Below are 120,193 nucleotides of genomic sequence, written 5' to 3' on the forward strand. Positions count from 1 at the left end.
TCACAACATATCCACAATCAGATTCTTTAAGCAACTTGTCTGACTGAATAATTAATGATAAAAATTTAAAAAGATGTCTTTAAACAAACCTTCCTGTCTCAATTGACTTTCCCCAATCACAAAAAAAGGAAGTAGAGCCAATATCTTGCAATCCCATTAGAAGAGATGCTGTAAACACTTAGGGTTTTCTAAAGAAAAAAAAATCTATAGGGGAGAGCTTTTGTTTTAAGGGCTGGTCACTGTTAACATGTGGTACTCAAGCTGAGGAGTTTGATTTGTTAGAGAAGTGTGCATTTTTGACTTGTAACTTAAGATGACCATTAAAATTTAATTGTATGGTCAAATAAGACTTGTATTTTAATTGAAATTTTAAAGGTAATAAACAGAACAGTTTGTTACCTTGTCTTTCAAGGCTTTGAAGTGACTAAAATAGGTACAGTCTTTTTCCTAGGAAGCAGAAAAGCAGGAAAGCTCATTTTCAACACCTGGGAAGGTCACACAATTAACAAAGTTGATTCAGAATTGATTTGAGAAACTCTAGCTGAATAAGGCTGTTTAAAACAAGACTGGTTTAGTTCTTCAAGCATTAATTCCAGTTACTTGTTTAATAGACCTCACATCTTTAGAGCTTATAAAAAGCACTGTTTTAAACTGAATTAAACTTGAACTTTTAGTTTCTCCTATTCTTCAGGTAAGCCTAGGCTTAATACATCAGATCAAAATTCCTTTTCCTGAACATTTGCTGGTTACATTGGCTGTTTGAAGTTGTTAGCTGTGTACATCACCTAAACCTGTAACCACCCGTTTTACAGACAGATATGTTCTCATCCTCTCCCCCCCCCCAAGCGCCACCACAGATAGCCACAGTCTGTCTGAACTGCAAGTCATAATACTGGTTATTCAGGGAGTAGTCAAGTACTAGTTTTTAATATTAAACTATAGAACATGAGAGAAAGACTAGTCTTGTCACATTCCTAGGCAGACCATTTTTTGGACCTAGCCTGGCTCAAATATAGTGGTATAGTAAGAGGAAAGCAACACCAGCCTGATGATAAACAAAATTTTTCCTTCTTGCCTTGTTTGATACAGATTGACTAACTGTTGTAGTACAGTTGCTTCTCTGTAATGTCAGCCTATTCTATTTTGAAATAAAAGTTAACAAACAGTAACACGGAAAATTTATTAGTGCAAGTTGGTCACTCAGTGTCTTCCAGCAAGTACATAATGGCATCCCATGCTTAATACATTATAAACAAACCTGTACTAAGTTAAGAAAAGTTGAACTTGTCTTGAAGTAACAATATGTTACATATTGTCATCATCTGATTCATCCTCCTCTTTCAAAGATTCCTGTTAAAAAAAAATAAACAGTTTAGTAAAACACACACACACACACACACCCCACCCACCCACCCTAGTGCTGGTTTAACAGTTGTTTTGTAAGTAAGTCAGCCTACAATAAGCAAAGGGAGTTTTGCTAGAGCTTTATAATCTTGTCAATTTGTTCATATCTTTAGGCAGGTAAAACTTCGTACCATCATTCCTTTTGGAACAAGTGGAAATCTGTTAAACACTGGGAATGGTTAACTTTTTCCAGCTGGTTATCTTTAAAAGCAGTTGTAGTCAACATCACTTATCTCTCTTACTCACTTATACCATTGTTGAAAGTTTAATACATTTACTTTTGAAGGAGAAACATGCCACCTGTGCAAGCCTGTTGAATTGCTCTGTTTTTGAAAATAAGAGTTATCCCAGGATTACAGTGTATTTCACTATTCTCCCTTCAGAATAATTTCAGCTAATAGTTAAGAAGTGATTTTTGCTGTAACTATACACTTCTCAGTCATCACTACACTGGAAGCCTGTCAATCAATTCATTCTGTTCTGGACTTGTTTGTCAAGTAGACCACTGAGATGACTCCAAAAAAGTCAGACCTTACCTTGGCATATTTTTCTGCTTCTTCCCTGATATCTTTCGGAACAATTTCATGTTTTCCATTGGTTACTGCCAATAAAAAAAAAGAGTGCATCTTAGGTAGAATTGACACGAAGACCTTGACATGCAGGGTGAAATTAGAAACAATGTTTTAGTTCAGCTACAGAAGTTTAGAAGTCTTCTACAGTGTTTATAGAAACCATAAAAATGCATTACTTTCTCCAACCCAGCTGAGTTCCAATTCAAAAGCTTTATCCTTTACTTCATCATGAACTATGTAGATTCTGGAAAGAACAAGAAGAGTATAGATTAGAACAGACTGATCAATAGGCTGAATACATTTTCCTCCCTTCACAGATTTCTTCTTCTATTAAAATGTTCTTACAGTCAATAGCAGCTCTCCCCATGCTTTCTCCTCTACATATACAAACAGAAAAACACCAAAGAAACTTGCAGCTCTAATTACTAGTATAAAAATGCATTAAATGTTTACAACTAAGATGCAAACTACTTATGTAGTCCAGATGCTCAATTTGTCATAGTTAGAAACACAGCACCTTTAAAACATACATTGCTCAGAGTTTAAACACTGCAGAACTTAAGCCCTGAACAAGGCTGTCATCATTGCCTGCTTTTGCTGGCTTAGTTAGAATAGTTAGACACATCCTGTATTTCCCCAGTAAATCTCATTTCAGTTTACATTTAAGACCAAATTCCAGCATAGCTGAAGTTACAATATCTTGCATGACAAATTAGAGGCCTGTACATAGATTTCCATACTGACTGCCATTCTTAAGGCAAACATGATAACAACCAGAATTTAAACTACAAGCGGTACAACAGCACATGCAGCACCATCCAGACTAGTGAAATCTGCCCTTAGTCTGTGGGGTAAAAAGGCTACACTCGAATAGCAGTAACGATGTAACCACTTAGCAGTATTTAGTCCTCAGTGGCACATGAATGGACAATAAAACGTCAGCCTACAACACCGAGTTCAAACATACACTCAAAACAATAACGCACCTTGCTAACCTTGGTTTCACTTGTTTCGAAGGTTGTACCCCTTAGTTTGTTTCACAGAGCATTAAAGCAAAAGCTGAAAGATACCCTCTATTCCAAAGCTATGTAAAAAGCTGGGAGACAGTGGAGGAAGGCAGGCTATCTTCAGCACCACACTAACTGCTTCCACTTAAAGTTTGCTAAAAGTATTGTGAAACATATATAAAATATACAAAGAGAAGAAAGTCAACACTGGTATTGCAGGGCAGTATCACTATACGCTTACCTTATTCTTACACCCTTCTGTCACCTTTTAGAGACTGGACTTACTGATCAGTACCTAAGTCTGTCTATAGGTCTTATGTATTCAGCTGGTGACAAGCTTTTTGCAAGCCATTATATTTCATTACAAGCTCTTGAAGAAACTATTATTCTATATTCTGGCAAATGTTTTAGGCTACAAAATAATTAAATCTTTCTACACTATCTTGCTAAATGCTACTGGAGAGCTGAAAAACAAAACTACATCTAGAGTTGCTGTTAAGTTTCCAGCCAAGGCAGAATTAAAGAACAAAGTCTCTGGACCACTTGAAAAATCTGTTCCTTATTTGTACTGTTTCAGAACTGCTTTGAGGTCCTTCTTACATCTGAAGGCCAGAGATCCAACAAATTCTTTCCTTTAGCTGCTGTCATGACAGCCTCAGACACAAACTCTAAAATAAACTCACACACTGCAACGTCGATGATAGAAGTGTGTTTAGTATTTCTTTATAATGTTCTAAGCAATAGCCATAAAACGTTGGAGATCACAGATTTGCAGCTACAGATTAAATTTGTGACAAGCATAGGACATGTCCCAGAAAACATGAAAATTAAGTGATGTAGGAGCTTGAAAGGATACTTGTATTTGTTTGAAATGATATTAATACACAAAGTTTCAGGATAGTTTCAAGATAGGTTACTGCTGGTCAATTCATGTGCAAATTTAATATTTCCAATATATTCATGTGGTATCAAGCTTCATCATTTAAATGAAATCAGTCACATCCTGTAATCAGTTTTAAGCACAAACTTATACATTGTTTCTTTCCTAAGCACTTCTTGCTTTTAGTCAAATAGAAAGGACAGATCAAGGATCTCGGCTTCATTTCTGGACTGCTGGTTAATGTCTGAAGCGTTAGCTCATTGTTCAGCCTGCATAATGAAGCGTACATCTCCTGCCTAAGGGTCAGGACACCAAGGAGGTTTGTCACCTGGTTTATATAACTAGGAAGTTTATATAACTAGGAGGAGTATTGCCAGCAGCTCGAAGGAGGTGATCCTTCTCCTCTACTCAGCCCTGGTGAGGCCACATCTGGACTGCTGTGTCCAAGTCTGGGCTCCCCAGTACAAGAGAGACATGGACATACTGGAGCAGTCCAGCAAAGGGCCACAAAGATGATTAAGAGACTGAAGCACCTCTCATACAAAGAGAGGTCGAGAGAGCTGGGACTGTTTAGCCTGGATAAGAGAAGGCTTGGTGGGGGGGTCAGTTCTTATCAAATCAATGTGCATAAGTATCTGGTAGAAGAGCGTCAAAAGGACAGGGCCAGGCTCCTCTTAGTTGTAGCCAGTGACAGGAGAAGAGGCAATGGGCCCACGGTGAAACACAGGAAATTCTGTCTGAACATAAGAAAACACTTCCTCACTGTTACGGTGACTGAGCACTGGAACAGGGTGCTAAGAGAGCTTGAGGAGTCTCCATGCTTGGAGACATTCAAAACCCAACTGGACATGGTCCTGGGCAACCTGCTCTAGCTGAGCCTGCTTGAGCAGTGGGGTTGGACCAGACTATCTCCACAAGTCCCTTCCAACTCCAACTATTCTGTGATTCTGTGATATTTTTAAATCAGTGATTATATCTAGTTTAAACTTTAATCCACTGTTGCTACAAATTGCACCTATAACAAGTAGCAGATAAGATTAAAGTGAGTATTTTTCAAGTTCTTTGGCATTTTTCAGTACTGAGTAGCATATCGCACAAGAAGAGGATAAATACTAATAGCAGAATATACTACACTTGGCACAAGCATCAGTCTAGTAAAAGTAAAACCTGGTACTCAATTGAAAGGAATGGCTTCAGTTTGCAACCATGGCAAGCTCACCAACAGGATTTTTTGTTGAGTTGGGGGAAGGAAAAAAAGAAGAAGTAGGAGACTTACATTTTTGCAACCTCTTTAACAACATCACGGCAGGTCATTTCCTTCATCTGTAGGAGAAAAACATACAGCTTAAGAGAATGTAGTGTTTTCCCCAAGGCCAGAACATGGGTCTCTATTCGCATGCCCAATGAACTTGCTGTTCAGTGCTGACAAATAGTTACAAGTAGAACCAAATGCACCTTGTCTTTCACTTTAGTTCAGCCTGCGACATACAAGTCATTCTTCCAGCGAAGGATTTCACAAGTGAATGTCTATGTGAAAAAATGGTTATGTTGAAGCTTTCCCAGTTTAAAGCAGTCCACTGCTTGGATGCTTAAAGCTGAATAATCTAAGCATCTTAGAAGCTTGACTTGTTCTTAGATGCTTTATGATAAACTGACCTAAAATAACCACCTGCATAGTATAGAGGGGGTATCATATTTTTTATGTAAAATATTCCTACACTTTCTAGGTAGTATAGTAGCACTTCAGGTCTTACCAACATTTCATTGGTTGGTAATTTTGACTTTTGATTTTTTTTTTTAATTTTGATTTTTAAGTGATGCCCCAAGGGTGGAATACTATTTAGATGTTAATAACAGACTGCATGGCTGAACAGGGTATTAGTATTTCATTTAGTGTTTTTTCACTGTTATTTCACAGTCTTCTGACATTTTAATCACAGTTAAGCAAAGCAGTCTCATACTAAATAATGACAACATTGTAAGATTAAATGCCAGTTTCCATGATATAATAAACTCCTGTTTTGTAAGTCAGATCTCTTGCCAGTCAACTCTTCTGGATATGAAGAGGTTATTTATCTTACTATATGCAGGGTTGAAACAAGATTAGTCCTGTGTCCTTTCTCAAGGTTTCATCTGTACAAATCAGATGAACATCAGCCTTGATACTGCACTCAAAAATGTCTGTGCCACTATTAACTGAAACTAACAGGACATTAGTCACAAAATACAGTCCAATACATTACACATTTTAGTGCAACTTTCCCTAGCATAAAATGATTTTCAATTTCAAAATAAGTTACCATCTCTTTCTTTTCATATTCTTATACTGAACTCTGAATGTAACCCATTAGTTTTATATAGTTTGCCATCTCTCTCAGACTCGCAAAATGTTTTCAAAGCTGTAGTATAGAAGCTACTAGTTTTGAGACAGCGGTGGAGAAGGTCACAAGGCAACAGCGCTTTGTTCCTGCTGTGTGCCACAGCCCATTCTGGGAGAAAGCCTGCACTTGGAAGTGAGGGACCGGAGAAAACAAATGTGCCTGGCTACATGAACATGCCACCACAGTTCCACTCCAAGAAGTTTCCTGAACAGATAGAGACCCATTGCCTCAGCACTTACATTTGTGACCCTCAATCCATAACGCAGCACTGACTGCTGTACACAAACATAACTAACACACAAATATTTAAATTACTATGTGTATTTCTGCATGTAGAGTTAGTAGTAAAACTGCAAGACCTGAAGGTCTACAGCTGCCATGCATGTTTATGCAAAAACCTTTAGCGTGATGTTATCTTTTGCCATCATCTTTTTCCTGTCTCAGATATGTTAATTCTGCAAACCATTACAGTACTCATTACCCCAGGAATTAATTACAATTGTGTCTACATCTCAAGAGAAATGTGATTAATAGCATCTGAGCTGCATGAGAAGCACTACAGAAGAGACTGAAAGACTGAAGTACTGTGCACGTGACCACAAATTTTCCCTCACGCTCTTGCATAACTACAACTGATGCGATCAATGCAGCGTTTCCTGCTTGCACTTTAAGCTACGTACAAGGGTTTCACATGCTATGTCCTCTCCCAGATTCAACATCTGCTCTGCAGCACCTGTAAGGCACCTGCTTGCCTCTGTTTTCCATCTGCAGTCATCTCTTTTATTGGGACAAGTTTTTACTGTAGGCCATTATCCCCCACACAGGTTTTTGTAGTTCTTTGTCTCTTTCCCATTTCAGTTATGACATTTAATCACAAATTCATCTTATCAAGATGAACTCTGATCTGGAAACCTGTCAATCTACTGTTAGCAAAAAGCATCTGCATACAAGACTGCGCTCGCTTCACATTGCTGTGAGAAGAGCATAAGCGTTACTGAAGACGTTCTGCAAACAAGCCATTAAATAAATGCAGTTATGCCACACAGTACACCACTGTTCCCATGTACTTAATGTTACAGGCCATACTGTGGCGATCAAATAATACATCTACTTATTAGCTGTACAAGAATCAAGCAATAATAGAACTTTTTTGAAAAACTCGGCACTGCAGAAAAACCACGAAATTGTTGTAAATTATATATTACCCAATGTATCAAGTCTTTCTGCCAATTTGCACACATCAAAATTGAAATTATGATTTCTCAGATGCCATGATTCATGTCAAGATCAGATGATCTTGTAGGCTTCCTACTTTTAATTTAACATACAAGCATCTGACTGGGCTTAAGATTGAACTGAATCAAATTAAGAACATTTTAATTGTTCCTGTAATTTTTCAATTATGATGCGAAACCACCATAACCAGACTGTTTTTTGAAGTATAACAACCAAATAAACTGAGCATTTCAGTGAACTGCAATGTGGTACTTTTGCAGACTGAAGCCATAAATAAGATGCAAGCAGAGCATAAATTAAGCATTACATGCAACAGATGAGGAGAAGGGTTCTCCTCTTTAAGTGTCTCCATTTCCAAGGGTTTCAGGTATCAAACACAAGAGAAGGACAGAACTCTTTTAGGATTCTAACATAGTTCTAAGTCAGCTTAAGGTACACTTCAATACATTTCAGTACAGTCTTCTCGCTACAGACCAGTTTTTACACAGTCAACTGCTTGAATGCTCAAAGGCTATGAAATTTTTTCTCCGTGTGCACCTCATTTACTCCAGCCTCCAAACTGTAAGCAATGAAGATGCATTTCAATTAATAAGTCCCCTAATGCATCACTTCCATTCTCACTTTAAGTACTGCAGCATTTTATATCTTAATATATTAAAAAACATGTAATCATATAAAGTCAACAATCTTAAGTAACTAGTCACACTAGAGTTCAAAGTGGAGGTAAAGATAAATTTTCCCACAGCTCATCTGTTTAAAGGCAGGCGGATGAGTACATGACGATAGTCTACTTTCCTACTAATACAGGAAACACACAGAACTCAACAAAAAGCAGCAAGGAAAACTGAACAGCATTCTCAGAATCTTCTTGTAACACTTGTTAACAAACAACTACAGTGTTGTGCAAACAGGAAATCTTGAACAGAGCCAGTTCTTCTGTTCAAATGATGATACACCATATAGTTGTACTCATTCGTAATAATTTTAAGCTCATACTTATCACCTGCGTGTTTGAGGTATTTGGTTGTAGGGGCCTTTTTCCAAAAATATACAGATGCAAAGCTGCAATGTTTTCTACTGATTTTCTAAATTTCTCATCTGCTCAGTCATTAAAAGGGGGGGGGGGAGGCGGGACGGAGGGTGAGACAAAAAAAACAGCAAACAAAACAAAAAAAACCCAACGACTCGCAAGTTGCTTCATTTGTCCTAAGACAACTTTGTATTTCTACTTCACAAAGTGAATCCAGTCAAAATTAAATGAGTCATTTATTGTATGTAATTAACTACTTTGTAGGACAATTACTTGCAGTATTAATTCCCAGAACACAGTTCCACTGTGTTGTAGCTTCTCAGTAAATCCAGTACTGCCTCATGAGTTTCTTTCAAAAGATTCATGGTTTGCAAGTTACAAACCCTTTCACATGTCTCTCAGTAACATGTGGTACATTATGAGGTATTCAGAAGCATGCGAGAAATTTATACTACTCACTGACCTCTTTTCCCTCCCAGGAAGACTTTCATTTTCCAACCCTTTAAAAAAAGTATTCGCTTAAACACTGGGAAGATTTTTCTTTTTTTTTTTTTGCCTAAGAAATGTCTGTTCTGGGGAAAGACAAGAGGAAACAGACATCTAAATCTATGTTATAAAATGTACTACGTGAAAATGATAGTGGCTTCAAGTGTAGAGGGAAAGAAACTTTTGCTATTAAAAAAGGAAACTATTCTGAGATGTCCTTATAAATTGTAGCTACTTTGATGTAGCCAAAGTTAACAAACAAAAATATACAAGGTTTTAATATTCCTCAAAATATTGTCCTGTATACGTATTTTACAGCATTACCTGTTTCGCAAGTGCCGATTTTAAATCCATGTCACCTCACCTACAGGATTTACAAGATGGTTTTTCCTGTTGCAATTAATGTAGTCACTGAAGTTCACAGCACTAAAGTCCTTTTCATCGTAAGTGTAAAAATATTTGGAAGCAGTATATTTATAGTCAGTTAGCAACAAGCTCCTTACGTAGATTTTCTTTTTGAAAAAAAGGCAATACCTCAACACTAGCCAGCTGGGAAATACTGTCTTACCCGGCAAAGACTATTTTTCTCCATTAACGTTTTCAAAGTCATAATATTCCAGTGATCACTCAGTATTCTGCAGTTCCACTCATTCTCCTTACCAAGACCATCATTTTTCAACTTTTAAACAAAAGGATCATCTAAAACCTTTGGAAAAACCGCCCTGCACAATGCTGCCCTAAGGTTTTCCACTCACAGCTAAATAAAAATAATAATAACAAAAACAAACAAACAAACTTAGCTACACATTTAGATTCATTCAAATATTTTGCTTGTTGGCATGCCTGGGAGCGTATGTTTATGCTTCCTGTTTTAAAAATGTGCACTCCCTATGGAGTTCCTGTTCCCCTGGGACAAGACTTGAGAAACACTGCTATTATAGAGGCTAGAACATCTTCTAAAATGTACAAAGGAAATATTTCACCCGCTTCTCTGGTATTTTATATATTTTAGGCAGTCAATAGGTACCAATACAAGTTAGGAACATCCATCTTGAAACAGAAAGATAAAACTTTAACATCCTACCTGAAGCTTTTCAATCTCCGTTTTTGCAGCCTGTCTGGCTTTGCCAATGGCACACCCCCAATAACCCTAAAAGAAGAAGAAGGGCGTGGGGAAACAAACGCTGTTAAACACTAAACCCTCTAGCATTCTTACTGTACCTTCCCACCCTGAAATAAGATGACTAATATACAGTAAACCTTGGTATTGGTCTGTAATCTAACAAGCATAAGAAAGTAATTCTCAGATAAGACTCCTAAATTACTCAGCATAGAATCTAATTACTAGTTTAAGTACTAACACTTTTCATACAGAAGAGAAGCGTTCAGTAAGTTCTCTGGACAGAAACACGTCTGCTCAACTTTTTGCAATGAATAAGTATTTTTTAATTTATAGTAACTAGAACAGCAAGCTAGAATGATAGAAGTTCTACAGGACCAAAAAAAAAAACCCCAAAACCCCACCCACCTAAATGATGATTTTTAAAACTATAAACATAGGAAAATTAAGTTCATTTCCTTCAACTTCAGCTTCAACTACAATGTTAGATATACTGAAAGAAAATGGAAAAAGCGGAAGGGTAGGAGTGCATATCAACCTGTGTATTATACACAGCTAAAGAAGATAGCACTAACAGTGATTAACAAAATTAAGCATCTATTTTGATTTGACTTGCTGTTAGAAGCCAGTGTCAAGTTAGCAGCCTCTCTCATCAGAAGTATTTTGTGAACGGGATATGACTACAATACATGCACCTTTTGGGCAGTGTATGGTACTCATCACTAGAGAGAACCAGGTGGAACTCCTAAATTTCTAATAAACAGGATTTAAAACAAGTTTCACAAAGACTGTACTTTTTCCAAGAAACACACAATATATATGTTTATTAAAAGACAGGAAGATGAGCAAAAACCAGCTTTGTTCACTTTAAGCGGTGATCTTCTCAGGGAAAAAAATTAAAACATGAGCAGATCTTCTGGAACAGCACTTACTATTTCCTAATTAGGAACTTTTAAAGGAGGAACTTATGTCAAGATGGAAATATTTTAAAACACTCACGTATGAAACACCTGATGGATCAATCATGTACAGTTGTGCACCATCATCTTTATCGTAAGACCCCAACATAAAACTGGATAAGAAAAGTGAAGTTAGAAGCATTTGTTCTACCAACCCAGAAAGAGTTAGAAAGACTACATCGGACTAAGTTTCCTACATTCTTCTTGGAGCAAAATGACTATCTCCTACATTCTATTAAGCAATTCATCTTACATTTTAGTATTATCATGACCCCCACCACACAGAAGCTGCCAGTAAGATTTTACTGGATCTGTAAAATTTTACTGGATCTATAACTGGACAGCAGCTTGACAGCAGCTCTCAACAGTTCATTAGTCCCCTTGTACTAACAACTACAGGCTGTTACAACATATTCTTCAGCCCTGAGGGCAAGCAGGATAGTTACAGAGGAAGTTCTGCTTTCACGAGCGCCACAGATCTAAAGTTTAGGGATAGGGTGGCATTCTGTGTGCTCTTATACAAGTGTGAATTCTTCACTTAGTCTTCCACAAGGTTTTCCACCCCAAAAAAAGAAAAAAAAAGCTGTTTACAACATGACTTCTAAGTTACTGATTTCAGGTTTAAAAAAAAGAACCTCAGATAACCTAGATAGTTACACCAGTTGTGAAACAAAAGATCCTTACAGATAAATGTATATTTGAAAGACTTACCTGCAACCGAAAGGTCTGACAGCACTGTATAGCGTGTACGCATGCACATACATGGCCACTCTGTCTGCAAGATGCTAAGTGGAAAAAGAAAAGAAATTAGAAAGCTTCATCTGCAGAAATAAGCAAGCCTCTAGTAATAAAAATAATTCTCCCTGTTGAGGTTAAGAAAGCCAATAAACCAAATGGACCGTGCCACTTCCTTACCTTCAGTGGAATATCATAGCCATAGTTAGACCTAAAGTTAGAAGCTTCTTCTCTAGCTATGTCTGCCAAAGAACGAGCATCTGCCAGAAGTCCTGCTACTGCCTGAAACGACAATTATCATCAGCTAGGTAAAACATTGATCTTATTAAGAGGGTCTTACAAGATCATGAACAAAAGTCTAATTACATGACTTAATCAAGATTCTTACTGAATGCTACATACTATTACAGATAAATCCAGTCAAGCTTTCCACCTGCTAACAAGCTTAAAATGTATCAATATGATACTGATTTTCCTAAAGAACAATTCTATACTGTACTAATACGTAAGTTATCTTCATGTTAACTAGTGTATTATGATTTACCACTACACTGCATTAACATCAGCAATATGAAAAAAGATAACCATAGCAATGTATCATTCCTTTTCCATTTTGCATGATTTTTTTTTGGATTAGAAGCAAACCCAGCTCTCTTCCCAATACTGGTGATGTGATAAGTACGTAGAGTTTCAGGCATTTCTCTCACACAGTAACCACTATTTATGCTGACATGACTATTATAAATTAGCCAGTAATCTATAAGAGCTACATGGCAGCCTTTAAGGAATTCAGTTGACTCCCACATCGTTAAGATGGAAAAGAGAATCTTGTACATAAGTAATAGGCATGAGTATGTTATGCTTCCTAACAAGCCTTATTTGTTTACTGACTAACAAAAGACAACTTTAACACTTGTTCATATTTGCACAGGACTATAAGCACAACTTCTCCAAAGAAATTTAGAACAGCCTCAAATATGTACTTATCTTCTATTTTAAATTCATATTTTACTTCTAGCTAGATAAATGTACGTGCACACACAACCAAGAATAAATTACAGAAAACAGTCTAGAAATCCATTAGCATTTCTGACTATGTACACAGAAAATTTTAAGTTACTTCATCTATTTATTTTTGATTCTCCAGTCCATGTACATCTACTTCGGGGGGAATCTCCCTTTGTGAAAAATTAAAGTTAAATAGCACCTCACCATTCCAACATGTCGATCGACATTAAAGAGACGTTTATTGGAACCCTCTTCATAAAGCTTGGACAGAACGAGTTTTTCTACTCCAAAGACAACTCCATCTTTACACCTTATTCCAATTGCTGTACTGAAAAACAAGATAAATACAAGTCTCACTTACACAGAAGCACAATGGATTTGGGAGGTCAAAATAAATAAGAGAATTAACAAAATACTAAAAATAATGATATGATTTCCACAGAAGTAGATCCATGGTATGATTTTCATAGGACTCCATTTTAACATTGAAGACAAGGGGAGGGGAAAAAAAAAGCTCACTAAATCTACAGAAGTGTTCTTACACAAAGGTAAGGGGGTAAGGAGGGGACTGCCAAGTCCCTACCCAAATAATTTGGAACAGGACCACATGCAGTAGTAGCACTGTTTGGAGAAGCACATGCTGTACAATACTAATATGAAAACAAGGGACTGTTTAATCTCTCCTCTTTAGTAAATTTAGGACCTAGGAGATGTGACAGTCTCTGTCTAACCCTCCAAGAAGGCATGATCAAGCATAAGTTACCAAACATAACAGAAGCTGTACCCCACACAAAATACTTCCACTAATCCTGACTAGGCAGCAGGTGCTGTGACCACACACCTGGGTTGATCCTGTCCATGCCCTGCTAATCAATCTCACTTTTGCTACTAGCAAGCACAGCTGGGATTTTTGCTCTGCAGCTTTCCTTTGCCTGAAGGAAGACACATATTTGTAAGAAGCAGACATTATTGCTTTAGCGTGACATGCATTCCTCAAGAAACTGGGAGCAGCCAAATGACACTACTATAAGTTTATGAGGCCTTTAGCAAGTCAGTTTTTCAGTGCCTCAATTCACATCCATAAAATGGGCTTTTGGGTACTTCTACAGCTCTACTACCATAACAGCTAAGCACCTCACATATATTAATGAGTCTTGCAACCCAATTTTGCCCCAAAGCGTAAGATTTTATTGCCTTAACACGCACAAGTACGTTTACTGCCTTCCTTTGTATTCTCCACAACATCATCTCTGTTTCTACCACACTGCAGAACAAGCAAAAGTGATTATATTCCTTTACACTTTATCTGAAACCTCCTAAAACGAGGAGAGGGACAGAGCTGCTCATAACTTCTTTTGATAATATAATTTTATCTGCAAAGCCATCATATGTATTTGTTTGTTTTTAAAAATGCCAACTAACAGACAGATAAAGACATTTGTATCTTACCTACTGTTCTCCACAGCTTTCATAGCATATTCAACTTGAAATACTCTGCCGTCTGGAGAAAACGTGGAAGCTGACAGGTCATACTGAAGAAGAAAACACACTACTCAGCAAAAAAGCATTACATCCCAGATCTTTTTTTAATGCCCTTTTTCAGTGCAAGTCTTTTCAGAATAGGTCTATTTATTTAAAAGCGCAAGGCTGTCATTTGCATCACATCAGTGTGTACTAAGTACCATAAGCAGGTTGTTCCCTTACATAAGATGCATGAACAGCAACAAGCAAATCCTGGCTAATAACTATAGAAAGTCATTGCATCAGTCCTAGATATACTCATATTTCAAATCCTGTCAATCCAGACATCTTGTAGTTCTGAAATCAGAGTATATTGTGCAACACTTATCTATGGGATCTTTCTGCATGCCTTTTAAAAACGTAAAAGTTTTTGCTAACTTTTGAAAAAAAAAACAGGTAGATATTAATAGCAAGCACGTATTTGAAATGCTTACAAAGCATGCTACGTATCTAAACGCGTCCCTAATACCTAAGCACTGTATGAGCGCGGAGCTGTGGACTTCACCACAGGTAGTGGACCACAGGACCTCACTAGCTCCTTCTAAAGGGCCTGTGAAAACGCAACAGGAACCAAACGCTGAAACCAAAGCTCAGCTTACCGGGACCCCCCCGGCCGGGGCAGGGGCCTTGAGCCGGCTTCACCCCCGCCCCCCCCTCCGGCCCGCCGGGCGGGCCCCGAGCGGGCTCACCCCGCCCCCCCTCCCAGCGGCTCCTCCTCCCGCCTCACGCTTTCGGTTTCCGCGGCCTAACGGGCCGCAGTGACTCAGCAGCGGCGGCGGCAGCGCCGCCGCGGGCCCGCGGCCGCCGCGCAGGCTGAGGCAGGCCGTGGCGGCGGCGGCGGCCTTCCCCGGGGGCGGCCGAGGGGGCAGGCTGCTCGCTCTGCCCCCCTCTCCCTTCCCCGCCCGCCCGCCACCACCACAAAGCGGCGCGGCCCGGCCCGAGGGGGCGGCACGGCGCGGCCCGGCACGGCGCGGCCTGCACTCACCCCGGTGCCGATGGAGCTCATGGCGGCAGCGCGCTCGGTTCAGCCCGACGGGGCCCCCCTCCCGCCCCCGGCTCACTCACGCTCCCCACGGCCCAACAACGAGCGCTCCCATTGGCCGGCGCGCCGGCCAATCAGCGCTCGCCCAGAGAGGGGCTCAATTCTCCTCCCTTCTCGGAGTGGGCCAGCGCAGGCGGGGCGGGGCTCTGAGGGAGGAGCCACACCCAGGGTGGTGACGTCAGGTCGCTGGGCATGCACACGCTCATAGACTCGTCAAGAGCACATGGTCAAAAAGTAATTGAAGAGCGCCCGGCTAGCTCAGTCGGTAGAGCATGGGACTCTTAATCCCAGGGTCGTGGGTTCGAGCCCCACGTTGGGCGGAGGATGTTTTTTTCCTTCCTTTTTTGCCTAGCTGCCGGAGGGCTTCGCGCTGGGCAGCCCGCGGGCCCCGGGGACTCCCTGCCCTTTTCGCCTGCCGCTGTGCGGGGCGGCTGCTCGGACGGCCCCCACCGGGGCCCAGCACCTCCCGGGGCCCAGCTGCACAATGCCTTCGTCTGCCCGCACCCCACCTGCCTCCGCTGCGCTTTTTGCAGAGGCTGTTTCAAGGCTCCAGGGCCTGGGGAAAGGCCTGTCCCGGGGACACGTGCATCTCCCCAGGAACAGGGCTGCTGTGGCACCTCCAGTGCAGCCCGGGAGCTCGTTTCCCTCCCTGCTCCAGCAGGATCGGAGCATGCCAAGGAACTCGGAAAGAGAGCGTTCCCGGTGCGGTCGTACTGTACAGCAGTTTGGCAGTGATCACAATAAATGCTGTATTACTTGGAAAGTGAGTTTAGGGGATGCTGTTAAAGCCAGTTCTGCTAGAGACCAGTGCTGGATGCTCCTAAGGCTCCACAAACTCAGCGCAGACATGCAGCGACCAGTGATGGGCTGTGCTTGGGATATTTTGAGACATTTATACCAAAAAAATATACCGCCAAATACCTCTATACCATTCAATCTTTTGGATAAGGGGTCTGTAGGGTTTAAGAGACTGTGCTTGTGAATATTTCGAGGCATTTATACCAAAAAAATGTACTGTCAAATACCATCAGGGATTAAGAAGACCCGCAGGGCAATCACTCCCCGGCCTTGGCCAACGGGACAGTGCTCCCAGCTCTGAAGTCTGTCCAACCTCGCCTGGTTCCTTCGAGCAACCAACTGCCCTTGCATCTCACCTGACCCAACCTCCCACCACGGACCGGATCTCTCCACCAGCCAAACGAGCCCCACTCCTTTCCAGGCCTCTCTCCTGTCTTCAGCCCTACACACGGGTGCCAACGTACACGATCCAAGAGAAGTTGGATGGGGATAATTCAGTTCCTGGGTGCCAAATGCTGTGCTGAGCAGGATACTTGCTCACCGCTCAGCCTCATCTGGCTGCGGCAGCCCAGGGTCGCGGTCACCTCCTCGCTGCAGTCATTGGAGACTTGGCCCTAGTTATTCGCTTGGCTAAAGCAAAACATCCAGTCAAGATCTGAGAACTTCGGAGAAGAATACTCCATTTACTCTAGCAGTTTATTTCCATTACTGTCTTCCCTGCTAAAACGTTTGAGTTTCACTCTGAATTTTTCTGCCCTGAGGATCCATGGACTCCTGTCATGCCAAGGAGGGAAGAATTGTAACATTTATGCTGAAAAAAAAACTAGCTAAATCCTTCTCTATATGATAAAACATTTAAGTTGTGATCTCTAAGTGCTGTACAGGGCTCGTAGTTCTGAAAAGTGGAGAACAGTCTTTCCTTATCCCTTCAATGACATAAAAATCCTGTTTCTATCCTTAGCAGGTCATGGGACTCTGGTTTTAAACCTGCCAGTAACGTAGAACTTAAAATTTCTAGTTGTGCTGTTGGAAGCAGCAGTTGAAGTTGTTCACTGATGCAGAAATGCTACAAGAGAAAAGCAGAGTGGGCAGAAAGGAGGTGGCAGCACACGCAGGGTTTGTGAAACTTCTTGGGATGCGCAAGCACAGCAGGTACAGAAATACCACTGAATACCTTCACACAGGGAAGGGAATGAGTAGGAATATTCTGAATTTCCTTGACTTCTGTCTCCTGCAGTTCAGGAAAATTAAATCATTGTAACTCCACACACACACACTGTGTAGGAGTCTAATCTTCCCTGCATGTTCTTCACACTGAACTATTTACTGACATGAGTAACCCTTACCAGCTCCACAGGACTAGGGCTGATGGCAAACTGCTTTCAGGAGCAAGCCTCGATAGGCTCTGGGTTAATTCTCACAGAGACAAGACAGAACCTATGTTGTGAAGCTGCATCCCAATTATTCACATTATAAGTGAAAACGAGCAACAGAACTTGGGTCTGAATGTTCTCTGTCCAGGTCTAAGGATGGCTCTGTGCACCTTGCAATGAAATAGCTTCTTTTCAGCCAGTCTGTGATCGTATCACAGACTGGGAACAAGTTAAGAACAGGGACGTAGCACACTGGTCTCTAAAAACTGGATTCTTACTCATGTGCTTTTTTAAAGCATAACTGTTACAATCATACGTACTTTCTGAAGTCACTCAGGAAAATGCAGTTACCCCAAACGCTTGCCAAAGACTGCTCCAGACTGTTCAAACCTCACACGCTAAGTATTAGGCTCATTAGTTCCTCCCTTGTTCAGCCCTCTAACGAGAAGCAGACCTCACTCACAGGTTGTCTTGCCAGAAGTAGCTGGATTCCCGAGTCAGCTGCCCAGCCCCTAGGTGCCTTGGGAGGAAGCTTACGGCATGGTACCACGGCGGAGCAGCACACCACGCAGCAGGGCCCTGCAGGAAGGGACACTCTGACTCTTGCATGCAACACAGTAGTCCTCGGTCCTGCTGTAGGGGAGATAAAAAGTGTTTGGTAAAGGAGAACATAAAGTGCAGTTTGAGTGAAGGCCCTGAACACACAGAGGAACAAGGGGAACGCTGGTATTTGAGGAATCCACTGGTGCCATCCTCAAGGATTCCAGACCATTAAAGGATCACAGGCTTAGAGGAGCGGAGCTTAAGTGAGTTGCAACAGGCTGTGCGAGTGGCATCAGCAACGGTCAAGAACGACATAAGGAGATAGAGAGCAAAGGCAAGCAAGAACAGAATAACCCTCAGACTTAAAAGAACGCTAGATACCAGACGCAATGGGCAAACACGTATCTCTAGTGTTTAATCCATTTTCCCAAGCCCAGGCTAGGGCCTGACAGAGATCATAGTCTGTGCTGAAGAACCTGTTTCTGTATCACACCAGGCCGTTAGTGTCCTCAGGTTGCTGCAGGAAAGTCTCGTGGGTGGTCATCACAACCCATGCAAAAGGTTTAATCTGGAAAGCCGCAGAGGGTTTGGACTGCGTCAGTGCAGAGAGGCGGTGCTGGCCAGGCCCAGCGTGCTTTGAGGAGTAAGATATGATCACTACAAGAGCAAACTCATCCACGGATTATAAAACATCATAAATCATTAACTGCTCACAACTATGTTTGTTTATTTTTTTATGCTTTCTGTGTAACAGCCGAGCACCTGCTTTGAAGCTAACATATTAGGAAGAAGACGATTAAAAAATATACCTGCCAACACCACCGGAGAGAAATCATCTGTGTTAATGCTATCGGGCCACTGTGACCAATCAGCAAAATCTCATGCATGACAGAGCACAACACTTTAAGCAGTGACTCCTGTTTTTTATTTAAAAACATTAAGAAAAAAAGGAGCATCTACTACCATTTGTCAACTAACGCCACATGCAAAGGTAAAGCATTTATGAAAGAGAATGACAAACGGGAGCAGAAGCTGATTTAAATGCTGCAGCACACTGCCAGAAGTCAGTTTTACCGCAAGAATCTTTCTTTAAATATACACTTAACTTCTAGAACTGTGTTTCAGGAACCTCAGCAGGTAGTTAGCAGACAGCATGGGGAAACTGGCCACAGCAGACATGATATATAACATTCCAACCCCCCCTCCATAATTTTATATATATAATTTTTAGATATAATTTTTATAGAATATATATTATATATACACACACACCCCAAAGTTTGAGCTAAGTAATACCTCCTTGGGCGGGATTTAAACCTCAGTAACAAGCAGGCAAGAGCAGGGTCACCATTTGTTCAGTAAGTTAGGCACATTGGCGGCAAGTTTAGTGGCCTTCTGAGGCCAGTGGAAACGCCTGTCCCAAGGAGCGATGTTGCTGCGATGCCCTGCCACTGTCTCCGTATCCACTGGCAGCCACGGTTGTGCACGCAAAGTTATTCAAGGCAATATTATGGAAGGACAATAAGAATCATGACAAACCAAAACAGCAGCTCTAGCAGAGGAATTTGAGTGTATATGTGTGTTTTCCCACAGGACTGTTCCTTTTCCTTCAATATGTAAGGTTACAGCATTGCTAAGAGCCTTTTAATTAGCCCACAGTTCCTAATTATAGTGTTAATATCCAAATGTACACTTTTTTCTTCAACGGTGAACTTATCAGCTTTAAGAGTAATTAAAATGCAGTGCTGAACGCTACAAGCCCGCAACTGTTTCAGCATTCACACGGATATGCAGGAAAAATAATTATGCTGCATCAACAAAAGAAGGAACTGGCCTCCTTATCCCAGGAGCAGAGAACAAAATACTCACTTCATTTCCTATTTAGAACATTAAGTGTTTTATTGCTTTTGGTCTCCATATCGATAGTTATTGCACAGTAACTGTCAGAGCTCTGCTTTGCATTTTCATTTAATAGATACTGCTGCAGGACAAAGAATTTTAGTATTTTCGACCGGGGGAAGGAAGAGAAAAACTGACTTCTAAATGTGACCTTTCAATAAGAGAGTCAAGTTCTCCTTGCAACCCTATTTATAATTCCGAAATGGTTGAATCCTTTCTTGGAGCAGAGATACGGGGAGAGCTGTTAGCTCAGCACTGTGCGACAATTTAAGGCAGAAAAGTCTTCGGTTCAATCTCTGAAAACAGGACTCTGTCCAGGGAAAATACTACCCCAGCACCTTTTGCTAAACAGCCCAAAACCATTTCCTAGAGGTTCTCACGTGTGATCCAAATTACTTCATGGGTGAAATATTTTCTGCAGAGTTTGCAGAAAAACGTTCATAGGTGTTTCCTGTAGCAGACTGTCCTTCATTCTTCTAAGTGTATTTAAAATAAAAATGTCTTAAAAACAAATTCTCTCAACAACGTAATTTACTGTACAGATAAATAACAAACAAATCATTAGGTAACAACTCATGACTACATATAATTTCCTCAGAAGAGGACAAAAATATCATGTTACTTACCAGAGTTAAGTTGCTAAACTATAACTGGATACAGTTCTAGAGTACAGTGTTATTACCTACTGCCATGCTCCCAAGAAACATCCACATAGGTCATTTTTAAGTGTTATGCACAAACTACTTAATACAAAAAAAATTCCACTGTGTATACATGTAATGGAAAGAGACAAAGAGAACTTGTGTAGCGTTTGGATGTTCATTTCTCAGTAGAGAAAGCCCTCTTCATCAGCGGTGGGGGTGCTTTTCCAACATCAAACATCATTTCCAGTGGAGGATTATTGAGACAGCACCAGTCAGGTATGCGGCCTGTTTGGCTGTAATACTCTTTGGACACAGAACGGCTCCCAAGTATGTCCTGAAGTGCTCCAAAAATGGCTCCTACGTTGTTGAAACAAAGAATTTTGCATTAATTTGCTGAAATGAATTTTTTCTAATTCTTCATATCAAGAATCTCAATTATTCTTTTTCAGCTCTGCCCCCCAAATTATAGCAATGACAGGATGATACGCTGGATCTAGCCACTTTCCTTTTATCATAGCACGGCTAGTACCAAATTGCTTCAATTTATACCCCTTGTAAGTATCTGAAAACAAAGATTCATCTAGTCTCTGCTGAGAAAGAAATGGCCAATTCTTATGATGGCCTGCTTCTTGTGATAAGCCTTTCATAGAAATTTTGGTTTTATGCACTTCAAACAAGTACCATCTTGTGATTAAGGAGACTTCCTCTCCCCACAAAGGGTGTCACACAATACCTATAAGAAGTGGTTTACACAAGCTGTGAGAAGAGCCAGATGACAGCAGCTGACTAACACTGCTAGTAAAAAAAAAAACAGTGTCAGGGACCTTGGTGCATTGAAACCATCCTTGTTTGCTACTCCTAGAACTAGACTCACAGGGTTTTAAAACTTAAATTTGATAAACATTTATGTTTTAAAACATATGGAAACAAAATCTGTCTTTACAGTCCAACTTAATTCCTCCTACATACCAGATGCGCTCAGCTATTAACTGAGAGATTACAAAAGCAAGAATTTTTGCCAACCTGAGAACCCCCTGGAACAGAGCTGCAAGCAAAGCAAAGCCCCTCTTGACCATACTTGTTCCCTGACATGTCAGTACTGCATCCAAAACCCACTGTGGAGTAGCAATATTTGCTACAGACGCTTGGGAATGGCACACGGAGCGAACGGCCTCTAGCATGGCCCACAGCTAGCAGCTTCTCAGTCAGTAATTAAACTTTCATCACTAAGCAGATCTTCATATATGCAGCAAGTCTCTGCTCCGGCTAATTATTTTACCGGTGCCACCAGATGGCAGTAACTGTGCATTGCACTTGCATCAACAACTCATCTCACACACCGCTGGTTCAAATCGCACGTCACCTGTTTAACGATTGGATAGGTTGTGGTGCCATTCCACCCTCCAGATGTCCCTGAGGGAGTTTTGCTCTGCAGAATTTCTTCCACGAGGGCATAACAATTCCACAGAGCTCAGACACAGCTTAACTTCAACAGTTCCTTCAATAGTTCACCCAAATTTTACTGCTATGTGTTCATTTCAAATCCCCCTCGGAAGGTTTGCTTTTCACTTTGTACCTTGGCTTAACAGCCATTTTTATTCTTACCTCCCAGCCATGCCACACAGTTGGGTTTGGCAGGTGGAGTGTGAATCCTGAAGGTCTTAGTGGCAAGTGCTTCTTTGTACTTTGGTTTCTCTACCAGGTATCTGATTTCGGCCATTAGCCTGTGTAGGAATCCTGGCAACATAGCAGTGCCACCAATAACTACCAAATTCTCCGCCAGCTGCTTCCTCGTGTCTATTGGGCACTAATGGAAAAAGGAATAAATAAAATCCTTTAACTGACGTTGCACGTACAAGCATTCAAAGGTCTGTTAGAAATTCAGTTAGTTTTCCTATGCAGTTACATTGCTGTTTTCTCATACTTAACAGAAGCGTATAACCCACATCAATTTTTACCCAGACTTCTCAAGAAAACTAGGCTTAAGGAACTGCCCAGCTGAGGCTTAGGTGAGCGTGCTGTGAGTCTGTGAGCCCCTGTAAACCCCTTTAGTTGAGATCGGTCAAGGCAACAGAGGACAGAGATATCAGTGACATTAATTCCCATGGGTTCTGGGAGAACATGTGATGGAAGAAAGGGGCAGAAACTCAAGCAATGCTCTCAGAGAGCAAAAAAAGTGCAACTTATGAGCTTGACTCTTTTTAGCTGCATGTAATCTATGCGGGAGAGAGATGTTACAAAACTCTCAATGGCAGAAAAATTTTCGGCTGGAGCTTGCCGTAGGCATCAGAGAATCTAACTACAAAGCACAAAGGCAGGAGAAAACCAAGCTTTGTCAGTTCTGCCCCTCCCAAGCAGATCTGTGCTGTCCCTTCAAAAACGAAAAAAAATCCAGACTGTTGGGGTCCTCTCGTCCAGCAGAAGTAACTGGACACTATTTAACATCTGTCTTTGTTCCGGCCAAAGGAGGAGCGATGCAAGGTGAATACCCAGAGTACAGAAGTGAGGAGTCCAGGCACAGATCTTGTTAAACAATTTGTTTTCATAAGGAATTTTAATTGAAATGCCTGTCATGACATTCAAGTATATGGCCCTCAAGTAAATTATGTCTCAGCAAACTAATTTAAATGGCATTAATAAACGCAGGAAATCAGCTTTAATTAATAAACTTACATCACCGCATAATGAAAATTTCCTTTCAGAGCGGTTTTATAATCCATTTTTCTCTCACTATAATACAAAATGAAGTGTTTGTATATGCCAAGAAAGATTTCCAAAATGTATCTGAAATACTGCCTGTATAACAGAGATGTCCAGACTAGTTTGACAGTATCTTTGGTAAACAAGCAGTCTGCAGGATACCCAAGTCTAATTCTAGGCGAAACACCTTGAAAAAAGAAGAATCATAATGTCTAAGTCACTCTAGTTTAAGCATTTTAATTCCTATAACGATACGAAGTATTAGCTACTCCTTGATCATTACATACGTACAGATTCTCACCCCAAAACAAATGTAAGGTAGCTTATCACTTTTGCTGAGGGGCGAGTACTGCATTGCTTCTTTTCTTGGCAGATAACTGTCCTAGATACACTGCAGTACACTGAAGAGTAAGAAAACGGTCACAGATGTTTCCCAGAGCGGATGACACATGGTGGCTGGCTACCCCATAGCTCCAGTCATGGAGCAGAACCTTAGGAGTCAAGGTATGCTATGATTTTTAAACCAGTTGTAACCTACACTCAGAGGGGTGTTACTCTGCAAAAAGCCATTTATAAGAGCAGGCTCTATAGGGCTGGAGGCATTCAAGCAGTTGTTTATAATATAAAGATACCTGAATGAGTGAATCTAAGATTAAAGTGGCAACAGATTTCTCTTCGTTATCCTGTTCAAACAGTATTTCGACAACTGAGTCTCTGTTGAAAAGACAGAAAATGAGTGTTAATGAGAAGCAATGCTACACTACAGGTTAATAGCAGGGCTGGAAACAACTACAAGCTTCCTGCTGCTGGCACAACATCACAACTTCTTCTGTCAGACGGTGCACCAGGCAGTGCCAAAGGGAGAAGGCGCAGCCCCATTCACTCCACTAAACCTGTCTCATCATGCATTAATATGCCCTATATCTCCCCATCTTCCCCCTTCCTTTCAATCTGTTGGCTCTCATCTTCAACTGTGAGCTCTTTGGGGAAGCGGACACCTTTTATTGCAGGCTTGCACTGTGCCCAGCACAAAAGTTTAACCTAAGAGAGGCAAAAACTATATCAAACACTTCATTAAAATTCAGTTTTAGGAAAAGTTATCACTCTCCTATCATGTAATATGCTGTTAGAGTTGAAAATATATTCCCCTAAAAGATAAAAGCTTGACTACAGTACTTCTAACCTGATAGAGCCAACTACATGCAGAATCTTTTCTCCATCTAACGGATAGTCCACATCTGGAGGCGGAGAAGGACGCTACAAATAAAAACATACATGCATTATTTTAAAAGCATAAAAAACTATAGGTACTTCAAAAGATTAAGATCAACTTTATTCTCCACCCACCTCGGCACTGCCATCAATGTTGAACTTTGCTGCTTGGATTTTCAGTCCACGCTGGAGATCACTCACAAAACAAGTGCGGACTTTATAAAAGAAAAGGAAGGGGCAGCAGAGAGACTTTGGTTGGATCCTTTCATCACCAGTACAGACAATTTTAATTTAGAGATGAACACATATTTTAGGCCCTTCCTAGTGCAAGACAATAAAACTGAATGCAAACAAATAGTCTCTGCACCTTAGCAGAGTTCAGATGCTATCTAGACCACGAGTTTAAATGAAGCTGACATCAAAACTAGGCTAGGACAGGCAAGATTTCTTTCTCAGACAAGCTACGTAAGATATAAAGTCAGAGGGACATGATCAATCACATCCTTCAGTTACCACAAGGTGGCAGGGGCAGCATTCTGCTGTAAAACAGCCCGTTCCTGTCTTGCACCAGGACTTCAAATGAGACATTGCTCATTTTTTAAAACAATCTGTCATCATGTAACATTTTTCATAGTGCGAGTCTTCAGCCTTAAAGCTCCGGAGGGGGCTTTTCGCCACGCAACACTGACAGCGCACAATTTCATTTGCATCCCAGCTGTGAAATTTATTTGTGCCAGATACAGATAAATAAGCATATAATGAGCATCTTCTTCATAAATCTCTGTCACAAAGAAACAACCCTTCAATACAGAGGCAATCACAGTTTCAAATATCAGCATATTACATCTGGTTACAAAAGACTGCGTAAAATCCAGAACCAATCGGAAAACTGTGTCTGAGTCCAGAATCTAGAAAAGCAACTTCCATGTGACAAACCATCAGGCAAATTTAAGTTATTTTGCACTTGATTGATGGATTTCTTTGTTTGGTCCAAGAGATATACACTATATTATGTTCTATGATTATATATTTTTAGCTCTGTTGCACATGAAACATCACGTAGGAGTTCTTTTAAGTTCTGCATGAAGATATACCCTGTTTTTTCTAGTGTAAATGTAGTCCTTGACTCATCTTGTCTACCTGATGAACATACCAAAATTTCTTTTATGCATACTTTAAATTTCTCTGAAGTTGACTTTAAAGCAAACTGAGCCTTCCTAGTAAATTTATACACAAAATTAACTTCAAAATTTCTGATGTCATGATGCAAGATTGCTTTAATTCTGCATCTGCAACCAAAACATATCCATGATACCAGTTTTCAAAAATTAGATCTTCTAATTCTAAGCCCCATACAGAGCACACACTGTACACATTTATAAACAGCAAACAAAATATCGGTAGTTAAAAAAACAGAACACAAAGTTAACCTAGCCTCCCGATCAAAAGATATATACAATAGTTTAACACTCTTACTGCACTAATCTACAGAATATATCTATGAGCTATACCCTGACAAGGTTAAAGCTAAATCTGAAAAGGATTCAACATGGTTTTGTGTTTGCTTTCAAAGAGAAAGAACACTGCAAGTTCTTCTGGTAAGTAACAAATACGATAAACAGAGAAGACAAAATAAATACCTAAATGTAAAGTATTGCACGCTTGCTATTAACATATTCTCCTCCAGAGCATAATTTAATAAACTAAGGTTTCCCGAAGTAGAAAATTTTACCTTTTATATCCTCGACTATGTCTTCTGGAACTGAGCCTGCAATAAAAAATAACTTAGAACAAAAGCATCTTAAGTAGAAAGAAAATTCAAGAAACTAACTTTGAATTACATTCAATACCAAAATATTAAACTTTCATTTTGACAGCAACTTTTAAAGATTTCTAAGAAAGAAGGAATATTGAAAAGAGAAATAAAGAGTTTGTCTTCTCTCCAGACTAACTGAATGATTACTAAAGAACTTTTATCAGTGCTTTCAAATGTACTGTTATGAGTGGCTTGTCGTAAAAACAATATAATTATTGAATATAATATAGATAAAGAAATATGCAAGTAGGAATGTGTAAGATGTGTTGAAGAAAATATGGAATTCATTTTATTCACTGCCAGAATTAACCCACTCTCCCCAGTCCAAGTTCTGAGCCCTTAAGCAACATCAAAAAGACCTTACCCATCACAGATGGAAGGCTTTGTCCTTTGGCTAATCCTGTATCAACTGTGCATTGCTCCAACAACTGATATCCCAGCTCCCTAAAACATTGCAAATTAAGTTAGTTAAAGATAGCTATTAGCTCATGCTCATTCTCTGTATATTCACTATACTGATGGGATAGTATTTATACCCTTCAGTTACATTATTTTAAATATAGACTGAAGTAGAACTGATTTCCACAGCTTTTACTACATCAGCAAAAGCCAAACTCTGCTCATTTAAAAAACGTTATACTATCACAGCAACAGTTATGATTTAAGGCATGTTCAATAGGAATCTTTGGTCAACAGTCAAAGATTAACTTTCACAACTCAACCAACAGTCACCTTGGATGTGTAACTGCTAACTTACCTGTGGATAGCCTTTCCTCCCAAAGGAAGAGCACCCCAGCAGCTCAGAATTGGGATTCCCTCATATATCTTCAGGAAGCTCAGGAAATCCTCCTTTTTTTATAATGATTTGCAATCTAAAGTCACTGGCTTTTCTCCTCAACTTTTTCTCACATTAGCTAGTGTAAACTCTTTATAACTACTTTCCTCCAAAACTAATTTATAGTATATACAGTTACTAACCATTTAAGAGTCCCATACCACCTTTCCCAAGTTTTAAGGGAACACAAGCTTAGCAAATCAGTTACAAAGAGATTCCCCAAATCATGACACATGATAGCCAAAACCTGGATTGGCTGGTTTGTTCCTATTGCTTTTATATCACACTTAAAGTCAATAAAATAGCAGCTTGTCATAATAGCCTTAGTGTCAAAATTTTTGGTTCTGTATTATTAAAGGATACAGGCAGCACCAAGCTTTCTGCATATCCACAGTCCAACACCATGGCAGAATTGATCCCAAGTGTCAGGAGAGACATTAGATGACTTGGAGCAAACAAAACAGAAGGTACCTGTATGGAAACCAACAGGACAATTGACAGAGCAGACAACCCACCCAAAAATCAGCGATGTTTTCCCAAAATGCCATATTAAAAGCAAAATCCAAACACCTATATATTGAGGTATCCATTTTTAATTCAGGATTTAAAGGAGCGTAGTAATGAACAAAATACAACAAGATACTAAAATCTATGCTCATCTTATTCATGGTACATACCAAGTGCTTCAGTAATAATGAACCTTAAAACAGGTTTCTAAGAAAAGCAAATATTCATTATGGAATTCACCTTAAGTCAAAGTCATTTGAAGAGAAATTAAAGAAACTAAAATATGGCTACTTGAAATGTATATGGAATACTGTAAAGATCTCAAGATGTGAATAAAGGTGATATAAAACCCATAAAAGTGTGCCCTATAAGGACACACACAACCTCAGGAAAGATTAAGACCGCTTATTTAAAACACTTTACCCAAAGCAATGTCAAAACTCAAACCATAATTATGTGCGAACTACCCCTTCCTCCCAGAATTTCATAAATCATCTTTTCTAGATAGTGACAGTTCCTTTACTAAATATCATACCTTGATGTACGAATTAAATGAGGAATTTCGTTAAAGCCTGCATTTAAGGACAACATTACTGATACCTTGCTCAGAGACAGAAGTTATAATATTGACCTTTTTTTAAAATGCCACTCTTACTCTTAGCCCCAAATGGAAATCTTAGCAGGTGAAAGTGAGCTTCACTTCAGCATCAACTGGCTTGTTAACAAGCTACAAAGCCTCACCATCAAAACACAACTCTCCAAGTCATGAGTCACTTTAGACAATTGATTTTGCATGGGAGTGCTTTATTTGTGACCTTTATTTTTTTTTCTGGAAGGGGATTAAAAAAAAAAAATCACTCAAATCTTTCAGTGACTTCAAGGCATCAGAATATGTTATGTGCAGTAGGAAAGAATTATGCAGAAGTTTAAGATTAGTTTTTAAATTGGGTCCTGGAAGCACAGTGGAGAAGCACTGCAGACAAACTAGTTTCACCGCTTTTTATAGAAAAACCTTAACCTTTGCTCTATCTGAACTGAAAAATTATGGAATCACCTTCCAAAAGACTTTCCATTAGAACTAAGCAAGAATTAGTTTCAGACTTTTCCTGAATCTATCAAAAAGACTGATTAAGCGGAGAAGATCATAAATTTCAGGTAAATTCATATCTAAATGAGTACAGCCAGAGGTTAGATCATGTGCTAGGCAAAGATATTGACTCTGGTATAAGCCAGGAGATTTGCTGACGGAGCAATAGAAAGTGTTTAAATATAAATTCTGGCTTCAGGCAGTGCTCAATGGAGATTATTGGATCTGTCTAGAATGGCATGATGTGAGCTATATTTTCCTACAAGCCACAGAAACCTTTGGGATTCTTGTTAGCAGCTGCTGTTTTGTGGTCTTACGTATGAAGGGTCCGAACAGAACAGAAAAGCGCCTTTTGTCTCATCACAAAGCCCCATTTCCCCCAGACAACCTTTTATTCATCTTCTTTATGCCTCTCTTATCCTTCTGGCATTATTTTTCACTTCTTTATCCACATCTGGTAGAGATCTTAAGTAAAATTTCTACTGTTAAGTGTAATGCCTAGCACATACAGTAGTTAGGTAAAATGTGTACCTCAAAATGCTTGAAAAGCACTCTCGTGAGTGTGTCTCTGAAGTGTGAAGGGCATAAGACAGACTCTATGATCACAACACGACGGTCTCTCGGATTCACCAGCAGATGTCTAAAAAACACAGGATGTATAAACCAAAATTTTTAAGTTTACACACGTATTATGGAACCAACATTACTGTAACATTTCATTCCCCTCAAAAATCCTAACAATTTGCATTTAGATAGCATTTTCCATGGCAGATCTCAAAGTTTTTTCCCATATAAACTAGACAACACTTCCCAAAAGAGAGTTAGGGGACTGAGTTACAGAAAACAAGTTATAGAGCTCTCTGCCAGCAGACTGTAGTTCTGAACATTACACACTTCTAAACCGATATAAAGAAATGCAAAAATAGTCACACATATGAGCTATTAATGGCTTGTCCAATGTCGTACAATATGTCCATAGAAGAGAAAGGAACAGAATACAGATGTGCTGATTTCAATTACAAAATGGTGATACAGGACAGAAACCCCCCCCCCCACACACCTGAAGAACTGAGGCACAGAAATCAAGTATTTGTTTCCCTGTCAAACATTGATTTTTACTGTGAAAAAATAAAGATCGGATGCAAAGAGAGAAAATTACCAAATCCAACTTCATATTCATTATACACTAATGGTATTAAAAAATAAAACAATAAAAAGATGTATTACACAAGTAAAAATGAACAGGTTTCTACAGGTTAAGGTCCCTCCCTCCAAACCATGGTCATATGTAGATCAGGTTTTCCACTGATACAAGACGAGCTTTGCATAGGCCCCGTATACAGCCCTACCAAAATCAGTACAACTCCTTAGGTAATGATTTCCGCTACCAAGTCCTTTGTGCGTGCCACAGTTTTTAAAAGACAACTTATTGAGATACATTTTCATTTCTAGAGATCAACTGATGCTGAACGGCACTAATTCTTTGCATGTAATTTGAATCTCAGCAGCACTGAATTTCTTCAGCAAGAACACAGCCAGGCAGCCACCTGCAAAATCTTGTTTCTGTTTTCTTATTCATCTAGAGAAGAGTTTCCAGTCACACTTACAATACCCCTCAACATACTCAGAAAAGAGCTGCAGAAGGCTTAAATAACAAATGCCCAAGTATCTCTCACCTGAAATACAGCATATGAATAAAGTCCTTCAGATAGGAATATAATTCTTCTGTATTAATATTATATTGAACAACTTTGATAGGCTGTAAAGAAAAAATATCCATAGTCAGTTTAAATACTAGACAACAATTATATACAAAGAAATGCTCATTTTTGTCTGATTTTCTCTATGTAATTAACAATGCACCTCATAAACTCACAGGCTAACTAAACTCCATTTATTCATGACAATTTTTCATACTGGTAACCTATCTCAACGTTACATTTCCAAAGCTGCCATCCTCTCATCCTAGGCAAAAAAATTCCTCAATAAATGCCCCAAACACAAGCTGCAGGCATAATCCACAGAATACCAATTAATAACAGTGCTGGCATAATCCTTGCTTGTATCTAGTTATAATCTTTTAATAGAAGTTATGAGATAATGAAAAATAGCTGATGAGGGAAAAAAAACTTGTCTCTGAAAATTAGCTATAAGCTAACATATCACACATTATAAAAGTTTTGTTAAAAAAAAAAAAAGTTAAGTTTTACCTTAGGGACATCAGGTTTCTTTATTTCACTAGGAATAATACATCTTGGTCCTGTTTCTCCTGCAAAACCACACCTAGAAGAAAAAGTTGAAAACCTTATCATTCAGCATTACTATTTAATATCCTAGGCTGATGAATCATCAAACAGGAATTGTAAAGAAGTCTGGCACAAGCTTTTTCTGTGTAGCCATTTCAAATAAGAAAGATTTTACATCTTTTTATTGACTCCCTCTCAGATGCATTAAACAAAACAAGTTTTCTTCATTTTTATAAGGACTGTAATGCCCAACTCTGCTGTGCCTCCTACTTTTCACCGAGGAAAAAATTTCTATCATCCATTTACAAACCTTCATTACTGCCTGTTAAATTTCCAGAGAAATACCTTCCTGCTTCCTCCATACTGGCCCACAGATTTCAGAAGAGCTCTCAGCAAGCATAGGCAGGATTAAGTCATGATGTCCCTTTTAAATCCTCAATTTCTGTGATGTTTATTTAGAAGAAACAAAACGCGAAAACTTGATTACCACCACGCTAGTCCTGCCACCTATTTCACTGTTGATCAATACTGTTTCATTGATTTTTTATACTTCTGTGTCATCTACTCCCACCTGACAGCTTATTTTATACTTTGAAAAGCACTCCTTTTTCAAGTGTCTGGGGTGATTTAAGTCATTACTGCTTCAAAATCACTGGTTACTCTTTCTCCTCCTGAAGCTTATCCTCATCCTGTTAAAACACATGAGGGCTCTGCATCCAACTCCAATTCAATGCAATACAAATAGTAACTCCAAAACTAACTTTTCAGAAACCTACCTAGCTTTCCATAAATGGATTTTACCTTAAAGGTTGCAAGAACCAAGGACTGAAAAAAGCAAATTAAAAACAGAAGAAATTTAAAATTTGATTTTAAGGAGCTTGACATTTCTTCCGCCGCTCCTTGTTAAATATAAGTTCAAACACATCTGAGTAGAAAACTATAAAACTTCTGGAACTTGAGTACTTTTAAAATAAAAGGTCAATTAATGCTTTCTTTTGGTATTTGGCAACTGTCAACATGTTTCTTCAGTTCATTTCAGAAAAAAAAATTAAGGATGGATATAAGTCAGAATTTCTTTTTTTTTCATTTAGTTTCCAAAATAAAGTCTTACACAATTCCAGTTTGTATATGCAGTTGCCTCCACCTGTCACCCTAATAACCTGTGAACTCCTATTTCATTTCAGTCGTATTTGGGTATAATTAATTTGCCATTTTTCCACAACAACTGCAAGTCGGAAACGACCCTAGCGGCATCCCGCTCGAGGGGAAGGCAGGTAACGTGCCAAAACACACGGCTGCAGACACGGGCTTGGCCCAGCCGCGAGAGTGGCACAAATCTGAAGAAACGATTTTGCTGAATTATTTATTTATTTATTTATTTATTGTGCACTCTCCCAGGACTAGCAGCTATTTCTCCAGGCGGCTGCTGAAGCCTCGGGCGCGTCTCCTTCAGGAGCATTTTTAATCCTGGGCCCAGCTGCAGGTTCCTTGAACGAGGCCTTATTCCGTGAGGGCAGCGCACATGCGGGACGTTAACGCAGAAATGTGGCATTTCTAACCCTAAAGGCGGATTTCGGTAGGAAATAAAGCATAGATTGGGGGGGGGGGGGAGGAGAAGCGCGGCAACACTTTTGGCCCAAGACAGAAATTCCCTAAATACTGAACAATTTTGCTTCCACCTATAATATATAAATAAATTTTTAAAAAAAGTTCGCATTTCGGCTTTATGAAAGGGAGGCAGGCGGCTGTGAAGAGAAACTCATCGTTTTTCCAGCGGAAACACCCGCCCGGCAGCAGGCCCGCCCCGCAGTCGCGACCCGGCCGCCCGGGCGAGGCCCTGTCGCGACAGCGGGTTGGGGGCAGGGGCAGGGGAAGGGGGGGGGCGCGGCGGCCACTCACTTGGTGAAGGCCTCGCCCAGGTCCACCACCACGGCCGTCTTCTCCCCGCCGCTGCCCAGGCCCTCGTAGAGCGGCATCGCGGCCCCGCTCGCCTCAGCCCGCGGCGCTACCGCGGCGGCGCGGCCGGGCCTTCCTCAGCGCGGCGCAGCGCGGGCTGCCCCGCCGCCGCCTGCCGCCCCGCCGCCGCCGTCCGCCCCCGCCACCGGCCCCGCCGCCCCTCGGCGGCCTCCGCGGCTGCCCCGGGCGGCCGAGGGGACCCCGCGGCCCCGCCGTGCGCGCCGCGCCGCCGCTTTCCCCTCAGCTCAGCTCCGCTCCGGCGGCGGCGGCGGGCGCCCGCGGGGGGCGGCGGCCACGGCGGGACCGTGAGGCGGCGCCGGCGGCGGGTCCTCGGGGCGGCCAAAGCGGCGAAAAATCAGCCGCGAAGTCGTCCCCCACCCCGCCCGCCACAGAGGAGAGGGAAAAAGAAGCGCTCGCAGTGTTTTGCGGCGGCCTCCCGCGTTTTGGTGCGAAACGCCGTGATTTCCTCGCAGGCGCGGCAGGGCCGCGGCGAGGCCCTTCGGGCGGCCTTTGCAAAATCCCCGTTTTGCCTCAAAACGCCCCGTGCCAGGGGCGAGGCCGTGCGCCGTGGGGAGACCGAGCCGTCTTCCAAAAACTCCCCCAAAATCCCAACGTTTTTTCGAAAAACAGCCACTTCTGAGCCTTGCTCCCGGTTACGACGCGGCCCCACGAGCGCTTGTGGCGGCGGCACCAGCGTCCCTGCCGCAAGGCAGCCGTGATGGGGGGCGGACGAGAAAGGATTAAGCTGGTCGTGCTGCCCAGCGCTAGCGCGAAACTCGAGTGAGGTTTCACCACCGGCTTTTCAGCACCCTTCTGGCTCCAGCAGTCTCCGTCCGTTTCTTCCCCTGGCCACTGGTGCACATCCTGCAGGAAAAACCATCATTATTTTTTGCCCGGTTGAGCTCCCTAAATGGGGCCGTGGCGTGAGTTCCTGTGCTGGCGCGAAGGAGAGGCGATACCGGTGCGGGACGGAGCAGCGGGGAGCAGGAGTGGGTGGGATTGCTCTTCTCAGAAAATCCAGCTTTAGGACTTCTCATAGCAGGGTAAACCTGAAACAGCCACTTGGTGCGAAGTGCTGGGCAAGCGTGAAATCACGCTGCCCATTCAGACGCGGTTGCAAGATGTGGGTGAGTTAACTCATGCTGCAGGTCTCACGGTGGACCAGGTATCGTGTACCCGCACCATTCTTACCTTGCATCAAATGAGCTGTGATTTGTCCTCCCACAGCTGACAAAAAGCCATCATAAAAGCTTGAAACTGCCATGAATTCTGTCATGTGAGCTCAGGCTGCTATGACAAAATACAAATCATGTTTATGCGACTGGGCCGATCCAGTGATGCACAGATCCAATATTACTAATCGTGGATCCATGGAAAGTGAAGAAAGGTTTCCTGTCTCTCACTAAAAGACAGCACAGAGGCAGGCAAAAATTAAAGTGGTATAAGCCTAAATGTGTCAGATCCGCTTAGGATACAATATCCTTCCTCTCAAAGAAATAAAATGTCTCATTGGGCAAAAAAGGCTCATCTCCTTATTGTTACAAGAGAAAGATGACTGGGATCTGAGATAGGAGCTCTCAAATACTCTAAGGGTAGAAATCACAAAACCCACCATGCTAACCCATGCTTCCAGGAGAGGGTTTCCTGTGTCTGGTGATCAGAGGTAGAAGATGAACTATGGTGGGAACTGACACTGGTAGGACATGAGTGGTAAACATGGAACTTGAGTGAGTTCTATTTTAGCACTTTTCATGAAAGCATGTTACTGTCATGCCAACACAGCTAGGTTTTGCCTTTGTCTGGTTAAGTTTTGTTTTTTTGAAGAGGGAATTTATTGCAGATCAAACTTCAGTGGTCACAGAGCCACACCACAAGCCCTGTTTTGCAAAGTTTGTAAGAACACTGTATTATCTCAAATCCTTGCAAAATGACAAGCTGTTGAAACCAAGATCTTAGCCAGTTTTGGAGCAAACAGAAATCTGTGTATGTGTGCAAGGGTGTATAATATGTTCTCACATATTATAGTGAAAGACTGACTCAGTACTGAGGTTTTAACTCCATAAAGGTTAGGAAATGTCCAGCTAAGTGTTTCTAAGCAATATTAAGTCTTTGCTTTATAGGTAAATGTCAGCTCTGCTACAGGTAAGGTCAGCCACCACTTTCTGTTTACAAGTAGGTTATTCAAAGTGTCTGAAATATGCCACCTTGCTTAGCTGGTCTTGACATTTCTGATCTGTAACACAGATGTGTTGTGAAAGCCCTTTTGTGTGAGTTTGTGTGAATGGGTTCGACTGGTGTCCCTATGGGTGTGGATGGAGAAACAGTTATGCAAAAACAGGCTGAAGAAAGGAAAAGTGCCTGCTGAGAGGCAGCATGTAAAAGTCTCCCAAAAACTAACAAGCTCCAGAGATTAGGAGTCCTGCCGAATCCACAGGAACCGATAAACTCACAATGCTAAGGGTTTGCTGACTCCGTGCAAGATCCTCAGCACATGCTAGCATCAGCTGTGGGTTACATAGCTCAGAGCACATCCAGGAAGGTGGTGGCTGCCCTGTGCTGAGAAAGAGGACAGAATTATCTGTACATCTAATGAAGCCAGGGACTCTCTGAGGGACAACCTCCTTTCCCCACAATAACCACACTTGTAAAATCAGCTGTTCTTCAGGCATTTTTTACGCATGTCCGGGAGTGTAATTATGGCCCTGATCATATATCCTCAAAAGATCTGTCACAGGGTATTTATGTCAGCTAAGTGCATGGGACCCATTTCTTCTTCAGGGAAGCAAAATACATATCGGAAAAGCTATTAATTGATGAGTTGGGTCTAGACATTTGCTCATGCCGGACAGGCAAGCCAAAGAGATTGAAGTGCATACGTGCAGCAAGACAAGGGCTCTAATGAAGCAAGAGGATTTCAAGGTAGGCTGTTGTCACAGTAACTCAGGGATTCACCCTGATGCGCTCTGTTGCCATTGAACCCAAATTACCAGAGCTGCGAGCTCAGGCCTTGCTGTTAGTTTCCAGGTGCTATGTGTTTTCACATACTTTGTGGGTATGCCTTTAGTCCCAAATCCACACTTTTTATTTAAGATCGGTGAAGGTGGAGGTGTGGCAGGGAGCTGGACGATGAATAGGAGTGATGTGAGACACCCAAAAGTCATTGCTGCCACCATGTGCTCTATCACCCAAGCCCATAGTTGGAGTGGGGCTCTGCATATCCATTCTCCCTTCCGTTCCTCTCACAACCCTGTCACCTTCCCCCCTTCTTCTGGCCTCCCTAAGCTTACCTGGGTCAAAGAGCGGGGCAAAGAATATAGAGCTGAGGCAGGTGAAGATAAAGTCTGTGTGTGTGTGGAGGAGAAGTGGGGACTGGATGAGCTGAAGCACATGGAGCATCCTGGAAGGGCTCTGTAGAGCTGGAGGCAACGTGGGGAATCGAAGCAGCACAGAGAAAATGCAAGGAAGGTGTGAAGAAGGGGCACTTGACCATGACAAACTCAGGGGAGACTCCTCCCGACACCCTTAAAGCTCTGTTCCCTTCAAATACTATCCCCCACTCCATACAAGCCCGCTTCATACAACCTATACGCAGCTCCTCATCCTGCCAGCTACCTCTTCTTGGAGAGAAGAGCTGAGGAGGAGGAACAAGCTTATAGTGGAGATGTGAGGTACAGGAACAGCGAAGGGACCAGCATGCAGCCAACGAGTTCTAGAGTAGGAGTAATCATTGCCAAGGCAGCAGAGGAGGATGCCGACACATTAAAAAATAAACAAACAAAAGCCCAGAGCAGCTGAATGCTCCAATACACAGTTCACATTGCCATACGATTTTACGGTTTTTATATTTTTATGGTTTTTTATTTTTTTATGGTTAGTATTTTATGCCCTTCCAGAATATGGAAATGCAGCTGAACTTAAGCATATGAAAACAATGCCTGAAAATACATTTAATGTCATTCTCACAACATAGCTTTACCTCTGCCATGCTTGAGCAATGCCCCAGTGTACCAAAAATACACACATTCAGTTAGAATTATACCTGAGTGAAGTGGGAATTATGTTCAAGCCATTTTTCTTTGTTTGGGCTTTCTGTCAGGGAAAAGACTCTGGAATTCCCCAAGGTAATACACTGAGCACTGTCTACTGTCTTTGGTCCTGTCAAGGACAGTAGGAGGAAACCTGAGCGGTTAATGTGCCTGTCGAGGATATGCTCTCATTGATGTGTGAATTTTCATTCTCTGAAATTCTGTAAAATGCTCATAAATATGTCTGTGACAGGAAACTTATAAAGATTACTGTAATACTACTTCATGTGTGGCTGTTGAAATAATTAATGTCTAAAACCTGGACTAAAAATTTAGATAATAGGATTAATGTAAAGTCTAAGCATGATGTTTTCATTACCTCTTTCATCCCCAAATCTCACCTGTTTATGATACGTAATTATGTCATAATTATATGTTTATGACACTGTGTTTTTGATTGAGTATTTTTAATTAAAATAATTACTTAGATATGTTTTTAAAAAATCACAGGCCATACTTGAAATACGTAGCCCATCACTTTGTCCTAAACGTATTATCACGGAGTTAGGAAAGATCAGAGTTTACAGCTAATCACATCACCCTCTTTATAGCCCATTGGAAATCTTTTCTTAAATTACATTAATCAATCACAGTCAACATGACTTCTGAAAAGCAAGCTGCAGCTTAAAAGTGGCTTAATTTAACGGATGATCTTCCCAGAGCCTAGCAGTTACAGACAACACAAGTCAGAGAGCTTAGAAGCGGGCCAGGGTTTCATAACAAAATCTATCTACGCTATGCCGGTTTAATCAAGGAAGCTACTTGCGTAATGTGAAAAGCATCCGTGCTATCCTGAATGTGTAGCTGTTGAAAAAACAGATGGTGATGCTAAACCACAAAAATCAGACTATAAATACCTTCAAGATAACAATATAAATGAAGATAATTATTCACAGTCTAAGAAATAGGTAGGACAATTAAGCCGGATACTAAGCAGAAGGTTGAGGGGAGTAAAAAAGCAGGATCTCCCTAACACAATAAAAAATCGCTCCCTGAACACAGCCACTTTCTCGAACTCTTGGAAGTTGTGGTATCCTACGATAAGCAAGGGAGAGTCGCCATTAAAATATAGAAATGCAAGGAAGGAACCATAGGTCACTGAAATCAGTGAAAATTCTCCAATTTATATCAAACTTGTAGGATAGTTTCTTTTGGCTACCACATTCCTTCAAAAAATTTTTAGACTGTATTCAAGACATTGCCAGAAAAAAATCTTTCTGAATACAATGCAGACAAAGTCATTGTCACAGAACAGCATGGTGCGCTCATCTGCAAGGAACGGTGGTGAAAGCGATGCTGGTGCCTTGAGATGGCATCTGAAGAACTACGCTGGAGGCTTAAAAGGGAACGCTTTTCATAAAGGAAATGACTTCCGTAGATGAGTCCTGAAATACAACAGCTCCTGGTTGAATTAATCCCCACAGTGCACTTGCAGACATTGAAAGCATGAAAGAATGTGTCCCACAGCATAAACACTGTAGGCCCAAATGGATTTAGCAAGGAAGGTGTCATGCCCAACTAATATCCTATTCCCTTTGATGCAGAAATGCCTATGTGGACCCCTGCAGAGACGAGGGTTTCCGCTAGACCCCATGCATATTTCAGCGGCAAAGCGTTATCTTCTCTTGGTCATAAAATAAACAGTCATTCTTTCAAGTCCCCACACTGGATGGTTTTGCCTGCGTACTTGCTTTTAAGCCTTCTTAATCCCTCTGTACAAGCTAATTGAGTCACATAACCCATTTTTTTGCACAAAATCAGATATTTGCATAGCTAGGACCAGCTTTAGATATAATAAAATAGCAATTGCTCAGAGACCTGTTTTAGCTGCCAGAGCTCACAGCATGTTTCTTCACGCTCTCCCAAGGATTCAAGGAGATCGACTTACCACCTCTCCAAAAAGAGAAAAAGGAAGAAACCCCGTAGTCTTTCTATTGCTTGGGGTTCTGTTAACAGCTGGACCATCCTGTTTCCTACTGTAGGATTTTAGCTCAATTCATTTGAATATTTCCAAGAGAAAATGTGTATTTTTCTGCTCACAACCATCCAGAAATTTGTCTGCGTTACTATAAAAATTCCAAAAAAGAGAATAATGAAAGCGCTGACAGAGTTTGGATTGAAAGCATGGTCATTTTTCACTAAAACACAGTCTGCCCTGCACCCAGGCAGCTGGGTGCCATGTGCCTACCCAGGGCAAAGACTCTGCCCAGCCCTGGCGTTGCATGCTTTCGGGCCCTGTGCATTTAGGATATGCCAGGTTAGTGAGAGGGCTGTGCCGTGATGGACTGGCAATATTTCAGCCAGCTGGAGGAATATTGCTGGGTTCCCCGAGGGGTGCGGCGCTGCCTCCTCACCTTGGAAAGGCTGCAGTTTGGAATGCAATAGAAGGAGCACGAAGACTCATCACCAGCAGAGTATTTAAACTTATTTAAAAAGGCAATATGAGCAGCAAGTGCTGAGCACCCCCGAAAACGAGGCTGCCTTTATTTACACCTCTGGATTCGGGTGTCTGGTTTAACGTCAAGTTTTGAGAGGCAAAACAAAGCTGAAGTTTTCAAAGCCCCTCTGGGTATTATCTGAACAGCTCTGTTTAAGATTATCAGGAGTCAGACAGTTTCATGTCGGAACGTTGCTTAGGGTTAGCTTGCTTTGGGGTGGTGTGTCAACTGCTTTTTTTATTATCAGCCTAATTTTGTAGTGGAGAATGTAGGACGGGGGAAAAAATATCCAAGTGCTACAGGGAATTGACAGATGGTTCACGTTTTAGCTGAGACTCCAATATGCATGGGGATGATTTTTTCAGCATTTTATTTCTGAGAAAACTGAGATATGCAGTGTACTTTGGCATTAATTGCATTGATTTTTATAAGGGTATGAAAAGCAGCAAGGGTTGTACAGAGATTCAGTTATGGACCTGAGCTTCGGTACTGCTGGGCTGTATTCCCAGAGCATCTACAGCTGACTCCAGTGACCTTGAACAAGTCAGCAAAAGTGTGGTTCTACTCTGAAAAGTAACTATGTAAAAATGGCACTTTCTTACTCAGCAGATTTGATTGCTGCGTGCATTCCAAGTCACATCTGCTGACTTTAGTGACAAAAATAAGTTTTTACTGCTTTCCCGCTCTGTGAGCACTGCAGAATCACAAAAGCTGGGAAGGCACAAGCCGGATTCTTTGCCTTCTTGTAGGACTCATTTCTATAAATTACAACCAGCAGTGAGGCCACACTGGCATCACTTGGCCTTGCACAGCTTTTCTATTACTGCCAGTGATGATGAACATGGGAGAAAGGAATCCAAGTTGATTCTGTTGTTTCAGTTTCTACTGCAGATTGCATTAATCAGGTTTGCAGTTAGAGGAAAAAGAAATCTATTCACCTATAAGATGATTATAATTGAAAAAAAACTCATTCCTTGGCCATAAACTTCCTGATACACTTTTCAGAGTGGACTTGTTTAAAACGCACTTCCCTGTCTTTAACATGGGGATACTGTTCGCTCTTCTCCATCAGCCCAATTTAGACTCATTGCTACTCAATTCCAGTGACTGCTGTTTAATGGGAAGAGTTAAGGTCCCCTTAAAACAGATGCTACCAGCTGATGTAACGGTGAATTGTAAAGTAAAAATACAGATGGAGATGTGCACTGATTTATGTGCTGAATGTCCCCAATATTCAATCTGGGAAAGTTATTCAGCAGAGAAATTAATGTTAACTATTTTAAAATCGCCTTTACCTTCTGTGCCATGTCCTGACACACTTAAGATACCTGATATTGTCTCATCACAGATGCTAGAAGTTGCATTGTAAGATGCAATATTGTGATGTCAGGACAATGATTTTTTAGTTCATTTTGTACATATAAAATGTGTGTCTTCATGTAAATTTTTAAATGACTCGGTCTCTTAATTAGAATACATTGATTTGCATTTTTTGATTTGTGCAATATGCTTGCAACAGGGATATCCCTTTTAAAGAAATCTACTGCATTATGTTATCGTTATATACAACAAGCTTGCTATTATAATAATACCCAAACCTTATAAGGGACTCTGACAAAAATTCGTTATATTATCTCCATTTTACAGAAGGAGAAATGAAGGCTGACAGAGGTGAAGTTCTGTTTTGAAAGTCATCTAGCAAGTCAGAGCCAGGAATGGGACATAAGTCCCATGCTCTATTTACAGGCTTCACTACCAGTATTGCAGGATAAAACAGCTTACATCCCTCTGAATTTCACCAATGTGTGTAGGAAATCTTTGAAGGATCAATAGGGGTTTGCACTAAAAGGTCTCAAACCAGAGCATTGGTAAAAAGTGAAAGGAATAAAAGTTTCTTAAGTTGCCATGGAAGTGGGGTAATTTTTACTTGTTTCCATACATGCTCTGCAGCAAACCAAGCGGAGTTAAAAATTCATATTTCCAGTTAATAATCCTTGGAAATGAATAACGAACCAGTGCCCTCAGGTAATTTCTGAACTGAATTCTGCCTATTTCATCATACCTCCCTCTATCGGTTCTCAGTCGGCAGATTTTTTGTTGATAAGGCAAAAGGCAGTGATTTTGGCAGGTTATGCAGGGTACAGGAATTGCAGTGTATGTGGAATCTGCAGTTTCCAAAGGAGGTGAGAATAAACGTAAGTAACTGGCTCCTTTCGTTACAGTGATCGTCAGTGAAATATTTAACCTTGAGGGTGTATACAGTGACAATCGGGGTTCAGGGTTAGTTACCCAGAGGAGTGATGGGGGAAGTGAAAACCTCTCCAGTCTATTGTTTGAAGTGCTCTACGTGCTTAAGAGAGCGGCAGAGCATCAGCTACACATGCTTTACGTTAAAAAAAAACCTTCCCTGATGATTTTAAAGGTTCGATGGAGAAGTGGAGGGGGTTGAAATTTAAATCTCTCGTGCCGAATCACAGTCGCACGGTAAGGGGGAATTCTGCAGCTCTTGAAGCCGAGACTCCAGCTAGGGCCTGCCAGGCTCCTCGCTGACGGCTGTGATTTCTGGAAGGGGTCACGGCTGCTCCTCTCCCAGGATGCGGCCCACTGAGCTGCATGTGAATCAATTGCTGAACCACCACAATGTGCCGTGCTGCATTTTAAAATAAGCCCTCATTGATTTCAGCTTGCGGTAAGATCTCGCTCCACTGTTAACTTTGGAGATGGCAACTCCTCAACGTCCTCAGCTCTTCTGAATCAGAGCCCTTAGTCAAAATAGAAAGGGTGGAACGGCAGACAAGCCGGCAGAAAGTTTCTAGTCCCTAATCTGGGAGTTAATGGTGTTTAGAATGGCCACATGAATGCAGCTCTTATCTTATCCTTTTTTTCCCCTCCGTCTTCTTTGCAGTGGAGAGCTACCGTCCCTTCTTTTCACATATTTGTATTTTTTTTTCAGAAAGAAAGATGTTGCAGCACCAGAAATATTGATTCACGAATAATTTCATAGATTTTACAATTCACAGATGCAAAGCCAAAAGGGACTATTCCAATCATTTTGTGTGACCATTGCCTCCGTTGTGCCTAACTGAATTATTCTGATGTCTTTTTGCAGCAACTGTCTTTATTGCTGATACAGGCATTCTTTACACTTTATTTTCAACTTATGCAGAGGATAGCAATATTACCCAGAAAGAAATTGCCCTGACCTACAACAAATCTGTCTTTTTAAAAGTTTTAATAATAGGATGCAGGATGCTATCAAAATGAATTGGGTTGGCTCCAGTTTGGTTGAATTCCAGAAGAAAACACTCTATTTATCTAAAATCAGACAGATAAAGCAGTGGGGTGAGTGCATGGAAGAGAATACTCCACTAATATAAATGCTATTTCCAGTAGCACAACAAACAGAAAAATGTAATGAACAATTTCTTGATGAAGAGCATCTCCGTGTTCCTCAATCCACTGTTTTATGTTGTTTATCTAAAGAATTGTTTGACAAATATGAGCAGGTTAGATCTCGCTCTCTTATCGGAACAAAAGGAGCCAGATTTTATAGATTATAATAATTGGAAGTGCAGACAAATTCACAGATTTGCCACATGTGACGGACTATATTCATAGCAAAGTCAAGAGTTTGACCCTCCTCTTCCTCCTCTGTATCGTTTTTCTATTTCCTCCTAGCAGTTTCCCCCAAATCTCTCCTCTCCAGTCATTTCCTCCTTCAGAAAAACATCTGTGTCACCGTTTACCTGTCCCTCCCCCATGGGAACTGTTTGCACCTGCAGCAGCTCTGCCTTGAATGAGTCACTGCCCAAGACAGAATATAAAATCCTGTGTGCGCAGCTGAGACCTTGTGTTGCTCCTGCCACAGAGCTGAAGCAGGGGGGACAAAAGGATGCTTAAACTGGTCTCTTTTTGGGGTCAGGCTACAAACTTCTGAGTTGCAGTAATTCTCCAATATTCAACAAAACATATTGGTAGGTACGCCAGAACCTGATGGCACGAAGGTTTTTCTTATTCTCTTGTTAGACTAGCTAATTTCTTACAGGATTGTTAGTGGAAAGGACATGTGGGGAGGAAGAAGACAGGAGTAAAACCATTCACTTTTTTTTTTCCTTCTCCTTGACCAAATGGGTGCTTAAAATGACAAAAAGAAACTCTTTCAATGCTGGGGGAGGGGTAATATTTAAATAGTTTCTCTGCAGAAAGACCATGGAGAGGATGGAAGTGTGTTCTCCAAGCTGAAAATACTGGAGGAAAATCTTTAATGGAAGGAAAGCTAGTAACGGTGCTGTGGGCCTTGCTCTTAGGTCTTGCTGTAAGCCTCCTGCAAAGAGAAGGAGCCTGTTTGGTTGGACTTTAATCTCTGCTGTGAATAAGAACGTAAAATTGGGGCAGTACTTGAGCTGTGTGCACTGAAACTCCCCTCCAGAGGTGCGATAATTGGTTGCGTGAGACTCTATAGTGAGTAAAGTGGCAGCATGAGGTACAAGACCTAGGCCTCATGGTGGGGCGTACCTGTGTACAGCTGCTCGGCAGTAGCATGTGCAATTTAAGTAACAATCAGCGGTTTTATTTTATTTTTTCTGCTTGAAGCAGTTATGAGGTTTTTGTCTCGAGGCAGATGTGCTGCAACCAGTTTCCCAACCGCTGCCTGCTAGCGGAGCATGAACTCGGCACCAGCTGATTTTCCCGGTGTGCTACTGAGGGCCGCTAACCCTCTGGCCCCCACAAAAGGGTGCTGGGGGGGCCTTCCAGCACAAATTATTTTATTTTTATATATATATATATTATATATTTGTCGGGGGGGAAGGGTAAAAGGCTTTAGGGGAGAGGCGCGGCGGGGAGCGCGTGCTCACAACATGGCGGCAACACCCGCCTCGGCGTTGCCCCTGCTGAGGGCGCCCCCCCTGGAGCCCCTCGCCGCGGGGTGGCTGCGGAGCCCCCGGGGGAGGCCTCGGCCGGGCCCCGCGGCCTGGCGGAGCCCCTCGGTCGGGCCCTGGGGCAGCCTCGGGGGCCCCGCGGCCCGCCGAAGCCCGAGGGCGGCGGCGCAGCCTGAGCGCCCGCCCGTGGCGGGGGGCGGGCGCGGCGCAGCCTCCCTCCCTCCCCCCTTCCCTCCCGCCGGGGGCCGGGCCGGGCTGGGGGCGGTGGCGGCGGCGGCGTTGGGGCCGCCCCGCCCCGGCCGTGCGGGCGGCGGGATGCTGCGGGCGAGCGCGGCGCGCCGCCGAGGAGCCGGGCGGAGGCGGCGCGGCTGAGGGGGCGGCGGGACGCAGGTGAGGCCGGGCCGCGGGGCCGGGGGGGGGGGAGGCGGCGAGAAAATCGCCCCCGGCCGAAACCGCTCCACGTTCATTCATTTGCGTCTTATTTATTTTATTTTATCTTTTTATCTTTTCTTTTTTTTGCCCGCCGAGCGGCTCTTTGTTCCCGGGCGCGGTGTCCCCGGTGCGGGGCTCTGCCCCGGGGCCGCCCGTGCCGCTGGCTGACCTTGGCCCAGGCGCGGGGGTCCGGTGCGAAACCGACTCTGATAACGCTAACTAGATGCCTAAATAATTCCCCCCCTTCTGGGGAAACTCTTAAGTGTCCCGGGGGGGGGGGGGGGGGCGAGTCCTGGTCACATCTGACCCCGGGCTCTAGGTGGTGGCCGGGGCTGCGGGCGGCCTCGGGGCTGCTGGAGGCGCTGCCGCTTCCCCGGGTGCTGCCGTGCTTCGTCAGGGCCGGGCCGGCACGGTGATGGGCAGCCGGAGCGAAAGGCTTCGCTTCTCCCCTTTGTTTTTAAAGCAAACCCTTAAATACAAGTCGGGAGAACAATGGAGCGAATCTGTACCCGAGAAGCAGGTGCAGGATGTAGTTGAGTCTTGAGACATCTCTCATCCCATTCCCTCACCAAAAGGCGAGATCAGCCTCGCCTGAAAGTGCCTGGCAAGGCTTATTTAGTCTGACCTTAAACCTTCACCCACAGAGACCTGCAGACTTCCAGGGCATCTATTGTGCAGTCTGCTGCCCACGTTAGATGTCCAAGTGCTCCTTGCCGGTGGGAGTTGGAACGCTGTTAGTCCCTTCCTTCTCAGTGGATTTGGAGAACAGCGTTCCCTTGCTCTTGGTATTAGACGACTGTTACACCCATTGGTCTCTTTCTTAAACACCCCCTCCTCCCCAGCCTTTTAATCTCTCTAATTCTGCGGACCTCTGACTCCTGTAGTCCCAGGGACCTGGCACGGGTCAGAAGCCACAAAGAACTGTGCAGCTCTTACTTGCAAATCTGAGTAGGGATTTGCACTGGTGGTCTGAGCAGCTGCTGAACAAAGCGAGCTGGAGCTTAATGGTTGGGGGAAAGCATGCCTGAAACATGCTGTGTGTGTGTGTCTCTTCTCAAAGAACTACTGCTGGAACAGAAATGCTCCGAGTGGGGCTTATGTTATGCATTAGAGGTGCTCACAAGAACTGGTAGGAAGCTAGCCTGTTGGAATATTAAATCTCATTTGTTTGCTTGTTTGCAAAGCTAGGGAAAGATGTACCCCTCCGAGTGATGTACGATTGGGTCTGCACAGTTCAGCTCATTCAACGCGTGCTGTATTAGTAGCTGGTGTGGAGTCGTGTCATTGTTGGAATTGCATTGTAAACTGTTGGAGATAAACAGCTCTAAGTGGTTGAGATCTATCTGAAGTATGCGCTGCAAGAGCGGCAGCTCTACAATTCACTTGATTGGACTGGGCAAGGACATAATGTAAGATGAAATGAAGGCATTTTTCTCAGCTTGTGCGTGGAAGTAGGAGTTGGAGCTCTGCGGTGTCGGATCATGCATTGTCTGCTGGCTTTTGTATTCAGCACAAGTAACAAAGCCTGGGTAGCTTACATTAGCACGCTGGTACCATAGCATTTGATTGCTGGCAGTTGCTTGACTTGTATGTTTTGGCTAAATCTTTGCATTGAAAGATTTGCAGTGTTTTTGTCCATTTCCCTTATCAATCACAGATGAATTGCAGAGCTGAGCGCATCTCAGACTGTTCAGCCAGTCAAAGCTGGCATAAGCAAGCTTGCACTCGGAGGTGTGAAAAGCCATGTTCTGCAAAGGCCGGACAGTGGTTTGTCTGAAGCCGACCTCTTAACCTCCTGTGCTCTCGGCTGTGTGATGCATGCAGCCACTTCAGCTTCCGAGTACAAGTGTCCCCTCTGTGTGGGAGAGGGATTGTTGCAACAAGAGTATTAATTCAAGTGAGTTAAAAGCCTGATGCTCTTCCTTTGTTGTTCCAACAACTTGGAGATATATATGGCCAGAACTCGCCTAAGGCAGAAAATAGCAGTAAATGGCTTTTATTGGGAGTTCTCATTAACTGAAATTGGCTGGGCAAAACCCTTAAAAGCCAGCTTGGGGAATAGCTGCATACAGCTGGGGTGGAGAGGCAAGTTTCATTTTGTGTTTCAAGCATGCGTTCACTGACTGCTGGTCCACTGGAGGGTCTGTTCCCTCCTTGTCCCCTTCAAAACTGCTCTGTTGGAAAAAATAACAGGATAGAATTCCTTCTGAACTGGCTCTTATTAGACTTGACAGCTGACTTCAAACAGGTCTTTAAAATTCATGGAGAAAACATTGATTTGATAGTTACTGCTAGTGCTAATTGTATGGGGAAGGGAAGCAGCCTGGTTCAGAATTGATCCAAGCAAGTCAGCAGGACTGTTTCACATGGTGACCAATTTATATTTATTGTCCCTCAGCTTGGTGACTTGCCCACAGCAGTAGATGGCTATTATTCTGAGGGGCATCATCCAAAGATGACTTTTGCCTGACCTGTTGGTTGCCTAGCAGACCCTTGTGCTTTTTTCCAGTACCTGGTATTAAAAGACCTCCCACCCCCTGGCTAAAGATAAACCTTCCTGGCTGTCTGCAGTTGTGCTGCCTTTGCAGAGAGGGGAGCTGTATCTATTGGGACTTGCTGTAGTTTAGTACAGGCAAAGTAGCTGGAGTTGTCTCTAGCACCCTGGCCTGGCCAGTGATGGATAGCTCTCCTCCAAGCCTTTCCCTTGGAGAATGCTGGGGAGACCTGGGGACAAGAAGCTCCTGCAGCACGAAACCCTGGGTTGTTCCACTGCTTCAAGCTAGTAATAAAGTTAAGCCTACAACAGGAGTTGCTTGGTTAGAGCTGCGTGCTCCAACTTGTCATCATTTGGCTAAGAGTGGACAGGCTATAAATCCTTCGGACAGGAGGACAGGTGCACAGCCCAGTGCAGTGAACTGCTTTGCAGCCAGCTACCAGTGGCTAAAACCTGGATCACTTTAGCATTAAGTAGGAATGCTACAGCAAGGTGTTAAACTCGACTTAAGATGATAGTGAGGACACCCCTGTTCATACACCGTTTAATCCAGTCTCTCTTTAAAACTAAGTAGGTCTTAAGCCCTTGCTAATCTTCTTTGAAACATGAACTTGTGCCACTTATCCTGCAGCAGGGTCTATGCCACTCTCCAGATACCACTGAATGCAGAGGTCTAGGTTAGCTTAGATCTGGTTGTTGTGGGTTTTTTGAGCAAATCATTCTCTCCAATGTTATTTTGCCCTTTACAAATGTGGAACTGTGGCCTAGAGCACTCTTCAGACTGGGAAAAGCTGTGCGATACTACTCTAAGGTACTCCGGGAACTGTTTGTATTGGGCTAGTACTGCGTATTGCCTATGTTATCTACTAGCCAGAAGGGAGAAAGTCCTGTTCTGGAAAGGCAAGAGAGGAAGGCTCTTAATGTTTATTTTGTTACATTCTAATTAATGGCTTGGTAAGAGCCTGCCTTTTAGGGAGCAACTTTCCCTCTTATTCATTTGCACTCTTGGTCCTAGTAGAGATGGAGTAAACTTATTGGGGGAAGAGAACTAAAGATTTGACTTTTCAGTATTTCTCTTAGCCACCTCTTGAATGTCTTCTAAGGCTTCTAGATCTAGGTTCTCAAATAGCATTCCTCTTGCTGTCATAAAGGTACAGCATTTGTAGGCTGTGGGTGTCTTTCAAGCCCAGCTGGAGTTCTCTTTGGGTTTAATGACTTGTACTAGAACTTCTTGCATCATCTGAAAACTCCTGACTTTTAGAGTCACTGTATTTTGATGCAAACTTAACCAAACAGTTCCCTGCATATGAGAGCCTTTCTCTCGATGACTTGCAATGTCTGAATGTTCTTAGCTGGCCCTTGCTAAAGGGGTGGGTGAGGTGAACATAATTTGTATTCATACAGCAAGGCAGATGCATGTCATCAGGCACTAGTAATTTAACTTACACAATATAATCTTAGTACTTTTTAATTACAAAAGTGCATAAGGGATTAGCCTGGAAGAACTGCTGAATATTGTCAGTTTAACTATTGTTTTTGGCAGTGAGGGTAGAGGAGATAAATGGGTGGCCACCCATCCTCCAAAGAAAAGATGCTTAAAGGGATGGGGAGACATCTGTGCTGTTGCTGGTGAACAGCTTCTTGGTGGTTTTTATTTGAAGCCTGAGCACCTGATGTCTGTGTGTGGCCTGCAGTATGTGGAGGTGAATTACTCCAACAGCCCTAAGTGCTAAGGGACAGGGCTGCAGGGAGAATGGAAAAAATGACTCAGTGTGCGCCCTGAAGGCTCAACCAGATAATGAGGTCATTAGAGTCAATACTGCAGGCTCCTGTGTGTCTCCAGGCTGCCAATGCTGAGGTTGTCTTCTACATACCTTATCCGTAGGGTTGTTTGTAGCACAGACTTTCAAGAGCCTTCAGCTAGAAGAACTTGTCTCCTGTGTGAAGTAGGAGGCATGTCTTATGATGGAAACAGTCAAATGGCTGTGTGGCCAGCTGTATTACTGTAAGCCTTCTAATGTCTTGTGTTTAGCTGATCGGGCATGTACAATAATGCTTTTCTAAAGAGGAAACATGTATAGGAGCAGTAGGACACAGGTAGGGTCTTTGTTAGACCCATGGGCACTAGCGCAAATGTAATACTCAAATTGCTCCCCCTACAACAGAGGTTACCTCCTGCACACCATCCCATGCACTCATGGGACAGCGTGGAGGGAATTTTATACCCTTGGGTAGCAAAGCAGTGGTAGGCAGCTTGCTACCGCACTGCATGTGTACAAATGCAAGTAATACTTACATGGATGCTGTCTGAGTGTGGAAACAAGGAGCCTGGCAAGCTGAGGAAAGATGACTGATCTTGGTGCATGTGAGCAAGACTGCAAAGGTGATATTTGTCTTTCCTGGAGTTTGAGGGGTTGTTCTGAAAATCCCAGCTGTTCTCCTTATTCATATGTTATCCTCCTGCAGCTTGAAGGTAAGAGCAGTTCTCCCATGAAACTGGGATTACAATGGCCAAAGCAAGTGAAGCTATTGACAATCTGAAGCTTTTAATGTAGGGCACAGCTGTGGCCATTAGCAAACTACCTCATAAAACAAGGAGAAAGACCTTAATGAGCAGCCCTCCATCGCGAGGCAGATCTATGTGCATGAGACTCATGACTGACTGTCCTGTGTGTAATGAGTAAACAAGAGATCTTGAAGTGGGGCCTTGCGTGTGGCAGCCCACTGCTGTTGTGGGATGGCATAACACTCTCGGGGGCTGAAAGCCACCTGCCTGGAGGAAGGTGGCTGGGAGCAGGCTGCTGTCACTGCACGGTGCTCCACCTGGCCTGCAGCCTGACCTGCGTTGCAAGAGATAGCGAAGGCTGCCAAGAGCTGGCTGTCAGCTGGCCGAATCACTGCTGGGCTACTGGTTCAGCACTCCTGGAAACTCTTGAAGCAGCACAAGAATTCAATACATAACTTTCTGGAAATGCCTCCGTGGTGCAGTGCAGCATAAACATTGTACTAATGCAGCAGTGCTACTTCCAGTACTGTCTGGGCTACGGCCTTTCTCAGTAGGGCCAAGGAGCCCATGCAGGGCATGACGCTAATGCAGCTACAGAGCCTCTAGTGCCCAGCTGTTTTGGCTCTCTGTGGTTCTGTGTTGTGCCCTACAGGGCCCCCCTTCCCCTACACACTTTATTTCTTGTGCAAGTAGTTCAGTTCCATTCTATGTCTATGCACAGAACAGACAGGATTTGCCATAATGGGCCAGAGACTTCAGTCTGACTGATCAGCTGTCCCACTCCCTGACAAACCGCGTGCACTAGAGTCTGCGCCATGGCAAAGAACAGACTGGCTGATCCTTATTACGTGCTTGCAGGTTTGCATGCTGGGTAGAGCGCTGTACTCCACTTCTTGCGGGGAGAGCTTGGCAAGGTCTGTTTTGGACTTCAGCATTACAATTTGTCTTTGAGGCTGGCATGAAACTTCAAATGGTTAGGAAGAATAAAATGAGAGGTAGCTGGAGTATAGGGATCCATTCCTAAGGATGGATAGGAGGAATCTACACAGAACTGACTGTAGACCAGCATGTTTACAACTTATCCAGGTAAAGCACACTAAGCTAATAGATTACTCATACCCATAATCATCTTGGTTCCTTTTTTCCCTTTCTAGGTCTTGTGTTCTGGACTTTCTGCCCTGCAAAATTTGCATATCTCTCCTCAGCTATGAGTAAATTAATAGGATTTCAAGTCTGCGTGGTTGCCTGCAGCATCCTGCTCTTATCCTCCAGTCCACCATGCCTGGCATCTCAGCAACTGGAGGAGGGGGACATGACAAAGCTTCAGCCAGGCCCGTGGGCAGGGAATGGGGTAGAAGATGAAAGGACAAGTTTGTCAAACTTGAAAAGTATCCTGGACCCCTCTGAGCAAACAGTCTCTGAAGAGCCATCTGGAGTGTCAGCAAAGTCATCTGAGATGCCCTTAAGTGAAGCCTTCACTGCTGAAAGAGAAATACAGCCTGTAAGCCCAAGTCATGTCTTTCCAAGCGGTCAGAGCCTGGGTGTTTACACCCCTGCTGTGGCAGTGACTGCTGCAGAAGAAAAGGAACTTGGTTCTGTGAAGTCAGAAAAGGAGCTGAATGAAAATGGTGAGCTCAAGGCCATGCTAACCACAGCTGTGACCACACTGAACCCTTCCATTGAGGAGGAATCTGTCGGTGGCCCTCTTAGCAAGACCACTGCAGAGGATAGTGCTGAAGTAGAGCATAGCTTTGCTAGCTTCCTAGCAACTGTCACAGAAAGCAGATCTGCTACAGCAGAGAAGGCAGAGAGTAGCTTGGGTGGCTCAACTGCACCCCAATTCCCCAGTGAGCAGATGCCCACTCTGCACCCCAGCACTCCCAGTCTGGAAATGACAAGTGACTACCCTGTCATCCCCACTCCACGGCCTCAAAGTGTGGGCTCTGAAGCTGGAACACAAAGAGCAAATATGGGGAGCCCTTTGCAGATCCTGACTGCACCAGGATATGTTGCTGCAAAACCCCCTCTAGCATCTACTGAGGCTTCGCTCCCTCTGGAAGCAGGAATGGATGGTAGGCAAGGAGAGCTGCCTGTCACAGCTAGCACTGTCACCATCCACCCAACTGTGTCTGTGCCACCTGACTGGGATGACACAAAACTAGGAAATATAAGTCAAGGGGGAAACATGCAGCATGAGGAGACGAGAGAAGACCAAGTGGCACCAGAACTGTCTCAGACCCTGCAGGGAGATGTGAGGGAGGAAGAGGATGTGACAAGAGTGCTGCCATCCCCAGTATCTGCTCCACCAACTCCTGGGATTGCCAAGGAGAGCAACTGTACAGCTCCGGTGTCGGTGCAGGGGGAGGAAATGCCAGTAGCTTCCACAGGCCACAATGATGTTTCTCTCACGGTGAACTTGACAGGAATAGACACATCTGATTTAAACTCCCTGGAAAATACAGACACGGTCACAGCAGAGGAGACGAAAAGCATTGCTCTGTCATTGCCAGAGGCTGCTGTGGTGACAGATACAAGATCTGATGTCCTTCCTACTCTGGGAAGCTCACTGGAAGGTAAAAACTTGCCTGTTAACAAGGTTTTTTCCCCTCCAAATGCAGATTTAGGGGAGGTGCTTCTGGGAATCTGTTCCCACTTTCGGGGGGATGAAGTGGACAAAAGGGGTCTTGATACCTGCAACAGAGGTAGGACCTCCCCTAGGCTAGGAAAGGCTATAAAGTTTTCTTTTTGTTGAGGTAATAGCTCAAACAGGTCACTTAATTCACATTAAACCACTGCCCAGTGTTGGGCATTTCTATATGCATGATGTTCCTATGTATAGGCAGGCACACTCCTGTAAGCAGGTTCCTGTCTTAGAAACTATGTGAACACGCTTGCCTCTTCCATTTCTCATCTAACTGTGAAAGAAAATGGTTTTTAGTAGCAAATAGCAATGCTAAGACTAGAAAGGCAGTGGCAGCAGAGTCTGGGGATGAAGGATGTACTGAAATCCCATCAGCGGAGACTTGATCCTATTAAAAACTTGATTAACTTCAATAAATTCTGTGTGCCATGTACTACCAAAGCAGGGACTTCAGTTTTGGTGCTTATACAACAGTTAAGAAGGATAGCTTAGGCATTTTGTCTTGACCAGGCAGATGCGGATCTGCTTTGAATAGCCCTCTTTCTCCACTGGCTAGGAAGGGAGCCTAGCTCTGATCAACTGACTACTTGATTTCAAGTGCTTATAATACTGTACCAAGATGACACCTGGGGCTGTGAGTGCAAAAACCCAAAGGTGGAGATTTTATTCCAGCTTAAACTGCAGTGTTACAAAAGGAGGGACAAATCTTCCTTTCTGTGGGCTGGATTAATTAGTATCTGGGATCACCTGGCCTTCAACTGCTGGCTTCAGACACTTGCAGTCAGTGCAGAAGATGTAAAGATAAAGGATAGCTGGAAATGCTGGTTAAATCCAGGAATAGGTAAGCTGTACCAGTAGCCTGCGAGTGAGACTTAAATATTGATCTACTCTGACCATCCTTGTAGAGTCACAGAAAAAGATCTGTCTGGAGCCCTGTGCTGTCTTCTCTGTAGTAACAGAAGTTCCTGATGTTTGCTCACCCCAGAGCAAAACTGTGACCAGGCTCTGACCCTGTTCCTGCAAGTGTGTGTACCAGTAGACCAAAACCTTACTCTTAGCCTGTAGCAGGCTGATAGCGTTCCCCTATACTGTGCTTACCTGCGTAGGTGGCACCTTTAGCCCACTGACTATTTCCCACTTGGTGAAAAGTCTTTCTGGATAAGTGTTGGATGATAACATGTTCCTAGGCTGACTAGGAGCACTAGGTGGTGTTAGGACTTCATTGTACTAATTGCTGGATGTCTTTAATCACTACTTCAGGATGCAGTGGGGGGAAAGGACAGTGCGTGTGGTTTTTTCCTTCCCTGCATCCAAAAGATTCCTCTTCTGTAAAACAAAAGAAGGAACTAATTGCATGCTGGTGCTGAAATTTGACTAATTTATAGATTAATTTATAACCACTTGACTTGTCAGCAGGTTCCCCCTCTGCTGTTCCCAGATGTTGGTGAAATAACAGCTAGCAATAAGACTTGTGCAGTGAAAACATCCTTCTATGAAACTTCTCGCTTAGCTCTGAGAGCTGATCACTAAAAGCCTGATTCTGGCAGCCTTGCTTGCTCTGAATGGTACTTCATGGAGCAGGTCTGCAATGCTGTGATCCCATGGTATTGCTCACCAGTGGGACCACTTGTCCCCAAGGAGCAACTAGTAATGAAAGCAGCAGAATAGGTCCTCATTCCTGTTGTGTGTTCTGTCACTTTTTTATGCTGTACTCTTCTGACAGCACTTGACTAGATCAAATACTTGTACTATGGCTCTGGAAATGCTAATGTATGGCATAATCATTCATTCAAACATTTGTTCTGCTACTGCCTGATCATAAACTACTGGCTGTACTGTGAGTTGGTGCTGACACATGTTCTTGCTGTAGGTGTTACTCAGGAGATGACAACAGCTCCCCAGGAGGCTGATGCTACTCTATCAGTTGTGACGTTGGCACCTGTTGCTACCCAGGAAACTGGAGTTGAAAGCCTTCCTTGGGAGGAAAGTAGGAAGGATACTCAGATGCCAGTTGTTCCTAGTGCCACCCAGATGTTGACAGCAACTGACACCTCTTCCACAGCAAAAACTCCAGATGTTGAAGGTAGGGTTCTGCTTCAAGCTCTCTGCGGACTTATTTGTCATAAAGATGTGATGGTTCTGGCTGTAGCTCTGCTGCAACTGCTTTCTGTCCACACTGCTGGATTTGCCATGTTGAAATATGCCAGCAGAGCATAACTTTTGCCCCAAAAGGGCATTGGGGAGATCTCCAAAAAGTCTCATCTTTAACAGGTTAGGTTTTAGCTGCAGACATTAACTGAGTTGTTATTTCTCAAGTGAGAGCTCTGACTTCTGCAGCCAAAGGCAGTAGTCGTAGACTGCTGGTGCTTGGTCCAAAGGAGCAAAAAGTTTCACTGGGATAGGATGTGGGACCACTAAGTATAGATTCTTGCAAGAATCTATCAAGCCCTTGAGCTTGGAGGCCTGCATAGATATCCACTTCACTTGAGCAGTGGTGAATTCTTGGTGCTCTTGCTCCTTCGGTCACTTTCAGTGAGGATGTAGCTCTCATAGAAACACTTGGAGCAGTCATGCCCATTCAGCAACAGCTTACTGACTTGATGTCACCTTGGCAGGTACATGTAGGAGACTGTCCTCTTAACAGGAGTATAGCAAGAGCTCCCTTAGCACAAGGCTAGTTTTGAGTGTAAGTGTATTTCTATAGCAGGTACCACTGCAATGGAACTGCTGCTGGGGAGTTTTCCTAGTCATTCACACACTGCAGATCATCAAAGGAAAGACTTCCATTTGCATCAGATCTCTTAGAGTAAGGTTGCTCTGTAGGGGAGAGAAGGCTTTTCAAATAGTTTCCACTAATTAATTTGCTTCTGGGATTTAATTATAAATTCAGCTAACTTTTTATTTCCGCAGTAAACAGATCTTTCACTTGGTTCAGAACTTGATCAGTGTCTCAGTGCTCTGATCTTGCTGTGGGGTAGTGACTAGCAGCCCTCAAAGCAATGGAAGTCAAAAGTTGGCTGTGTTCTCATTAAGGGGGACCTCCTGTGCTGGCTGTCCTGGAAGGAAAGCTTTTATTACAGCAGTCACACCTCTTAAAAGATGCAGGAGCTCAATAACATCTTTCATTCAAAGTTAAGCTTTCATTAAGGAGTTCCATTTTAAATGGTGGTTTTAATATTGCTGTGCCAAACTGCTGCTGCTTCCTATCTTCCATAGATTTCACAGATGTGGTCCCAGTCACCAGTGAGAAGGCTGTTCCACCTCCTGATGGTTTATCTGCTACCCAGTCTGGACAGACAGAGGAGCCACCCAGCAGAACTGCAGTGCTGGTAACTCCAGCATCGATGGCCTCTTCTGTCAGGAGGACAGCTCTTCCATCTGTGAGGAAGATCAGTACGGCTGTAACCTACGGACTAGACCGGCTGGAGTCGGAAGGTACCAGTTATCCCAAGGCTAAAAGGCAGGCAGTTTGATGTGGAGTGGTGCACTTGCCTTGGCAGTGTGAACTTACCAAATGGTCTGTCTTTGGCACATGTTTGCATGTGTTATTGTGGTTAATAAAGATGCTGGATGATCTGTCCCCTTCCAGGGGATATAGGGAACTAGCAGTGAAAAGTGTCCTGGAGGATGCTTAAATTCAAGTGGGTGTCATGGAAGGGACAGGCTTTTCCTGGAACAGTGAGCTGCAGCAGTGCTGTCACTGCAGTGGAGTCTGACTTTGTGCACCTGGAACTGCTGGTGTGTAGATCCATTGTGGAGCCTCTGTATCAGCTGGACAAACGCAGGAACACATTCAGAGATCTGGAAAGCCCCTGTCACCCTACTGCTGAACTCCTCACCCCAAACAATGCAAGGGGATGTTCAGCATGAGATGGCTGCCTCTGTGTGCAGCTGGCTCCCCACCTTGCCAGAACAAGCACTGTCCTACAGTCACTCCCCATGTGACAATGCTGGGAGAGGCAAAGGAGGCATCCCCTTTGGGATCCTCTTCCAACTCAGTGCTGCCCGTTGAGCCACTCTCCAGTGCCAGCTCCTCAGTCTCACCTGGTTACCCACAGCCTGGGTTCCCTTTTTCTGTTAAACTGCTTTTGCCCACTGCCGGTCTTAGTCTCTGTTCCCAGACTGTTAGTCTCCAGATAGCACAGATAGTTAATACTCAGTGATGCTGCTTCTGCCTGGGCAAACCTCCATCAGAAGAGTGAAGGGTGAAGTAGATGCTCTTCTGGAGTTGGTCTGCAGCTCTTATTCAATAGCTCTTCAGCTCACTCATAACTCTCCTGCAGAGCATTGCTTCACTCCTGTCTCTTGTTTTCTTACTTAAGCATTTCCATGCTTGCCTGTCCAGCCATGATTTTGTACTCTAGTGGTTGGGCTGCCACCACTTGTCAGGGATTAATCTTTCTGCCTGTTTTGCACCTCTTCCTTTATCTTGACCTTCTCTTGCCTTCATATTTTACTGCAAAGGTTGGCAGCCCTCCAGGGGTGGCATGCCAGATGGTATTTTTCCTTTTGATTAGAGGTGGGGTGCCACAGACAACAGCTAATCAGCATCTTTTCTCTGCAAGAAGCAATAACTCTTAACTCCTGTGAAGTTTAGAGGTCAGCAAAAGCTGGAAACTGTCACTGCTGTGTGAGATGGTGTAGCTCCTGCCTGTTGTCAGGCCTGCTGCACACTTAAACCTGCCATAAGCTCTCTGGGCCGCGAGCTCCAGCACACACCTTGTCCTGACAAATCTTGCCCGCATCCAGCAGTGCAAGGATGCAGTGTTGATGGTGGGGAGTGGTGAAGTGGGGGGGCTGGGCGCAAGGGTGTGTGTGGGGGGGAATGATTTCTTGTGTTGGCAATAAGGTCCCTGCTTAGCAAGGGTATGATACAGGAGGCTGAGCTGCTTCTGAGCCCTCTGGGATCTCCTTTAGAGGCCTGGTTTTCTGCACCGGAAGATAAGAGGGATTTTTATTTCAACTGAGCATTGGTCTCTCTCCCTAGTTAATGAGGCTTTCTGCATAGGGATTTAAAAGACATGTCCTTCTGCTCTGACATAAGATCACTATAACTTTTTTTTTGGGGGGGGGGGGGGGGGTTCCTACATAATTCTCTTATGTAACCACAGGCCTGTCTCTTCTGGTCCTGAATATGCCCTGAGCCCCTTAAAGGGCAGATACAGGCTGTATCTAGTAGCAGGTTGCCTTAATGATGATTCCTAGGTGGAAGGCTGTGGGTCTCTTGGCTCTGGTATATGTCTCTGCAGGTGCCTGTCATCCAAGGGATGTGGTGTGCTACGTGGCTTTTGGCAACTGGCTCTTGTTTTTGGCAACAGCTCTTGTGGTCCAAATATCTTCTTGGACTTTCTAGTATGGGGAGCCAGAATCTTTCCAAGTGTGAGGAATCGCCAGTGCCACCAATCCACATCTTATAAAACAGGGCAAATACCACTTGGACAAGCTTTCTGCCTGGGGATGTTACTGCCCCAATTAAGCACAAAAGAAGCTTTTGAGCAGCAACTCTGCTTTCTAGTATCTTTCTCTGCCTAATGGCAGTTGAGGATACCTCACCCCCACAGTGGAATGACCCTTGAAAGTCAAGTTGCCATTTTCTCCCCAAAGTTATAGGGACCTAGTGCTTGATTTCTCTGCCAAAATGTCTAGATACTGCCAGAGACAAGATGCTTGGGAGAGCTTTCCTATGAAGAAACTCATTACAGAGGCTATACTGAGCTCCAGTCCAGGGTGCCCAAGCTCTTGGGGAATACCAGCTCAGACAACATGGTGTTGTGGGCAGACTGGAGTCTCTAATCTTGCCTCTCTGCAGGAAGGCTGTGCCTTGCTGACCAGTGAGGGAAATGCAGGGAGCTGGGTGACATCAGCTGGTCTCCACTGCTTTGCTTGGGGCTTGCTGACTTGCCTCACTGAGGGCCTGGCTCATCATTAAATATAAACTCCTGCTGTTCAGCTAGCTCTGTTTCTTGGGGACCATCTGTGCCAGACTGCCTGCAGTTAATTGCATCAGTATATTCACCTGCCTTGCTTGGATATGAAACTGTTCTTAAAAAAAAAAATCAAATTGCACAGACAAACATGAGATGCTTTGAATCTCTCTAGACAAGCTTATCCTCATCTCTAGTGGACTCTGGAGAGATTAGCTAGGTAACCTGAATATCTTCCTACATTGGCTCTGCGGTGAGTCTGGTTCTACTTGCCCTTCCTAGCCAGAGAAATCCTATAAAGGGATTATAGGATATGGGGACAGGACACAGCAGAGGACTAGGCTTACTTGTCTGGGACAAGTGTATTTTGTTGTTCATGTCCAGATTTTAGGTGTCTCTTTAGCAAATTTGTTTAACACTATGGCTTTCTCTGTAGAGCTTTTGGGGGTCCAAACGTATGCAATAATCTAGTTCAGTTTGCCTACTCAGCACCATCATGTGAGTCTCTTAATGTGTTCTTTAGAAGGGCTCTATTAAAAGTAATCATGTTCCTCTTAGAGTAGGGGTTCCTTTGCTGTAACGTCAGCTATGGCAGATATGGTCAGAGATGACTGTGCTCCTTGGACATGGCTGAATTTGGCAGATATAACTTCCTGAAGTGACATGTAGCCTGCTGCATCCCCTCTTCTGCAAGATCCCAGTGGTGTCCTTGGTTGAAACCTAGTAGAGTAGAAGAGCTGCTGTCTCCTCTCAGCCACTGCTCAAGCAACTTCTATCATGGTTTCTTTCATACAGGGTGCAATCCAGGGGCACACTGAGGATAAGTAGAAGGTAGATTAGTGCATGTCCTGTGGGGACCTTGGAAGGTCACATTCTTAAGTGCTAATCTTAAAGCATCTGTTAGTGCAGAACTAGCCTGCTGCTGGTAGTGATGCTTAGCCCCGAAAGTCGCAGCTTGGGTCAAAAACCAATTCAACGTGAACAGCTTGCAACACTACTGCCTGTGGCTGTTGGTGAGATTGGGTCTGTATCTGTCACTGCATACTCAGGATTTGGCTCTTGGCATGAGACCACCCTGCCTGGACAGCAAAAACCCAGTTTAAACAGCTGGAGGTTGGAAGTGATGATTATGGAGTGAGGTACGTAGGGTAGAGAACAGGAAGATATCTCTGCATTGTTCGATGAATGCGAAGACTTACTGCTTTCATATGCAGGCCAGATGCCAGTGCTGGGTTACCTTCCCAGGCTTCCTGGATGCAGCAGTAACAGCAGCTTGTTGGTGTATCTGTTTCAACCCACTAGTCATAGAAGCCCTTCAGCTGTTGGACCCCCACTTACTGCCCTTGCTGCATCCAAGCTCATCAGGAAAAGCAATAGAAGCTCAATGTTATCCACTTACTGCAGCTAAGTAAGCCCTAATTTGCCTCCTTCAGCATTAACTTGGGATTGAGAAACTTTTCTCCCACTGATTTGGGAGGTGGAAGGAAGAACAAATTCTGGTTCTTGCTACTCTCCCGTAGGGGGTTTTCTGATCCACTGGTGTGGTAGGCTGCAGTGTGAACTCCTCCTCTCTTGAGCTGATGTGGGCTGCCCAGAATGGTGTGTTAAAGTGACAAGGAGGGGAGGCCCATCTGTGGCCTCTCCTAACTGTTTTTGAGCCAGTTGAACTTAATCCATTACAGCAGTCTCTCCTTAAGGAAGGAAGACTCTCCTCAAGGAAAGAAGACTGAAGATAGCTTAGAGTCTTCTGATGCGCTGATATCTCTGCAGGCTAATAGTTTTTTTTCATGCACCCATTTTTAAAAAACAAAAAAACCCAAACAAACCAACCCCTCTGCAGTAATGTGCAAGCCCTATGGCTGGTTCATGTTCAGCCATCTCCTCTCTTTCCGGTGTTATTGCTGGGGCAAGTTGCTTAGGTAGTGTTAAAGAATATTGGACTGAAGCTGTCTAGAATTAATTGCTTAGTATAACTTGCTAAGTATTAGTAGCTAAATTTGCTGAAGCCTTAGGCTGTAAGCTGTGAACATTCACCTAGTTATTAAGTAAAAGAAGGCTCCAGAGCCGGTTCAGGTTGGAGAGAGAAGGGGGGTGGGGGGGACTCTAGAGAGAAGTAAGCAGTTTAGCACTGATGAGCGCAGAAGAAAAACAAAGGAACCACAAGACTGATTCTGGAGGACAAGATGAGAAAGTAGAAGAGCCAGACAACTGTGCAGGAAGTAACAACAAAGACTGGTTCTGAGGGACAAGATAAGGGAGTGGAAGAGCCACTGATGCCTATGCAGAAGTGTGCTAAGAAGTAAAGAACACACCTGGAAACTACAGAAAGGACCAACTGGGAGCTGGAAGACCCTGAATTCTAATGATTAGTTCAGAACTATGGGGTGGGTACTGGACTGGAAGGGTATAATTACCCAGGGATTTGTTCAAACGGGGTCCATCTTCAGAGGCACCCAGCTCAAGCTGTGATTATCACATGTGTGTCACTAAATTTTATCTTGCTCTGATCTGACTTCAAACTTCTGCCTCAGCATGAACCTAGGGTCAGATCCTGTTATGGTGGCTGGCGAGCCTAACTTTCCATAACAGCTATTTTCAGCTTTCATGTAGGCTGCTGGATGTGGAAGATGCTTACAGCTTTATGGAAGTGGAAGATGTTCTACCTGCTGAACAGTGTCAGGAACAGTCAATGTCCCTGTGAATATGAGCAGCTTAAACCAAGCTGCTCTAGAGGGTGATCTGAGAGCCATGTAGCTCTTGAATTTGGAGTGTTCCTGGTTCATCAAGCTGGCTCCCAACATGCAGCTGGCTGAAGCTTTGTCTCTATGGCAGAAGAATAATGCGGAAGTTGAGAAGGAACATCAGGAAACTAAGATATAGCCAAGGGCTGTGTTGTAGAGTGAGTCTGGTTAAGTGTGCATATAGGTTGTTACTGCTCAGTCTTGACTTGCAGTTAAACTTCTGACTAAAGATAGTGTTTTACCTTGGTTCTTACAGCAATGGAAATACTGAACACAGTTGCTATCACAGTTGAAGACTGGTATGAAAATGCAAGGAGCAGGGTTGGGTCTGTTGTATAGTGCCTTTTACTTTGGTGGTAACAGGATGAGCTAGTTTCAGATGCAGGAACCAGTCTGGGGCAGTGGGAGGACTGTATCCCTGGGTACTATAACGTACATTCAGTCAGAACAGCCCTGGAACGGCTCTAGCAGCTTCTAACCCAAGTAAGAAAGCACTGCAGTCAGTTGCAGGATTTTGCATCATCCAGCTTTCATCTGAGTGTTGGGCATCTGCTGCGTAGGACAGCACAGCGCTGTTTCCAGTACTCTGCCCAGGTAGCTGGTGTATATCCCCGCGTAATGCTGCGGTTGGCTGTGGCGAAGGCAATCGGCTATACACAGCCCTGGGACTGTCTTCAGGATCAGCAAACTTAGTGTTTTGCTGTGCTAGGACACCTCATCACTGAATCCTGGCTGCAGACTTGAAACTGTTTTGCTATATCTACTCTCTTAAAAGCTGTTCAAGAACAGCACTGATGCGAGGCTTTACATTTTCCAACCCTAATGTATTCATGATATTTTAGTGATACCTGTTTGGTCTTTGGGTTTAAACAGTTCCTTTTGCCCTCTCTGACCTGTGTACTCATGTTTCCTCTTCCAGAGTACCAATGGAAGGAATCTGTAGCCTAACTGTTTTTTTTTTTTCCCTGTTCACTTTAGCAGTCTTGTGCTCCACTTTGATTTCGACCTCCTTGTACACAGGCATCTGAGCTGTATGTAATATTTAAGGTCTTGGAGTGTAGGATGTGGCTGTATCTTTCAAAAAAAGACTTCAGAGCTTGTAGCATTTGATCAATTTAAAAAAATAACCCTTCAAACTCATTTTCCACTCTTCTGAGCTGTGTCACAGCACAAGGAACCTTCTATTTTTTTTTGGAAGTGAAGAGCATATATTTTTACTGAAAATCAGGGCTCTGAGTGAGACTGTTATTTGGATCCTGATTGTATGGATTAAGATTTGCCTCATTAAATCTCTACAACCCCATTAAAAATTTAAATGAGATTGGAGGGATGTAAACAAGAAGGATACTTAGCCCAGCATGGTTAACTAGTCCAATACTATAATTCCTCACCATCTCTTTGGATGTCAGCTAAATTGGCAGGAACCAGAGGATTTAAAATGGAGCACATGGAAAATGAATTATTTAATATTATTGGTACATACTTTCTATTGCTCTGTTTACTGCTGCCATTGTAAAATGGGAACTGCCATCCCTTTGGTACAGCTTGATTTCTGTTTTTTATAGCAGATGTTAGTACATCCCTGGTCTTGCTCCCTTGTAGCAGGTCTCTGTCCTGGGAACTTCCCAGTGAAAAGGAATTGGAAAAGCTGTGTGACTGAACATTGCATCAAAACCAAGCCTTTTTGTGTCTCTTCCCAAAGTAGTGTTTGACTGAAGACAACATCTCTGCTGCTAAATCTGGTGGCAACTTGTTTTGTTTCATGCAATCCACATGAGAGTTGGAGTGCGGAAGGTGATCAAGCCTCTAATGGTTTGGGCACTCTTAGGTGAAGCGCTAGGAGAGGGTGCTAGGCTAATTAAAGGATGGCTAAGAGGAGCCAGAAAACCGCTGTGTGCAGCAGCGTGCTGAGCTCAGCCTTGCTGGTGCTTTCCTGCAAAGGGAAGCAGAGTGTACTCCAGCCATCCTGCTCGGTGACAGATGCACTAGCAGCTCTGACGAGAAGAAATCTTGTACTCAGTTTAGTTCTAAAGTGGCTGAGCATGTCAAGCAAACAGGATACACTGTAGGGCTTTCCATCTCAAATACTGTATCTGATGTTCTTTGTCTTTAACAGCAACTGCTGTAAGAATCACCAGGAGCCGTTTAAAGCATCGTTGCATTGTCTGTCCCAATTGTCTGGGAATTCAGGCAGAGGTGAGCAGCACAGCTGTTCTACTCTTCTTTCCTGTTCTGCAGAAAGAAGAACTTCTTGAAGTTATTTGAAGTTCTTTCTGATGTTTGTCTAAACACTTGATCTTGATTTCTGCTGTTTGGCCTCCAGCAGGTTAGATAGCCCTTCTTAGTCTGATATATTCTGGTTGCTGTTCTGGCCAAACTATTCTTGCATCTTTAACTGGTGTCTCATTTGTCCAAAAAAAGTAGTTCACTTAAATACTGCTTTAATGTTGTAGCTTTCTTGTGCTTAGCTTCTAGCTGAAACAAAACAGAACTCCTGCAGTTGCTGTTGAAGGGTAATTGGACTGTTGGTGATGATTTTTAATGGAAACTTTTTTAATCCCTCCACCCCTCTGAGGGGGGTGGAGAAATTCAGATAAGCAGGGATGTGGCAGTTTCTTCTGAAGGCTGGGAGGAGCATTTCTCTCCTGATCTGCTGGTGTCTGGAGTCCCTCAGTATGTGGGGGATAGCACCGTTCATATGGCTTCTCTGGGGAGCTTTGGGCATCAGGAGCGGGGCAAACCATGCTGCAAACTGGTTTAGGTCTTCCTAAAGCTCTGGAGCACTGGCTTCTTGCCTGTGATTCTTCCCAGGTGATGAGGTTTTTAATAAAAAGCTGCCCCACATAGTGGGGAGGAGGTCTCAGTGTGTTTCCTCCTGGCCAACATCAACTCTCCAGGCCGTGTGGGAGCAAGGACAGGCCAGCATGAACTTCTCTGAAAATACACTGGGGAGAAGCAATACTCTTGATGAAGGACAGCAAAGGCTGTAAGAGTGGGATCAAGGTTTTATAAAGAAGCATGAGCTATAACTAGAAATGAGTTGGGTAGGCTTGCGCTCATCCTCCCTTCTGGTACCTGGTAGGACTCGGGCTGACCTTGGTACCCTGGAGACTGTTGCCCATGATAACAGGTCCACCCCTTAATCTCTGATCTCTGTGATGGATCTGTGCTGGTTGCACTGATGGGTTCCCCTGGAAAATGAGACTTAAATATTTTCTCAACTCCTGGGCTGCTAGTTGTTCCTTTCCCAGGAAGTATGGTTGAATTAGATACTCCTGGAGACACACCATCAAACAGCTCTTGCAGGAGAAAATGGAATTACAGTCTTTTTGAGATTGCTTATATCTGGTTTTCAGTTATGGAAAAGGGTTGTGGGAACCTGACAGGGTTGTGTGCTTTTTTTTTAAACATCTGAAAGCATTTTGTTTGAGAAGTAAAATCTGCATCTGCCTTCATCTACCTTCCTCTGCCTTATTCCCTTACAGGTTGTATTATGGCATTGGAATCTGCCCAGATTTAGCTAATGTGATAAATCACCTCTTGTCATCTTTATTTTTTTTATTGGCTAGTTCAACAGCTGGACTTCAGGGTAGAGGAGCTGTTCTGCAGCAAACCAGTGAGCTAACTCGCTACAGTCAATACTGTATATACTGCACTATCCTAAACTTTGCCCCCCTGCCAATAGCCTTGTATTGCTAAACCTACACCTTTATGCTGTCTTTTTAGCCTGGCTCAGTGTGAAAGCAATTTGGTGGTGAACGCTGCTGGAAATGCAGCTCTTTGGAATGAGTGTTTCCCATCTCAATATCGAAGCAGATCCATGTATCCCTGCTGAAGTATTTTTGCCTTTTTCAAAAGCTCTTCAGTGTGTCTGATCCCTTGTGATCAGAGATGAGCCAGGATTGAAAAAGCAAGTGTGAATTCCCTCAGATTTGGCATCCAAATATCTGTTTTTACTGTTTTGCTAATGTCTTAGAGCCCTCTGCTGGAGAGTAATTTCTACAAAGTTTGTTTTTTGGCAAGCGGAGATTGAAGACTTCCTGAAGCTCAAGAGAAAAAACAAACTTCAGCTCTGTAGTCAAGAGTATTTTCCCTGTCCTAGACACGGCAAGAATTTTCTCCCTTTGCTACAGGAAAGCTTTGGACTTTTAATTTCATCTTGTCCTGAAACTGGTAGTGGTAGGCAGTACCATGCTCTGAGTGATAGTGCTTTTTAGATGATGATCACGTTAAAAGGTTGGATGATCTGCTGGGGATATATTAAATGAGCACCAGTTAGTTGTTCTCAACCCCATCCAACTATGAGTTGGATGAGTTATTCCTAATGCTCCCTTTCCTCCATCTCTGTGTGACAGGCCAAATGCTGAATACCTCTTGTGAAAGGCCATGTGTGTTTAGCTCCTGATCTAGAGCAAAGTGTTTAAGGCTACATGTACAGATCCCAGGAAGCTTTACATGAGCATAGCTGGGTTAGATGATCACTAAGGCAGTCTTACTGTGATGATTTTTACATACTTCTTGCTCCCTGTGCTAGCTTGGGTATGTCTACCTAACACAGTATGGTATTTTGCTTGCTCAGTGCCAGAAAGCCGTCTGGGCAAGACTGCAGCCTATCTACGTTCCTATCAGCCATCTCCTTCCAAGCTGGATTCTGTCACAAGCAATTACTCTCTTGGCAGCATTTTGGAAATGTCAGATGGTGACATTACTGAGTAAATCATGTGGAAGAAACAGATTAATAATAGAAGAGACTGGTCCTAGAAAGGCCCTCCTCTCTTGACAAGCAGCTGTGATAGTAAAAGCAATACAGAAAACAACCATGCTGACAACACTGGAATTGCACTGGGAGAAAACAGTTGGCAGACACTTCTTTTCCTGGCAAGAGAAGGTAGTCCTAACACCCTTATCCTTAATCCTATCCTTATTTACACACCTCTGCTACCTATACTGTATGTGCACACACATGACTTAGCCTAATGCTGCAGTATGGGTGTGAAGTAGATGAGGGTAGAAGGAGATAAGCTACAGTCTGCAGGGTGCATGGTGTGCTAGGATAAAGCACTTTAGCCTGCCCCTAACTGCCTTTTTCCTGTGACTGCCCCAGTATGCACAGGGGCAAAAGAAGTTGCCTCCCTAAAGTGCCTGGTCCATGTGAGAATGGGTGCTAGTTTCCAAACTCTGGTGCAGCATCCTTGGGAGAGGGTGGGACTGCTTTCACATCATTCCCATCCTCATGTTACAGAAGAGCTGTGGTGGGGCACAAACTAATGATGCTTGACTGTTCCTGTAGCTTCCTCTATCCAAGACTGCCAGCTTGGCTGGCTCTGCCAGAATCTTGTCTACGGCTGTGATTTAACACCTGAGTCCCCTTGCTCTGTGGTGCAACAAGACTGTAAACAGAGGGAAGAGCAGTAGCTTTGACCACAGCATTGTTCAAAGCAACAGTGCTATGGTTTGCCTCTTAAGTGGTGGGTTTAGTGGCCGTGGGGCTGCTGCATAGACCAAAGCAGACCCTGTGTCTCCTGGTGTGTTTTAGCCAGCACTCGAAATGCAGCATTTCAGTTGGTGTGTCCCTACGCTTCCTAGCTCAGTGCAGGTGGCCTGGGTGTCCATGAGCTCTGTGGCTTTCTTCTTCCATTCCCTGGCATGCTATGCAGGAAGCATACAAGAGGTGGAAGCAGGGACAGGTGTGACCCAGGAGGAATATAGAGCCACTGCCCAAGCTTGCAGGGATGGTGTTAGGAGAGCTAAAGCCCACCTAGAGTTGAAACTGTCAAGGGATGCGAAAGGCAACATGAAGAGTTTCTGTAAGTACATAAGCTGCAAAAGGATGGTTAGGGTAAACGCGGACCTGCTACTAAATGAGGCAGGAGCCCTAGTGACAAAAGACACCAAAAAGGCAGAGGTACTGAATGCTGACTTTGCCTCTGTCTTTACTGGTAGGCCTGGCCTTCAAGAATCCCAAGCCCGTGAGACCAGAGGGAAAGTCTGGAGGAAGGCTTACCCTTAGTGGAGGAGGATCAGTAGACAAGCTGAAGAAATAAGGTCTAGATAAGTGGTCAGTGAGGTAGATTGAAAACTGGCTGAACTGCTGGGCTCGGAGGGTTGTGATCAGAGGCACAAAGTCCAGCCAGAGGCCAGTCATTAGCAGTATCCCCCAGCAGCTGATATTGGGACCAGTGCTGTTTAACATCTTCATTAATGACCTGGATGACAGGACTGAATACACCTTGAGCAAGCTTGCAGATGACACAAAACTGGGAGGAGTGGCTGATGCAATGGTGGGCTGTGCTGCCATTCCAAGCAACCTTGATAGTCTAGAGAAATGGGTAGAGGGGAACCTCATGAAGTTCAACAAAGTTCTGCCCCTTGGGAAGAATAACCCCAAGTAGCAGTACAGGCTGGGGGCTACCCAGCTGAAGAGCCGCTTTGCGGAGGAGGACCTGGGGCTTCTGGTCGACACCAAGTTGAACATGGGCCAGCAAAGCACCCTTGTGGCAAAGGCGGCCAGTGGTATCCTAGACTGCATTAAGAGCAGTATTGCTAGCAGGTCAAGGGAGGTGATCCTTCCCCTCTACTCAGTACTGGTGAAGCCACGTCTGGAATACTGTGTCCAGTTCTGGGCTCCCCAGTAGAGAGAGACATGGGCATACTGCAGCAAGTCCAGTGAAGGGCCACAGAGATGATTAGGGGACTGGAGCATGTCATATGATGAGAGGTCAAGAGCTGGGCCTGTTTAGCCTGGAGAAGATAAGGCTTGGGAAGAATCTTATTAATGTTTATAAATATCTGGTGGGAGGGTGTCATGAGCATGAAGCCAGCCAGACTCCTCTCAGCTGTAGCCAGTGATAGGATGAGAGGCAATGAGCACAAACTGAAACACAGGAAGTTCCGTATGAACACAAGAAAATGCTTCTTTACTGTGAGGGTGACTGAGCACTGGAACAGGTTGCCGAGAAAGGTTGTAGAGTCTCCATCCTTGGAGACATTCAAAACCCAACTGAACGCGGTCTTGGGCAGTGGTCACTTCAGTTTGCAGGAGGTTTTGCTCGGTGCTTGTACAGGATGGGACATGGCATGCTTCACCTCCCTGAGAAGTCATGCGAACAGTGTGCTCACCACTGGAAACCAATTAGCATTGGCTGCTGATTAATCACAACTTACCTGGCACTCATCAAAAGCTCTTAGGCATTCAGATCCTACAGTGCTAGGTACTGTATAAAATCACAGCTCAGGAGACTCTACTGAAGCATAATGATGCTTTGTGTTGCTGTCTAGACATCATTGTCCCTTGAATTTGGTGCCAGGGAAGGTGTGGGGGGGAAAGGATAGAGAATGAGAACTCCAGGTTTGTCCTGCAACATCTTTTTTTTTTTTCCAGTGGGTTTTTTTTTGGTGTTTTTTTCTTGCAGTTTATTTGAACTCTGTGACTATAAATAAATCTTTCACCTTCTAATGAAAGATTCTTGCTGTTCAGGGTGTAGCAAGGAATTTCTCTTCTGCTTTAAACCTGATGAATGATGGTTTCTTAAATCTTCTGAGGAGTAAAAATGTTAGCAAATATAAATGGAAAATGTCTAAAAATAGAAATACCCTTCTACAGTGAAGGTCCCTTTCACTGAAAACGGAGGACCAAGCTTCCCGCCCCCATGTAACTCCATTGACTTCAGCAGTGTTACGACAACAGTGGATTTAGTTCCAGCTTGTTGTATGGCCCTGTACCAAGAAAACTTTCTTCGGTGCCTTTGCAGTCAGTCTGTAGCACGTTCCTGAAGGCCGTGTCTCCACTACCCGGAGGTCTGGGCTGTGCCTGCAGGCATGATGCCCAGCGCCTTGCTATTACTGCTTGCCCACAGCTTGGGCTTACAGCCACCACCACACTGTGCTAATGATGCTGCTGGTAATTCAGATTTCCTTCTGCCTGGAGTGAGCGTGGGTTTCTGCAGCTGTGTGAAGTCCTTATAAAAGCGCGAAACTGGCCTGAAACCATCTGTGGAGAATGGGCTGATGCCACTTTGAATTGGCAGGAGGAAGAGCTGGCCTTATGATCCCCTTCCTATGGATGGTCCATATGGCTAAAGTCCATCTTTGCTGTTGATTTGTGGGAGCCTTCACCATCTCCCTGCAGTGAACGTGGGCTGGGGCTCTTATTCATGGGACACTGACCGTTCCCCAGCTGCTTCACAGACTGCTGATTGCAGGCTTGTGCTGGATCAGGGAAGCACCTTAGGAAGATGTGAAATGGTCTCATTTCTCTCTGCTGTGCCCCCAAAGTTGGCACGGAGACGTACATTTTTGTAGTGAAAAACTTTTTTTGAAGCAAGCATGGGGAGTATTTTGCTATGCTAAAATAGCAAATCCCATGCCGTGGTTGCAGCAGTGTTGCTAATGGATCAGTCCAGAGCCCCACGATAAGACTCAGCCGTTGCAGTTTCTGGTGACTATTAATAAAGTTGGGAAGCCCCCAAAATTCTGCTGAAAATCTTTGTTGTTTTTTTTTTTCTCAAACTCAATTTCTTGGTGCTTTTCTATAGCTTCTCTAAATTTCTCTAAAGGTTTGAATGCCTGTTAAAAGGTTGTGTTAAGTGCTTAAAAACTAGTGTCTTTGTGACATGTGAAGTGGGAATCTCATTTTTGGGGGGGGATTTATGCTGCTTACATCTTTCTTAGCCTGTACTGCTGTCACAGCAGGGAGGTTTTAAGTTTCTTGATTTTTTTTTCCTTCCTGCTTAAATAAAGGAAAAGCAGAGCTCGCTTTACAGAATCCAGTGCATTTTTAGTCTGTCAAAGAGATTCAGATTTTGAATTTCTTACTGTTGGAGAGGAGACTTTAATTCTGACCCCAGCTACTCATGCGTTGCCCTTACCACAGTAGAAAATGTGAATGCCTGCTTGGATTGTAAGTGTTGCAGTGCTAAAGTCTCCTGGTGTTACAGCAAGGGGAGATAGGATGCCATCTCTCCAGGGGCTTGTTAGATCCACATTACACATCGCAAGTAAGGGTTGGAATTTGGTGCATGCAAATAAAATAACTGTATAAGCCGAGATGTAACACTGTGAAGATTTACTGAGTAAGGGTGGCTCACAGCAGAAGTTGTGTACTGTTGTGTGTTATGTATGTGTTTGCTTCAGCAAGCAAGGTGATGCTTGGGACCGCTGTCAGACTTTCAGAAGTGTTCATGTGGCTGTTCTCCAGTGGAGCGCCTGGTTTGGGTAGATTCACATCGGTGGCTGAGAAAACTTGGAACTTGCATTTTTTTGGTTGGAGACTAGTGCCTTGATTGTGAGGCACTAGCATTTCATCGTATGTTTATCTTGCTTCCTTTGTAAGATGAACCTTCGCCAAAACTTGCAGTGCGTATGTATGTGCTGTGCAAAAGAATTCCCAGAGGGCTGCAAATATGTGAGAAAATCTGGTGCGTTGTTAGTCTGCTGGGCTCTGTGGTCTCCATCCTTGCAGCTTTCAGTCTCTTACATGTCTTTTCTTTGACGCTGGTGCTGAGGCCTCTGAAGGGCCAAACAGTGCCAATTTAGGAGGGGGAAATGCAATTTTGTTCTGATGCGAGGCATAAACCTTAAGCTTAAGGTTGGGCCATGTGGTGCCTGCCTCGTTGTCCATCCTGGGGGACTCCCAGGGCAGATGCACAAGCAGTCCAGCTCTGCTAGGCTCCTGTCTGGGCATCCAACGGTTGTGAAGTGTGCGGTTTTTTGGAAGTGTAACTTCCTCCTTGTGTCCACCAAGTGGTGCTCTGCGCTGCTCTGGCTCCACATCTTGCAGTAAGGCAAGCTGAGTGATGGGAGAGAGGTTTAAAAAGCTGCTTTTGGGCGTGTGAATGTATAGAGGGTCGAGAGACAAGGGTCAAGAGCCATCCTTTCTCTTACAGGGACTGTGCTGTAAGGGCTGCGTTATTCTGGTCCCTGTGCCATGGCTGCGTGATGATTGATGCAGCCTGACGATTTTCCAATGTGATAAGCACCTCTGGGCGCTTTCCATTAGGGTGTTCAGCCTGGCTGCCTTCTAGAGTTTGGAGCTATCTACTGGCTATCTGCTTCATCAAAACTAGGTCCCTGTCAGGGGTCTCCGATTTGGCTTGCTAAAATCACAAGGCTTCTTAAACCCCTTGTCCCAAACTTGTTTTTTCAGATGTAAACTCTGATCCCTGTTTTCTCTGGGCTGCTTTTTCGCCCAGTCCATCTAGGGCAAAATCTCTATTCAGGCTCCTGTTCTTGTTTGTTAGTTGTTTATTGTCTTTGCTATTAAAGTTTAGAAATCTTCAGTTTATAGCTGTGTTGCTCCCAGCAGAGGGAGAAGACCTACATTACCTCGTCTTCGCAGGCTTCCTGCGAGCAGTCTCCAGGTGCCATTCTCAGGTTTACAGAGGCCGTGCATTTTGCATGAACACATACAGTTTGATAGGGAAAATTTTTAGGTAGATTTGAAAGGATGGGTACAGCAACTGCCTATAAAGTATAATAGGAATTTAAGTGGCTGACTATGTGCCTGTAAGCTCCATTAGATGCTCTGTGTTGTATGATTGGTTTCAGGGGTGATCGCTCCTTTCCTGCTACTGAAAGATAAGCTATAGCAGGATGCTGCAGCTAGACCCAAATAGCAGTTCATTTGTATAAAGTGCAGGGCTAAAACTGAAAGGTGGCAGAGTGAAATTGCCTTGTCTGAGGAGCTGGAAAAAAAACTGCAGTATTTTAAAGCAAATCCTTGAATTAGAATTAAAGAAGCGTAGCATCCCGTGGCAGGAGGGAGAAGAGTGAAGCAGCGGCCGAAGAGGATAAGCATGCAATTGCTGAGGTGTGGCTTGCTTTATTTGTAATAGGTATGATGCATGCATCCTCTCAGGTGTCTTCCCTGAGCTACTCCCATCTTATTGGTGTGCCTGTAATGTATACGAGGTAAACTCTGACAGAAACAGAGGAACATCCAAATAACCAACATGGATTTGGCTGGATCTTTAGTTTTTAACAGTCTTGGGCCCCCTAGCTAAACCAGATCCTCAGATGCAGGGTGATGGGCTCTCCCAGTCTGAGTACATCAGGAGGGAGGTTTTTATAAATGTCTGAATGGAGTTTCATGTAAATTAGATAAAGTGTATAAATACCATGTTTTCGTTTCTTGGCTTGCAGAAAAAAACATCAGAATTTCAAAGCGTGTCATTATTTCAGATATTATTTTTACGTGGTGGGAAGCTCTATCAGACAGAATGGCTCGGCACAACTTCTGGCTCAGGAAGTCTTTGAGCAGCTGATAACTAAAAGCCGGGAGGAGATAACTGTGGGAAGATTCACTTGTATGCATGTCTTGTTCTAATGTTCTTTCTTCAGCAACTGTTGCTAGCCATGGTCAGAAATAGGATATGAACTGAAAGGGCCTTTGGTTTGATCCAGTGTGGTCATTCTTAGGTTCTCGTTATTGAGTAGCCGTTTTAGGTTCTAGCAATTAATTGCAGTTTAAATGTTTCTCTCTCTGTGTGTTAACACTGCAGTCAGCTTTGTGGTCTTTGGAATAAGAAGGGCATCTTGTCTAGCAGAGAATCCACAGGTTTTTCGTCAGCATTGCATCCATCTGCTGCCATGTGAAGTGTTGGCTGTGCTGCCTTCTTTCCCAATCCCAAGTTAAATCTTCTTTGGTCATATCTTTGACCGGTATAAATCAGTTGTGACAGGAGTGCCAGATTATGCCTGCTGAGGATCACTACTATCATCACTATTCTCCCACACCCACGAGCTCAACTGCCAGCATGTATCAAAGTGAGACACTCTTTATGGAGGAGGGGCCACGTCAGTCTAATTGGGCTGGGAAGCAGCATCCTTTTCAGAGCTGTGAAAGGCCTAATAACTGTTAAAAATAGAACTAACTTGTTGCTGCCTCAGAGCTCAGAAATAGCTCTCGCTTGAGCTGAAAACAGTTGAGCAGGGAGCACTGTAGTTATGCATGTGCAGATACGTGTACGCACATGTGTACGAACACATGCACTTGTATTCACCACTGATGCATTTGACAGGTTAAGGACAGCACCTCGTTGTTACTTAGTGACTTCAGATGGTGGTGAACGCTTCTGAATGAACCATTTGGGTGTCTCATGTTGGAAAGCAGGTACAGATTTGTTCAGCTAGCCTGCCTTTGGAGAGATGGTGTTAGCTGGCTGTTTCAGTGCTCACTGGCAGAGACGTATGAACCTTCTGTTTTGTGGGATCTTCCCTGATGTTGCTTTTGTGTCTCCCTGGCCAGAGGGTGAGGAAGAGGATGAAGAGGAGGAGGAAGAAGAAGAGGAAGAAGAAGAAGATGAGGAGGACAAAGACATAGACTCGATGGATGAAAGCATGGAGGGTGACACCGAGCTGCCAGGTTTCACGCTTCCGGGTGAGACCTCCCAGGAGCCCCTAGCTGGTCTGGAAAACCCTGCGGCCCAGCTGGCTGGGGTGTCATATCAGGTTCCAGACACCATCGAGTGGGAGCAGCAGAACCAGGGTCTGGGTAAGAGAAAGCCCGTTCTTCCTTTACCCTTAAGGAAGATGTGTCTTTTGTTCTTCATTTCTGCATTGGACAGTCCATTGTGCCTGGAGGTCTCATGGGTTAGCTTTCAAGCTCTTTTGCTAAACAGCTCCATTTCTAAGGAAACCTCGTCCTCCACAGTGACCACTGGTGGAACTGGGATGGGACCCAGGCAGCATGCGCTGCACTCCATTTTGGGGAGAGCCTCTGTGAGTACCCCAGACCTGCTCCTTCGTTCCCAGGGCTTAGTGATGTCAAGCTCTGAGGGTGGGCCACAAATACTTGCTAGGTAAAATGCCCAGGGAAATTTCAGCCTCCTCTGCCTGACAGGCAGTGGTGCAGAATTACAAGTACTGTGAGGGTAAAGCAAGTAGGATTAGCAAGTGCTAATCAGACCTTTTGCTACTTCAGTGGCTTTCTGGTAAGGCCCACTTTTCTGGCATTTTGTAAGGGGTGTATGGTCCAGGGGTGGGGCCCTTTGGTGGTAGCGTTAAGTCAAGTGGAACAAGCCTGCAAGGCCTATATAAAGCTTTATCAGCTTATTCCCAGTTTATTTCTAGGCCCTGTTTTATGACTGGGTTAATTTATTCCGCCTAGGAATAACTGATCAGTGTTGTATGCGTTGTTTCCATCTGATCCAAGTCAGAACTGGTGTGGGACAGGGTAGAGTTTAGAAGAGAGCTTGTCCACCTTAGCCACCCAGGAAAGGTGCTGGGACCATTTTCCAGCATATTCGATTTTCAAGCCAAGCCCCATCAAAAGCCATGAGAACCTTCCAGGTGAACTTGTGAGAGCTGAACCAAGTCTATACAGAAAGTCTGTGCATATGACTATTAGAGATTGGGCTCTTCTGATGGACCTGCCAAGCAAAGAAACCCCCAAACTCTTTTTTATGTTGAGTTTTTATGTTGTGTTATGTTGTGTATGTATATATCACTTCCCCTGAATGCTTAATTCTGATATAACCTGGCAGTTCTCCCTCTGTAATCCTGTTTCCAGCCTGTTTTAGTGTTGTTAGTTTCCTCTGAAATGAATCAAAGAGCGTATTTCAAGAACTCTATGGGAGGGTGGCTTTTTGAGGGTAGACTGAGTTTGCATCAGGTCTGATATCTCCCTGGATGATTAACTTTTGCTTGAAAAACATTGTATTTGATGGTTCACATGTCAGATCCATTCCATATATCTTCTTATCCCATCAGGCTGGACAGCAGTGGTGTGTGAGCAGAATAATTCTAAGTCTTTAGTGGCTTTCTGGTTGACTTTGGCAAGCCAGATTGAAGAGGTACATGACAGTGTGTGGAAGAAAAGCATAAGAAACGTAGGGTTGTGATGGGAGTCACTTCAGTAGCTTTGTGTTCTTATCTTATTCGTTTCATTGTTGCAGGATCTTTGTGGTGCCTCAGAAGAAAACGCAGGAGGAATAGCATCTTTTCTGTAGTTAAGGGTGTGACGTGCTAGTTTGATCAGCTGTGTACTGCCATTGGTGCTAGTAAGAACACAGCATTAAGCTGTAAACCAGCCCAAACTATTTGCCTGGTTCAAGGCCGTACATCCCTGGATAGATGGCTTTGGAGAGCTTTGCCTCCAAAGCTGTCAGTCCTGTCTAAGGGTACTAGTGCTTTATAATGTGTTCAAGAGACACAGTGTTTTGGAAACTCCAAGGTGTGTCCCCACATGTCAGGTACCATGTTGTGCAGTGTGGAGGAAGATGGCACTGATATCTCTTCAGTGCTCTTGGCACATTTACCTGTCCCAGCTGGGGTGGCTGATGCAATGTCATCTGGCTTTGGTCACCAGAGGGCTCTTACAGGAGCCCTGGTCCCAGAGCAGAGTGCAGGGCCAGGCTCCGTGGGGAACAGTAAGTCTGTCTGGAAGGCTGTCTGGTGTCTGCCGAAGAAGCTATACGTGACACAGGCTGTTGCCATGATGTTTGGCTCTACGTAGGAGGTTGTTCTGCATAAGGCATCAGACATGGCTCTGATACAGTTGATACAGGTCTAAAATGGATTCATGGCTGTTTTTCCATCCCTACCATATTTGCTGCTGGAGGAGAGGGCTCAGGACAGGAGATGCCTATCAAATGCCTTGGTGAGGAGGCAGGTGAGAAGAACAGTGACCAGAGGCTGAAGCAGGTCCTGGTGCGCAGTAAACCTCTCTGACCAGAGTGTCTGTGGTAGTTGTGCACAGAAAATAAGTAGACCCGGGCTATGAAACAAGGTGTAGCTTTCACACTCCTTGTGTTAATAGCTTTTCTTAAGAGGAGTCCTAGCCATAGAGTAGAGCCCTGCTGGAGGATGCACTCTGCAGTATCTCTTCCAGAGAGCTTCTGCTGACCATACAGACCCAGTTGTGTTTCTGATGTTTAATATTACTTGATCCTGCAGCCTTCATCCTCCATCACCTTCTCTTTTTCTTAGACCTTAGAAAGATAGCCTTTCTAAAAATTTCTGTCATGTAATAAATTGACTGTGTGGCAGAAGACAGGATATTTCTCTCTAACTTATGTTTTATTTATCCTCATGAAAATTGGAAGAGCCCCCTGTGAGGTCTGTCAAGTTAGTTGAGCTGCAGAGTGCCGAGTCTAGGCACCCAGGGGACTGGGTGGATGCAAATTTCTGCATCCTCTGTAAGTATATGGCCGTGTTATGTGTCACCAGATCCAAATAGTTTGGAGTGCCTTTAATTTTGAAGCTGTTGCAGCCTGTGCAAGCAGCTATGAGGGAGAGGATGAGGCTCTGACTGAGCTGAATTCATCTTCAGGAGGTAGATATGACTTTTGTACATGACGCTGTGGGGGAGAAAGGAGGGGAAGCAGTAGGATCAGTGTCTCTGCTTGTGACTCACCCCTTTTATTCTACCAGGTAAATGTTTGTTTATTTATTTAGCCAATTATTCTTTTTTCTGTCTAGAGGACCTAAATGGCTTTTCGATATTGGTTCCTTCCCCATCCAGAATGTGTTGATGCCTACAGTGCTCCTAAGAGGCAGAGAAATTATGTTTTAGACAGAGGGGATAGAGAGAAAACCAAGGACTTCCCTAAGCTCACAGGAAATCTGAGACCAAGCAGGGAATTGAACCCAGGTTATTTCAAAGGCTCGTTTGCTGGGAATGAGTGGGGAAAGGGAGATGCTAACAGGGCTGTAGCATCTCCAAGGCAGTGGCTGACAGCGCTGGGCTCTTTTTTCCTATGATGCTGTCATAGCACTGTGGCCCTTCCCTTCTCCCCAGTTTCTGTCACTGTGTCTGTACATGGTCCTGCTTACAAGTTTCTTTATGGGATAGGTTAATAGGAGCACTCAAAGGGAGAACAAGAAGGATGGAAAAGAAAATGTCTTAAGGCACAGCTCATCTCAGCAGGAGATGGATTATAAAAAATAAAAGAAACTCCCCAAAACCTGGCAAGAGGCAAAAGAGCTGCCTGCATTGTTGTGCTGGAGTGTTTGGAGGGACCAGACTTACCATGAAGGACTGGTAAAACCTTTAGATCTGCTGGACACATGGGTAGACTATTTGTCTTTGAAATCCTTTTCCTCTAAGTGCTTTTCTTCTAAAGCTAAAATTAACTTGACTTTAATTTTAAGATAGCTTCATAACCACTGTAGGTCCCTAGTTACAACCTCTGGGAAGGGGAACTGCAGTTGTTCAGGATTCAGCTGGATCAAGGCACTGCACTCCTGCCTGTCTCAGCCCACTGTGCTTGTCTTCAGAGTAGTGCGCTATTGAACAGGAAGCGAAGTGCAGAGCACTTCCCTGGGTTCCCAGAATTGTGGTGAGATGTGAAGGATTTTCTGTCCTGTGCAAGTGAAATATGGTTTAGAGGGGGAAGTTGTTGTGCTTAACCTGGGGTATGACATAGGAAGGGAAGAGCTGAGGAGTTACACCTGGAGAATGATCAGGGTGTCTACCCAACGGAGCACAAGATAAGGGTACACCAGAGGAGATACGGCAATGCAGCACATCCAGGACACTGTGACTTTGTATACTTTGTTTTGCAGATCATTGACTCAATAGATTGCAACAGATCCTGCAAGGTTACTGCAGTTTGTTTTATTAATGACTGTGGTCCCTCTAGGGAATAGCTGAAGATGTTTCTGTTGGAGTAAATTGCTGCATACACATGGCAGCCAATTTTTGCACCTCTGTGTTTGTTTCTCTCACTATTCTGTTAAATGGTGAAGAAGAATGGGTTTATTTCTTGGGGATTCTCATTTTTTGCTCTTTGAGCACCAAAATTTTATAGTTGGCATTTTCCATCTTTAAAACACTTGGCAAATATTGATTCTCTTTGGGGTGCATCCATTCTCTTGATTTCAAAATTTCAAAATTTCACTTTAAAATCTATTGTACAGAAAAGCCTAGAAGTATTGGATTAGCTATTGTCAGGTCAATTATTTAGTTTACTTAGCCTGACGTCTGACACACTGATATTCCCTAAAGAGCAGGTAACTATCAACAAATAATTTGGCAAAGCAAGAGGCAGAGTTTGGATTTTTGTACTGGTCAATGAAAAAATGTGGGAGAAACAGAATCATTAAAAATGTCAGTTTTGGAAAGTTCAGTGGTCCTGCATTAACTCCTGAGCAAAAGCTGTTTATATGAACCAATAAGGAGGCTGTTGGTTTTATAGTCCAGCAGCTGACTCCCCAACCAGCAATATTTAGACAAAAAGTAAAGCAGAAGATTGTCATCTGTATCTTTATAAAATAGAAGCTGATCCTTCAAAAACAACTTAGGCCCCACAGCTTGGGAGAAGGAAGGACTGAATATGCTTTGGGATCTGTCTTGGTGTTCTGTTCAAAGGCTTTGTGTTCAGAGGATGCCAACGAAGGAAGCATTGGCAACGCTGTGGGACCCCTCTGGTTGTGTGTGGAATGACTTTGACCTTCCTCCTCTTGTTTCTTGATTTGTACCTGACTGGTATGTACTCACTGTTAGGAGAGCATCAGAGGATCTGGAGGATCTCAGCTTTCTGGGTATGAATTAAAAAGCATCAGTTTTCCCTGCTGTCTTTTTTGTGATTAAGTGAAAACAAGTGTTTATGGGTTATGAGAACTGCAGTTGGTTTAGATGAGTTAGAGCTTGGTGAATGGTTTCTAGGTCCTCCTTTAGTTATTCCTCATGAATGTTAAAGAGAACAGTCTTTGTACACCTCCATGAAGATCACCACCCTCTACTTCTGTCTTGGTGATGGCTATTGTGACTGTGCTCTTCTCCCACTTCTTAAGAGTGTTTATTCTCCCACTGTGTGGCAACACTACCCCATCCTTATTTCACAGATCACCAGCTGCGACGCAGCAAATTACCCTGAGCTGGTGTGGGAACTTTGTGGTAGAGCAACGAAATGCTCCTCAAGCCCTCAAGCTATTTGTAAATGCCATAGTGCTTGCCTATCTTCCAAGTCCCAGGCTGAAAGACTGTACTCCTGCTATCCACTGTGAGGTAGCAGCAGGAGGTCCAGGACAATTTGCTGGGCCTTTAATTCTGCTGCTTTAGGGCATGCAGTGGTTTGCTTTGTACATTCAAAACATATGGAGTTGTTTGGAGTGGTAATTGCACATGCCTCCTGAGGCTTACAGAGTTGTCACTTTTTGATTGTATGGCTCAAATTGTCTATGCAGAGGTTGTGGTGGTGGTGGACTTTAGTTCTTTAAGATGTTGACTGAAACCCACCAGCTGCTTAACCTAGGCCACTGTGTATATGAGACAACAGCAGTGAACAGAAGAGAAATCTATCTGAACCAGAAACCTTAACAGAGGAAATTCCTTTTAAGCTTAAAATCTTGTTTTGTGAGCAAAGAGGAAGCACACCTTGTATATACAAAGTCAAGAATTTATTGTTAGGATAATTGAAATCTTAATGGTCTAATCATTATTAGTCCAGATCTAATTATTACAGAAAAGGAAAGAATAATAATGCAGTTAGGATTGTTATACACACCCTTCTTAGTCCGATTCCTTTTCCTGGTGTTATGCTCACCCTTCCACTGCTCCTCTAGGTCTTAAGGTCACTGGTTTCATTCTGATGGTGGTGGTGGTTTTGTTATGGCTAGTTGTCAGTATCTGAGTCCTTTGCCGGAAGGAATGTGATATTCATGTTGGTGGTTTCTTCTTCCTTGCTCTAAGATCCACTTAGGGTCATTTTTACATGCTTGCTAACGTACTTTTACACTTTGCTTTTTCTTCACCGGTCTGCAGTTCCATGTTAAGTATGAATGTACTGCATGTTGTGGCTTTTATGTGTGTTAGATACTATTTTTTGTTCTCTTTTTCACCCCTAAAATCAGTTTTGTCCTGTTCTATGTCTGCATTTCTTTAACTGACCATTGGTGAGTTGCTTTTAGCCATGGGACCTCCAGTACAAAGCCTGTGCCCCATCTCTTCTCACCCCGTGCCTGTACCCCTCTGCACTACAGCCCGTGTCTCCACTTCCCAAGGCTTCTGTTGCCACGCCAGGCTGGTATTTCTCTATACCACCTCATTATGTTAGAGGTGTAGAGCCATGTGGTATCATACAAAGATAAATAAAAGTAAAACATATTAGCCATAGACACCTGTTCAATTAGAATAATGTTGTTACTGCTAAACCAAGTAAAACAAAGCTGTAGACAGGTCCAGAGAAGTTCAGACAGAGCAAGCCTTAGTCCTGAGGCCTTGCAAACTCTATACAAAGCTGGTAGCCTGTTACTAGCAATGGCAGACCTGTGTTACAGGGCTACTTGATTACTCTGTGCCTTGTAACAAGTCACCTGAGTGGCCCAGTTCCACAGCATACGTTACTGGTTTCCATTCACCCATGAAGATATTGTACACAATAGAGTTTGGACCATCTCTGTAGATGGGAAGTTAAAGATAAAAAAACAATCAGCAGAGTTTAGGAAGAAATTATAACGTGTGTCAATGTAATTCTGAACGTGCAGATCCCAAAATATATACCATGTCTTTGTTTCATGTATTTTTTATGTATGATCTTAGATCTACAATAATGAGAGGTTATATAACTGTTGGAGGTAATGATACAGCACTTGCATAATAAACACACACTTTTGTAAGCATGTGAGGGGTTTTTTTTAATGGATAAAAATATTTGCAGCTTTGAACAGTTACTTAAAGAGAAGATAGCTCTAGCTGTATTTCAGATCTGTGGCTGCAAATTATACTATATAAACTGTACAACATATGCCACTTCGGTTAATGAAGGTGAGGCAGAGTAGTAGAACATGATGCATATTTGAAATGTCATTTTTTACAGGAAGCTAGAATTAATGCTTTTATGCCCCAAAATAACTAGCATTAGGAAGACAGATTCTGAGACTCAGAACTTAGGAGTATGTTCTTTAAGTGCTGTCCAGAATGGATCTATTTTAGGTACTCTTACAGCTCCCATTACTGGAATATCAAAGTGCCTTATAATTTTTAATGCATTTATCTTCTTAATTACCCTGGAAAGATTATCCATGTTTTACAGGTGACAAGCAAAACCACAGAGAGGCTAAGTGACCCAAACAGTTGCACTAGGCAGTCTTTGGTAGAGTCGGGAGCAAAATTAGTGCCTGGGCATTTCTTTCCTCTTGCTGATATGCCCCAGGAAGGACTTGGGCATCTGTATTTCTCCCTGCAAATAGTGCCTTGCTTAGGTCATTTTAGCTACAGCAATTTTACTATTAGAATCACCCAAATGTTAGAGGCTTTCAGCACATCTTCTGCACATAAAGGGTCACATGCAGGAGAAAAAGCACTGCTGAGATGGAGTCACCATCCCAGCAGAAGAGACTGAGTCCATCGGAACCCCAGGTGAGAGTGGCTGGCCGGAGCCAGGAACAGCAGCAGAGCCAGCAAGTTTTTCTTCCCGACATGTTCTGAGTGCTGCTGTTTGCATGAATCCTGCCCCTCTGTAGCTTTGCTCCGTACATGTTTATGGGTGTTTTGTTGCACAAAGCATTGGCCATGCAAGGTCTGTGTTCCAAAGTGGCTGCGAACTGAAATGAGCAATTTCAGAAATAAAGATGATCATTTTTCTTGTCTTCCTGGGTACTCTAAATAATTTATACAGTTCCATATGTTCCTCATTAGCTCCCCTTCCCTCTCCAGAGCAGTGATGAATCTTGTATAATCAATCTGTGCCTAAATCAATGGTTTCTGTTCCTCATAAGGAATGTATACTTGGTTTGGAATGACTTTTTTTTTTTTTTTAACTGTTTTAAGTTTTTTTAATCTTTTTTAAGATTGTTCATGGTTGTGTCTTAATCCTAGAGCAGACAAATATTTAATCAGGTTTGTCTTGTCAAAGAAATTTTACATCCAAGTATCTCTAAACAATAATGATCCTCTTTGTCAGCTCGTTGTGACATATGCTATTATAATGACAGAGCATCTCCTGAAAGATGATAATTCACCCCAGAGCTTGCTTTTTCTTTTCTTCTTCAAATTTTATGCTAAGGAGTTTTGGAGAATGTGTCTTTCTTTGCTTCTATAATATCGCTTCTTCCTCCTACTTGACTTATTCCCACTTCCACTCTAAAGACAAATGAAATAAGGAGCGTTTCAGACCAGTCCTGCAAACGCTCTGCAGCATGATGCTCTGTGGCGTTGCAAGGCAAGAAGCCTTATGCTTAATGATGAGTGCTTGAATGATTGGGCCTTCAAAGAGACGTGAAACTCAGATGAGTCGGGGCCCTGTGGGCCTGACCTACCACTATGTTGTTCCATTTTGACATCCAGCACAAGACTGCAGTGCCGTTGTGGATTAGGCCTGTGCATTTTAAATGTAAAATGTTGACAGCGTATCTGCTCTGCTGTGAAATGCAAAGAAAAGTCTTGGCACACATACAAGCCATCAGGTATGAACTGCTAACAGGAGCTAGAGCCATGTTCTAATTGGAAACACCTTAATTATGGTCTCCATAGCAGAAATAAAGACCAAGAGAGGGGAATAGCGATCATTAAAATAGAAGATTTGAGATTTGTTTGATCACACTCAGCTCTGAAAGCAAACAGCTACTGGGAACAGGTGAAATAAAGCTGTTGCTTGCAATGAAAAATGTGTGGGCTTGCAATTTATCATAAGGTAGAGTGAAGACAGCAGGGCCCTTTCTACACAGAAACCTCAAGTAGGAGATTTCAGCTGGAATTTTAGCCTGACATTTTTGGAGGAATATATTGAGAAACAGCAGTACTCTAATATCCTCAAATACATTACTTTGAAATAGCAGCCCGTCCACAAGGTTTATGTGTCTAGTTAAACCTGTGTCAGAGGAAGATTAGCTAAGTCCATTCGTTATCAATCCTTAAGTGCTACCTCCAGGAGCTGGGGGCAATTTAGAAATGTTTGCTTCTGTGAGGGGCCAGTTTGGGCTCTGCCGTCCTTACTCCTGTCAACAAAAAATGGGATCCCATCAAGCAAGATGTGAAGCTGGAGTTATCAGCTAATGTTAGCAGGAGGGCCTGTCTAACCCCAGCATTTCTGCTGCTTTTTTCTTCAGTTTGGACTGAGGTGTTGTGAAGCCACAGGGAAATCATTTACCAGTTGGAAGTGGAGATTCCTCATGGTGGCCAACGTGGTATGAGAGGTCCCAGCTGACGTCTGGCTGACTGGGAGACGCAAATTTGGCAGGCCAAGAGCCCAGGTGCTGCTGTTGCTTCTGCATGCCCTGGTCCTCACTACTCCTGTCATGCAGAAATCTCCTGAAATACCCGCTAGGAGGGAGCAACGGCTTCTGCAGCGGAAAGGGCCGAGTCTCCCTTGTCCTGGGGCTCGGGGCAGGGGGACCCTGAGTGGCATTCATGTGCTTCTCAGGCTTGGGGGGCCCCTTCTAACAGAGGCTTTCTGCGTGCACCTCCAGTTGCTCTTGCAGGCCCCCAGCCTGTACGGAAAGCAAAGCAGGAGAGCCCAGGCACGCAGCTGAGCATCTCTGACCTTCTCCAGCTGTCTGGCTCTATCCGCCTATTAGTTCCAGTCTTAGAGTTAGGATATGTCTACCTTGGAGCATGGCTTGGCGCTCGCTACTCCGGGTGATTTATCTTGTTGCTCGCCTGAATTAAAGGGTACGGTCCATTAGCCTGCACAGAGCTCCGTGCTGCAAAGGCTGGGCTGCATCCGCTAACCGAGCCCCATCTGCAGTGTCGCACAGCGCTACGATGCAGGTATCGTTTTAGACTGGCAGCTGCTTTTGTGCAGCCTGCCTTTCCCCTTGCCTGTCCACCCTCCTGTAACAGAAATGCTGGTGTGTTTGCTGCCTTTTAATCTGCGGTAATCCAGCCTTTTCTCATTGCTGCAATTTCAGTGTGCTGCAGTGGGCATCACGTTTCAGTGCGCTTTGCCTCTTACTTCATCCTTCAATTTATAAATGCCAGAAAACCTGGCTCTGTTTAGCCACAAGATGTTGTTTTTAGCTCCCTCTCCCCTTTGCTTTTAGTAATCACTTAGCTTAATTGAAGAATGCAGACAGCCCAATAACTTTCCCCAGGTCAGAGTTATTAAATTTTGTTTATGTGCTAGTCTAGGTAGCTTTGCTGTGTACGAAGATGCTTGTCCTTTTGCTGGAGATATTGCATTTATTTTCCAGAAGTGAGATGTGCTACAGTGTAAAAGATCTGTTTGTTTTCATGGTACTTCAGCCCTCCAAAAAAAAAAAAGAAAAAAAAAGACAGGGAATGCTAAGGCTCTCAGGCTCACTACTGGCCTTGAATTGCCTCTCTTCTTCCAGGGATTTGCCTCAGAGGCTGATCTTTTGGGTTAATTTATTGGCAGGTCGAGTAAGGAAAAACTGAAGGTAAAGAACTCACTGCAGCTAGTATCAGGGAGAGAGACTGCACTTTATTGAGAAGGTGGTTTGAAAATATTCCTTGCTAATTAGAATGTGGATCCGTTCTGTCTCCGTTTGGGCAGTGGGAACCACAACTGACTGATGCTAAACTCAACTCCCATTTGGTGTTTGTCCAGATGAAGACCACTTTAGGATTAAAGGAGATCAAAGCTCCTTTCTAGAAGGATACTCTCCTGATAAACATATAAATCCTGCCCTGCCTGAGAGTGAGGTAGAAACACGTATTGGAAACAAGTAAATTGCTCAGATTCTGACTGACAATAAAATAATTACCTCAAACCTCAAGCAACTGTTTTGCAAAAATGCTGGGCATCAGCATTAATCACAGAGAGGGGTCGATCTGGTGAGCATTACTTGAGGCTTTTTCTTTCTTTTTCTGCCTTGTTTTTGAATAACTCTAATCACAGCCTCATCCAAGCCTGGGATGTAATAAAGGGTTTCGGCAAGGCTGTTCCCCAGTAGCCTATCATTTCTTTCAATATACTGGCAATGCCATCTGTACTTGAGACTTTATTAATCTGAAGTGAGACCAAGAGCTCTCTCAAGTTCTTCCAGTTTTGTTCTTTGTTTTGGGTTGCTTTCCCCACATATCCCCAACCTATTCCCTCTGGCTTCTCAGACTGACTTTCTCATTCAAGTATTTGCATAGTTCAGATTTGCACTGATGGATAATCAGGCTTGTGCTGTTGACAGAGCTGCTTTTAGAAGGAGGTTGAAGGCAGTCACAGATGCTGAGCCCTGCTTTAGAAGTGGTTAGCGTGAGCTTGTGCTTCTCTTGGCTTTTCCTGCTCCTGTTTCTGTAATGGACACTTGTACCACTTTTGGGTAACATTAACGAATCGGCCTGAGCAGAAATCAAAGCAGGGAGGTAGGTTGCATGTGCATGTGATGTTGGTTGACCAGGTTGATTGACTTCCTGGCTGCCTGCTCAGCAGCCTCGGTAAATGCAGTCTTTCCCCCACTGAGTATCTCCTAGGCTCCTGTATATTGGCAAGAGGGAAGGCTCTTTTATCACACGTCCCCAGGGGACACCCAGTTTGGCAGAGTCACTGCAGTTGCTGTTACCATAACAGTGGGACACGCTGTCATACCTGTCATAGCAGGCTGTGGGAGCACACGATGACGGGTCCCAGACACTGCTGCTAGTCACCATCAGGAACTCAGCTCTGGCACGCGTGGGATCAAAATGTGCTTTTGGAGCTTCTTCTGCATCTGCATTAATCTAGCATTAATCTGGCTTTTCTCTTAGCGCACCTGAAGTCTGGTCTAGTACCACTGAAGGTCTTTCCATAGATTTCAAAGGGCTCTCGATCACCTTTCCCTCCCCTTTCCCCCCATTTGACCTGGCATGTGATTTTTTCCCCCCCCTAGAGTTGCCCTGATTTTGTTTGCTTTTAATACATCTGTCCCATAACATAGACTTTAGAACATGTTTTGCTTTCAGGATTGAAACCAAAATCTGCCCTTTCAATCCAGACAGAAGTTTCTTCCTTTAAGTAAGCTTTTGGGGGGTGCTGCTTTGCCCTGTTCAGTTCTGGCTTTCCTTGTAACTGCCTGTAAGCAAGTTCAGAAAAATGACAACATAGGATTCAGTATAAATATCCTGGCAAGAAAATACCTTCCTCTTGGACATTATTATTTTCTGTAAGAACTGGTTAAATACCGTTTCTTTCTATTTTTCAGTAGCAAGGAGTGTTAAGTAGAGGGTCAAGTATAGTATTTGACTGAATGAATAGCCTCAATTAAGCAATGATTTCTGATTGTGTGTGCTCTCCTGTAGTTGGAACATGTTTCCGTGAGTGCTGTTTATGAAGGTTAGATTTTATTAAGTGCAAATAATGTGCTATTGATTTAGAAGATGTTTTGAATGCTTGTGGGCAAAGAATACATTGCTTTAGTAGAGATCTACAGCCTGTAAGTGTACAGCTGTGCACTATCTAGGCCATATCCAAGGTAATATCATGGGTTTCTTTGCCAGGCAGAATACAGCTGCATGACTCTGTACCCGTTGCTGCCTTTACTGGAGGCAGCAAATGCATTCCTGATTGCAGTCTTCCTGGGATAAGTTCGTGTCGTCTTGTGGCTCGGACTTGTGTTGGGTTACTGAGCATCAGTTGACTTGTAGTGACAACTTGTGCACATGGGCTTAGTCTGCGGCAAACTCAAGCTAACATGATGTGGCCCTGGCCACGCTGCGATGAGCTGAGCTAGCTCAGACCACCTTACGTTTCCCGTTGGTTAGGAACGTGCCTATGGATGGTTTATGTGGCTCAGGTATTTTGTGATGACCTCTGCAGTCACAGTTTGCAATGACTCAGCAGTGAGTCAGCCCTGGGGGTGATGTGGGAGATGTTCAGCCACGTGTTGGCTGCTCCAGTGCAGTTGCGGGCATAGAGCAGGGGAGGCAGAGAGTTAATTAACTTGTACTATACAGAGGCAAGGCAACAACTTTTTTTACTTAGGTGCATATCCTAATTGAGCAGATAAAGTCAGAGTCTCAGCTAGCGTAGCTGAGCATAGTTCTGGTGACTTCTCCAGTGGAGGATCTGGTCCCACAGCCTTGGCGCTGATATGGCTGTAAACACCCTTCCCTGGGACCATTCTGCTTCATGCTGAGCTGGGCTGTGCCACTGGCCCCTTGTGTCTGGCTTTGAACTTTGGATCCTGACAAGCTCAGAGCGAAAGTCACAGCAGTTAAGTTTGGTGCAAGTTTAATGCTTTGAGCTGTGCAAAATCACCTCTGCATAAGAAGAGGTGTTGGTCTGCAGCCCAGCCCTCTGCACGCAGCAGCAGACTGGCTCCACGTGAGCTCTGATAGTTCATGCTAGTCGAGGATTTAACCCATGGAAGGCATCAAGCATGCAGAAAAGTCTCTTGGAGCCGGGTCTGGGGTGCAGGCTGCCCAGCTCCTTCTCAGGGAGCTGCAGGGGATCCCGTCCTCGGGGATGTCTCCTGGCTGCTGTCACTGCAGCCAGCCACAGCACCCAGGACAGCGCGTGAACACGGACTGGCACAGCCACTGTGACACCGTCCCTCTGAACCAGAGCTGGCACCCCCAAATCTGGGTCATTTGCTGCAGGGAAAAAGTGACTGCAGCAGTGCACTTCAACAGTAGTGATTCACAGCAGCAGTGATTAGTTATTAAGGATTGATCAGTCACTAATATGTGGGCTCTGAAGATGAATATGGGGGTTTAGAAAACAGTGGGATTCATAATGCTAGATACATTCTGAATCTGCTTCAAGGTATGCTATATTATAGTGTCCGCTCTTTTATTCTGTTCTGTCAGTAGCAACAACCACATAGAGAAGAATCATATTGTGGATTCAGTATTTCTGTGGTATGACCTTGTTGTTCTGCCTGAAGATAACAGGAAAGATTTACAAATCAGGCGTGGATGCTCCAGAGCCCAGCTTGAGACTGATTTGCTGTTTGCACAGCCATGTGGCGTGATGGATGGTCCAGCAGTAGAAATCAGAGCCGTTCCTGCCTTTCTGATTTGGCGGCCGTGATCAAGCTATTCCCTTCGTTCTGCCTCAGTTTCTGCCAGCATAAGTGTTCACTCTAGCTGTCCTGGTCTCTCCGAGAGCCCAAGGGACAGTGCTTGTGGAGCCCTGCATTCCTGCTAACAGTGACACTGGATATATTTAAACAGCATGGGTGAGCAGGAGCTTCTCCTTGTCCTCACCCAGCTGGGACAAGCCAGGAAAGGCCTACCTTTACCAGGTGTGGTGAGGACATTGCTGAGAATTGTTGTTAGTCCTATCACCATAGGAGAGTGAGTTTAGATGGTGATTTGGGGACTCTGTTGGCAGAGAGTAGAAATTAAAGCAAATCCTCTGCTCCAAATCCTTATTAGAGGAAGAGAGGGTATTATAGCAAGAACACCGTCCTGGTGGGATATGGGGGAATAAAGGAACAGAGAACAAAACAAAACCCGTCATTTTGATGCTGAATGCTGTGTGCCCATCTGGAAAAGGATACAGGAGAGCTGGAAAAGTACAGTGAGGGGTGACAAGATGAACCAAAAGGATAAATGGGATTCTGTACAAGGAATGACTGCACAGACTGTGACCAAGGCTGGTTAGGTCAGAGGTGGCATGGAGAAGGCGAGTAGCAGGTGACTGTCCGCTAATACAAGAACTGGGGAGCATCAAGGGAAACTGGCAGGAAGAGGCAGGTTCAAAACAAGTGGCAGGGAGTACTTCGCTCAGAGCGTCATCAAACGGTGGAACTCCTTTCTGCAGGACGCTGTGGGTGCTAAGGCTTTGCTTGTTTGCTTTTTATCTGGAGTAGGCAATTTCATAGAAGAAGAATCCATCCTAGTCTTCTAAGTGCAGAAACCCTGCATCTGGCTCAGCAGGTCCCTGAGCCACAAATCCCTGGATGCCAGAAGGGTAAATAAGGGGACTGTTACTGTATGATTGCCCTGTTCTTAAGCTCTTCCTTGGCAGATGCTGTTGGCCACGGTCAGAGTTACCAGGCTAGACAGACCTTTGTTCTGACCTAAACTGAATATAAGTGGAGTCCAGTCCACTCATCTGTTTAATTACTGTCAGTGCTGCTTCTTTCTTTTATGATCTTGAGCGCATCGCTTACTCCTCCTGTGCCTTAGTCCTGTAATCCATAAATGGGAAGACATTGATGCTTCTTTTGGTATTTTATTCATTTAGATACTTTGGGACAGATGCTGTCTCTCTTTACGTGTTTGTAGAGCATCTAGCACATGAGAATGCCATCTCAGATAGGCTTTCAGCTGTTGCAGTAGTAGAAATAATTAACGAGAAGTTCCTTCTCCTCCTCCCGGTATTCTTATTTAGCTCATAAACAAAAATATTGATTGTTGCTGAGACAAAAATATGTACTGAAGCCTGTTAAATGGGAAATATATGACCCTGGATCAGCAGTGAATTACCAGAGGCTGGAGAGTGAGCCAGGGAAGTATCACTGCATGCTTGCCCTGTTTTTATGCTCTTCCATAGGCATCTACCTTCAGAGATGGGATATGGGGCTAAACTGATGCAGTCCTGGCATTCCTATGCTCTCTTCCTTTGGCACAAACTTCCCCCCACAGCCCTGTAGACCATGTTCAACGGACAGAAGCCCCAGAAGCCAGCTGGGTTTGCTGTACCTCACTGGTGGGGGATATTACTCGATAAGTAAAGGTACCTTCCAGGATGATAATCTATGCAGTGTCTTTCAGATTCACCAGGTTCTGCATAAGACTTTTTTATTCTGGAATCAGAGGTGTGACCCTGTCAATAATTTAGCTCGGGGACCAAAAACATGCAGCTAAGTACAGACATCAGTGTGAGTTCGCATCTTCCCCTTTCCCTGTGCTGAAGGCTCTGCACATTTTCTAATGTTGCTGGTCTGTCCTGCCGTTCTTCTTGCTGTTTGGATGAGTTATTTCCCATCTGCAGCACAGGCAGGGTCTTATCTTTGGTCCTCAGTACAGGAAAGCTGGTGCAATAGCATAGAAAGTAATGGCATTTTCAGCAAGGTGCCAGATAGGTTTGTTCTGCTCTGTTTCGCAGCGTCTTGTTCATTGCTCACAAATACCGGAATGGAGATTTTCTTTTGCGCATAAAAATGTTTGTGGATTCCCAGAGCTGCCTATGTTTTCGGTCCAAAAGCTCATACTGAAATGTGTAGTTCATCTGTCTCTAGGTTTTGGTGGATCTGTTTGTTATCTCTTAGAAACTGACTTAGAAAAAGAAACTTTAGCTCCTGGATCCCTTAGGGTAGTTCAAATAAATGTGGATAAATCGCATTTCTGAGTTAAGGGACAGATTTATAAATCAGGACATTATGACAAACTAGTTTGAATCAATGGTTCATGTAGTCCATATATCAAACCTCTAATCAGGCTTGATCAGTAAGTGGCTAAATCTATCGACTGATTCATAACATTACTGGACAGTAGCTTATCTTTCATGTTTAGGGTTAAATTTTCAGAAGTGCTCTGTGATTTTAGTATTTCTGTATCTACAAAGTATTACAGACTCTAAGTGACCCATGGAGATTTTGTTCATGCTGTGGAAAGGGGAGCCTTTCCCCAGGGAATTCCCTGTGCAGAATCTTTGCTGTTATAAACCCAAAAATGTAACTTATCCATGCACAGAGGTCTCCTGACCAAGGCACTTTTGAAACAGCCAAAAGAAACTTCTGGTTCCCAGCCTTTCCTTGGCTTTGTATATATCTGAAATATGCTGTTATATTTCTTTCCCAGGGAAGACTATTAACATTGACTTAGAGATTAGAGCTTGCTCACTGACTTGTTTGCGGGATTTTGCAAGACCTGTTGGAAGATAAGCGACTAGCCCCCTGCCTGAAGTTTGATGAAATGTCTGTGTCTTTCTCCAGGCTGATTACTTTTAGTGTCTAACGTTGAGATTTATCTCCACGCTGGGAGATATAAAATCCTGGCAAAGGTGTTTAAATATTTCATTACGCCTTCTCCTGCTGCTTCCTCTTGTCTTTTTTGATCTTTGTTGCATCCTCTTGCCTTGTGGGTGACACCATGTCCTACAAACCTTCCAGACTGGAGGCCAGACTCGCCCGTGGAGAGCTCAAATAAAGATCTCTCAGCTCTGTGTTTGCCCAGTGTGTGAGTGAGTCGCTGTGTGCGATGGAGCATGTGGGCACAACACATCCCATCATCTGACAGGGACCTGTCGGTCTCATGAGGAGCGATTGCCCCACAGCTGCGTATGGGCCTTGAGGCAAGCTCCCGTTGAGCTCTCGCGTGTCTCGCCTGGTGGATGCGATGCAGCTGGTCAGTATGGGGTGAAAAGTCCTGCCTGATGTATGCAGTCATGGAGGTGGAGGGAGCTTGTAGCATTGATCTCCTAACATGTAAGGGTCAGGCCAAGCTGGGAAGGTGGTCATTGAGAAGAAAGCAAATGTGTGTATTGTGGGAAGGCCTGTGCACGTGCCAGGCTCAGGTTTAAAAAACGTCTGAAAAACTGGTTACACATTAGACCCAAGCTGAATCTCAAAAGCTAAATCTCAAAAGCTAATCTTTGGTTATTGTGTGAAGAAGCTGGAGTCTTGAATTTCCTACTTCATGTTTTTGGTCAATTGGATTTTGCTAAGCTATGGCCTTGTCATTATTGTTTCTGCTTTGTTTTGTGAAGGAGTCATTATTTGGGGTTTATACCTCCTCTCCCTGCCACTGTCAGCTGGAGAATCACAGATCTTTCAAAACAGGAAATCTACACTGAATTCAGTTCTTCACTGTGTCTTTTCCTCTAAAACCACTCTGTGATCAAGCTGCTACTAAAATAACCTCAAAAGTGTCCTCTGTTTATTCCTTCCTTGGGGCTTGTCAGTGATTTCTTTGTCTGTGTAGAAGTCATGTGGCAGAGTTTGTCTTTCTAGAGGACCTGATACAACACTTGTCAAGTCAATAGAAAACTCTCTGTCCTGTTTCATGGGCTTTGGAAGTTGGGCAGTGCAGAGTGGCCTTCGGCATTTAGATAATAAACATTTGCTGTTACTTTGAAAGCAGATTAAGCTCTGAAGCTTTATTCGGATAATTTTGTGAAGGTTCCCTCACATCAAATCATTTCTCCATTATTTGAACAGATGATGGCAGCAAAATCAGCAGTTCATTCGGAGATGTTCGTATTCCAAAATGTTCTCCAGGAGTCACATCTTATCACTATCCTAGTCAGAGAGTGGTCTCTGACCGGTTCCAATCAGGGTAAAGACCTTTCAGTGCAAGTAAATTGTTAAAGATTATCTTAATCTACTTGGAAAAACACCGGATTCATTCATTTCCAAGTGGAAGGGCTGGAATGGAGAATGTCATAAAGCATCCTCTGGCAACTCACTGATGTTGTTTTGAGACATTTTGAAGACTGAGGAACCTGTTAATGTAAACAGCACAGGAATATCCTACCCTGTTTTCTGTCTTCCTGGGAGGATTTTGCTTCTGAAAGGCAGGAGTGGGTAAGACCGAGGGAGCTGGTGAATTCAGCAACAGCTCATAGCATTGCTCTTGAAACAGCGCTCTGTGCCATATGTGAAATAAATGGAAAATGCAGATAACAGATACAGTCTGGGGATAAATTAACCCCTTCACTTACAAGGCCAAGCAGAGCTGTCTGGGAGGTGATGCAGGCATCAGGGAAATGATTTTACGAAGTTCATTGAGTGGCAGCAAACTTAACAAGGTTTTTGGATGTTCGCTTGTCCACAAAGCCTCGCTCACAGCTGTTAATAGGAGCTACTGAGAAAGGAGAGATTTTGCTCCTCTGCAGCCCCTGCTACAGCCATTCCACAGGAATTAAGCTTAATATCTGAGGACATAAGATAAAGGTGCAGGGGCAGATGGACGTGGAGTTAGGGCTGGTGTTTGATTCAGACTTAGGAAAGTCTCAAGGCAGAGCATCTCTGTGGGGCATAGATGACATTTGAGGGGGATCCAGGAGATGCAGGGTCCAAGTGATGGCCAGGCATTGTACCACTTTCTTGCACAGTGCTGAGTCCTTCCAGAACTGTTTTACACCATTAGCCCTGTGGAACCAGGCCTGCTTGTCCGGGGGTTGAATTTGGCCTCATGCCTCTTTGAAACACAGAACAAAAAAGCCGGGTCCTACATATCCCTTGATACATGCCTTGAAGTTACCAGTCTAGCCAGTAACTAAAATTGCCGCTCTCCTTCAGTGTGTTTCCCTTCAGAGACTCTGCAGTGTTTCTGCGAGTGTTTGAGATCAGACATTTCCACCTATGTGAGCTAAAAAGGGAGCTGCCTTCTTCACCTTTTGTCTACCAAATATATTTGTGGCTCCTTCGTTTGGATAACCCATCATCAGACTGTCACCTCCCACACCCAGGAGAGTTTTCATCTGTCAAACTTGCTTTGTCCTCAGCCAGTACAGTCTCAGTGAAACCATTTTGGTTGATTGTCATCAGGCGTCTGAGTCATTATCGCCAAGAAATATCCACTGGCTTTGAACGCTCATTGCCTCTCGTGGCTCAGCTTTCAATAAAACCTTTGCTGTTAACTGAATAGGAAGTGTCATCTAGATGATTTTTTGCTAGGACAGTACAACAGGACTTTGGGTGAGATTGGCAGAAGCACTCAGCACTGCTCTAAACCTCTTTTGGATGAAATGGAAATTCCTCTTCTCAACTGTAACAGAATTATATCTATGCCAAAACATCTGCAGATTTCACCCCTGCTTTCTTCACTGGCTTTTGGTCTGCCTACCTCCATTTGGCCTGAAGTACCTCCTATAGGCACTTTCTGGTTTGCATTCCCAGTCCACAGATGAAGATAACACTGCTTGCTTATCTTAGATGACTCTGTGAATCTGATTAATAAAGCTAGGACGCTGAAAAGCAGTGGAAGAGCTAAATATCATTACATAATGAGACCTCATTCACAGTAAATGATATGAAAAATGATTTCTTGCAAAGAATTACAAATTGCCATTGCTTTTTTAGCTTAATTGTAGATGCTTGATTCTAATTTGTTATTTGTCATTTCCATGTTAATGAAGAGTTTTAGATATAATTACTGCATTTATGGCAAACAACACATTATCATTTTCCAATGTTTGCAAAGTGCTGGCTTCTTTAGAAATAAAAAAGCTGAATAATTATCATTACTGTGCAGCTCTGGGGAAGGCTCTACAAATAATAGCGTCCAGCTCCCTCTGCAGAACACTTCTTGTGCAGACGCTTTGCGGAGGCAGCTGCTCTCATTAGCCCCATTCTACATTTGGAGTAACTTGTCCAGGCCACTCAGCAGGCCTCTCGCTATCTTGAATCCCAGCCTGTATTGCTGTTTCTGGGCTCTCTTCATCACTCTCATAACCCAAAGCCCCATGAGAGCTATCATTTCAGTTGTTAATAGGTTTCCCAGTTTGTTCTGGTCTGTGAAAGAGCTGACGTGTTACCGTATTCAGGGAGATGTTCCCCAAGCCCCATTCATTGGCATGTTGCAGAGACTGTGCTTGATTGACGTGCGATTCATGGATTTCTGAAAGTATCTCATCTAAAGTCTGGAAAGCCCTCATATGTTCAGGGACAGGAAGCCCATAATTGCTGTTTTTGAACAAGGCAGTGCCATGTGCATGATTCTCCCTGCCTGCTGAGATAGTGAATCCCTCGTGTTGATAGAAGTGATAGTTCCTGATCCTCCATTTTAGCAACATCCCTCCCCTTTGTCTGTCCCCATCCTGCAACAGGGGCAGCCCAGTCTGCGCTTCCATCCGTGGGGTGCCAAAAGGCAGTTTTATCTGCAACACTGGGAGGATTTGATGCACAGGAGCAGGAGAGAGGAGCCCTAGCTCATTGAGCTGAGAGGCTGGTGAACATGTCACTTCCCTGTAATGGGCAGCCCTCACCTGTGGTCCTCCTCCACTGGCAGCCTCCATCTCAGAGCTACTTTGAGGTTTGGCCAATGCTATGACAAGTCTTGTTGTTATGATAATGAGAAGCCTTTGGCTTTCTAGTCTCCGGTGTTCATGGTCCCTTTGTCCCTGTGGCAACATGGTTATTTAGCTTCAATACCTCTTCTCCCTGTTCTGGTGCTTGCCCACGAGAATGTACTTATAGATGCAATTCTGTTCCCTTTCAGCCTTCATTATGGCAGGCTGAATGGGCCAAGTTCCTTTTGTTTTTCCTTGTAAGATAGTTTTTGCTTTTGTATCCTAGCATTGAGACAGTCTGAGCATGTCTGTGGAGACCTGCTATATGTGGCTTTCCATCACCCTTTAAGAAAGGTGGATGCAGATCTCAGAGAAAGATCTTGGAAAGCATGCAATAAGGAGATGCTTTACAGGTTTCATAAGAGTTTAGCAAACAGCATTTGCTAAGTTTTGGGGACAGGCAGATGTTTCAGTGCTGAATGTGAGAGTGCAATCCTCTCTGTTAAGATGTATCACGAGGTAGAGAGTCAGAGGCCCCTCCAGCCTCTCAGAACCTGCTTCTGTTTTGCACCTCTCCATGCTCTGGGTTCCTCTCTTTTGGAGACTCTGCTTAGAAGGGCCTAGGAGATGCCATATAATGTGTTTGAAATGGAATAGATCAACGGGCTCTGCTGTGAATTATCCCACCCCAAGCTTGCTCACTGCACAAGGCAGCCCGTGAAATGCCATAGGACTGACAAGATGCAAGTACTGCCGAAGTATTAACACTAATCTGTAGACTGACATCAGCATAGTATGTCCAATAAACAGCAATCCCTGCCCGGGACAGCTCCAGCTACCCTGATTTGGGAAGGCTGAGTACTGTGGTGAAGAAGAGGGAGTTGGAGAAGAGCACTGAAGTGCTGTTCTGCTGGCGTGTCACTGCTGAAATCCTTGAGCAGGTTTGCAGCTAACGTTTAGATCCGCTTCAGCTTTTTCAGTCAACACTAGGTGTCCTGGAGCTGCTAGTTTCAAGCCAGCAAAATTGAAAACATTGTCACTCATCCCATCATGGTAAGAAAAACACTGTCCTGCTGTAGTAATGCCATTGCTAAGGCTTGTGGGCACAACATGGGATACAGATTTTAGAAAGATGAGCCGATACAAAGTCAGTGCAGGCTCATTCTTATATATTGTGAGACAGTTCATGGGTGGTCCAGGGCTGAGGTGTGGGAAGCTGGTCTCACCCCCATCACTGCCTGCTTGGTGGCTCTGAGTTAGTCACATCTCCATGTTGTTCCTTGGTTTCTCTGTTTGTAAACCAGGGCCTGCCCATCTTGAAGAATTAGATACCCAAGTTAGAATTGGACAAAGTAACGTGAGTACAGGGTGAGCCAGTGCAAAGTGATGCGTGTGGCCGTTTGCACTGGCCAAATCTTAGGCAGAGTTTGTTGTTAGTTGATGTACGCAGGCCCCTAGCGGGAGAGGGCTGAAGAATAGATTTCTGTACTATCAAATGCTACTCCTTGGCATGAGCTTCAATGTGAATTTGTGAGAACAAGAGAAAAGAAAGCTCTGTCTCTCTATTGTGCCTATACAAAGACATTCTCCTGTCATTTCAGTTGTGAGACTGTCACAGCTTCTTGTAAAGAAATCTTCAGGACAGAATGGCTCACAGAAGTAAATCTCTGAAGCAGGAAGGACCCAGTTATATTGCTGGGAATAAATCACTGCCATTCAAATGACCATTTGCCATTCAAAATATTTTCTACTCAGCTTGCATTGGTGTAAGTGCCCATGTGCAATGTGAGAACAATTGCAGTTTGACTCAGAAATGGGCCTAGAAAGACTATATCTAGGGCTCACCTCCCTTCTCAGATTTCCTGGGACTATTCCAGATCTTTCCTTACATCCACCTAATTTTGAAATGGGAACATCCATAAGCGCTTCTGTGGACTTGACTGCTAAGGAGACCTGTCCTATGGCCAGCCCAGCCTGGAGGAGAACAGGAAAAAGTCTTCTTCCTTTTTGTTCTTTGGGAGTGTGGTAGCACCTACGATTCAGCTGAGAATGGGGCCTCACTGCACAAGTGCTTGGTGAAAATCAGAGCAGGACAGGGCATCCTGATAACCTTGGAAGCATCCATCATTCTTACTGCAGAGTCACATCTCGGCAGAGACCCTGGCTCCCCCAAGAGTTCCTCTTTGAGCCCACCTGACTGAAAGGGAGATGTGGCTTGTAGGCTCTGCTCGATCCGAGCTCCCAGCAGCTTAGTCAGATATGGGTCTTTCTAGCTGTGGCCCTTTTGTTCTCTGAACTGCTCCTTCCCCTTAGCCCTCCACTTTAGCCTGAGTCACCTTTGGGTTTGGTTAATACTCAAACAGTGAACTTGATAGGAACGGTGCTAGCTGCAGAGGATTGTATGTTTTAACCTACAAGGTCTTAATAAGAGGCTGTTAATTTCTGCTCTGCAAACACTTACTTCTACAGCATCATTAAGAAATGGCTAATCCAGGAGTGAAGATGCCGGTTGACTTGGCTCTGGCCTCGTATGAAATCCATATCCAGCAGTCCGGCCTCTTCCCTTATGTCATCATGTCCCCATAGACCTCTGTGCTGTACCGAATGGGAGCAGATCTCTGTGATGTTTCCATAGCGGGGACCGTTGCTTAAGAACTGGTACTGTTAGTTCTGATGTTGTTCCACCCACCATCAGAAACAGACCAGGATGAGAGCTGATTCATCCCTAGAGCAGCGTGATGTTTGTTCCTCCGTTGGAAAAGGGGGTCTTGCAGTGTCCCTACTGCTCTGATTTTGCAGTAGTGTGCAAAACGCTTCTGCCATCCTTCCATGCAAAAAACCCTATTCCTCCTTGCAGTTTCCTCCTCTTTGCTGCCTCATCCTCTTCGTACCGTTCTGAGTTTGCATTCACCAGCAAACCATAGCATGACTGAAAAGTGCTGCTTTCCCTTCTTGTACTCACTCTGCTGCTGGCCACAGCACATGCTGGCCTGCGAAACACCAGGGAAGCGCAGGAATGTCATGCTGTGAGATTGCGTTTTAAACATGGCAACATTTAGGTTTCCTTGTTCTGCACTGTTGTTTCATTGTTGCCCTTTGGTAGAGTGCTTGAAAAAAACTGATGTGCTGCATTGCTGGAGATTTCATCTGGGTGACGTGAGGTGCGATTAGTGACAGCAAATCCGGAAGGGGGATTGGCATATCAGGAGATTGATAAGTAAGGAGTCGCTTTTTGTTAGGGCTCAGGATGCTTCTCTTGCATTATTTATGATTTGGATCAGAAGCTTAATAATTTTTGTGTGACTGCAGCACAACATTATTCTTTTCTCTCTCTATTTCTCTCTTCTCAATTCTATCATATTTAAAGATTTTTTTTTTGGAGAAATGTTAAATGCTTGCTAGTTTTCCGCGGGAGTGAGTTACCCATGAAGACTCCAAGCGAAAAGTAGTAAATAAATCAGTCTTTATTTTCCTTCATTGTTTGAGTTCATTATCTCCTTTCAAGTGACAGTGTAATACCTACACACACACTTCTAGAAATGGCCTGGGACAAATTCCTCAGTGCCAGCTCAGGTTTGAGTCTGTTGTTTGTCAGTGATGGCCATAAAGAGAATGTAGCACCTTAGCGTTAATCTCAATGGTCTGCAGATGTGAACATCCGTGGCTGGGTGTCCAGCTCTTCAGTACAGGCATCCTGATTTTCATTAAATGTTGAGCTTCCAGTGAGACTTGCATCAAATCAGGATGAAGTCTGGTTGAGTGCAGCATGACCATTGATAGAGCTGCCGTCTGCTTCATTGCCCAGTATGGAAAGGAATGTCCTAGTAGGAGGTTTATGAGTGGAGGAGAGCATATGACTGATTGACTTGAACCTACCTTTGCATCACTGTGTCTGGACAGTTTGTCGGTAGGACTGGCCAAACAGCTTGTAGGCTTATTACCAAGGAGTGGTAGGTGTACCTGCTGTTTGTTCAGATCTTGTAGATCTCTGGGGGAAGTGTGTGGCGGGTCAAGCCTGGATTTGCTGTCACATCACTACAAATCCCTTATATTTAACACTGGCTTTACAATGTGGGTCACGAATGCAGTCCGTCATTAACGACTGGGTATCTTGTCGTTGAGCTAAGTTTTGGATCAAGGTGCAAGGAAACCAAACGGCTTTTGTTGCAGTGGTTAAGTTATACTGGATGTACGTTGGGACTCACTGAATGCGGTGCTCTCTGACCGGAGAATGAATGTACCAGTACTGCTGGGCCTGCCTGAAGGATGCCATCTGGAGCAATGTTAGTTTGGCAGTAAGGTGCCTTCTTCCCTCCTGATATGCCTGGAGGGACTGTCTGTCCAGTGACTGCCACAGAGGTCCTACTGGGTGGGAGAAGTGTAGCTGCACAAGCACACTGTGGTGAGCCCAGTCCCAGGATGGCTTTCCAAGAGTGGGGTGTCTGTAACTCTCCTCTCTTTGAAAGTAAGCATCTAAAAAGAAGCTGATGATATGACATGAATGATTCAAGTGTTTTTGGCCTGAATGGAGCTGCTAAATTTGTCTGTAATGAAAGCTCAACCAGCCCTCAGCATTTTCCCACACTATTGTTCTGTGCTCTTGGCCTGTTGGAACGGTGATATAATTTCTGTTTTAATGCACTTTATAAATACATCTTGCTGTTGCCAAGAAGTGGCTCTCCATCCAAGTCAGGCTGCTGCTGTCCCAGGAGCTGCCTTTCCCTTGCCCAGCTTGGAAGGGACTGGAATTATAAATCAGAAGGCAGAGCTTTCTGATCACGGGAGGCTGCACACCATCTGATCCGACATCATGCTGCTGATGAACCCAAGTTTGTTCAAGGGCCATGTTGTGACAAAGGAATGAAGAGCGTAGCATCCCACAGTGACAGCAGTGGAGTTAGAAGCTCAGAAAAGAGCTACAAGATATCACAGTGTCAGAAAAATGGGACTTTGTAGTGCTGACTTTCATCCTGTCCCCAGCGCTCTGCTCCTCTGGCAGGCTCTCTGCCACGTGCTGGAGGCAAAAAGCATTTGGACTCTTGCATCGTTTTAACAATGAGGGACAAGGCCTTCACCTTGGGGGGTCCCAGTTCAGCTCAGAAATGACCTGAAAATATTCCTTAATCTGAGCCACTTCCCTTGCGAAATCGTTTTAAGACAACCGCTAGACTCAGCTAGACGCTTGCCAGATGCTAGGAGCGCAGCACGTTCCCATTTGAGGGTCTGATTTCTGTTTCATCCGAATCCATCACTCCAAGACCTGGCTATGAAAGATGGCTTTGGAGTCAGGCTGGGGTGATTACTAGAGGGAGAAAGTAAGAAAATTTTATTTGCAGAGAGAGACTTGACGTGACTCCTGAAACCTCCTTCTGGGTCTGTCACAGACTCCCTCCACGGAATATGAGAACAAAACTGGTTTTCACCTCATTTGACACATGTGGGTGTGTGGGGACAGCTCGGTTGTGCACAGGTCAAGATAACAGCATGAGACAAGGCGTAATGCAGTAGGTGCCAGGACCTGTAGCTGGATGTTTGTCCGCTGTAGCTCTATTTCTTGTCGGTAGCAGGCAGCCTTGTACTAAGAGGATTACTTTTCTGAATTATATTTCGTTTTAGTCGGTGGTGTAATAACACATTCTGACACATCAAATCCTATGACTTGGCTTCTAGTTTAGCCTGATGTTACATGACTAAATGGGATGTATACAGAGGACATTTTTCCCCCTTTTGTATACTATAAATTTAGAGTAGCAACATTAATTCAAAGTGCATTACAGCAGGGAGAAGACATCATTTATGCTACCTTGGCCTGATGCTATATGTGATTACCTCCCTGTCTGCCTCACTTCCAGGCATGAGGTGTTTTCATGCCACAGCTTTCCTGGAGCTCGAAGTCTAATCAGCAATCTCCGGGGTATCCGGCTGTCTTTCTGGCTCTTCTCTGACATTGTCAGTGATCTGCTCTCTCAAGAGTGCCATAATTCCTGGAGCTGCTCTGTTTTTTAGAGGGTCAAATCTCACAGCGACAGAAGCCATTTATAGACATCAGGAATAAGTCAATGGGAAGTATAAGCACACTAGAAAATCAGTGTACTTCACTACTAGTAAGATCTTACCATTTCTACGTTGTTTCCACTGGTTTGCTTTGCACTTTACTCATTCCATTTTCTTCTCTGTGGGATTTTCCTAGGGCCCATACCCATAGGCCTACTTTGAACATTACTAGTGTCTGGGGCAGTTTTGGGGAAAGCCCATTCACTTCTCTCACCTGTCTAATGAAACTGCTATTAAATTTGTCTTCTGTTCTCCCCTGCCTGGATAAGGATACTTTGCTACACAGATGTTCAGCCTTCACAGTTGTGAATTTTACCATAAGCAGAGATGGGTATTGACCATTTGGGGTTCAATGTTTAGCCTGCCTGAGTCTTCAGTCAGGTTCATGTTGACTTTAGTGGAAAGTGGCTAAGGTAGAATGGATTAATTAAACATAGTGTCTTTTCATGGACCCTTTATTAGCATTGCATATGAAGTTCAGGCAAGCACATACTGACGAGTTGCACTTGGGTATCACCTCCTCCCCAGGACTGGGCTTCTTGCAGCAGTTTGCGCAATTTTGTGTGTGTTATCAAGGATATTGATCTACAGATAAAATCAATCTAAAGATATCTACAGGCATATAATGTAGCAGCATGCCTGGGGCAGGGCACATCCTCAGGTCTGGTAGAAATGATGCTACTCTGCTGAAGTCAGTGGAATTTCACCGCTATGGATAAGGCTGAGTTTGGTCTATTAGCCCCATGTTTAATGTTCTTCCTGGAGCAGGAGGAAGGCTGGGCTCAACTCTTCTGTTAAGCAATGCCACAATATGTGCTCAGAGCAGCTTTCAGAGCAGCAGAATTCTTTTCTCTTTAGTCTTTAGGGTGACAGAGCACTGGAACAGGTTGCCCGGAGAGGATGTGGAGTCTCCATCCTTGGAGATACTCAAAAACCATCTGGATAGGGTCCTGGGCAACATGCTCTAGGTGACCCTGTTTGAGCAGGAGGGTTGGACTAGATGATCTCCAGAGGTCCCTTCCAACATCGACTGTTCTGTGATTCTGTGATTTAGACAATTTTGTCAATTTTAGTCGTTGGACAATTTGCTTCTCCTCTGCAAACATTTGCTAAAATCTTTCCTGCACGCCTTATCTTCAAGAAGAGGTAATACAAAGTGTTCTCTCTGAGTGCGTGCTAAGGAGGGTCTCAAAGGGAGAATATATCTGTTTTTCCTTGGCCCCCTCGATACTTTGATACTTAAACTAATGGTGTCCTAAAGGACATTTATTTCTGGATAAGACTATCCTACTGTGATTTAATATTTGTGTTGTACTAGCTTCCAGAACATAACATTGAGATGGAGATGTTACAGTGGGGGCTACTAAAATGTGTAGGAAGAGTCTCTGACACAAACAACTTAGAATAGAAACAGAAAAGACAGACTGGAGGGCGAGGAGACACCTACCCTTAATATTCCCATGCTAGGGATGGGAAATGGAAAAACAGAGATTATTTGACTTGCCTGTGGTTATACAGGACGACAACTGCAAGGCTGTCGAACCAGTGTCAAGAACCTTAAGTCCCCATTTGGTGTTGCAGTACAAGCGCATCCCATCACGGTGGGGATCCAGTGTTCAGTTTTTGATGCAAAAGGAATGTGGAATCAACCTTTTTTGTTTGCAAATATAAGCAAATGCATTTTTGTTTGCGACTAATACTGGACTCTGCTCAGTCTGCTGATGTTCATAAGTATTTGCGTGAAAATGAGTCTCAGATAAACGGATTTTATTTCCAGCATCTGATCGATGCTCAGGGCTTTGTGGTTTAATTACTAGAATTGTTTGCTGAAAACAAAATTCAATGCCTATTTTTTCCCTTAAAAGTCAACTCCTTCATTTTTATTTCCAACCGTTTAGTACTTTATTGATCTTATGCCATTTCATGACTAGTGTTGCATCTTTCCAGCTGAAATACAGGCCAAATCTTGAACTAAAAAAGTAAATTCCTTTTTCTTAAATGCAAAAATGGAAAATGCCTTATTTTAGCATTGTTTGCTGCAGAAAAATCATTTATGCAGTATCATCAGGAAAAAAAATTGAAAAATATATTTGCTCTTTATGGAAGGAAAAAAACAAAACAAAAATGTTTTCAGAGCCTGATTAATATTAGACATAAACTGAAATAGAGAAACAAATTTTGAATTTAACTGCTGATCCTTCAAAGTAGATAAGGAAGAGGTCTCTGTGAGGAGGACGTGCAAGTTTGTGTGGCTTGCATTTAGAAAGGATTGAAGTACATGAGTGGATAGAGCAGCAGCATGGCAGAATGACCTCTGCTCTCTTTAAAGAGACCCTGTGGCTGCAGAAATTTGGAAGATACCTTAGTCAAAGTGCAGTGACCTTTGTTTTGCTGTTGTCCTGCAACAGAAACGAGATGCCGTTAGAGCAGAGAGAAGATGCACGGGATGCTCTCTCCATCTGCTCTGGCTTTTTCACTCCCCGCATCCCAGCTACTTGACATTTAGTTTTAATTTGCAAAAGTGGTATCTGTCTTTCCCAGACTATGGGAAAGGGTGCTGGGTTATGGAGCGGAAAATAGGCTCGCTGAAAAATGGGCATTGAAAAGTAGCTTGAGACTGATTTCCCTTTCGTGCTCTTTTTCTACAAAATAAAGGGTCAAATCCTACGGTCCTGGGTCAGGCAAAACCACTGATTGCAGGGAGAGTCGGTGCAAGAAAGATCTAAAAGATTGAGGTATGTAATTACAAGATTCCTGCAACATTTTTGCAGGTTCCCTATCTGAGTTGGTGACATCGGATGGCACAGCTTCCCGAGTGCTGCAGAGCTGCTTGGAGGTGCGCAGCCGTTATTTATTGAGCTTTGTTTTCCCTACTCCCCACGATGACTTGGGCAGGTTGCAAACCGAGCAGAGGCCTGGGTGACGATGCAAAGAATTTATGTTTGAGGGCCATGTCCTCAACTGCAGTAAATCAGGAAACTGCCAACTGAGTAGCTCAGTCCGTCGTAAAGCATTTTAAAAATCTGTCTTTAAGGTGGAGATGTGCTTACTGCTGAACGGTAGCGCTTCGCCCAGACGGCACTGCAGCGTACATCTGCACCCGTGTGTGGCTTGCCTGGGAACAACAGCAGTGTCAACGTTAAACTTGTCCGATGTTCCCTGTTATGTTTTAATTGCTTATACCTTTGCCAGATTTTAACCGTTTGGACTGAAATTTCCCATGCAGGCTGCCAGACTTTTGGAAAAAATTTCAGCTAAAATAGTTGAGCTGCTTCAGTGGCTGAGGAGAGGGGGAAAAAAAGCAACATTTTTTAATGGAAATCTCTGAGAAAAAAGTAATGGGCAATTAAAAATGGTGTCCTGCTGAATATTCAAGATAGGGCATTTCTTTACTCGTGAAGCTTGATTTTGCAGCTTTAGTAAACTTCTTAACAAAGCTTTTTTGTGTAGTTTATTTATGTATTGCTATCCAAACATTACTACCTAATAGTAGCAGTTGAAGAGCCATGTGTCCTATGAAAGCTTTCATGTGCCTTTTGAGTGCTTCATTCAGGGCATTAACCTACCCGTTCCAGAGCTGATGCTAATGGTTGAAATCCCTGTGCTCTGAATTTTTGTAAAATGTTGCCATATAGATGTTTTAGTCTGCCACCCAGCTGATTTCTGTCTGCGGATCCCTCTGTCTCTAGCCCAAATCACACCAGACTGAGCTGGCCGAGGGGCACCGTTCCTCTGTTCTCCGGCCAGGGTGGCTGTTGCTCTACACCTCCTCCGGGGTGGGAGCCCTGTGGACATTTGAGACCTCTCTCTGGTTCCCTGTAGTATCGCAAACCAAATTTGAGGGCTTGGTCCTTATTTCCAGAGTGGTGGAAACATGCTGCCCAAAGCTCCTTTGGTCATGGTTTCTGCAGGAGACAACAGTGGTAGACCGCGTCTGAGATGGTGGAATCAAAGACTTGTTCAGGCTCCTCACTTCCTACTGCAGTGACGAGGCAGATGGTATTAACCTGGGCTCTTGTGACACAGAGAGCGGATTAAAAATTTCCTATGAGCAACAGGATAAAAGCAAAACTCCAGTGGAAATACTACCCCTCTTTCAACATGCTGTTTCCCTTAGAGAGGAGCTGAGAGAAGAAATGTAGTGTGAAGACCTAGCAGGCCTGGAAGCTCTTTAGACCCAAATCAGGGTTTCCTGTCTGACGTGTTGTGGTCAAGGGGACCCAGAGGTTGAAGTTTGGTGTGTTTTGAAGAGAGATCTTCACCGTTCCCCGTGAGACCACACTGTACTTACTTTCAGCCTCAAGATACTAGACCTTGCAGTCATGGCATGTTCATGCTGTGGAATGGTTGTTGTATTTTAGGTCTTTTAGGTGCTTTTAAGATATTTCTCTTTCTCTCCTTGGTTCAGTAAGACTAATGTTACAGAGGCTGGACTTGACTGTGGAGGGACAGAAGACAGGATCACAGAATGGGAATCAGGCAGCTTCTGTGGACAGTTAATCACAATATATGTCAACAATAGTGTGTGGCCCCCTGTCCCCATTCCCCTGGCTTTAGAGCCTTTGTGCTTCCTCCTTCACTATTGCATATCTTGTCTCTATGCTTTGCACTTACCCTCAATGAAACTTTCTGTTTGGAAATATCCAAGCAGTTTGGCCCAGATCCCCCTCCTCTAAGTTAGGCATCAGAGCTGCCCGGACATCTGTCTGTAGCCAGCAGAACTGAAGAGCATCTTCAGAGAAAAATCCAGACCTGAAGTGGGATGAATCACCTTTTGCAGGTGCCGGTCTCTCTCTCTGTGACTCTGGGAGCTGAAGGTAGCTACACTTCTAATTTAGGCATTTCAGATAAGTGCCTGAAGTTTGATGGGATAAATCTCAGCCTTGCAAGCATTTTTCCCTTTCATGTAGGTAATGATTACGTGCATTTTACAGAGGAGGAGGGTTAGCTACCAGTGGCAGAGCCAGTTAGGAACTAAGGCATCCCAATTCCTGCTTATTTTTAGGAATGCTTTGTATTTGCAATATGGGCCCTGTGACTGTATAATGAATGAAAACTGGTGATATGAAACTTTTCTGCATACAAGAAAGCCCATTAGCTAAAGCAGGCTGGATTCAGAGCTGCTTGTAAATCTGTGTGTTGCTCTAGGAGCTGTGCCAGCGTAGAGCGGCTGAGGATCTGCTCCAGTGTGTGTGTGCTGGAGGAGGTGTTCCCATTTCCATAAGCGAGGTTTGCATTCCTTTTCCCGGAGTGCGTGTAGTTTTTGTACACTGTGCGATGCACTAAATGTTTAATCATGCAACATATTGTGACAGCCTGTTCACAACAACATCCCGCAAATGTCTTTTAGGATTCTGAGAGGTTTTCTACCTTAGCTCCGTTTTAACATCTTGTGCCTGTCTGGGATCACATAGAGAGAAACAAATAGCTCATCCAAGCCAGCAAGTGTTTCCAAGGCACCACAGGAGAAGTGAGTTTACAGAGAAGTGCAGGTAGCAAGTGATGAGGTGGATGTTTGCTACGGAGAAGAAGAAACCCAACCCAATGCCATGGGGAAGGCAGTGTCAAAAGGATCAATGTAGTCAGAGGAGTTAGGCAGCCCACCTTAGCTTCTGCTTTCTGGGTGAGCTTGGCAAGTTCTCCTCACCATCTGTCTTTTCCTCTAAAGACCTTTCAGTAGGTCTTGGCGGGTGATAAAGCAGAGCCAAGCTTGGGTTTTAGCTGCGCAGAGAGAGAACAGGTTATATTCTGTACAGTTAATAAAACTGACTGTTGCATGATAGCTATAGAAGTTAGCTTGGTTAGTTCAAAGTTCACATGACAGAATTTTTTTCTGAAAACATAAATGATAATTGTGAGCTTGACATTTGTTTGATTATCTGGCCATTCAAGCCTTTTTCAGTTGGTCACGAAGGGAAATACACTCATCAAAATTCCCATCAAGTAGAAGTAGTATTTCTTCTGGCATTAAAAAAATGCTGCCTTCCAGCAAAATGCCATTTTCGCTTTTATTTATTTGTGCTAGTAAGTAAATTTGCAATTGTGTTTTTTAAGGAAATGGAGTTGATGCAGCCTTGTGCTATTAACTTGTCAGAGCATTTTTGCAAAATTGTTCTCTGTAGTCTCATTTAAAAGAAAGTCTTATCTGAAAGAGAAAGGGATGAGATCTGTAACATAGGACAGATTGCTTGGTGTCTATAGACTGATTTAAAGTAATCAATGTTTTCTTTATTTTCGTGCTTTGACCAGTCCTCCTTTGCTAGAACAAGTAATACAGTCTGGAAATTGTGTGTGCCTTTGCAGGTGAGGGAAGAAGAGAACTAACTCTAGCAGATTACTTGCTCTCGTGTACACAACAGAGATTGAACAGGTACCTTAAAGAACAGTAACATCTTGTTTTCTCACTGCGGACTCTTATGCGTATAACTATTTTGGCAAGATGATCACTGTAAAAATTCTCAGGATAAGGGCGAAGTTTCCTCATTTTGACTGCCACCGGTTGTGAGCGCTAACCAGAAGCAACACCAAAACCAGCCATTTCATGACCAGGAATGAGACTGAGAAGAGCAGGATATTGGCAGACATGGAATAAGTGAATCAATTTGTCCTAGGGAAAAAAGAAATGATGGCAGAACTGTACTGAACCACGTCAGCTGCAAGATGCAGTTAACTGTCCTGTGACAGATACAAAGTCTCATAACTACATATTTACAATTTCTGTGTCCTTGAAGATGCGCAAAACTGGCCTCTTCCCACATTACAATGAATGTAGCAGTGGGTGGAACTAAGAGCTTGTCCTGTTCAGAGGGAGGCAGAACAAACCCCAAATCTACTGCAGGGGTTTGCGTTACACTCACATTTAGTGCTCGAAAAGAGCTTTTCTTACTGCTCCTTGGATTCATCTGCCTTTGCCTTCTGCATCTCGTCTTACACAGGCCGTTTGCTGTAGATGCTGTCATTTGATTTCTGGTACAGCACCTGGGGCAGCGAGGGTCTTGGTCCTTACGTAGCTTATCTAGTTCCTGAGATAACATGAGTAACTAGATGAGGGAGGGAGGTCCGGGCAGCGGCACTGTGTTGTATGTCTCTGCTGCAGTACTGATTTTAGACAGACGTGAAAGCAATTAACTGTAGCTGTTAGATCCAAATCTTTCCTGCCCCAAGAGTGTATGGGTGACTAGATATTTTCTGATTTCTTAGAATGAAGCCTTGTGCTGTTCCCTCGGCCTAATGCATTTAGAGAATTACAGGTGTAATTGCTGGGTTAATGGCTTGCTGGCAAACTGCAGATACTCTGTGGGAAATTACCATCTGCGACACGCAGATGCCCCGAGATGTTCTGGGTTCCTTGTGCTAGGTGCTGTACATTCACCTATGAAGTCAAGTTCCCCCCATGAAGATCTTACACTGCCAATAGCTGAGAGACACAGCAAATATCATCAGTCCCATTTTACCAAGATGAAGAAGCAAAGGCCCCAAGAGGTTAGGTAATTACCTGAGGTCTTGCAAGAAGTCGGTGACAAAATCAGAGTTTTGTCCCAGACTATGCGAGTGCCGATTCAGTTCTTAACAATAAAACTATCCTTCAGTCCCTTTGTCTGTCCTTGGGAGAATGTATAGGAACCTGGTGCCACGTTTTCAAAACTGGTCTCTATGGCTGTGATGAAGAATTATTAAAAAGAGGATGCTAGATGGACAGATCAGTGTCAACATGACATTTTGGAATCCAGATATAAATTCTGGATTGGAAAATAGCTCTAGATGTGCAGGTCAAAGGGACGGCGTGCCTGTTCTGTCATGCAGAAGCAGAATTACTTGAAGATGGTGATTAAAAAAAGGAATATGATTAAAACAAGCTGATAAGATGGAAACTAAAGTGACAAGATAGAGCATCAGGGCATCTAGGAGAGAAAGGGAGAGATGTAACTGTTGGGATGAGGCATGAATTATTGATTGAAATCCTCACCAGAAGGTGAAGCCTTTGCTTTTTCTTATCCAGGGAAGTGAGAGAATGAATGAGAAGTGAGCAGAATTATTAAGCAGGCTTTATCATTGCTTTGCAATGGATAATTAGGCAATTAGGATTATTAAAAGTTGACAAAGCATGAAGCCCAGAGGACTTGTGCTCCTGATTTCTGAGGGTACTGGTGAGGGAAGCAGAGAAAAGCCTTTGGCAAGAGATTTGATGGTGCATTATGGAGGGGTATAAAACTAGAGCCTGGCTCCGGGACCCAGCACCCTGCAGCTTTCAGGGTTGAGGTGAGAACAAAGACCTGAGCAATAACCAAGAATTTAGTTTTAGATAAACAGTAATCTGAATAGCAACAAGAAATGAGATCAGGAGTAAAGGCCACTGATAAGGATTCAGGGAAGGAGGGCACAGCTAAAAGCTATATACACGGACCCGTTTTTTTCCTGGCTGAGGAGGCACAGTAGTCACGTGAGTCACTGCAAATGAAATACTGTGCGTGCTTTTTGCAGAGCTTTGGCCTTGGTTAACATCCCCTCTCCTTTCAGGTGAGTTATTTGTAACAGGATACGCGGGGAGCCCGACTTCGCGGGGCCGTAAGCTGAGCGTGCTCCGAGTTCCCGGAGCCCCGCACCGAGAGGTGGGACTCCTCCCTAGGAGGGAAGTGTCAGACTGTGGTTTAGACTCGCGGTAAATATGGTCTGTCATTCCTTTAGTAATTTAATTTTTTTTTTTTTGGTCAGAAGTGATAAATACTGGCTTTTTCCCTGTTGTAAATCATGCAAGCTCTTCACTCTCAGAGGGTGTTTCAAGCTGAACTTGGAGGCAGCTTCCAAACCTCTTCCCCTTCGATTCTCTGTTGTAAATTATATCTGATCACTCTGGCTTTAAAGAGAAGCCCGGCAAAAAAATGGGCAGCTTGCCTCAGCTGGCTCAATCTATTCGTAGAGGGGATGCAAAGCTGCGGACACAGGGAAAAGGAGAGGGACGGGAACACATGGTGAGAAATACCCTGGAGGAGGGTAATTTGTAGCCTTAAACTGCGTCTTTTGTCCCATAAAACCACAGCCTAAACCCGTGGGAGGAAGAACTGCAGGTGAGGCATAAAGAGCCAGAAAGGCTGGCAAGAAGGCGGGGAGAGGTTTAATTTAATTGCTGATGAGTGAAGCCTGGATTCATTTGTCCAAGCTGTCCTGAAGCAAGTGACTTGCTGAAACCCAGTTAGGAAATCTGTGCTGGAGCGGGGACTTACCTGGGGTGGCTGGGCCTGGGGGCTGGCTCGCCACGCCGGATAGTCATGAATAAGAGACATCTCCCACAAGGATTTGTTTGGATTAACAGCATTGTAGAGGTTGGCGGTGAAAGGAGCTGTTGGACTGTCCAGAGCTATGTACTCTTAAATGTCACCTAGGGCCCCTGCACGGAGCCGCCTGCCTGTGGCGGGCAAAAAGCAAACTTTGAGAAAGGCTTCGCTCATGGCTGTTTTCGACCCTTCCTTTGGATCAGGTTACTCCCAGGAACATGTAGCATAACTTCTTTAATTGGTACCTTGGCGTCTTGATGGCTGTCTGCACATTTTCAAGGAGAGAGCTGGGGAAAAATGACTAAAAATAGCACAGTGCATCTGTACCTGTCTGAATTCATCCTGGGCGGCTCTGGAGTCAGCTCCGGACAACGGCGCTCCTGGTTGGGCTCAGATACTTCATCCCTCTGTGCGGTTCCGTGCTCAGGCTGAGCTGGGTTGCAAATCTTAAGCTATGCGTTACTTAAAATTAAATTTGCAAAGGTGCAGATGTTGTATAAATCACTGAGGAAATGTCAGGTTCTGCATGTGATTTGCAGAAGGGCTCCACACTGATCTAACTCAGCTCCCAGGGAAAAGAGGGGTTCAAAATTAAGCCGAGGCAGAGAGTTAGGGAGCGTTTTGCACCGTGGGTTCGGTTGTACTAGTCACGGACTAGAAATTAAAATGCCAGGGACAGAAAATCAATCACTGCACGCACTTGTTAGTCATTTCTAACCCAGAGGCTTTTGCCGCTTGTTCAGGACATTCTGTGATCAGGCAAAGAATAAAAAGGATGTGATGAAAAATACATGGAATAGATTATTTGATACTAATTATTTGCTGGGTGTCATTGGCAAGGCACCCAGTGTTCTCCAGGAGCGTTTCATTTTTATGAGAAAATCCCACCCACAATGTTCCTCTTCCAAGATCAAGTTGAGTGTATTAATTTCATGAATAATGATGTCTAATTAGAGTCTGCAGTCTAAATTTAATTGGCGGCGGCTATTCAGCATAGATATCAATTCTAACTTGAAAAAGGGCCTTATCTACTCCTCACGCTGCGTTTCTGCCTATGTGTAAATAAGTGGAACAGTGAGCACTTGGTTTTAATGACGCAATGGTTTGGTGTTTCCTCACAAGTGTTAAAACAGCTGGATGCATTTAGTAACATTAAAACCGATTTGTAGTTCACTCTAACACCGTGCTCGCTGACTTGTCGGGAACCTGGCCATGTCCCCACGGTTGCTCCGCGCCGCCTGCTCTTGCCGGCGAGAGTCGGTTGCTGCCGTGCAGCTCCATGCCTTCCCCGCGAGCGGGCGTCCGTCATCCCCGGCTGCGGCAGAGCATCCCACAAGGAGTTGGGGAGAAACCACCTGGCAGAGATTTCTCCACGAGGATGGGCAAAATAAAGAGCTTTGGAGGGCTCCTGGCCTTTCTCGGGGTGCTGGTGGCACAAGACAGCAGAAGTGAAGATAAAAGCCATCTGTATAGTTTGTTGGAGCGTGTAGAACTAGCTCCTCCTAATACCTAATAAATGGCAACGTGATCTCAGAAATATCACATGCCCTTATTTCCTTTGGATAAACAGAATTATGGATGTGTACAGCCAGAGACATCATTTCCCCCGTGGTTTAGACTGAATCAGGAAGGTGTCTGACATGTGCTCTACTTGCTGAAAACGAGGCCAGTTTTAATATCGGGCAACTGTATAAATAGCAAGTCAAGGTTTGTACCCGAGTGTCCGTGGGTCCCAACAGAAAAGCCGCTCATTTTGTGGTGCAGAAGGGAATGAAGCCAGTATTTGTATTCTTTGAAAGCAGGTAGTAGAATATTGTGAGATTGTCTCCCCAGTGGAAATATCAGCTGCTACATACTAATTGTCAGCAATGCTCTGAAGCTAATTGCTGCTTGAGAGGTGCCGTTGTTGTTCAGCTGCGAGAAAGTGGGTCAACTATTGATGAGGTCACCAATCCGATGGAATTATTATGAAAGACGTATAAAAATAGCCTTTGTGCTTAGCTTGGTTTGGGGCCAGCTGAGCATCACAGCGTCTTTAACTGGCTCGGTGCATGCACGGTGCCCGCGCACGGAGGTGTTGGTGCCTGTGCGTCGAGGGCATCAGTCAAAAGCCTCAAAATGTGCACTGCAGGTTTTGAACCGGTGGCTGTTGTTATTTAACTGTGAATCGCCATCGCCACTCGTCTTGGGAACCTGGAATGAAGCACAGTGGCACAGTTAAAAAATGAGAGCAATATTTTGGGTTTTAAATGGAATTTTCCCAGGCAGCGGTGCTGTCTGTTGTCTGAGATAGCTGTACTTGCATGTACGCTCTTTTGTTTCACAGTTTTTTCGGCTCTAGATGGTTTAGGATCCTTCTGTCTGGAAGGTGCTGTGTTACTGGTAGATTAAAGGTGACTATTCAAGTCACGTCAAACTTGTTAAAATGTTTTAGTATAATTCAGTGATGCTGACAAGGTCTGAGCTGAGTCTTATTACTTCCCAACTGCTGCACCTCTCTGTATTTTATCTGAGACATAAAAAAATAATCTCTGCACGGCACTACTGCTGCACCCTACTCACTCACAGTAATGTTTTTATTTCAGAAGGATGGTTATACTGAGAGGTACATGTAGATGTGCCAACAGGCAGACTCTAATACTGCTAATGAAAGCTTTGAAATGAGCTTCTGGAAAAAGGTACCCTTTGGAAGCCAGGTCTCCCTCCATAAGGGGTATGTTACATTTGGGATCTAGTGCATCTTGGGCAAAATGTCTTTCAGAAGCACATTCATGCAGCCAAGATTCCTATCAAGCCTGTAGCACTGTCCTTACGGAGAGACTGGGATCCATGACCACAGCTTAAAATACAGTTGCTGAACCATGATAAAAACTACCTTTCGCTGTTTTGCTGCCTCTTAGCTACGAGTAGGGCATTCATTAAAACAGTAGCTGATATCCTAAAGGATGAGCGTTTTGTCTTCTGTGCAATGCAGACAAATCCAGAATTGCCTGTAGAATTAATGAACCAGGCACCCGCTGCTAATCATTTGCAGTTCTTTGAGATTAGCTTAATATTTCATCCCAAAGTACATGCCATTGAAGACTTCTAATTCTGGAGTATCATATTTCATGGGATTTATATTAACTGTTAGGAAACAAGAGCCTTAGTGATGACGGTGTAAACTTACTTGCTTTAGTAATTTAGCACCTCCAGGGCTGTCTCAGTCCTCAGATGTTAGCTGGTGACTTCCCCGAGCTGGCAGTGGCTGTGTATGTGCTAATCCTTCCAGAAAAAGGCTTTCACAAGTCTCGATGGCCATAGCAATGGGCCCAAAAGGGGAGAGCTAATGAGGGTTTTTTTGGGTTGAGGGCTGCTGCAGGACCATGAAAGCTTGGAGACCCGACACCAGGTCAGCCTGCCGCTGGGTGCTGTGCAGGGAGGAGGCGAATGACCTACGTTCTCCTGCGGCAAGGTCAGGGCCAGCAGGAGACCAGCCCTGTGCGTGACAGCTAACGGGGGAAAATGTCTTTTTAGGTATCAGTACAGGCTTATGCCTAACAGAGGGAAGAATGACTATGTAGAAGAGGTTGGTGGAAGGAGACAGTGGTGCTATAATATTGTTTTCTCCCTCTCAGATGTGCCCAGCGTGTGTATGAGAAGTGCTGGTTAAATACCAGCAACCTGAAGCATTGTTCTTCCTCTTCCTCTTATAATCACATCTGAAGGTGTGGATTACACAGGAAAAAACAAGCTCCCTGCCTGCCAAGTTGCTTGAAGAGTTTCTCTTGTTGATTTGCTGCATTTGCTCTCCTTCATGAATGAGAAGAGAGGAAGTCTAATGAAAAATGTTAGAAGCTTGTCAAGTTAATTAGTGTCTATTTTAATGCTATCATTATCATTTGTCGCTAATTAATATAACATAAGTAGCATGATTACAGCTTATATTTTGTCTTATTTTTCAGTGAGAAGCTGGATGGAGAAGCTGAAAGATAAGGTAGGAGGCTCTGTGTTTCTCTCAATCCTTTTAAAAGCAAAAACATGTTTGCTTTGAGGAATAAATAAACTCTTGCCAGTGTAATTCATTAGCTCTACAAAGACAGTTGTGAAGGGGCTTAAAATTTTCTCTGGGAGACAATGAACCAGATGCTGCTGTTGTGTATATTGCTGTTGTGTGTATCTGTGTAAATACACAGTACGTTCCTGATGAGTAACTAAGAGAAGAACCAGGGACAGGGGTGTTTAATAGACTTCTCTGGACTAGTAAAGCACCTTCTCTTCCGACCACCCAAGTTACTTTTTTATTGCCCTTTAGCTTTCCTCCGCCTCTTTTGTCTGTGTCCGAAGCTTGGTTCTGGGTCCCTCCTGCAGGTTGGTGTGAGAGGCTGAGTGCCAGGCCACTGCTCCTGAACTAAACCTGTCCTGCTGCCACATGTAAGAGGAGCTGCAAAGTCTTGGAGAGGCAAAGGGCAAGCACAGGAACACTAAAAAGATATCAGACCCTGATCTTTTCTCCCTGATGACCCTCCCACCTCCCAAGATGGTGCTACCTGGAATCAAGAGTTACACCAGCAATGGCAGAAATGCTGCTGTCCTAGGGCAAATACTAACATTTTGAAAAGGTTGTGAAACCTTCCAAATGTTGTGTTGGGGGCAGCAAAGCAATGAAACTAGAAATGGGGTGACAGTAGTGTTATAAGACACAACATTTTGTGACTCAGCAGGATTTGGAAACTCTTGAACAGGAACAGAGCTAACACAGGAGAAAACACATGGGATAATGAGTTGGTAGGGAACTCCCACCCCTGAAAATTTATCACTAAGCTCGAGCAGACTGTCACCCAAAAAAACTCAGCCTTCCCATGAGATCTCAGCAGTACCTGTGCCATCAAATCTGATTGGAGAGAAGGGGTCTGGCTGTCTGTTTTCCATGGCTGGGCAGTGGAAGGGCTAAGGTGGGTTTCTACCCATCCCTTGTTGAGTTGGTTTTCTGCCTGCAATAGGAAGGAGGCATGTCTAGTACGACCTATGCTCATAGCAGAGCATCTTGGCCTGGGATTCAGCCAGAGCGAACCTTGAGGGGAGAGAGAATGGTTTTCCTCACGAAGGTAAAAAGCAGACACCCAGAGTGGCTGAGCGCCTGGCGTGGACCTAGCATGCCCGTGTCTGTGTCACCTGCGAATGCCAGACCCACCCCAACCTGCACCACGCGCTCTTGGGGGCATCGGGCATCTTCTCACTGCAGCCGTAGCTTTCACTTCTTTCCTCTGGGTGTCCCTCTGGCTACCTCTCTCCCTCCCCGTTGCAGAGGTGGGTGCATGTTCCAGGCTCCAGCAGAGTTGCTCTTTGATAGGGACTGAGCTGCTTGCAGGTGGATGGCAGACGGCGTTGCAGTGCCCAGCACAAGCACCACTGTCACTGGCGAACTGCTAGCGTCTGCCTAAAAGAGAGGCTCCTCTCTGAGCTGTCTCCTTCCAATGGGGAATGGCAGATATGTGGAGTAGGATCTTTCATCTTGCTCATTTTTCGTAAAACAGTCATTTGTTCCATCAGAAAAACCCAGCTACCTCTCCCTCACCCCCACCCCGATACTGATAAAGAGAATCACTCACAAATAAACCTGCCCAGCCCGTTTCCTCCTCTTCCCTGTTAAGTTTATCAGCACCATTCTTAATATCTGCTCTTTTCACATGGGAGGTTGGTAGAACCTGGTCGTCTCTATTTTACAATCTTCCCATCTAAACCAGGATCCCAGTCATGTGCCCACATTACTCCCCCATCCCTGAGTGATGCCCCTCTTGTGTCCATCAGACCCGTGCTGCCAGGAGAGGGAACAGCACGGGGAACGTGGAGCCAGGAGCATGTGTCAGTGAGCTGATCCATATCCGGACTCTTGCAAACACTGTGCAAATGCCTTGGAGGACAAAAAGCAGATAACAGATCACTGAACTGATCCCCCTGTCAGCTTTCAGGTCTGATATTCCTCAAGGAAGGGATGAGGACGTGCCCCGTTGGGTTCTCTCTGATTTTCACAAGGGCTGTGGGAACAGGTCCTGGGTTTGGTTCACTTTGCAGGTGTTCGGGGTACAAATCTGTCCAGCTGTCTGGGGAAGCCTTAAAAAGAGCATGGGCTGGCGCAGCATGAAAGAGGCTCGCAGACAGGCTAGAGAATTCACCTGATTAAAAACAGCAGTTTCTGATAAGGAAACTCAGTTGGGCAGCAGCTAAAAAGGCACTTCCAAGCTCTCCTCACCGCCTGTGCCAGCAGCAAAATTCCAGAAATAGAAAAACCCTGCCACTGCACTAATTAGGTGACCCAATTAGGGCACCTTAATTACCTCGAGGAGATACAATCTTTTCTCTGTGTTCTCACTAACCTCCTTTTTCTGGAACTTGGATGCAGGCAGGCAGCTTCCCTCAAAGCGCATCCACGGAGCAGGGCCGGCTTTACTGGGAGGGCGTCTGAGCGAACCAGCAAGATGTAGTTAAATACCTGAGCCCTCGAGCCTTGGGATCCGAGCATGGAGTTGTCGCTGTTTGAAAAACAAGCGAGTTCTGAAGGGGTTTGTTAGCGCAAAACAGCCCGTGTTGGCATTGTTTCTGTCCTAGATGAAAGCAGTTGTTTTCGTGCTCCAGATGAGCATACAAAGCCAGGGCAATGCACACGGAATAGCTTTTTTTTCCACACTGAGTGGATCGCGGAAGTAAAGCGTAAGCAAGTGTTGTCGAGCTTCGTTGCAGTTTGGGAGTGCAGATGAACAGGAGCTGCTGCAAGCGGCGGGCTGAGGCTTGCCAGTTGTCGAAGAGGCCTCTGAATTGTGCAGGTGGCCTTTGGCAGGTGTAGAACCTGTTCTGGGGCGTGCAGAGTGGACAGGGTAAAGCAGTACCGCCAAAGCGGAGAATGGGGTTTCTGCCGTGTGAATGAAGGCAGCGCTAACAGGAGAAGAAGCCAGGCCGTACTTGGCTCCCTTACGCCACTGAGTCCCCAGACTGAGTTAGGTGAGGATGCTGGAGCAATTTAGCACTTTAAAACTTGGGTTAATTTTCACTTAAAACAGTAAAATATAACGAGCACTTGGATTTTGAGCACAAAGCCAAAGGGGATCAGCCTGGGCTGGGCAGGGCCAGGGCAAGCTTGCTCTTCTTCCTGCAGTGCGTGGGCACAGTTGGCTTTTGCATTTCAGCTCTTTTAGAGACCCAGTTCCAGGTGTTGGAAATAGCTTCCTTGATTCCCATGCCGAGAGAGAGCATCTGTGTCCTGAAGCTCTTGCTTTCCCATGCCAGCACGTCTCTGCTTGGGGAGCCTGGGAGCTTTGTAACGCTCTTTACTCAAGGTGTATTTAACAGTTTGGTCATGGTAAGACATGTTTTAGGATTCAGAGCTAGCTGGAAACGCACTGGGTCCCTTTCCAGCCCAGAACCCACCTTCCAAGGTGGAGGACAGCTCAGCCGCTTTGCAGTACAGCCTTCCTCCAAAAACAGCTCCTCACCCTTTCCATGTGCTCCCTCCCTGGTATCTGGCACCTGGGCAGCGCAGTGCCGACGAGCGCACCATAAGGGTGCGTCAAGACCCAACTCGGCCCCCACCCTGCTAGTTCGGATTCAGAGCAAAAAGGGTAAGGGCAGCTCTTGGCCAGCGGCTCTCTGGATTGAGCTCTGTTAAGTACAGCCGGACATACAAGCATCTGCGCCTCGGTTTATGCCCGTGATGCCTGGGGAGCTTGTTGTAGCACTCAGCCTGTTTTACACAGCATGTAGCAAAGCTCTTTGAGTGTTTACAGGTATTCCTTGGGGCTTGTGGTTGCCTGCCTTTGGCAGTCGGTAGAGGTTTTCCTTTGCCCATGCATGCTTATTAACAGACGCTTCACCCCAGCACTTGCAACTCCGCACCAAAATTATTTCCCTTCCTGGCTGTGGGCGAGCACTGCATTGGCTCACCTGTCATAAGGAAGTGATAGCTGCGAGCAAAAGCTAATGGTTAGTGAACAGCTGTGATTTCCAGCTAGGTCCTGGAGTGTGGCTGGTTAGGGGCTGGGAGTCCAGTGAGTCGCTCAAAATACATCCTCCAATGGCCCTTAAAAACCTAAACGGTCAGTTCACCTATGGCCCTTGCAGATGAACCCTGCCATGGTCTTTTGTTCGCATCAATTTTGATTTTAATAGGATGTGACTCTCTAAAGCTTTGATTTGGAAACCCGGAAGGTTTCATTTAATGTGTCCTTAAACCTCTGTGACCACCTTGCAGAACGTGGCCCAGATTCCTGCCTAGACAGGACATCACAAAAAGGGATCGAAAAGGTAGCAAGTTATATTACTTTCACTAAAAAATTGATGTGGGAGTGGATTATTCCCCATATACCACATCCTCAGAAACAGATGTTTCTGGTCACTGCTGGACCACGGTGCTGAACCAATCTGAACCAGTCCGGGAATTTCTGTGTAAAATAGAGGCGGATAAAGTGCAGATTTGTTTCAAAGAGTTCCCAGATTTTTTTTAGGAGTCCTGCATATAGGTCTCATCTTTTGCAGGGGTAATAAGGACGCAAACACAATAAGCTTAGAGGAAAGCAGCATGGGGATGTATTGCAGTCATAGGCTAGTGAAGAACAACTCTGAACGGATGGTTTTGTGAGTGCTGCTGTGCTTGTCTCTTTTCCATGTAGGCAGGATACATGTCGGGAATGCTGGTTCCTGTAGGAGTCGGGATAGCTGGAGCCCTCTTTATCCTAGGAGCACTCTACAGCATTAAGATCATGAATCGCCGAAGGAGAAATGGCTCAAAGAGGCACAAAAGAAAGGTACAACAGCTGTAACGGGAAACCCCCAATCTGTCCCTACCCACTCCCCTGGTAAGAGTTTTGGTTATAAAGTAAATGCAGTCTAGTTATGGCGAAAGGTTTCTCTGGGTTGAAATGCCCTGCGGTTCTAGATCGTGGTACCAGGGGAGGCAGTTGAATGCTGTTCATTTTCTTTTCCTATTTGGAGCTCTTTAATGTTTCTTTTTTTCCCCTAGCAGAGGGAATTTAACAGCATGCAGGACCGAGTAATGCTGTTAGCTGACAGCTCTGAAGATGAATTTTGAATTGAACTGCAGAGCCGTTGCGATATCCAGTGACTTTTCAAGCGAGGGAGGGGGAGAAAAAGAACAAACGAATTTCTGCTGCATTACTGCTCTCAGCCGCTCGGAGCCACCGAGCAGTGGCTGGTACCACCCTGGCGAAACGGCATGCTATATTCTACATGTAACGCGCAGTGATGTTTGTTTTGATACAGTAGTGAGATTTCACATTCACACCGGCACCTCATTCAGATCCGCAGCGCGTATTGCTACAGCTGGAGCGGATACATACGGATGATTATTTTCCTATTATCCTGGTGTACTCTTTTGGTTCTGGCTGGCAGTAATCTAATCATAACGATAGCTCTCACCTAATTGGCGAATGGAAATCTTTACTGTGAATGACTACTGTCCAGTTTGTTGATTTTTAAATGTTACATTACCTGAGCTAGAGTTCATTAGTGCTAAAATTAGCTGCTCTGCTTAATTAATGAGTTATACACTTGAACTATATCCCTTGTCAACTGAGAAGTGCCCAAGTACAGTGTTGTTATTACAGTCTGAAACACATTTCTACACTCTTTTACCCAATTCTCACCTGTTTTTTCCCAAATCCTCCCTTCAGCTCTGTTCCACGCTTCTTGGAAACACACAGGAATGGCCTCAACACTTGATTCTCAACAAAAACCTTAGTCCATTTTCAACCAGCACTGTCTGTTACAGCACAATAAATACCAGCGCACACATACTGATGGATAGTCTTGCATGGATCTCTTAGCTTTTGTTCAGTGTGCAAATAGGTGACAGAAAAGGCAGGTTCAACTTTTGGCTCTTGTCTGAAGGCACCTGTTACTGGTTCACCTCTTTCATGAGGCTGCGTTCACATAGGAATGAAAGTGGAGCGTCCGTCTCCTTTCCCAACTGGTAATTGCATTTTCAGCCACGGAAAGCTTCGTGAACGGCAGCATCTTTGGTA

The 120,193-nt window shown here is 44.1% G+C and overlaps 3 protein-coding genes and 1 non-coding gene across 4 annotated transcripts; 2 read left to right on the plus strand and 2 right to left on the minus strand.

Annotated features, from left to right (window-relative positions):
• Positions 1 to 1,166: 1,166 nt before the first annotated feature.
• Positions 1,167 to 15,422, minus strand: PSMA3 (proteasome 20S subunit alpha 3). The gene is made up of 11 exons (XM_067295116.1): positions 15,325 to 15,422; positions 14,268 to 14,350; positions 13,023 to 13,146; positions 11,991 to 12,092; positions 11,787 to 11,860; positions 11,116 to 11,188; positions 10,081 to 10,146; positions 5,140 to 5,186; positions 2,153 to 2,220; positions 1,941 to 2,005; positions 1,167 to 1,350 (listed from the first exon to the last, which is right to left on the minus strand). Exons 1-11 carry the CDS (start codon positions 15,343 to 15,345, stop codon positions 1,306 to 1,308), a joined length of 768 nt encoding a protein of 255 aa, XP_067151217.1. The 5' UTR covers positions 15,346 to 15,422; the 3' UTR covers positions 1,167 to 1,305.
• Positions 15,423 to 15,628: 206 nt separating this feature from the next.
• On the plus strand, positions 15,629 to 15,701 carry TRNAK-CUU (transfer RNA lysine (anticodon CUU)). The gene has a single exon. It is a non-coding gene; the product is annotated as a tRNA-Lys (tRNA).
• A 4,806-nt stretch (positions 15,702 to 20,507) lies between these two features.
• ACTR10 (actin related protein 10) lies at positions 20,508 to 33,059 on the minus strand. Its single transcript, XM_067295117.1, has 13 exons — positions 32,941 to 33,059; positions 31,006 to 31,078; positions 30,472 to 30,554; positions 29,327 to 29,435; positions 27,565 to 27,672; positions 27,124 to 27,191; positions 26,731 to 26,810; positions 26,283 to 26,318; positions 24,686 to 24,765; positions 24,522 to 24,595; positions 23,971 to 24,052; positions 22,244 to 22,445; positions 20,508 to 20,995 (listed from the first exon to the last, which is right to left on the minus strand). The coding sequence occupies exons 1-13, from the start codon at positions 33,015 to 33,017 to the stop codon at positions 20,814 to 20,816; spliced, it is 1,254 nt and encodes a 417-aa protein (XP_067151218.1). The 5' UTR covers positions 33,018 to 33,059; the 3' UTR covers positions 20,508 to 20,813.
• Positions 33,060 to 44,717: 11,658 nt separating this feature from the next.
• ARMH4 (armadillo like helical domain containing 4) lies at positions 44,718 to 119,965 on the plus strand. Its single transcript, XM_067295119.1, has 8 exons — positions 44,718 to 44,790; positions 50,987 to 52,405; positions 54,344 to 54,556; positions 55,690 to 55,908; positions 73,383 to 73,628; positions 114,125 to 114,156; positions 118,823 to 118,957; positions 119,173 to 119,965. The coding sequence occupies exons 2-8, from the start codon at positions 51,040 to 51,042 to the stop codon at positions 119,239 to 119,241; spliced, it is 2,280 nt and encodes a 759-aa protein (XP_067151220.1). The 5' UTR covers positions 44,718 to 44,790; positions 50,987 to 51,039; the 3' UTR covers positions 119,242 to 119,965.
• The last annotated feature ends 228 nt before the right edge of the window (positions 119,966 to 120,193 follow it).

Source organism: Apteryx mantelli, chromosome 4 (genome assembly GCF_036417845.1).
Source record: "Apteryx mantelli isolate bAptMan1 chromosome 4, bAptMan1.hap1, whole genome shotgun sequence".
NCBI classification, from domain to species: domain Eukaryota; kingdom Metazoa; phylum Chordata; class Aves; order Apterygiformes; family Apterygidae; genus Apteryx; species Apteryx mantelli.

Bases quoted from the DNA above. Each gene is read 5' to 3' on its own strand.
- ARMH4 (XM_067295119.1), top strand. From the start codon at position 51,040: ATGAGTAAATTAATAGGATTTCAAGTCTGCGTGGTTGCCTGCAGCATC. The intron at 52,406-54,343 runs GTAAAAACTTGC...TTCTTGCTGTAG, and splicing joins TCTGGGAAGCTCACTGGAAG to GTGTTACTCAGGAGATGACA. The intron at 118,958-119,172 runs GTACAACAGCTG...TTTTTCCCCTAG, and splicing joins CAAAGAGGCACAAAAGAAAG to CAGAGGGAATTTAACAGCAT.
- ACTR10 (XM_067295117.1), bottom strand. From the start codon at position 33,017: ATGCCGCTCTACGAGGGCCTGGGCAGCGGCGGGGAGAAGACGGCCGTG. The intron at 29,436-30,471 runs GTGAGAGATACT...TGTGTTTTTTAG, and splicing joins ATTCATATGCTGTATTTCAG to ACATCTGCTGGTGAATCCGA. The intron at 24,596-24,685 runs GTGGGTGGAGAA...TTTTATTTGTAG, and splicing joins ACATTGATGGCAGTGCCGAG to CGTCCTTCTCCGCCTCCAGA.
- PSMA3 (XM_067295116.1), bottom strand. From the start codon at position 15,345: ATGAGCTCCATCGGCACCGGG. The intron at 2,221-5,139 runs GTAAGTCTCCTA...TGTTCTTTCCAG, and splicing joins GTTAAAGAGGTTGCAAAAAT to AATCTACATAGTTCATGATG. The intron at 2,006-2,152 runs GTAATGCATTTT...TTTTATTGGCAG, and splicing joins ACTCAGCTGGGTTGGAGAAA to TAACCAATGGAAAACATGAA.